The 144,179-nt window shown below is 48.1% G+C and overlaps 1 long non-coding RNA gene across 2 annotated transcripts; it reads right to left on the reverse strand.

The window, feature by feature from the left end:
- Window positions 1–40,064: 40,064 nt before the first annotated feature.
- On the reverse strand, window positions 40,065–69,491 carry LOC140427286 (uncharacterized). Of its 2 annotated transcripts, none has more exons than XR_011948439.1 (3): window positions 69,333–69,491; window positions 68,908–69,045; window positions 40,065–41,116 (listed from the first exon to the last, which is right to left on the reverse strand). It is a non-coding gene; the product is annotated as an uncharacterized lncRNA (long non-coding RNA). The 2 variants fall into 2 exon arrangements; XR_011948440.1 differs by lacking the exon at window positions 40,065–41,116 and adding an exon at window positions 67,401–67,514.
- Window positions 69,492–144,179: the final 74,688 nt, after the last annotated feature.

Raw genomic sequence — 144,179 nt, forward strand, 5'->3', positions numbered from 1 at the left:
AACATTTCCCATCAACCACCACCCTCTGTCTTCTTTCAGCTAGCCAATTTCTGATCCACATCTCTAAATCACCCTCAATCCCCAGCCTCCGTATTTTCTGCAATAGCCTACCGTGGGGAACCTTATCAAACGCTTTGCTGAAATCCATATACACCACATCAACTGCTGTACCCTCGTCTACCTGTTCAGTCACCTTCTCAAAGAACTCGATAAGGTTTGTGAGGCATGACCTACCCTTCACAAAGCCATGCTGACTATCCCTGATCATATTATTCCTATCTAGGTGATTATAAATCTTGTCTCTTATAATCCCCTCCAAGACTTTACTCACTACAGACGTGAGGCTCACCGGTCTATCTTTGCCGGGGTTGTCTCTGCTCCCCTTTTTGAACAAAGGGACCACATTTTCTATCCTCCAGTCCTCTGGCACTATTCCTGTAGCCAATGATGACATAAAAATCAAAGCCAAAGGTCCAGCAATCTCTTCCCTGGCCTCCCAAAGAATCCTTAGATAAATCCCATCAGGACCCGGGGACTTATCTATTTTCAGCCTGCCCAGAATTGCCAACACCTCTTCCCTACGTACCTCAATGCCATCTATTCTATTACCCTGGGTCTCAGCATTCTCCTCCACAACATTATCTTTTTCCTGAGTGAATACTGACGAAAAATATTCATTTAGTATCTCGCCTATCTCTTCAGACTCCACACACAACTTCCCATCCCTGTCCTTGACTGGTCCTACTCTTTCCCTAGTCATTCGCTTATTCCTGACATACCTATAGAAAGCTTTTGGGTTTTCCTTGATCCTACCTGCCAAATACTTCTCATGTCCCCTCCTTGCTCGTCTTAGCTCTCTCTTTAGATCCTTCCTCGCTACCTTGTAACTATCCATCGCCCCAACTGAAACTTCACACCTCATCTTCACATAGGCCTCCTTCTTCCTATTAACAAGAGATTCCACTTCTTTGGTAAACCACGGTTCCCTCGCTCGACGCCTTCCTCCCTGCCTGACCGGTACATACTTATCAAGAACACGCAGTAGCTGATCCTTGAACAAGCTCCACTTATACAGTGTGCCCAACACTTGCAGCCTACTTCTCCACCTTATCCCCCCCAAGTCACGTCTAATGGCATCATAATTGCCCTTCCCCCAGCTATTACTCTTGCCCTGCGGTGTATACTTATCCCTTTCCATCATTAACGTAAACGTCACCGAATTGTGGTCACTGTCCCCAAAGTGCTCTCCTACCTCCAAATCCAACACCTGGCCTGGTTCATTACCCAAAACCAAATCCAACGTGGCCTCGCCTCTTGTTGGCCTGTCAACATATTGTGTCAGGAAACCCTCCTGCACACACTGTACAAAAAACGACCCATCTAATGTACTCAAACTATATCTTTTCCAGTCATAGTTGTAGCAGTAGCGACCGAACGGGGTATTGAATGTGCACAGCTTGTGACTGGATGCATCCAGCTGGATTTACCAGAACCCCTTGGAGGTGTCCAGCTTCGTAAAGAGTTTGGCATGAGCCATCTCGCTGGTCAACTCCTCTCGTTTTGGTATCGGGTAATGTTCCCTCATGATGTTGCGGTTTAAATCCTTGGGGTCGATGCAGATTCGAAGCTCCCCTGACGGCTTCTTGACACAGACCATGGAGCTGACCCAGCCCGTGGGTTCTGTGAACTTTGATATGATGCCCTGGTCCTTGAAGGGTGCCGGCACCCAACGTGGTGCGTGGATCACAGGGGTGGCGTTTGGTGTGAGCAGGATTTTGTATCAGTTTGGGAGTGTGCCCGTTCCGTCGAACACGCTGTGGTACTGCGTGATGATGTCATCAATTTCAGCCTGGAAGTTCTCATCAGGTGAGGCCGTCGCCTGTGAGGATGACATGGTGTGGACTCGCTGAACCAAGTTCAGGAGTTTGCAGGCCTGAGCACCGAGCAGCGATGCTCTGTCAGGTCCCACGGTCTTAAATCGCAGTGTCGCTTTAAATGACTTATTGGAAACTCCGAGTTGGCATTGCCATCGTTGTCAAGGAGCTGGCAGGCCGGTGGAAGAATGCTTGGTCTGACGCAGATGGTGTCGAGATTGGATTTGGAGATGAGGTTCGCCGATGCGCCGGTGTCCAGTTTGAACCGGATGCGAGCCTTGTTGACTGTGAGGACAGCACACCACTCGTCGTCGGGATCCACGCTGAGGATCGGGAGGTGCGTCGCTGTCTTGGAGAAAGGCAGCGCATGCTTTGTAATGATGCCCACCCGGTATGGAGATTTGAGGCACGCAGCATCAGTATCTGTTGGGCTGTCGGGGTCGGAGTCTGGCATGGTCTGCTGGATTGAATGGACGCTTCTGCGCCGCGGCTGGGATCGCTGGATGCTGGGCAGTGGAGCAGATTTGCAAAGGGCTGCGTAGTGGCCAAGCTTGCCACACTGTAGACACCGTCGTGATTTTACCGGACATGCCACTTTAAATGGGCTGAGCCACAATTCAGACACGTCATGCCGCCAACGTCAGCACGTTCTGTGCGCCATTGCGCTTGCACAGTGCGGTCGAATGACGTACGCACCTGTGCCGTCTGGTTGTCGGTCTCGCCGTCCCCTCTGTCTGGCACGCATGCGCAGGGGCCCGGGAAAAGTGCGCGGAATGGCCACTCTCGTCGATACTTAGGCCCTGCATTTGTGCGATGGCCTGCACCCGTTCCGCCTCGTGGGAGGTTGGCTTTGCCGTTTCTGCCGCCCTGATGTGGGAGTACCGATTGTTAGCATGTTTGTGGAGAACGCGCGTTTCGATGCCGATGGTGGGGGTGAGCTGCTTGACTTTCAGGAGCTGCTGGCAAAGGGAATCGGAGTGGACCCCGAAAACGATCTGATCCTGGATCATGGAATCAGTGGTCGAGTCATAGTTACATGACTGCGCGAGGATGCGGAGATGGGTCAGAAAGAATTGAAAAGGTTCATCCTTACCCTGAAGCCTCTGCTGGAAAACGTACCGTTCAAAGCTCTCATTCACCTCAATGTCGCAGTGGCTGCCGAACTTCAGTAGGACTGTTTTAAATTTTGTCTTGTCTTCGCCTTCAGTGAATGTAAGGGAGTTGTAAATGTGGACGGCGTGGTCCCCGGCTGTGGAGAGTAATAGTGCGATTTTCCTGGCGTCCAATGCGGCCTCAAGATCGGTGGCTTCGAGATAGAGTTGGAACTTTTGTTTGAAGATCCTCCAATTTGCACCGAGGTTGCCGGCGATGCGGAGCTGCGGAGGAGGGCGGACGTTTTCCATGTCACCGGATGGCTGTTTGCGGGTCAGCGCTGATTCACTCAAGGTAGGTCCGTCAAATTTTCAGCATCACTCAGCTGGTACCATGATGTGTTGGGTAGGCTGGGTCGAGGTGAACTGCACTTGATGCAGTGTAGCGAGAGACAGACCTCCAACACTTGATAAAATGCAACACGATTTTATTCAACATCCAAACTATTATACATGTTCAACTGTGGGTCGACACTATGCTGACTTGACTGGAGACCTGACACTAGCCTGACCAGACTAACTTAGCTACCACATGGTGTAGGCACTGGCTAGCTCACGAGCTCTGACTGTCTCAGAGGCTGGGTCCCGAGAGAGCGGGAAAACTGGTGCCCTCTGGCTTTATAGTGGTCGTGTCCTGTCTGGTGATTGGCTGCTCTGTTCTGTGTGCTTATTGGTCATCCTGTGTGTCGATCACTGCCTGCCTGCACTCCATTGTATACATAGATGTATATTATGACACACAGTATCATTGATATTCTCCAGAGGCCTCACCTCTTCCAGGATGTACCATTATTCAGTGTTGCCCCTGCTCATGAACTCTTCCCCAGGCGCTTCCAGCACTGGTTCCAGTCAAAATGCATCTCCCTTTTAAGAGGTGCAGGTTGGCTTTAAGCGGTGCTGGCCTCTCACAATTTTGTGCTCCTGCTCAGATGCGCAGTCACTCAGCGGTACATTGAGCACTGGTTGTACACTGCAATCATGGCAATGAGCAAGCTTCACAAAGGCTGCTTGCTGCCTGCATCGGAAGGAATGAGCACAAGTTAATCATGCACTTCAATCTTTGCACTTATTTTTAGACCTTATCAACGTTTTCAGCAAAGGTCTTCAATCAAAAAGCTAAATGATGCAGAAAATATTTTGGTCATTGTTTCGCAATGTGTTGCATGCAGATTTAGTCTGTTAATAGCTGTCAAATAAAAGCTTGAACTTTATGTCATACCTAATCTGAGCTTTTCACTATTACCCTGTGTCCCATTGGGATGCTTCAATTCCTGTCGAATTGCCTAAGTTTACATGGTGTATGTCAGCTTGAGCAGAGTAAGAGCAGAGACCTGGGGCAAAATTCTCCTACCCGCCCCGCCACATTTCTGCGCCGACCGGCCGGCGGGAGTCTCCGTATCACCGGCCGGTCAATGGGGTTTCCCATTGTGGGGCAGCCCCACGCCGTCGGGAAACCCCCGGGCGCTGGCAGAACGGAGACTCTCGCCGGCGGAGAATGACGCCCCTGATATTCATTCATATATTTTAGCTTGCTGCATATTTGTTTGGTCCCTGGGATCTACTTTTTAAAATAAGCCCTGCGAGTGTTTCACTACTTCACTAACACTTGTGACACACACCGTTAGCACTTCAGCTAAAAGGGAAATGCCATTGCACGATGAAAAGTGCTGAAGGAAGGTGCTATTCAACATCGCACATTTTTAAATAAGCAACTACAATGACAAAATCCAACAGACTTCACCATGACCACAGCAGAATGGATGCGGGTGACAAGAATGTGTTTCAGCAGCTACGTCTACGAAAGAATCACCACCCACACCTGAAGCCTACTCATCTGCTCTACAGTCATATGTGCCCTATGAAGTACTTTAAACTGGATGAGGATTAGCCTCAGGCACTACGAAGACGCATCCACCATCCGCAGGGCCTCAGCCCATGTCCCTGCCTCCACCTCCCCTCCCTGCTCCTCCTCCCACTTCCACTTTATATCCCCCACTGGGGCACCCACCCAATCCATCAGCTCCTAGTAAACCTCAGACACCTTCTCCTCCCCTATCTCCCCCTTCGACGGTACCTTGTCTTGCAACCCCAAGGGCAGTAACCCGGGAAAAGACATCACCTTTCTCTTCACAAAATCCCGAACCAGCAGGTACCTAAAAACATTGCCTCTGGGCAGCTCATACTCTTCCTCCTGGTTCTCTAATTTCGCATAACTGCCCCCTACAAACAGGTCACCCTGCCTGCTGCCACCCCCGAAACCTCGCGTCCAACACCCTCAGTGCAAACCAATGATTCTCCAGATTGATGTCCACACTGAGACACCCTCCAGTCCCAAATGCTGTCTCCACTGCCCCTACACCCTCAAGACCGACATTGGACTCACGGAGTACCTGGCCGGCAAGAACGGCAGAGGCACTTTTGACAATGCCCTTAAGCCATACAAGAAGCCACCTCCATCTGCCCCCATGTCGACTCCTCCCACACTACCCATTTCCTAACCATGGCAATGTTTGGCCCCCAGTAGTAGTTCATTATATTTAGCAAAGCCAGCCCATCCTTTCTCTGCTCCACCAATCGAGTCAAATTTAACTTGTACAGCTGTGCCCAACCCCACATCACCTGAATGCCCAGGTATCTAAAGCTTGCCCCCACTATCTTAAATGGCAACTCCCCTAACCTCCTGCCCCCTGGTCCTAATCGTGAACACTTCACTCTTTCCAATGTTCAACTTGTACCCAGAGAATCGGCCAAAGTCCTCTGGAATCCCCATAATGCCCCCAATGCTACCTAGTAGGTCTGAAATATATAATAATAAGAAGAATCTTTATTATTGTCACAAGTAGGCTTACATTAACATTGCAATGAAGTTACTGTGAAAATCTCCTATTCGCCACTTTCCGGCGCCTGTTCGGGTACACAAGAGGGAGAATTCAGAATGTCCAATTCACCGAACAAGCACGTCTTTCGGGACTTGTGGGAGGAAACCGGAGCACCCGGACGAAACCCACGCAGAAACAGGGAGAGCATGCAGACTCCGCAGAGACAGTGACACAAGCGGGAATCGAACTCGAGACCCTGGTGCTGTGAAGCAACAATGCTAGTCACTATGCCACTGTACAACAAGTCGTCCATGTACAGCGAAATTCTGTGCTCAAAGCACCCCCGCACAATCCCTTTCCAATCCCTCGACGCCCTAAGCACCATTGTCAATGGCTCTATAGCCAAGGCAAAAAGCTGAGGGGAGAGCAGACACCCCTGCCTCATCCCACAATGCAGCCCAAAATATCCCGAACTCACCTGGTTCATCTGCACACTTACCACCGTGCCTTGTACAGTAACCGGACCCAGTCCACAAACCCCTTCCAGAACCCTGAACCGCCCCAGCACCTCCACAATATTTTCACTCCACCCGGTTGAAAGCCTTCTCTGCGTCCTTCGCCCCTACCACATCCTGCGCCTCCACAGGCATCATAATCACATTAAAAAGCCTCCTCATATTTGCTGCCAAATGTCTCTCTTTCACAAACCCCGTTAGTCCTCGCCTATCACCCTCGGGACACAGTCCTCAATTCGCGAAGCCAACACCTTCGCCAGCAAATTGCCGTCCACATTCAACAGCGATATCGAACGTTATGATCAACACTGCTCCGGATCCTTGTCCTTTTTCAATATCAGAGAGATGGGTGCCTGCGATAGCAGGGGGGAGTTCCCCTCTCTCACTAGCTTCATTGTATGCCCTCACCAGCAGTGGCCCCAGGTCCCCCCCAAACTTTTCATAAAACTTCACCGGGAACCCATCGGGCTCAGGGCCTTTCCTGCCTGCATCGCCCCCATACTCTCCGTCACCTCCCTCAACCTAATAGGGACCTCCAATCGCTGCACCAAACCCTCGTCCACCCTGGGAAACTCCAACTTGTCCAGGAACCATTGCATTCCCTCCCCTCGGCGAAGATTCCGACTCATACAATCTCCTGTAAAAAGTCTCAAACATCCCATTCACCCCCACCGAGTCCAACACTACCCTTCCCATCTCCTCCTTTACTCCGCCAATGTCCCTCGCCGCCTCCTGCTTCCTCAGCTGGTGGGCCAGCATCCTACTCAACTTCTCCCCATACTCACCAACCACCCCTCTAGCCCGCTGCAGCCATTCCACCACCCTCCCCGTGGACTCCATCTAGAGCCTCTGCCTCTCCTTCAGTAGCCTCGCCTCCAAGACCGCCGAACTTCATTGCAGTGTTAATGTAAGCCTACTTGAGACAATAAAGATTATTATTATTACTTCCTGTCCCTCCTCAGAATCTATTCCACCAGCCTTGACATCTCTGCCCATTCCGCCCTCCTGGATGCACCCAAATTGAAATAAACTCCCCCGGACCACTGCCTTGAGTGCCTCCCACAACCTGACGGCTATAACCTCCCCCGTGTCATTGAATTCCACACACCCCCGGATGGCGGCCCTCACCCGTTCGCACAAATCCTCATCCACCAACAATCCTACATCTAGCCTCCACTGCGGGCGCTGGGCCCCCCCCTTGTTCACTCACAAATCCACCCAGTGCGTCGGAAACCACAATCGCTGAATACTCCGAGATGACCACTCCTGCCAGCAACGCCTTGTCCACCACAAGAGAGTCGTTGCGGGAGTACACCCAGTGCACATAGGAAAAGTATGAAAATTCCTTCACCCTCGGCCTCCCAAACCTCCACGGGTCAAACTCCCCCAACCCACATACATACCATAAACCCATTCAACTCCTTCACCATCGCCGTCGCCTTCCCCGGCCTCGGGCTCGACCGGTCCAAGCTTGACTCTATAACCGTATTAAATTCCACCCCCATGATCAACCGGTGCAAGTCCAAGTCAACAATCTTCCACAGCACCCGCCTCATGAAATCCACATCATCCTGATTTTGGGGATAAGTATTTACCAGGACCACCTGCAACCCCTCCAGATTCCCACTCACCATCACGAACCTCTCCCCGGATTTGCCACAATGCTACCCACCTCGAACGGCACCCGCTAATTCACCAGCACTCCCATCCCCCTCGTCTTCATGTCCAGTCCCGAGTGGAACACCTGACCCACCCATCCTTTCCTCAATCTTATCTGGCCCCCTCCCTTTAAGTGCGTCTCTGTAAAAAGGCCACGTCCAACTTCACACTCCTCAGGTACGTGAACACACGTGACAGCTTGACCAGTTCATTCAACCCCTCACTTTCCATGAGACCAGCCTGGTCAGGTGGCTCCCTGCCTCCTGCTGATCAATCATATCCTTTTTTGGGCCAGCCCCCGGCCCGTGTCACACGACCCTCCCAGTCCACCCTCGGATGTCCACCGTCATCACTCCCTTTCCAGCTGCATCACAGCAACTACACCCTTGTCAGCGACCCCTCACCCTTCTCAAAAACAAAACAACCCCATCCTCCTCCCCTACACCCACCTCCTGACAATCCCCCACTGCACTCACGTAAACTAGCCCGCCCAACTATCATGGCTGCTCCCGCCCAAGGCCTCCAAACCTCCTTCTCCCCCAATTACCCTCCCACCCGTCCACGTTCCCCCCCCAAAAAACAGAAAAAGTGTACTCACCCTTGATATTCCGCCCCCCCCACCCACGGAGGGACCTGCCCTCCAAACACCCCGCCATCAAAACCAAAAACACATTTCCCGAGAACAAACAAACTTCCTCATAAACTTCTCCAAAGTTGCTAACTAAGTTAAGAGTGAGACCTCTGCCCCTCGGTGGGAGGAAATCAAATTGACCGTCAGCTCTGGCAGTCCCAGCAGCTATGTGTCTTAGTTCCGTCGCTTAATGATATTATATGCAGATCTTTATCTCATAAACTTTTCCAAATCTGATTGCCAGAAATTTGTTCAGTTCTGGTGTTCACCCACTTTCAGTTTGTGAGATACTGGACTATATTATGGACCAACGTTTTATTTTTCTAACGTTACATTCCATTCAGTATTTCCCCATTTTTAATCTTTTATCTGTAGTAAAATCTCTTATTTCGCACGTAATATATATGAGTCTTTATTATTGCATTTGCAGTTTGCTCTATTATCACACTTAAATAGCCGTATTGATAATGCGGCTCCACAAGCATCATGCAGTACTTTGACCTATTGTGAAAATGTAACACCAAAACTCGCAGTTTGCGAAATGGAAGAGTTGGTATCTTAGATGGTGAATTGAGTCACAGTAACAAGATCCAACTTACAAACAGATGTTCTGAGATTTAGTAGTTTTAATCTAAGCACTTGGACTGGAAGGGCACCACACTATTTGACACTGTTGAAAGATTCTTCTACTGTGTGCACCTGCTGCTGGCCATGTGACACAAGGCCTTGTAAATTAATGGGTATTTTCACCCTCTCATTTGAAAGGAAAGTCAGACAATTATGATTAATGTTAAGCAGAGCAGGGTTAGAAATAAGCTCTGTAGTTTGCATTAGAGATCTTTAAATAGATGTTAAAACAATTTTCTGCTCATTTGTAGTCAATAGGTGGAAAATTTACTCCCATGTTATCTAAGAGCATAAGAGCTGAAAGTGTTGGCTTTGAGTTCAAAGGGCTTATGTTTAGTCAAATCAACCTGAACCTCTGAACACTAAGGCATGAAGGGCTAATGGCATGTGTTCAAATCCCAGCCCTGTCATCCCTTTGAAGATTCAAAATTGCATAAACACAGTATCAAAGGAGTAATTCCAGGAGAAATTACTGATAAAGTGATGGAGGATTCACTGCAATTCTGAAGTAACTTTTCTGCCATTATCTCGTGCAACTGTTCTCCGAGGCAAAAGGTCAAAAAGTACTACCGTGTGAGGAAAACATCAAAGTCAAACCTCTGTTTTGCTTTAAAAGAGAAAGACACATATTTAAACTTCAAAATGATAGCCGCAAGTTAATATATTTTGCAATTAGAGTGAATGAACCCAAGGAAATAAAATGTTTACTAATTTTTGCATTCATTGCCAACATTAAGTGTTGTCAATTAAAAACAGCATGGCTGGAATTTAGTGCTGGCGATGGGGGTTCTGCTGACAGCCACAAAAGCAAGCATACTCCACTTTGGTAGTGTGTGATCCAGGGCCACATTTTGTCATCAGCAGCCAGTTAATTGGTTGCCTCTTGGGCCACCATCCCTATTTAAGATGACTGCCCAGCCTCAATCAGATGATCAGTAGCAGTCTGCAGCAACAGCAATGCCACTGGGACTAGTGGCCACTGCTGCAACTGCACCTAGAGGAGGAGGGTGAAGTGGTGGATGTGGTCTGTTGGGTCTTGAGACCAGTCAGGCAGGAACCCAGCAAGGGGCTGGGGTGGGGAGGGTGGTGGTGGCATTCACCACTGTTGCCATGTAGCCCTGTAAATGTTGGGCTGGATTCTCCGTTCCCCCAGCCGTGTGGTTTTCAGTGGTGCGCCAATCGCTGGCAGGGGAATTCTCAATTCCCACTGCTTAGGAACATACGAATTAGGAGCAGAAGTAAGCAATTCAGCCCTTCGAGCCTGCTCCACCATTCAATCAGATCATGGCTGATCGCTTCCTGGTCTCAAATCCACCTCCCTAACTGTTCTCCACAACCCCTTAACCCGCTTCTTTATCAGAAATATATCTATCTCCTTCTTGAAACCATTTAATGAGTCAAATTCCACCACACTATGGGGCAGTGAGTTCCACAAATTCACCACTCTGCGAGAAGTAGTTCCTCCTCATTTCAGTTCTAAATCTACCGCCTCTCAACCTATATCTGTGACCTCTCCTTCTAGATTGCCCCACAAGGGACAGCATTTGATCTACATTTACCTTATCGATTGTTGCTCTCTTTGGTTGGCTCTGAATATGGCGGTCAATATGGTCGCCTTCCTTAATCCTAATTATGTTTGCTCTAGAGTTGCCAGGTATCTTTCGGTACCGCCACAAGGTTCAAATCCGAATACTGATCAAAGAGCCAATACACCAGTTAGTTAGTTCAAAGTCAATACTATTTATTTACACACACAGTAATGACTACTCATGCACAAAGTACTACAGACTAAACTATCACTACTGGTAAAGCCTATATTTAGCTTCGGGCGCCCACTCAGTCAGAGGAACAATGGCCGTTGTTCGGATCTGAGGCTGCTGAAGTCGAAGTGGTACAGGGGAAACAGCTAAGGTTGTCCGTCTGGTAGCGAGCGTTGACCTTGGACTTACTTGCTTCTGGTGCAGCTTGTGGATGGGTCTCTCCGCTGTGAGAGCCAAGTCCAAGAGAGGGATTCTCTCTTGGGGCCTTCTTCTTATACCTTACTGAATAAGTAAGGTCGCGCGCTTTTGGGCGGGCCTTGAACTTGGCCCCAATTAATTGGACCGTATCTTGATCATCCGCATTGATCCTGACCAATAAAGGGGTGGGTGCCCTGATGGCTGGGCGTGTCCTAGGTGGCCGTTGGCCTGTTTTATTTTCTGCTTTCGGTTTGGGGAACTGGCGCCGCGAGGTCTGGAGCCAGATCGGTTACTTAAGTATCTCCTTTTGTTCCCGGAGATGGGCCATCCATATGCTAATGGGCCTATAGTTTCAGTCTTGTCTGGGAGCTGCGGCTCCAATATGCAGACAGGCTCTGTGCCTGCTTGCTTTCTTAACATTGTCCATTTTTCCCTGCAATCTTTGCAAATGTCCATTTTGTATTCTGGAAGTGGCCATCCCAGATGGCTACACAAACCCTTTTAGTATTTTAGATTACTCGATAAGATCCCCTCTCATTCTTCTAAACTACAGCAAGTAGAAGACCAAATAGTTTAATCTCTCCTCATACGGCAACTCCATTCATTCCCAGAATCAATCTGGTGAACGTCCTCTGAATTGCCTCCAATGCCACCACATCCTTCCTCAAATAAGGAGGCTAAAACTGGACACAATACTCCAGATGTGGTCTCACCAACACTCTATACAATTTTTAGAATTTACAGTACAGAAGTTGGCCATTCGGCTCATCGAGTTTGCACCGGCCCTTGGAAAGAGCACCGTACTTAAGCTCATGTCTCCATCCGGTCCCCGTAACCCCATCTAACATTTGGACACTAAGGGGAAATTTAGCATGGCCAATCCACCTAACCTGCTCATCTTTGGACTGTGGGAGGAAACCGGAGCACTCGGAGGAAACCCACGCAGACACGGAGAGGAAGTACAAACTCCACACACACAGTCACCTGAGGTCGGAATTGAACCCGGGACCCTGGAGCTGTGAGGCAGCAGTGCAAAACACTGTGCCAACGTGCCACCCCAATTGCAACAACAGTTCTCTACTTTTATACTCCAGACCTTTTGCAATAAACGCTAACATTCCAATTTTTAATTATATGCTGTATCTGCATATCGGCTTTTTGTGATACATGAACAAAGACACCCAGATCCCTCTGCCCAGACGCATTGAGAATCTGTTTTCCATTTCGATAATAATTTGCCTTTCTATTTTTCCGGCCAAAATGGATAACCGCACATTTATCTACATTAAACTCAATCTACCAAATTCTGGCCCAATCTCCTACCCGATCTATATCCCTCTGTAAAATCTGTACATTCTCTTCACTATCTGCTTTCTCATCTATTTTAATATCTTCTGCAAAGTTTGCTATGTTACATTCTGTCCCTGCTTGCAATCATGTACATAGATTGTAACAGTTGAGGTCTGAGGACTGACCCTTGCGGTATCCCACCAGCCAGAGAAGGACCCATTTATCCCAACCCTCTGCTTTCTATCAGTCAGCCAATCCTCAATCCAATGTAGTGCTCTCCCCCCAATCGCCTGCGATCTTACCTTCTGGATCAGTCTTTTAATGCAGCACCTTGTCAAGCACTTGTCAACGGGATTTCCCATTGAAGCCACCCCACGCCGGCGGGAAATGCAGGTATCTTGCCAGCGGGAAACGTGAATCGCAACAGCCGAAATCCGTCCAAATTTCTCTTTAAGTATTTATTCAATATCACTTTTGAATGTTACCCTTGAATCTGCTTGCATTTTTGGCAGTCTATTCACAGCAGCTCACTGAGTAAATTACTGCTTCCTCCTGTCACCTCAAATCTGTGTCCTCTGGTTACTGACCCTTCTGTCATCGTAAACAGGTTCTTTACTCTATTAAAATCATTCATGATTATGGCCCCTTAGTCAAATCTCCTTTTATATGCCCCCAAGGGGGCCTCTCCATGGGCTGAAGAATGCTTGAACAGGAGCTTGTCAGGGGGCCTCCAGCAATTCCCTAGCAGTGTCCCCACACAGCAGAGGGCATCCTGTTGCTGGTAACATACATGCCAAAGTGGGAAGAAGCCCTTAATAGGCCATTTGTGTGGTTCACTTTGGCTCTAGGTAGAGAGCCTTTCAGTGCCTTCCCCATCGCTGACAAGGTGGCACAGTGGTGCTTGCCAGTCCTTTCCCAGAGAGCTGGTAAAATCCAACCCAGCATCGTAGATGTGCTTAAGCTCCACCTTCAGAAGATCAGTACAGTGTGGTTTCTCCACTTACCCCAGTAGCCATCTTTAAATCCTCTCTTAATTACATTACTGGTTTAGCAATGGCAATAACGGCCCCTGATGTCGCATCATCAACTGGAAAACAACACAGAAATTGTTGAAGATCTTCACTGACAGAAATGATAGAAGTTCAAAATAGTTTGCTATTTCCCATTTTATCCATTAAACAGAATTGCATGCTAACCAAAGCTGATTGACTTCACCGAGGCCAACACAGCCACTAAAACATTAACCAGCTCTGAAAAGAGATTTTCTAGCCTTTTTGAGGAAAAGTAAATGCTGACGACACAGGAAGTATTTACCAGCAGGCGTTGTGGGTTGCCCTGTCACATCTCCGCATTTTGGAGCTTCTCACAAACCTAAATGTCTGCTTAATTTTTATACAGTAAACATGACACAGCACCACTGCGAAACTACATCTAATTAAAAATGACGTTTATTTTTATCCGTTCATGGGCTGCGTGTGTCACTGGCAAGGCAAGTGACTGTTGCCAATCCCTAATTGCCAAGGTGGCGCTCGAGCGACCTTCTCGAACCACGGCATTCTGTGGGGTGTAGGTGTGGTAAACCACTGTGTTCTGATATTAGAGGTTGTACGGTAGAACATGCACTACAGATTCACCTGGGGCCCCTGCATGCTAGCTCCGCCCAGGAGCCGGGTTATAGATATGCGTGGCCTCCAGCTCGCAGCCATTTCGTCAGCTGCTGTGCGAGGCCACACATCTGATACAAATAAAGCCTCAGTTTGGATTCAACTTCGTCTCCAGTCAAATTGATCGTGCCTGAGTAGGTACACCCACAGTGCAGTTTAGACAGAAATTCTAAGGTGTGCGGCCTGTGGCACAGTGGATAGCACTGGGACTGCGGCGCTGAGGACCCGGGTTTGAATCCCAGCCCTGGGTCACTGTCCTTGTGAAGTTTGCACATTCTCCCCATGTCTGCGTGGGTTTGACCCCGACTACCCAAAAGATGTGCAAGGGAGGTGGATTGGCCATGCTAAATTGCCCCTTAATTGGAAAAAAAAAATAATTGGGTACTCTAAATTTATATTTAAAAAAAAGAAATTCTATGACTATCAAGGCAGAATGAACAGGAAGGGATTCTGTACTCTGTAAAAGAGAGGATAACAGGAGTATCTGATTGAGATGTGTAAAATTATGAAGCTCTTTCCCATGGTGGTTTCTGAATAAACTATTTGATGGCTCAACTGCCTTCAGTAGTGGTCTCGTAAGCTGTATCTAACCACAAGTGGGATTGCAGTAGTTTATAAAGACGGGCCAGCACCATCTTCACAGACTAACTAAGGCTGGGTACTAAAAGCTGGCATTGCCAGTGATACCCACATTCAACAGCAAACAGCAACCTCAGCTGGAGCAATGATTCCAGACAGCAAGAGGTCAATTGCCCCTTTTCTTGACTCAACATTACGCACAATCAATAGCTGGAATAAGTAACATCACCTTCGCATTAGCATCTGTCACTCCAACCATCGGAATATTCTAATTTATTTGCTGTTGAAAATCATGCGAGTGCAACAGATGATTTTTCTTGAGAAATGCTAATTGAAAAGATTGAAACGTTGCTTGTCAGCTTAAAATACCAATGATTGGTATTCCCTTTGAGAGTCTTGTCATTCTTGTGTAATCATGCACGTCAACAAAACTCAGAGAAGCAGATAACCCATAAAGAGAGTATACTGCTGAAAGGTAACTCAAAATACAGGCCCTTAAGCAATTGCTGCTTCGAGGCAACTGACTGTATTTAATTCCTTTATATTGCATTGGATTTTAGGATTTTTAAAAGAATTTTGGGATCACATTCTTCAATTCAGTTTGTTTTTCCTGCGAAAATTGAAACCCAATTGTATAACATGCGAAAAAAAATAATTACAGTTGGAGTTCAGCAACATGTGAACTTATCATGACATTAACTTAACTCTACCCAATATTATCAGTCATGTTATAAAGGAAAATAGCTACAAGTGCAATTTCTGCAGTGATTTATTTATTTAATTTTTTTTTTTTGGAAAGGGGATGATGGGTACACTGATATAATATTGATTTTACTGTGTGGGGGGGCAATTCCAGTCCCCAGGAAATGTAAATTTTAACGTGTTTTTTTGCTTTTGGCATGCTGAGATGCTTGCTTTCTGGTCTGCAGCCGCACACAAGGCTGTCTACTCCAGTTAAATATCTTTACGTGCAAAGCCCACACAGAAGCAGTGTGGCTCATTTAGTCCGCTGTGACCTCTCCAGGTGCCATGGCTGCTAAGTTATTCCAGGTGAGGAAAGCGGGTCACAGGTGAAAGAGCTCAACGCTGTTAAAAGTCTACCCTCCTTCCAGGTAAGTCTCGTTCACCCATATCCAAGCACACACACAGCTCTCTCCTTGGAACATCTGATACAATTCCAGCCAATTTGGAGCCAAAAATTATAAGCATGGTTCTGCAAACTGTAATTCCATTAGCAGCATCGAGTTATAGAATGCGAGAGCACAGTAGGAGAATCTTCAACCAATTGTTCCTGTGCAAGGCTTCGTTAGAGCTATACCCATTCCCCTTTCTATGTAGCCCTGTAAATGTTGCCTCTTTAAGTATTTATCTAATACCTCTTGAATGTTACCGATGAGAATGCTTCTACTGCACTTTCTGGCAGTGTATTCACAGCAGCTCACTCTGATTCTTTAAATCACCTAAAATCAGTGTCCTCTGGTTACTGATCCCTCTGTCATCGTAAACAGGTTCTTTACTCTGTCAAAATCATTTGTGGTAATGACACCTCGCTCAAATCTCCTCTTAACTCTGAGGAGAACAGTTCTAACTTCTCCAATCACTCAGCGAAACTGAAGTTCCCCATGCAAAAGCAAAATACTGCAGATGCTGGAAATCTGAAATAAAAACAAGAAGTGTCAGAAATACTCAGCAGATCAGGTAGCACCGTGGAGAGAAACAGGGCTGGATTCTTCCTTGGCAGGTCCTTCATTTTGTCGTCAGCGCACTCACGCCCGCTGATTTACCGATGGCTTGGGGGTGCCCACAATGGGAAACCCCATTGGCCAGAGGGTGCAGCGGGGTGGAGAATCCCACCCTCAGAGTTAATTGGCAGGATTCTCCGTTTCAGAGACTAAAGGCTGGATTCTCCGATTTGGCGGCTAAGGGCCGACGGCAGCATGGGAACTGTGGCGTTTTACGATACCTAAATTAGTGCCGAACCCCCACCGATCCTGGGAGCAGTAAGGGGCCAGTAACCGCGCCGGGTAAAACACCCGGCTGCTGCGCCAAAACTGGCCGGAGAATGGCCAGGTCCGTGGCTGTGCATGCGCACCATGATGACCTGCAGCACCAGTACAACATGGCACCGACCATGCGCGGACGCGACCTGCCAGATAGTGCCCCCCGGCCACACCCTGGCTACTCCCTGGACACCATCTGGCCACCCTCCACCAGCCCCATAAGCCCTCGCGGAAGCCCCCCCCCCCGACCCAGCAGCACAGCTCCTGGCCGACTGTGGCTGCGCTGGACATAGTCCAGTCCAACACCACACAGATGGCGTCCACGGTGGAGGCATTGTCAGCAAAAGTTTTGGCTATGGATCAGCATGTCCCAGGCCTGGGGCATTCTGTGTAGGCGCTGGCCGAGGCCCAGGACAGGGTTGCTGTCTCATAGGCGACCATGTCCCAGAGCCACCTGGAAATCGCAGCTGCAGTCCTGAGCATGGCCTAGTCACAACATCACTCAATCACACTCCTGGTTGCTGCATGGGCTTCATTGTAGCGGGTCTCCGCGTCGGTCTGTGGCCTCTGGATAGGTGTCATCAGCCACAACTGCAGTGGATAACCCCTGCCACCCAGGAGCCAACCGGAGAATGTCTCGAACATGTCAGGATTTGTCGAGTGTGCCAGAATGAAGGCGTCATGCACACTGCCTGGGTATCGGGCACAGCGGTGAATGATGGGCTTCTGATGGTCACATATCAGCTGCATGTTCATCGAGTGAAACCGCTTTCCACGTGTGTGGACCGGCCTGTCATCTGCATGTGTTCGTAGGGGAGCATGCATCCAGGCCACCCCTCTTGACCCAGGGCATCCTGGCGAAGGAGGTGAACCCCACTGCCCGGGCATCGTGGTGCGACCAGTCCACATTGAAGTGGATATATTGTGCCAACTGGGCATACAGTGCCTCCGTGACGGCACGCATGCACCTCTGCACCGAGGTCTGAGATCACGGACTGGTCCCCACACGGCATCTGGAAGGACCCTGTGACATAAAGGTTCAGGGTGACTGTCACCTTGACAGCCACCGGGAGCGGTTGTCCTCCCCCATACCTCTGGGGTGCCAGGTGTGCCATCATCTGGCAGATATGTTGCACTGTCTCCCTGCTCAGCCGGAGTCACCGACAGCATGCCCGGTCTGGCAGATCCTCGAATGACAGGCGCTGTTGGTACACACGCGGCCTCATGCGGCACCTTCTTGGCACCTCCTCCTCCTCGGCCTATTGGGCAGCCGGCTATCCAAAATGCGGGGCTGCCACCTGCCCCTCTGCTGCCCGCTCCACTGCTGCAGCTTCCTCATCCTCGAGCAGCTCCAGCTCGTACAACCGCAGGGCATTTCCCAGGGCTGCGGCAACTAGCAGAGAGGCCACCATTGCTGGTTGAATTCCAATATCCATTGTCTGCAGGGGGTGAAAGGCTGAGAGTTTAGCATGGTGAAAAGCCCCATGCCCAACCAGGTCCACCGGCCTACATGGTGGCCCCAGTTGGCACCGCGGACTCTGTCCCCGCATTTCCCTCCCCCCACATCCAGCAGCCCTGGCCCCATCGGTAGCCGGCACCGTGCGGGCCTCTGGCATCCATGCCTGATGCCAGGCATACCATCAGCTGGCACTGCCCTCACCAGAGGTATGCACCACGGCCGCTGTAGGGGCTACTGTGAGTATTGCCCTGAGTGGGCGGGTGGCGGGGGGTTGGGGTTGGTGGTAGAGGGTGGGGTGCGGGGCAGGTGGCACCCATATGGCCAATGTCACTCTCCCTCTGCAGGAACCAGGGGCCAAGATGGGTGGTCAGTGGGTGCGCAGAAAGATGGCCACGGTAATGACGGTCCGTGCCTGGGCACTGCCCCAGTCCCGTAGGGGGTCACCACAGCCGCTCAGCCTGTCCTCCTCATACACCCTGAACCCTGGCAGGGCCCCACCCCAGCCAGCCCGGACAGTGTCCGGCCCAGCAGCCCCCAGTTGCTGTTCTCCAGCTACCTCCTCTCTCTCTCCCACGTCAGCCACCACACCAGTTTCACGACTTTTGAAAGCGCAAGTGAACCACGCCATCAGGAACTCGGCCCATTGGAGGAGGAGAATCGCGGAGGCCCCGGAGAATACCGGGTCGGGCCCGCAAATGGTGTTTACGTACGTGTGTTCTGATACGCATTGACGCCGCTGTCGAGGTAATGGAGAATGGTGATTTGGCGTCAAATCAGCACCCACCGTGATTTGGGAGTCAGAACCTATTCTCCGCCCAATCGCGTTTCCCAATTTTGGCCAATGGAGAATCCCGCCCAATGAATTTGATTCTCCGTTCCTTCACACCGGTGGGATTCTCCATTCCCGCTGCAGTGAATCGAGATTTGCCTGTGCGCCAAATTCTCCGTCCTCGCTGGAAGCAGTAGCGAGGCGGGCTTGCAATGGAGAATACTGCCCAATGTTTCAAGTCAATGCCCTGTCATCAGAATGGCAGGTAGGTGGAAATGGAACAGTTTTTAAGCTAGTGAAAAGGGGAGGGGACAGGAATAACAAAAGATCTGTGATAGGGAGAGCAGGAGAGATAAAGTAACAAAAGATTTCATGATCTCAAAGCCAAACAGAGTGGTAATGGATGTTATAAAGAGACAAAGATGAGGTTCAGATGAGGTGTAAATGGCTATGTAGCAGCCAGCTGAATGCAGCATGATGGGACAAAGAAAGACAGAAGCCAGCAAAAAAAACCAAGAAAAAAACAAGATTGAGGCAAATGTTATGGTCTCAGGTTGTTGAACCTCATCTTTCATCTTTGCACTCTACAGCCTTCTGCACTCAATATTGAGTTCAATAACTTTAAGCTATAATCATTGCCTCAACCTTGTTTTTTTTGCTGTTCTTTTGCTGTTTTCCTTCTACAACAGGCATGTTTGTGTTGAGCTGCATTGGAACAGGCCAACAACAGAGCAGGAGGTAAGATGGTGAATTAAAATGACAAGTGATGGGCAGCTCGGGGTCATGTGCGGAGTGAATGGGCGGGATTCTCCGACCCCCCACCGGTTGGCGGCCCCCCCCCCCCCGGCGATTCTCCGGCCTGCGATGGGCCGAAGTCCCGCTGCTGGAATGCCTGTCCCGCCGGCAAGAATCAAACCACCTCTCTTCCCGGCGGGACAAGGCGGCGCGGGCGGGCTCCGGGGCCCACCTATCCGCGGGCGGGCCTGTGCATGGAGGCACTGTTTTCCTTCCGCCTTCGCCATGGTCTCCACTATGGCGGAGGCGGAAGAGACCCCCTCCACTGCGCATGCGCAGGGATGCCGTGAGCGGCCGCTGACGCTCCCGCGCATGCGCCGCACGGCGATGTCATTTCCGCGCCAGCTGGCGGGGCACCAAAGGCCTTTCCCGCCAGCTGGCAGGGCGGAAATCAGTCCAGCGCGGGCCTAGCCCCTCAAGGTCAGGGCTCGGCCCCTCAAGATGCAGAGTATTCCGCACCTTTGGGGTGGCGCGATGCCGGACTGATTCGCGCCGTTTTTGGCGTCGGTCGGCGGACATCGCGCCGATTGCGGAGAATCCCGCCCCAGGTGTTCTGCAAAGTGGTCACTCAGTCTATGCTGGGTCCCCTCGCGTAGATTAGACTACATTGCAAACAACAAATACAGTACACTAAATTGAAAGAAGTACAATCATGGTTTCACTTGGAAGAAGTGTTTTAGGTCTATAATGGTGAGACAGAGGATGTGAAAGGACATGTGCTGCATCTCAGATGCTTGCATGGAAAAGTGCCATGGGAAAGGGAGAGTTTTCTCATCCCTGTCACCATTCTAGAAGGACTATTGTCACAATTTATGGCATGAGAAAACAAAAACTGCTATTTACATGAATTGTCAGGTTAATGAGTTTGGTTTTGTTCACTTTCTGGGGCTTGTGCTCGATGATGGACCCTGTTGCTAAGTCAATAAAGAGGGAGAGGGGTCTACCTCTGAAAGCCTGCACCAGCATCAGCCTCGATACTTTCAGGGCCTTGATTCACATTTACCTGTGGATGACATGTTTGGAGTATTATTATTGATCGGTAGGATAGAGTGAGATATTTTTATTTTAACTCAGGAATGAGTGCTCATGATTCTGGCATTCAGATGAAGGAGTCTGGGCATGGCCACATTGGTGTCATATCTGACCCCACAATAAGTTTGGGCCATTTTATTTGTTTGTTCATACGTTCATAAGATTTTGGGGCAGAATTAAGCCATTTGGCCCATTGAGTCTGCTCTGCCATTCGATCATGGCTGATCTCATCCTGGCCAACTCCACTGCCGTGCCTGTTCTCCATAACCCTTCAACCCATTACCAATCAAGAATCTGTTGAACTCCTCCTTAAATTTACTCTCCCTCCCGGCATCCACCGCACCCTGGGGTAACGAATTCCACAGATTCACAACCCTTTGGGAGAAGTAGTTTTTCCTCAATTCTGTTTTAAATTTGCCACCTCTTATTCTAAGATTATGACCTCTCGTTTTAGAATGCCCCACAAGAGGAAGCATCCACTCCACGTCCACTTTATCCATGCCTTTTAGCATCTTGTGTACCTCAATTAGATCTCCCCTCATTCTTCTAAACTCTAGAGAGTATAGGCCTAAACTGTTCAATCTCCCCTCATACGACAAACCCCTCACCTTTGGAATCAATCTAGTGAACCTCCTCTGAACTGCCTCCAATGTCACTATATCTTTCTTCAAATAAGGGGACCAAAACTGTGCACAATACTCCAGGTGTAGTCACACCAATGCCTTGTATAGTTGCAACAACACCTCCTTACCTTTTACTCACTTCCTTTAGCTATAAATGCCAACATTCCATTCACTTGCTTTATTATCTGCTGTACCTGCATGCTAGTTTTCTGTGACTCATGAACGTGAACCCCCAGATCCCTCTGCATCAGAGCACCCTGAATTATCTCCCCATTAGATAATAAGTTGCCTTCCCATTTTTCCGACCAAAATACATGACCTCACACTTATCCACATTGACTCCACCTGCCACATTTTAGCCCAGTCTCCTAACAAGGTTCTTATTTCCTCATTGCAACTTACTGTCCCACCTATTTTTGTTTTGTCTGACAATGAGGCTGTAGAACCTTCTATCCCTGTATCCAAGTCTTTCATATAGATTGTAAATAGTTGGGGCCCAAGAACCGAACCCTGTCTAGATCCCCTAGTTACATCTTGCCATCCAGAAATAGACTCATTTATCCCAACTCTGTCTTCTGTCTGTCAGCCTGTCTTCTATCCAAGCTAATACATTACCCCTAATCCCATGTGATCTCACCTTGTGAATTAACTTTCTGTAAGGAGCCCTATCAAATGCTTCCTGGAAGTCCAGATATACTACATCTAAAGGATCCCCGTTATCCACATTGCTTGTTACATCTTCGAAGAACTCGAGCAAATTAGTTAAACATGATTTGCTCTTCATAAAACCATGCTGACTCCTGTGTTCTCCAGTCCGGGAAAAAAAAGTAAAGTTGTCATAGTCCCTGATGACAATAGGCTACTTTCCCCTTTGAGGGGGAGAGCTGACTGGTGGTGATTTAACCTGAGGATCACCACACCTCAGGCGAGGGGCAATATTGAGAAGGCAGGCCTTCATGAATAACCTCACCTGGTACGGGAATTGAACCAGTGCTGTTGGCCTCACTCGGCATCCCAAACCAGCTGTCCAACCAACTGAACTAAACCAGTCATAGCCAGTACTGCAATGTCCAGAATTTCAAAATCCTGTCAGTTTTAGCGCAAAGCTCAAAGATGTCTTCTTCGCTTTCGCATTATCATGTGTGGTATTGATTTTGATAGAAGGGAAACATTTTCATGCTGCGATACTGACTGTGTGAGCCTATATGAGAAAAAATGCAAAGTGTCACAAAAGGCCAAAGGGAAGGAAATTCTTAAATATCCTGGGTTTAAATTAACTGGAAGCTGGGATTATAGTACCTTACTGAAGTGGTAAACTACAACTTCAGATATGAGGTCTTGTGGCTCAGTGGGTCCCTACTTCTGAGCCAGAAGCTCTAGGTTTGAGTGCCACCCCAGGACTGACTTCATGGCCAAGGAAGGTGTGGTGTTAACCTGCAAAATCCTTCCAATGTGCCAATGACAGGCAGTAAGAGCGGGAGAGTCTCACTGTCAACCATGCTTGTGTGGAGTGGAGCCCCCTCAAGCTATAAGCCTCTGGCAACAGATTAGCGACCTGTTCTGGGGGAACCTAGCTATAGAATCAGATGAAAATCTGCCTTGCGCACCACTAGGCGCAGGAACAACATCAACTTCAGGTGTGAATAATATTATTTGCAATTTGCTGAGTGACGAATGCCAAGAGCACCATAAAACAGCTCCAAATTGGACCTTTAATTATTGAAATTGATTGCCCAGCTCCAGTCAGTAAAATGTCCCAATGGTAAAACCACGTTGGCGAGACAATGTGACCTAATCCCCAGCAATTGTACTGGCCCGCCCCACCTTCCAACCCATCCCCTGAGGGATGGTAAAAATTCAGCCCATAGAGTCCCTAAGTATTCTGGTACAGGGACGTTATGATGAATCTATATTAAGCCTTGGAATTGACCTCAATCATGGTGATCAATTCTGGGCACCACACTTTATAAAGGGTAAGAAGGCTCAGGAGAGGGTGCAGAAAAGACTCGCAATGATGGTTCCAGGGCTGAAGTACTTCAGTCATGTGGATAGCTTGGAGAATCAAGGACTGTTCTTAATGAAGTGAAGATTGAGAGAAAATTTGACAGAAGTCTTCAAAATCATCCGGCATTTATTCAGAATGGATGAGGAGAAACCGTTCTCATTGGTGGAAGGATGGAGAACCAAAAGACACCAATTTAAGATGATTGGCAAAAAACGTTACATTGACAGGGGGTCTAGCTTTTTCCTGCAGTGAGTGATTTGGAGCTGGATTGCCTTGCATGAGAGTGTGGTGGAGGCAGGTTCAATCGAGGCCTTCAAAAGAGAATTAGGTAATTATCTGAAGCATAAAAATGTGCAGGGCTATGGGGTAAAGGCAGGGGAGTGGGATTAGGTGGGTATTCTTCCAGAGAGCCAGCATGGACCCAACAGGCCAAAAGCCTCCTTCTACGATGTTACTATTCTACAACTCAAATGTTCTACTTAGAGCAACCAGATGTTATTGTACAAGTTCATTTCAGAGGGCATCAGATAATAGCACACTGAGGGACTTAAAGATATCTTCGATTGATTCGCTTCTTTTAGTTACTTTTACTCTCCTCGGCTTTACGTGTTTTTTTACACATGTTTCTTCCAAAAAGAATAGATAGGTGGTGCAACCATGTATTTGTCCATGAACCACACTGACCTTAGATAAATGGAAGGGAGGTAGACCTACGGAAGGTACACTTGATGTTCTTCTGAAGTGAAATGTCAGTGTGACATATGCCAGATCAAACCTGGCCACTGCCCTTAGAGCTGTAGATTGGATCGAGGATAAAGTGAATAAGAAACTCTGCAAATCAAATTCATGATTGGTTGGCTGCCAACAATTAACCACTAGTGCTACACTGTACCTGAACACTTTTTGTGCTCCTTCCTGGTGGTGTTGATAGTAAGGAGTGCAACATTGTCATTTACAGGCATTTCCCTCTTTCTCCCATCTGATTGAGAGAAGTCTGGCAACCTGACCTCATGGAGAGCTCTGTACTTTACTGAGATTTGAGTTCCACCACTGAAGGTTCAATATTTGGTGCAGCCACTTGCGCCCCTCCAAGAAAGAAAACATATTTTGTACCACATAAGCTTTAAAATTGATTGTATCTGGATGCTGGCATAATCACACAAAATAAGGAAGTAATCTGTTTGACTAATCAATATATCGCAAATAGTTCACATACACATCATATTGTGAGTTAAAAGAATTCAATAAAAACAGTTACAGTTTTTTAAAATGCACAATAAAAGGAAAAGGCCATAACCCAATTCTCAGACGTATTAAAAGTGCTCGGTTTGTTCACTCTTGCAGCTGGTCACTGTTGCTAAGAAGTGTTTCCAATTGCAGCCTGCAGTACTCAGGGCCCCTGGAGATTCAAACCAAAGGCCTTTCACTTTCAGCTCAACTGGGATTGGAGCAAAGTCCATGGAATTTGAACATTCCCAACATTTCAAGGCCGCAGCTATCTCATATTGAACAAATAAATCAATTTAATTCTTTACTTCCTTGCCAATTTCAACAAAGACTCATGAATGTAATAGGCATGTCAGCCTTCCGAGAATGGTCAGACAACATAACGACTGAAAGTTCACAAGCCACCTTCAACCAATCGCCTCGCGTGAATTCAGCTGATCCATATTCCTTTCAATTTTGCCGTATGACTCTTTCCTTTTTTACACACTTATTTAACATTTTGAGATGTGTGGGCTGGAGCGACAGTTTTCAGATGGGACCAATCTGCCAGCAAGAAATCAAAGTCAGCTAACTGTTATTGCATTGGTGTTCATGGACTGAGAAATATTGGATTCACTCTGTCATTCCCCATATTGGGAGATTAGCGCCACACAATATTTTTTAGCAAAATCAGATTTAAACTGTTTTGATACAAAAAGCAAACATAAGTCTCCCCCCCCACCAATGGTAAACTGTTAGGGTAGATTTTTCCTACGGATTTCTGAAACCTGTCATCAGGCTCAAATAGGGGTTCAGAAACCCAAACTGTATGGGAGACAGTCTCTCCGGGCGCAACTCAGTAGACTTCAGTTAAAGGCCGCTTGAACGGCGCATTTAACGGGGCACGGACACCACAACCCACCCTCACACCACCTCACCCCCCCCCCCCCCCCCCACCCCCCACCCCCGGATCACCTCCCTGCCTCCATCCCCCTTGTGATACATACCTGCTGCACTACAGGGTGTGGGCCCTGGGTTGGCAGTGACAGCGGGTCTGGTCCATGGAATGGAGGATGATGATTGTAATTATGTTCTTGTATGGAGACAATTACTGAGTCGGTGTACTAAAGAACACCTAGTTCAAGACTCGTTAGTTTTATTATAGTATAATAAACTGTGGGTGGGAAACTAATGCTATAAAACTGGAACTAATACAAACATAACTGACCATGATGATTTCTCCTCAAGACTCTCCCCCCGTTTCAGTGTCACATGCTATGACTTGCCTGTAACCTACTGATCGAAGGCTATACATATTATCCCCTTTCCTTGAGATTTTGAAGAAAACTTATAATACATTAGTTCAGTAAATATTACTTATAATATGCATAACGATGTATTTTACATCATGTACAGTTATATTGTCCATTCACAGATCCAACCCTTCCGGTTTTTTTCTGTTTCTCGTTGATCGTCTCAGTTTTGGTAAATCTAGTGAATCTGCGTGATAGTTCCGAACTTTTGTCGGTACATCTACTATGATTGTATCATTTGTTCTGAACATCATTCTGTACATTGACATTTAACTCGTTCACTGCTTGTGTCGGTTTCGATGAATGTAACCTTTCATATACATCCTCGCCTTGCTGTTCAACAGCAGGTTGTTTCACTTTTAGGAGTGCTCGTCTATTCATCCTTAAAACCTGTCCTTGCTCAGTTATTTTAGTGTAGGGCCTTGGACCTGTTTTTGCAGTACCTTATCACGTTTTGACCAGCCATTAGGATCCTCCACTCTCACAATGTCATTTGGTTTTAAAGGTTTCAGACTCCTGGTTAACTTGTCATAATATTCCTTTTGTTTCTTCTTTTGAGATTCTATTTGATCTCTTATCTTCTCATTCAGCCTTTGCTTGGTATGGCATGGCAGAATTGTTTGTCGTTTCCGATTCATCAACATTGCTGCTGGCGATAAACCACAACTTAATGGAGATGTTTGATAGTTTAGCAGTGTTAAATATGGATCATCTTTACTGTCCATAGCCTTTTTTATTAACTGCTTGACTATCTGAACCCCCTTTTCTGCTTTGCCATTTGATTGTGGGTGTAATGGACTTGATGTTACGTACTTAAAAAATCATATTGCCGTGCAAATTCCTGCCATTCTTTACTGTTAAAGCATGGTCCATTATCACTCATTACTACCTCAGACATTCCATGTTGTGCAAACGTTGCTTTTGTGTGCATGATTACACACTTTGCTGGTGAGCTAGATAATTTTGCTACCTCTGGATAATTTGAGTAATAATCTACCACTACCAAATATTCTTTACTATTAGGGTAGAATAAGTCATGCCTTTTGCCAAGGAACTAACACAAATTCACCTAGTTTCATTGATTCCTTTGCTTGTCGATTTTGGTATCATTGACAAGTGGTACACTTCCCATACCAGCCTCCCCGAACAGGCGCCGGACTGTGGCGACTAGGGGCTTTTCACAGTAACTTCATTTGAAGCCTACTTGTGACAATAAGCGGTTGTCATTGTCATTGTCATGTCATTCTGTATGTCTTTGTTTATTCCCGGCCAATATACAGTATCTTGCGCTCTTCGCTTGCATTTCTTGATTCCAAGGTGACCTTCATGAATCTTTTGTAGCAACTCCTTGCGCAGAGACTGTGGAATTCGGACTCACTCTTGCCTCAATAACAAACCATTTGCTACACTTAGCTCTGATCGTATGTGATAATATTTAGAACATGAACCTTTCGGCCATCCATTGTTGAGATTGTGCATCACCATTTGTAATACTTCATCCTTCCCTGTTCCTTCAACAATCAGTTTTGACTTTCCATCTGACACTGGTCGTATTTCCGTAATCATATCTACATGAACCTGCACATCCTCTCCAGTGTCATCTTGTGCTGTTGTAGCTCTAGACAACGCATATGCTACCTCAATATGATTAATTCAAAGTCATGTCTCTGAAGTTTCCTCATCAATTCCCGTACCAGCTGAGATTTCTGAATTCTCCCTCCGTGTACCCGAACAGGCGCCGGAATGTGGCGACTAGGGGCTTTTCACAGTAACTTCATTGCAGTGTTAATGTAAGTCTATTTGTGACAACAAAAATATTATTAACATCCGTTGAATATGAGGAGACATCTCACTGAGATTATTTTTGACTATTGCAACCAGCGGTCTATGATCTGTCTCAACAATGAATGTAGGTAGACCATATATGTAGCTATGGAATTTCGCCAAACCATTCACTAACCCTAAACACACTTTTTCTATTTGTGCATAATAATATTCAGTTTCTGTCGCAGATTTTGAAGCATATGCTTCTGGCTTCCAATCACTACCATTTTCTTGTTCCAGCAATACTGCACCTAGACCATCCTTCGATGCATCATTGAAATCTTGGTATTTTTTGTTGGATCAAAAAATGTTAATACTGGTGTGGTCTTTAGAGCTATCTTTAATCTTATCCATTCTTGTTCATGCTGTTCAGTCCAAGTGAAGTTATTCACTTTCCTCAGGATAGCTCTAAGACATGCTGTCTTTGCTGAGAGATTTGGTATGAACTTTCCAATGAAGTTGATCATGCCCAGTACTCTTAGTACTTATTTTTTATCTGTGGGTCGAGGCATATTTATGATGGCTTGTAACTTCATGTCATCACGCTCTATTCCTTGACCAGATAATCTGTCTCCTAGGAACATTATTTCCCTCACGCCAAACTGACATTTGGCCTTATTGAGTCGTAACCCATTTCTTCTGATATTTTGTAATACCCTTATTAGCCTGTCATTGTGTTCCTCTTGGGTGGAGCCCCAAATTATGTTGTCATTGACAAAGAGTGGAACACCCTGAATGCCTTCAAAAGTATGTTTCATCACCCTGTGGAATATTTCTGACGCTGAGATTATGCCAAAGGGCAGACGAAAAAAGCAATATCTGCCAAACGGAGTATTGAATGTACAGTACTTGGTACTTTCTTCATCTAGCTTCAGCTGCCAGAATCCTTGCGAAGCATCAAGCCTGCTGAAATATGTCGCACCAGACATCTCACTTGTGATCTCCTCTATTTTAGGTATCATGTCATGGGAGAGTACCCTTTAAGAAATGGGTGTTTAAGAAATGTACCTTTAAGAAATGGAGCTGCTCATGTTACTGGAGTGATGTCTTAGTGTGGGTGGAGCTGAGCTCCACTTTTGATTTTTGGTTTCAGTTTGAGAAAGCTTGGGTGTGCCTGTGAGCTGCACTGCTGTTGATCTCTGCCATGAAGGACTATATCTTAATCATTTGTTGAATTCAGAAGAATTATAAATGTTTACAGTCTTGAATGTAAACCCTAATGTGCTCCTGTTTGAAGGTTTGTTAAGTCTTTTGGATGTTAAAAGGATGGCATACAGATTACTTAGTTGTATTCTTTGGGGGGGGGGGGTTGATTTACTGGTTGCTAAGATATTCACTGTTTGTTTTAAAAAGGTTAACTTGAGTTCATAGAATAAACATTGTTTTGTTTGTAAAACTTACTGCTCCATTTTCTGCTATACCATACCTGTAGAGCCGTTTGCTCCCCATACCACAATCTATTAAAAGTTGTGGGTCAGGTGAACTCCATGATACACTTTGGGATTCTCTAAACCCTGACCTGTAACAGTTGGGGGCTCATCCAGGATAAAAGTCTATCTATTCAGTTGCAAATTAAACAAATGGAACATGAGAAAGAATTAAAACAGCTTGAATATGAAAGAGAAAGAGTGGAAAGAGAAGGAGAGAGAGAGGAAAAAGAAAAGGAGAGAGAAGAAAGGAGAAAAGAAAGAATAACCCTAGCAGAACAAAAAGAAAGAGAAAGGGAGATACAGATCAGGGAAAAAGATAAAGAGAGAGAGTTTGAACTTCAGAAAATGGCCATGAAACAGGAGTCAGTTAAAATTGGCAGGCGTAAAGGGAAACGTACAGTTGGATGATTGTGATGAGGATAGTGAGAAGGGGCGTCAAAGTCGAAGGCTTGGTGGGAATCTATTTAAATATGTCCAAGTATTGCCAAGGTTTGATGAGAAGGAGGTAGAAGCCTTTTTCATTTCATTTGAGAAGGTAGCTAAACAAATGAAATGGCCACAGGACATGTGGGTATTACTGATTCAAACAAGCTGGTAGGTAGAGCTAGTGAAGTGTTTGCATCACTACTGGAGGAGGTATCTGGGACGTATGAGGAGGTGAAAAAATCCATCTCTGGTGCATATGAACTAGTGCCTGAAATTTACAGACAAAGGTTTAGAAATTTAAGGAAATAATTTGGTCAAACATGGAGTTTGAAAGGCTCAAACTGAGTAATTTTGATAGGTGGATAAGGGCTTTGAAAATAGACCAAACGTATGAAGCTCTCAGAGAAATTATACTTTTGGAGGAGTTTAAAAATTCAATTCCTGATGTAGTGAGAACTCATGTAGAAGAGCAGAGGGTTAAAACTGTAAAACTGTTGCAGCAGAAATGGCAGATGATTATGAATTAGTTCATAAATCAAAGCATCAGTTTCAGCCTATGAGGGATAGAAACTGGCGATATGAGAAATACTCAAGTGGTAAAGGTAAAGGTGGTCTGATGGGAGATAATAAGAAGTGTGTACCTCAGATTAAAAAGGAAATCCAGGAGGGTGGAAAAGAAATGAAAAGTTTCAAATGTTTTCACTGTAATAAACTAGGCCATGTAAAGTCACAGTGTTGGTGGTTGAAGAAAAGCACTGGGAAAGCTGATGAAGTAAAACAGGATAAGACAGTGGGGTTTGTTTGAGTGGTAAAGGAAAGCCCAAGGGAAGCAAAGGAGGTGCAAATGATTGTACAGACTGTTCAAGAGTGATTTATAAGAAGGTGCCAGATCTCTTTAAAGAATTTACTTATGTGGGTAAAGTTTACTCATGTGTATCAGGAGGAATAGGTAAAGAAGTCACAATTTTAAGATATACGGGAGGTAGTCAATCTTTAATGGTAAGTGATGAGGAGTTATGTAATTTGGGAAGAATGTTGCCAGAAAAGGTGGTAATATGTGGAATTCAGGGTGCGAGGAGTAGTGTTCAATTATATAAGGTAAGGTTAGAAAGTCCAGTGAAGAGTGGTGAAGTGGTAGTAGGAGTAATAGAGACACTATCTTGTCCAGGAATACAGTTTATCTTGGGTAATGATATAGCTGGATCGCAGGTGGGAGTGATGCTACTGTGGTTGATAAGCCAGTGGAAAATCAGACAACTGAATTGTTGAAGGACGAATATCCTGGGATTTATCTGGATTGCGTAGTAACAAGGTCGCAAAGTCACAGATTCAGACAAGAGGAGAAATCAAAGAATGAAGATGAAGTTGAAGTGCAATTGTCAGAAATGATTTTTGATCAGATGATTGAACAAGAACAGGTGGAGGATGAGGTGGATATTTTTTGTTCAGAAAAATTGGCGGAGTTGCAACAAAAAGATATAGAAATAAAACGGATGTATCAGAAAGCGTATACGGAAGAGGAACCTGAGTGTATAACAGAGTGATACTACCGTAAAAGTGATGCCTTGATGAGAAAATGGAGACCTTTACATATGCAGGTGGATGAAAAGTGGGCAGAAGTTCATCAAGTAGTATTGCCAGTAGGGTATAGAAAGGAGGTGTTGCGAGTTGCACATGAGGTACCACTGGGAGGTCATTTGGGAATAAGGAAAACTCAAGCTAAAATCCAGAAGTATTTTTATTGGCCTGGACTACATAAAGATGTAGTTAAATTTTGTCAATCATGTCCCACGTGTCAAGTGATAGGGAAACCTCAAGCAGTGATAAAACCACCGCCCTTAATACTCATTCCAGCATTTGAGGAACCTTTTACAAGGGTCCTAATTGATTGTGTAGCACCGCTTCCTAAAACAAAAAGTGGGAATCAATATCCTTTGACTATAATGATGTGTCTACTAGGTTTCCAGAGGCCATTCCACTATGTAATATTACAGCTAAAAGGATTGTGGAAGAATTACTTAAATTCTTTACTAGATATGGACTACCCACAGAAATACAATTGGATCAAGGATCAAATTTTATCTTGAGGTTATTCAAAGAAGTAATGGATAGTTTCGGAATAAAACAATTTAAATCAACTGCGTACCATCCAGAATCGCAGGGAGCGTTAGAAAGGTGGCATCAGACACTAAAGACAATGTTGAGGGCGTATTGTCAAGATTATCTAGAGGATTGGGATGAAGGAATTCCATTTGTACTGTTTGCAATTAGGAATGCACCTAATGAATCAACCAAATTTAGTCCTTTTTAACTAATTTTTGGTCATGAGGTAAGAGGACCACTTAAATTGATTGAGGAAAGCTTGGTGGGTGAGAAAACGGAAATTACATTATTGGATTACCTGTCAAACTTTAGGGAATGATTAAGTAGAGCAGGTGAATTGGCTAGACAGCATTTGAAAGTTGCACAAAATGTGATGAAATGGGTAGCGGACAAGAAATCCAAAGTTCGTAGTTTTGCCAGTGGAAATAAAGTTTTAGTATTGTTACCAGTGGTCGGTGAACCTTTAAAAGCAAGGTTTTGTGGACCTTATCAGATTGAAAGGAAATTAAGTGAGGTGAATTATGTGGTACAAACACCAGATAGAAGGAAATCTCACCGAGTGTGTCATGTGAATATGCTTAAAAGGTACTTTGACAGAGAAGGAGAGAAAAAGGAGGAGGTTTTAATGATTCTAACTCAAAGTGACAAACCAAATCCAGATGGGGCAGGAGGGAGGGTTTCAGATACCTGGATAATTGGGGCTCATTCTGGGGTAGGTGGGACCTCTACAAATGGGATGGTCTGCACCTGGACCAGAGGGGCACCAATATTCTGGGGGGGGGGGGAATTTGCTAATGCTCTTCGGGAGGGTTTAAACTAGTTCAGCAGGGGGTTGGGAACCTGAATTGTAGCTCCAGTATACAGGAGGTTGAGAGTAGTGAGATCATCAGTAAGGTTTCAAGGTTGCAGGAGTGTACCGGCAGGCAGGAAGGTGGTTTAAAGTGTGTCTACTTCAACGCCAGGAGCATCCGGAATAAGGTGGGTGAACTTGCAGCATGGGTTGGTACCTGGGACTTCGATGTTGTGGCCATTTAGGATACATGGATAGAGCAGGGACAGGAATGGCTGTTGCAGGTTTCGGGGTTTAGATAGTTCAGTAAGCTCAGGGAAGGTGGTAAAAGAGGGGGAGGGGTGGCATGAAAAATGAAAATTTTGAAAATCGCTTATTGTCACAAGTAGGTTTCAATGAAGTTACTGTGAAAAGCCCCTAGTCGCCACATTCCGGCGCCTGTTCAGGGAGGCTGTTACGGGAATTGAACTGTGCTGCTGGCCTGCCTTGGTCTGCTTTCAAAGCCAGTGATTTAGCCCTGTGCTAAACAGCCCTAAATAGCATTGTTAGTCAAGGACAGTATTACAGTGGCAGAAAGGACATTTGATGAGGACTCGTCTACTGAGGTAGTATGGGCTGAGGTTAGAAATAGGAAAGGAGAGGTCACCCTGTTGGGAGTTTTCTATAGGCCTCCGAAAAGTTCCAGAGATGTAGAGGAAAGGATTGCAAAGATGATTCTGGATAGGAGAGAAAGTAATAGGGTAGTTGTTATGGGGGACTTTAACTTTCCAAATATTGACTGGAAACGCTATAGTTCGAGTACTTTAGATGAGTCCAATGTGTGCAGGAGGGTTTCCTGACACAGTATGTGGATAGGGCAACAAGAGGCGAGGCCACATTGGATTTGGTTCTGGATAATGAACCAGGACAGGTGTTAGATTCGGAGGTAGGTGAGCACTTTGGTGATAGTGACCACAATTCGGTTACGTTTACTTTAGCGATGGAAAGGGATAGTTATATACCACAGGGCAAGACTTATAGCTGGGGGAAAGGCAATTATGATGCGATGAGGCAAGACGCATAGGATGGGGAAGGAAACTGCAGGGGATGGGCACAATTGAACTGTGGAGCTTGTTCAAGGAACAGCTACCCGTGTCCTTGATAAGTATATACCTGTCAGGCAGGGAGGAAGTGGTCGAGCGAGGGAACCGTGGTTTACTAAAGTAGTTGAATCACTTGTCAAGAGGAAGGAGGAGGCTTATGTAAAGATGAGACATGAAGGTTCAGTTAGGGCACTCGAGAGTTACAGGTTAGCTAGGAAGGACCTAAAGAGAGAGCTAAGAAGCACCAGGAGGACACATGAGAAGTCTTTGGCAGGTAGGATCAAGGATAACCCTGAAGCTTTCTATAGGTATGTCAGGAATAAAATAATGACTAGGGAAAGAGTAGGGCCAGTCAAGGACAGTAGTGGGAAGTTGTGTGTGGAGTCTGAGGAGATAGGAGAGGTGCTAAATGAATATTTTTCGTCAGTATTCACACAGGAAAAAGACAATATTGTCGAGGAGAATACTGAGATTCAGGCTACTAGACTAGAAGGGCTTGAGGTTCATAAGGAGGATGTGTTAGCAATTCTGGAAAGTGTGAAAATAGATAAGTCCCCTGGGCCGGATGGGATTTATCCTCGGATTTTCTGGGAAGCTAGGGAGGAGATTGCTGAGCCTTTGGCTTTGATCTTTATGTCGTCATTGTCTACAGGAATAGTGCCAGAAGACTGGAGGATAGCAAATGTTGTCCCCTTGTCCATGAAGGGGAGTAGAGACAATCCCGGTAACTATAGGCCAGTGAGCCTTACTTATGTTGTAGGCAAAGTCTTGGAAAGGTTTATACAAGATAGGATTTTAATCATCTAGAAAGGAATAATTTGATTAGGGATAGTCAACACGGTTTTGTGAAGGGTAGGTCGTGCCTCACAAACCTTATTGAGTTCTTTGAGAAGGTGACCAAACAGGTGGACAAGGGTAAAGCAGTTGATGTGGTGTATATGGATTTCAATAAAGCGTTCGATAAGGTTCCCCACGGTCGGCTATTGCAGAAAATACGGAGGCATGGGATTGAGGGTGATTTAGTGGTTTGGATCAGAAATTGGCTAGCTGTAAGAAGACAGAGGGTGGTGGTTGATGGGAATTGTCCAACCTGGAGTTCAGTTACTAGTGGTGGACCACAAGTATCTGTTTTGGGGCCACTGCTGTTTGTCATTTTTATAAATGACCTGGAGGAGGGCGTAGAAGGATGGGTGAGTAAATTTGCAGATGACACTAAAGTCGGTGGAGTTGTGGACAGTGCGGAAGGATGTTGCAGGTTACAGAGGGACATAGATAAGCTGCAGAGCTGGGCTGAGAGGTGGCAAATGGAGTTTAATGCAGAAAAGTGTGAGGTGATTCATTTTGGAAGGACTAACAGGAATACAGAGTACTGGGCTAATGGTAGGGTGGAATAGCAGAGAGATCTCGGTGTCCATGTACATAGATCCCTGAAAGTTGCCACCCAAGTTGATAGGGTTGTTAAGAAGGCGTACGATGTGTTGGCTTTTATTGGTAGAGTGATTGAGTTTCGGAGCCATGAGGTCATGTTGCAGCTGAACAAAACTCTGGTGCGGCTGCATTTGGAGTATTGCGTGCAATTCTAGTCGCCGCATTATAGGAAGGATGTGGAAGCATTGGAAAGGGTGCAGAGGAGATTTACTAGGATGTTGCCTGGTACGGAGGGAAGATCTTATGAGGAAAGGGTGAGGGACTTAAGGCTGTTTTTGTTAGAGTGAAGAAGGTTAACAGGTGACTTAATTGAGGCATACAATATGATCAGAGGATTAGATAGGGTGAGAGCCTTTTTCCTCGGATGGTGATGGCTAGCACGAGGGGACATAGCTTTAAATTGAGGGGAGATAGATATAGGACAGATGTCAGAGGTAGGTTCTTTACTCAGAGAGTAGTAAGGGCGTGGAATGCCCTGCCTGCAACAGTAGTGGACTCGCCAACATTAAGGGCATTTAAATGGTCATTGGATAAACATATGGATGATAAGAGAATAGTGTAGATGGGCTTTAGATTGGTTTCACAGGTCGGCGCAACATCGAGGGCCAAAGGGCCTGTACTGCGCTGCAATGTTCTATGTTCTATGTTGTGATTTCGACATACCTCAAATTAAATTGGAAAATGAGGATGTTCTTAAAAATTGGGATAAATTGTTGAGTTACCTTCCAGAGGAAAAACGAACTGACCTGAAAAAGTTATTGATATCACATGGGCAAGTTTGTGGAGATAAATTGGGAAGTGCTAAAATGGCTATACATGATGTAGATATGGGAAATGCTGTTCCAATCAAACAACATCCATACAGACTTAACCTTTTAAAATTGGCACAGGTTAACAAAGAGATTGAAAGTATGCTTAAAAATGACATAATTGAAGTGGGTTGCAGCCAATGGAGCTCACCCATAGTGATGGTACCAAAACCAGATGGTATCCAACGGTTGTGTGTAGACTATAGAAAGGTTAATGCAGTTACAAGAACGGACGCTTATCCTATCCCACGTTTGGAGGATTACATTGAGAAAGTGGAACAATCAGTTTTTATTTCCAAATTGGATTTACTTAAAGGTTACTGGCAGGTACCTTTATCCGAACGGGCGAAGGAGATTTCAGCTTTTGTGACTCCAGATGGTATATACCAATTCAAAGTTATGCCATTTGGCATGGAAAATGCACCAGCCACATTTCAACGGTTAACTAACAAAGTTGTTTCAGGATTACCCAATTGTGCGGTATACATCGACGATCTGGTAATTTTCAGCCAGACATGGACTGAACATTTGAAACATCTGATGGACATATTCGATCGACGTCTGGAGGCGGGTTTGGTGATAAACCTAGCCAAAAGTGAATTTGGAAAAACCGAATCACTTTCCTTGAGGAGTTTTCGATACCCTCGAGACAAAGGGAAATAATGCGATTTCTTGGCACGAGTGGATTTGATTGAACATTTTTGCAAAGGTTTTGTAGTGTGATTGCTCCACTGATGGACTTGCTTGAGAAACGTCGAAAATTTCAATGGACAGCGGACATTCGTCAGGCATTTCACTGCCTGAAAGCTGTGATAACCAATGCGCATGTGTTGGAGAATTACAAGGGACTCTATGATCAGATTGAACTAAAGTATCTGACTTTAAAGAGAAATGCTGAGGCGTAGAGAATTGGACAGATCATGTAGAGACTTTCCTGTTCAAAGAGACTGTCAATTGAGACGGATTTCAGTTGGAGGAAGAAGAACGGAAAAAATGGACTATTTTTTTATACTTGTTTGCGTGTGTTTTTTGAAACAAACAAGTTTATTTACTGTGTGCATTTCTTAAAGGATAGTGCAAAGGTGAAAAATGAAACCATCTTGAAGTTGACGTTTTGTTTTTTTTCCTTGGGGAGAGGTGTCATGTGAGAGTACCTTTAAGAAATGGGTGTCTAAGAAATGTACCTTTAAGAAATGGAGCTGCTCATGCTACTGGAGTGATGTCGGAGTGTGGGTGGAGCTGAGCTCCACTTCTGCTTTTTGGTTTCAGTTTGAGAAAGCTTGGGTGTGTCTGTGAGCTGCACTGCTGTTGATCTCCACCATGAAGGACTATATCTTAATCATTTGGTGAATTCTGAAGAATTATAAATGTTTTCAGTCTTGAATGTAAACCCTAATGTGCTCCTGTTTGAAGGTTTGTTAAGTCTTTTGGATGTTAAAAGGACAGCATACAGATTACTTAGTGTTGTATTCTTTGGGGGGTGTATTTGATTTACTGGTTGCTAAGATATTCACTGTTTGTTTTAAAAAGGTTAACTTGAGTTCATAGAATAAACATTGTTTTGTTTTTAAAACCCACTGGTCCATTTTCTGCTATCCCATACCTGTAGAGTGAGCCGTGTGCTCCCCGTACCACAATCTATTAAAGGTTGTGGGTCAGGTGAACTCCATAATACACTTTGGGATTCTCTAAACCCTGACCCATAACAATCGGATAGTGTTCCCTTTTTATATTCGCATTTAAATCTTTAGGATCCATACATATTCGAAGATCATTGATTCTTTTTTTTACACACACCATCGAATTGACCCAATCTGTCGGCTCTTCAATCTTTTTATAATGCCATGATGTGTCACCTTGTCTAATTTTCCCTTTAGACGGTCACGCAAAGGTGCTGGAACTCTTCTCGTAGCATGTATCACCGGTTGAGCATCCTTTTTTAATTGAATCTTGTAAGTGTAAGGTAAAACACCAAAACCCTGGAATATTTCTGCAAAAGCCTGCACAATGGACTCCACTCATCCACTGTGTGTGCTCAGTGCACAGTCAGTGCGATACACTCTTCTCACCAGTCCAAGTGCTTCACACGCTTTGTCGTCCAGCAACTATCGCAAAGTTGTGCACTTTATTTTTTACTTGTACATCCAATTCACACATTCCGAATGTGTACTTTTTCTGACTGTTATAGTCCTTCAACAATACTGGTGTATTTAATATTCTTAGTTTTAATTGCATAGTCTTGATATCACTGATGCTTATGGGGTTTCCTTTGCTCTTGTATCTAACTTCACAGCGATAAGCGATCGATTTATCAACAAAGAAACTGTCCATTTGTCCTTTGTCACGATTCCAGTATCAGATTTATCAATTTTTGTTCTTTTAGGTGACTTTTTTTCTTTTTGTCTGTGTTTTCCCTGCCTTCATCCGAGACTACCTCTGCCACCTGGCCCCAGCTAACCCATCAGCTGGATGGGCACGCTCCAGCACAACCAGTGCCATCTTTTTGGCTGGGATGAGTGTGTGTGGGGATTGTAATGTGTCTGTGCGGCTGCAGCTTGTCAGCCTCCCGAGTGTCAATCACGGACCCGGCGAATCACGCACCGTTTTTCATTGGAATCAATTGTGTTCCATGCGGTACGGGTACTAGCCCCTCAACGGTAGCTGAATCAGTCCAGGTGCAGTGCGGACTTTTCTGCCGTGACGCCACCCGAGCGGTGTTGGCCTGGGTGGCACGGATTATCGGCGCCAACTCTTGCTGCTGCATGTGGTTGGACTCCTCCAACTGCACCTGAAGGTGTTGGATGCTCGCCAACAACCCCTCATGTAGTCCCAGGCTCTGCGATTCCATCTCCACGATCGATGGGACTGTCCGTTCCAGAAGCCCAAAACCCATCTGGATGGCAGCTAGTCTCTGGGGTCAGCCCGCCCTCTGACCGTTCGCCCCCTTGGGTATTCCTACCTCCATCTGCTGTACCGAAGCAGCTGTGTGGTGCGCACCAGAGAATGCTCCAGGAGCCTCTTCACTAAAGTGCCCAACCGAGGTGAGTGTCTCTGGGATGGTAGAGAGTGTTGGAGACAGCAAGACACAAGAGAAGACACATGATTAGATCGGGGGGTGGTGGGTGCTGTGGGGTCAGAGTGGTATGGGGTGGGATTGACACACGTGCCATGGGGAACCTCAACGAAGTGGGGTCTCACTTCCTCCCTCATGGCCGAACTCCACCTTGGTGACCTTCCTTTCCTCTGGGCCACTGACCACTACAATGGGATCTCTGCTTAGTCACAGTGAGGGGCCGCAGGTCCGGCGGTCCCCCTCCTGTCTTCTCCCGCTCCCGGAGGTTGTGCGCGGCCTTCTCCTGAGGTGGATGGGGGGGCGGGGGGGTGTGGAACAGAAAACGACAGTGTTAGACAGTCTGATGTATGCATCCCAGGGGTGGGGAGCTGATGGCCTTGGTGGCCAGGGCACAAGGCCATAGCGGCAGGCATGGGTCCATGTGGTGCAGGGTGGGGATATGGCCTGGTGATAGGGGGGGTGGTTACGGATGTGTGGGAGGGGGGTTGGTGCCAGGAGCACAGTGCTGTCTACTCACCCTGGCCACCCTGAGGAAGTTGTGCAGTTACCTCCGGCACTGCTGGCCGGTCCAGATGGTGTTCCCCACGACGCTGACTGCCTCTGCCACCTGCGCCCAATCACGGCGAATGGTGGCAGCTGGCAGCTTCCTTCCCGGTCGGGGGTGTTGGACCATCCACCTCTCCTCCACCATGTCAAGGAGGATCCCCAGCTCTGCGTCCGCGAACCTTGGGGCTCCTCTCCTTGCTGCTATCTTGTTGGCTGGGATGGTGTGTGTGGGGAATGCAGTGTGCATAGACGGCTGCAGCTTGTCAGCCTCCTGTCAGTATCAATCGCGAAACCGGTGAATCCGGCACCGTTTCTCATTTAAATCGATTGTGTTCCACGTTGCGCAGCTGCTAGCCCCTTCACAGTAGCGGAATTGGTCCAGGTGCGGCGGCAGTTTTGCTGTCGTGAAAGTCTACGGATTCTGTGTTGGCGTCAACACTTAGTCTCAGAAACGGAGAATCCGCCCCCTAACATTTTTTTCAGAAACCGTGGAGGAAAGATACTGAACAAAATCACAGAAGTCTGCTGATGAATTTTCAACACAAAGAACAAAATATTTATTAAACAAGAAAATTAAACTATATTACACCAGCCACAAAGGTTGGAAAGATCACAATACCAACACAAGAAGATGATTCAGATGCCTTTACCCCAGCAGTGACTTTACCGACACATAAGAACATAAGAACTAGGAGCAGGAGTAGGCCATCTGGCCCCTCGAGCCTGCTCCACCATTCAATGAGATCATGGCTGATCTTTTGTGGACTCAGCTCCACTTTCTGGCCCGAACACCATAACCCTTAAGCATAAAGCATTGAATACCACTGGCCTGCCACAAAGACTTCTCACTTAAGATTGGCGCAGTTGCACATAGTTTTCTTCCTGTGAATTCCTAAGCATTCATTTGATGCTTCTCACCCAACACGTATCTCTCCCCGAGACTCTCAGAGAGCCACACTCTACACTCACTGGCTGGGATTTTCTGCTCCCTAATTGCGTCTGGTGGGTTCGGCAATGAGAGCGGAAAATCATGTGAGTACAGCCAAATAACATTTCCCGTCAATGTGAATGTGTGACGCGATTGTCCACCACCCCCTGTCAGTAACAGGACACATTTCACTGACGTTGAATGTTGGGAACGTCATTTGAATTAATTTGCATATCATGGTGAGAACTTTACGCCGGAATCAGTTACCCCACCCCATCGGAAACGCTATCCACATTATGTGAGGGCACAACAATGTAAAGCTTGATTGGTCACCCAGGTGAGTAGACCTCCCATGGGAGCTCAGGTGAGTGCATTGTTCAGGAGAGTGCTGGGGGCAGTGCCAGGGGCAGTGCCAGAGGGCAGTGCTAGAGGTGAGGCTGGGGTGGGATGGGGCAGGGGGGAGATCCAGGGTTAGCTCCTTAGCCTTTAAAAATGGTGTCCAGATCCTCGAGTGACGAACTTGTTGTTGGTCAAAGGTCATCCCATAAGCGATACATTGTGTGTCTCACTCCTTGCTGTTGTTCCTAAGTTTGCGACTACACAGTGGAGAAAGCTGCCCATTGCTGTTGGCAGCCTCAATGCTGCTTTTCCCGCAGCTTTTCGTGCCTTTCCCAATATCCAGGAAAATAAAGCCCTCTGTTTCTTCACCTGCAGAGCAAAATAAATGAGTTCCCTGAATTCAGTCTTCCATTAGCACCTCTGTTAAACTGATCACTTTACTGAGTCTCATAACTGATTACTCAATTAACTGCTGGCTCACGAGCTTGTATGTTTTCTTCTCAGGGAGCTTCTCATTCACACTGAACACCCTCTCTCTCCTCCTGTTTTTCCCGTGTCGGTGTCACTGGGTCACTACCCCTAGGCAACAGTGTTTTCCTATTTTTTCCTTTTTTAAAGAACTTTCAACCCCTTTTAACCATCTCTTAACTGCAGGGGTTTTAAAACTTCATTAAAAATGTATATATACAGGCCAACCTGAAAGATTTGACTTTCAGTCAGGAGTCTATCTAAACTCCCAGGCACCAAGTTCACCAAACAACCTAAATTTCACTGAAACCATTTAACCTTTCTTAACACACCAATATAGAACATAGAACATAGAACATTACAGCGCAGTACAGGCCCTTCGGCCCTCGATGTTGCGCCGACCTGTGAAACCAATCTAAAGCCCATCTACACTATTCCCTTATCGTCCATATGTCTATCCAATGACCATTTGAATGCCCTTAGTGTTGGCGAGTCCACTACTGTTGCAGGCAGGGCATTCCATATGCACATAATATATATAATTTTTATTCAACTTAAAAGCTACACATTGTTCATACCACTATTATATGGAGAGAAAGGTTATGGGAGGACAGGAGGCAGTGAAATCAGAGGAGAAATCACAGAGGATGGGAAGTCATTCAGTGAATAGGCTGGTCAGCAAGGAGGGTATCTTTGTGACGAACCCATGGTTCTTTGCGGGGGGGGAGAAAAACAGAAAATACATTTCATAGGGGAGGCCAAGGATGTGAAACAAGATGAGAATCCGAGAGTGCCAGAGGAGCAGAGAGTACACAAAGGTTTGATTTAATGATAAGGACCACATCATTACTGGGACAGTTTGCAGGAGATCATTAATTAAGGGTATCAACAAGAGAGAAGATTTCATTAAAAGCAAAATGTCTGCATGGACTAAGCTTTTGTCCAGGTCATGATATGAGGTACATGCCCCTTTAAGGGAAGCATATCTTAAATTGCTGTCAATCATTACCACCTCAACAGGAAGTGTTGTATTAATTCCATGACTTCTATTCCGTCTCCAAGCAGGAGCAGCCAAGGTCAGATGTGTATACTCAGCCTGCTAGTTAACATTGTTTGTATATAGTCGTATTTTCAAATAAAGAACACAAATTATTCTGCTACCGATCCTGTTGTATGATTGGTATATTTATGTCAAAGAGCAGAGCATAACAATGACCTCAGTTAAATTCTCCATATTAATGTTATGGATGGCAAGAGCCTTGCCTGCAAGTGAACAAACATCCTACAAAGGCAGGAAGGGGAGGGAGAAAGGATTACTTCAAAGGGGTTTCTAATTTATGGCTTTTTCTTGCAAGGCAGCTCAGGAGATTAAAGGATCAGTGATGGTGTAGATAGGAAATTGGTTAACAGACTGAGAGCAGAGGATTGTAGTGAATGGTTGTGTTCCAGACTGGCTGGAATTTTATAATGTGTTAGTACTTAGCCACGCCTCTTTGTGATATATATTAATGCCCTGGTCTAGGGTATACAAGACATAATTTCAAAGTTTGCAGGCAAAATAAGACTTAGAAATGTAGTGTACAATAAAGAGAATGAGTAACAGAGTTCAGGAGGCCATTGATTGGTGAAATAAGCTGACATATGGCAGATGCCATTTAACACTGTGAGTGATGCATGTTGTGAGGAAGAATGATGAGAGGCAACTTAAACTAAATGGTGTAATTTTAAGGGGTTATAGAAACAGAGAGACCCAGAGATGTATATTGGAAAAATCATTTAAGGTTGCAGGACTAGTAAGAAGACTGGAAAAGAAGCATGGAGGGATCCTTGGCTTTATAAATAGAGTAAAGTCACCATAGTCCCAGATGACCATGGGCTGCTTTCCCCTTTGAGTGGGGAGAGCTGACTGTTGGCGATTTAACCTGAGGGTCACCACACCTCAGGCAAGGGCGAGATTGAGAAGACGGGGTCTTCATGAATAACCTCAGCTGGTACGGAAATTGAACCCACGCTGTTGGCCTTGCTCCGTATCATGAACCAGCCAACTTAAAAGCAAAGGGGCTATGCTACACCTTAACAAGTCACTGGTTGGACCCCCGCTGTAGCTAATTCTGGGCACAACGCTTCAGGAAGGTTGCTGAGGCATTGGGACAGGGATGAGGGATTTCAGTTATGTGGAGAGGCTGGGAAGCTGCAATTGTTATCATTACAGCACAGAAAGTTGGGGAGATTTGATGGAGCTGTCCAAAATTTGAGGGGTTTTAATGGAATGAATAAGAAGAAACTGTTTCCAATAGCAGACAGACCAGTAACCAGAGGGTTCAGATTTAAGGGAAAACAAGCAAAGACATTTTTTTTCCACATAGAGATGTCCTGGTCAGGAATGCACTATGGAGAAAGTTCAAAGTATTAAGACTAGTTGGGTGGCTATTTCAAGAGTCAATACAGGGAATATAGGCTGAATAGTTTTCTGTTCTGTACCATTCTATGATTATATAAAGAAATAGTTACCAATTTCATCAACCGGCATTTATTTTTAAAATGACTTGTTCATTTTGTCCCAGCATAGTCCGTTAAATATGTTTGTTTGAAAACTGGGGGATAACTGTGTAAATATTTAGGGAAATTTCTTGATCCGGTTAATCTGAGGGACTTGCGACAATCTCCCAGCATAACTCTGGGATTGTGCATAACGGACTTTCCGGGCATTTTGCTTTCTTTTTTAAAAAAGTCTGTACTTTAACAATTGAAACAACCTGCAAATTCTCTCGTGGTTTGCTTCTTTAAGTCAATGTTTTCTAAAGATGACAGTTTTTATTGGTCTGGAGCAATGTTTATAAGTCAGTAAAATATAAGTGAGGAAAGATACTGTAAACCATGGAGTCAGTAAATCACTGCAAATAAATATTAAAACTGCCCTAAATGCAAATAATAGAAAACAAGAACAGACAGTTTTGACATTAAAGCAAAAAATATGCACATTTTTTGAGCTTTATTGTATGGCTCTCTTGAAGTATTTTGTGAACCAATTTAACATTTATTTCACTGAGCTAAAAAATTGGTCATGGAGAGTAACTTATTCATTACTACTTTTCATGGTTGGCAAACTTATGAAACTTCAAGAATTTATTGTTGATCGAGACAGTAAAAGAGGTCTTGTGGTGTAGTTGATAGTGTCCCTGCTTCTGATAAGGGGCTGGTTTAGCGCAGTGGGTTAAACAGCTGGCTTGGAATGCAGAAGAAGGCCAGCAGCGCAGGTTCAATTCCTGTACTGGCCTCCCTGAACAGGGGCTTTTCACAGTAACTTCATTGAAGCCTACTTGTGACAATAAGCTATTATTATTATACAGACGCTGTTGGTTCAAGCCCCACTCCAGGGCTTGATAGCCAAAAACAGTGTGTTCATAACCTGGCCAAACAGGTTGAGTATCAATCTTTAAATCCTTCCAAAATGCCTATGGTAGATGGTAAGAGCAGACAGTCTCCTAGCCAGCCAGGGCCTACAGAAGGCAACAATAAACTACTGGAGTGCCTTGCCAAGCATAATCATGGACCAAAAGATAGAAACCCATGATTTCCAATGAGTCTTAGGACGTGGTTTCTGAGTGAGAGGGAGTCATTAAAATCGACTCAATACAGCAATAATAGCTTGAATTAGTATAGCACCTTTAACATAAGATAATGTCCTAAGTTGTGTTGCGATGGTGAGGAGAAACTCTATTTTTTCATTATCGGCCAGGTCTTTAAGTTCGGCTGCCTCCAGGTAGAATTCAAACGTTTGCCGGAATCGCTGCCAGTTTTCGCGGAGATCGCCGTGGCACCGGAGCGGCTGCGGAATCGGGAGCCCGTACATCTTGCCTGGGTATTACTGGTTGTCACTGTACGCTGAGGTATGGCTATCTGGATTTAAGCAGTTCACGACTGGTACCATGTTTTGTTATGTTTCCTTTGTAACATAAGTGGCTTCCTTGTGTTGCATTTGTCAAGGAAGGTCGAGGTGTGTAAATAACTTCAACTCATTTATTTACACTATGTACACTTTTATAACTTGAGTTCGACACTACTGCTAATCCTATTGTAGCTACCTAAACTGACTAACCAGCTGCTGTCTTCCACGTGGTGGGTGTGATAATGAATCAACCCTGTGCCTCTCCTCACTGACTGTCGCCACTGGCTGAAGGGGGCTAATCATGTGTGTGGTGTCCTTTATGTATGGGTTGGTGTAATGCCCCCCTGTGGTTGTGTCACCTCCTTGTGTATCGTGAATTTCCGTTGGTCGAGTGTGTGTGTGTGATGTTTCTGGTGCTCCCTCTAGTGTCTGTCTAGCTTACATGTATTTACAGTGATGCACATCACCACAAGTTGGTTTGCAGATGTATAACCAACCAAAAATCACATTGAGTCAAAGGAGAAAATATTAGGAGCAGTAATTAAAACCTTGTTCAAAGACATGGAATGGAATTTTATTCTCCTTGAAGGTGTGGGAAGGAGGCCCCTATTACATCCAGGATCGAGGCTTGAGGACAGCCTTCTGCCCCAGAAGCTAATTAAGGCTCTTATTCGACTGGAGGAATGATGACCCAAACCTGTCCTAAATACTAACCCCACCTACCTGTCGTGTTAGGTGTTCCGATACACAAACGAACCAACACGGTTGTAGATGGTACAACTCTGTTTTATTATTCTGTACAATAACAACTGTTAACTTCGGGCTGTGGTTCGTACTTCACCAGCTAACCTGTGGACCCAGCCCTAGCACTATCTTAGAGAGGCACTCAGCACATTGGTGTATGTCTGAGTGGCACGCTGTGAGCTCTGTACTCTGAGCTATCTCCTGGTAGAATGAGCGGGAACTGTGGTGTTCCCTGTTTTATAGTGCGTGTGCGTGTGATTGGCTGTGATGTTGTGTGTGTGTTGATTGGTCCGTCGACCTGTCCATCAGTGTGTGTGTGTGATTGCACCATGATATGTTAATATGGATATCATGGCATCCCCCCTTTTCACAAGGATATGTGCCTACATGGTAATAAATATTGGTGTGTACTGAGTGCGGCTGGGTATGTGTGTGCAATATTTACAACATGTACATGAGGCTAAACTATATACATAGGAAGGTGTCAGGTGTAACAGAGCAACGAGGTTGTACCACAAACAAAACAAGTGCAATCATCAAATATCGAAAGAGGACTCCTGGAACGACAAAAAGAGAAACACGTTAACATTGTTGCACAACAATTCAGTGAGTCCAATGTGCAAACAGGCTCATAAGTCCAGTCTATTAGGTGGGCGACAAATTCGGGTTGACCGCCTCAAGGGTGGGTCAGGATTCACCGGCTGAGGAATGGGCCTGGCCACGGGCGATAGAGGAATAGGCAGAGTGGCAGGAAGCTCCACGAAGTCGACATCAGGGACAACAGGAGGGCATGGCACCGGTGTATGATCACATAGCGAGCGCGGAAGCAGCCGAAGGGCCCGCCGATTACGGCGGCGAATGGAGCCATCAGGCATGCGAACCAGGAACGAGCGGGGAGCCACGCAGCGGAGAACCTCGGCAGTTGCCGACCAGCAACCCTCTGGTAGGTGTATGTGGACGTTGTCTCCAGGCGCCAGGGCAGGAAGACCAGTTGCCCGAGTGTCATGTGCCACCTTCTGCTGAGCACGCTGCTGTCGCATCCTTTGCAGTACTGGAGCATGGTCGGGTTTAGGAACATGAAGGACGGCACAGTGGTCCGGAGGGCGTGACCCATCAACAGCTGGGCTGGTGAGAGGCCTGTGGACAGTGGGTCCGAGCGATAGGCCAGCAGGGCTAAATAGAAGTCAGATCCGGCATCAGCAGCCTTGCAGAGGAGCCGCTTCACGATATGGACGCCCTTTTCCGCCTTGACATTCGACTGGGGATGCAAAGGGCTGGACGTCACACGTGTGAAGCCGTATGAAGCGGCAAAAGAAGACCATTCTTGGCTTGCAAAACAGGGCCCATTGTCCGACATGACGGTAAGCGGAATGCCATGGCGAGCGAAGGTTTCTTTACATGCTCTGATTACAGCTGATGATGTCAAGTCGTGCAGGTGTATGACCTCCGGATAATTGGAAAAATAGTCAATTATAATGACATAGTCCCTGCCGAGCGCATACAAAAGGTCCACACCCACCTTCGCCCAGGGGGACGTTACCAACTCATGGGGCTGAAGTGTCTCAGGGGGTTGCGCTGGCTGAAACCTTTGGCAGGTGGGACAGTTGAGCACCATGTTGGCGATGTCGTCGCTGATGCCCGGCCAATACACAGCTTCTTGGGCCCTCCGCCTGCACTTTTCAACCCTGAGATGGCCTTCGTTCAATTGTTCGAGGACAAGCCGGTGCATGCTGTGTGGGATCACAATCCAGTCCAACTTTAGGAGGACACCATCAATGACGGCCAAGTCGTCCCGGACATTGTAGAATTGTGGGCACTGCCCCTTAAGCCACCCTTCCGTCATGTGGTGCATCACACGTTGTAGAAGGGGGTCAGCCGCAGTCTCACGGCGAATGTGGGCCAGACTTGCATCAGTAGCCGGCAGATTGGCCGATGTGAAGGCTACTTGCGCGTCGACCTGACAAACGAACACCCCCCGATTCGGGCGGTGTGTCCACTGCTCTGGACAGGGCATCCGCGATGATGAGGTCCTTTCCCAGGGTGTAGACAAGTTGGAAGCTTGAGCAGAATTCGCTGGAGGCGAGGGGTCCAATTTCGTTGAGGTCCTTTTGTATGATGGCGACCAGGGGGCGATGGTCGGTCTCCACGGTGAACTGCGGAAGACCATACGCATAGTCGTGGAATTTATCGATGCCGGTTAACAAACCCAGGCACTCCTTTGTGGGCGTCATGGCCCGCGAGGCATAGGCGACCGGGGCCCATGATGCAGTGTCGTCCCGTTGCAGGAGTACCGCCCCAATGCCGGACTGGCTGGCATCAGTCGAGATCTTTGTGTCTCGAGTAGTGTCAAAGAACGGCAATACCTGGGCGGTGGTGAGCTTGATCTTGAGCTCCTCCCATTCCTTCTGGTGTGCAGGCAGCCACTGGAATTCCATAGTCATCTTTACCAGGTGGCGAAGAGTCGTTGTGTGCGAGGCAAGGTTGGGAATAAGCTTCCCCAGGAAGTTGACCATCCCGAGCACTGCCTTCTTGTCTGCCGGCTGCGGCATGGCTGCAAAAGCTGCCACTTTGTCGGCATCCGGACGCACCCTTGACCGGGATATGTGGTCCCCCAGAAACTTTAGCTCAGTTTGGCCAAAAGAACACTTGGCTCGGTTGAGGCGCATGCCGTGATCTCATATCCGAGCAAAGACACGCTGGAGACGACTGATGTGCTCCTGTGGTGTGGTGGATCAGATGATGACGTCGTCAACATAGACGCACACCCCTTCGATGCCCTCCATCATCTGTTCCATGATGCGATGAAACACCTCGGATGCCGAGATGATGCCAAACGGCATCCTATTGTAGCAGTATCTGCCAAAGGGAGTGTTGAAAGTGCACAGCTTCCTGCTGGACTGATCCAGCTGAATCTGCCAAAAACCCTTTGAGGCATCAAGCTTGGTAAAAATTTTAGCCCGGGCCATTTCGCTCGTGATTTTTTCCCGTTTGGGTATGGGGTAGTGTTCCCTCATGATGTTATTGTTCAGGTCTTTCGGGTCAATGCAGATGCGGAGCTCGCCAGAGGGCTTTTTTACGCACACCATGGAGCTGACCCATGGCATAGGCTCCGTGACCCGGGAAAGCACTCCTTGGTCCTGCAGATCCTGCAGCTGCTGCTTGAGGCGGTCCTTGAGTGGTGCTGGGACTCTACGAGGTGTGTGAATGACCGGGGTGGCGTCCGGTTTGAGCCGTATTCTGTAAGTGTAGGGCAGTGTTCCCATGCCCTCGAAAACCTCCTGGTTGTGGGCGAGGAGCGAGTGGAGCTGTGTGTGTACCCGCTGAACGAGGTTGAGGATCTTGCACGCCTGTGCGCCTAGGAGAGAGTCCTTCGAGGATCCAACTACCTCAAAAGACAGTGTGGCTGTGTATGAATTGTGTGCAACCTCGAGCTGGCAGGACCCCATGGCCGGGATGACAGCTGGCCATGTTGACAGTGGGATGGCCGAATCGGTGGTTTGACCTTCAAGGTGTGGAAGGCTGACCATGCAATGAGATTGGTGGAGGCACCAGTGCCTAAGCGGAATGTGATTGGTGATCGGTTGACCATTTGGGTGGCACACCATCCATCGCCCGGATTAACGCTGTGCACTGGCATCAGCTGGTGGGTCCTACTTGGGGACATCCGATGTCTGACTATTACTGCAACGCGGAAGGGTTCCCGGTCGTCGGTATCACCGGTCTGTACGTCGTCAGGGTATGACTCGGTGTATTGAGGCTGAATGGCCCGCAAGTTCCTGCGAGGCAGGCGGAATTACGGAGCGTTGGCAGGTTGAGCTGCTCGACAGCAGGCAGCGCAGTGGCCCATCTTGCCACAGCGGAGGCATTGTCGGGTTTTGGCTGGACATTGCTGCTTTAAGTGTGCGGATCCACAGTTGCCGCACGTCGTGATGTCATGGCGTTCGTTGCGCCACCGCGCATGCACGGTGCGGTCCTGCGTAGAGCGCGCCTGCGCATCATGTCCCTCTGCATCGACGTCCCCTCTTTTGGCGCGTACAAGCGCGGGAGGCCTCGGAAAGCGCGCAAAATGGCCGCCCTCGTCCGAGCCGGGGGCCGGGAGGAACTCGATCGACTGGACCCGCTCGCCCTCGTAGGACCCCTGCCGTGCCGATTCGGCCGCCTGGGATTGGGAGTAGCGGCTGGTCGTATTTTCATAGAGGACGCAGGTTTCGATGGTGGTGGCTAGGGTGAGGCGCTTTATTTTGAGGAGCTGCTGGCGTAGGGTGTCCGAGGTGACCCCAAAAACTATCTGATCCCAAATCATGGAATCGGAGGTGGCCTCATAGCCGCAGGACTGCGCGAGGATACGGAGGTGTGTCAAATAAGATTGAAAAGGCTCATCCTTACCCTGCAGGCGCTGCTGGAAGAGGTACCTCTCGAAGCTCTCATTTACTTTGACGCTGAAGTGTTGCTCAAATTTATGAAGGACCGTCTTGTACTTCGTCTTGTCCTCTTCTTCCACGAATGCCAGGGAGTTGTAGATGATGATGGCGTGTTGCCTCGCCGTGGAGAGGACGAGGGCGATCTTCCTGGTGTCCGATACATTCTCCCTGTCAGTGGCTTCTAAGAAGAGCTGGAAGCGATGTTTAAACAGCATCCAGTTGACGCTGAGATTTCCAGCGATTTGGAGCGGCTGCGGCGGGCCGATGGTGTCCATGGCGCAGGATGGCAGATCTCTGAAGAGGTGCAGGTAGGTCTCACAGTCGCTGGTGAGTTTCCAGTCATGGTATCATGTTGTGTTGGGTGTTCCGATACACAAACAAACCAACATAGTTGTAGATGGTACAACTCTGTTTTATTATTCTGTTCAATAACAACTGTTAACTTCTGGCTGTGGTTCGTACTTCACCAGCTAACCTGTGGACCCAGCCCTAGCACTATCTTAGAGAGGCACTCAGCACATGGGTGTATGTCTGAGTGGCACGCTGTGAGCTCTGTGCCCTGAGCTATCTCCTGGTAGAATGAGTGGGAACTGTGGTGTTCCCTGTTTTATAGTGCGTGTGCTCTCACTGGTGATTGGCTGTGATGTTGTGTGTCTGTTGATTGGTCCGTCTACCTGTCCATCAGTGTGTGTGTGATTGCACCATGCTATGTTAATATGGATATCATGACACTCCCCTCTTGCCAGGGCCTTCCAGTCTGGCCCACTGATTGACCAGCAGCTCGCAAAGGTGGGATATCCACCCTGACAATGACGAGGATCCCAACTCCAACCAGATAAATGGCAAAAGAATCAGGTTGAGGGGTGTGGGATGGCTGTAGTGGGATTGCAACCAGCTCTGCAGCCTGTTGATGGGTTCGCCACCACATGCAAATTCCACCCAGGGGTTTTCAAGAGCATCTTAAATCAGCAGAGGGGAATGGAGAGGTTTAAGACGAGAATTCCAGAGTCTCGGACCCGAGTATCTGAAGAGGTGACCTCCAATTGTGGGGGCAAAAGAAGATGAAGATGTACAAAGGTCAGAGTCAGAGGAATGTAGAATTCCTGGGAGTGCAGAGATTTGTACGGATAGGGACAGAGATTTATAGGGATGGGGCCAGGAAAGGCCTTGAACAAAAGGAAGACAGTTTAAAATTTGAGGTATTGGAAGACCGGTGGGTCAGGGTGATCAGTGGTTGAGACAATATGGACAGCAGAGCTTTTCGTGCGTGAATAAGTGGCAGATGGATAATTCTACCAGGGTGGAATTGTGGCAGAAATGAAGGAAAGTTCAAGTGAGTCAATGAGTGTGTGCAAATGGCAGAGGGAACAGGCCTGGGGCTCCCAACCATTTTCATTTCCCAAATTACTTACATTTCCCAGATCCATCAATCCGAGGTGGCAATAGGTCTCGAAAGTGGGCTTAGAACCACTTCTCCTTTCGAACGTGGGCCTAACACTGGTGAAGTTTCAGTTTCAGTCAGCTTCTGTCCCTTTAAGGCCCGTTGCCACCTTCTGACCTTGAGCTCAGTATTTTCTGATCCTGGAAACACTGTGGTCTCCTCTTCATATCCCCTTCTTGTGGCAGGAGCCCTTTTGGCAGCCCAGGGAAATGGATCGAGGCTGGGGGGCATGTATGGAGGGAAGAGGAAACCTCCAGCCCTACTGGAATTTGACAAAAAGAGGAGAATCCTGGCACTTACATCAACATAAGTCTTCACAAACTTTGATTCTAAATTTGACAACTAAACTCATTGGATAAATCCTAGGCCAAAATGACAAAGTCGTGCAACAGCCATATTTTAATGATTTTAAACAGTTAAGTGAGGCTCATTGAGGAAGAAAACCAACATATACCCTGTCATGAGCACGTCACTGAAAAGTAATCAAAATAAAGGTCACATAGTACAACATACATCATGTACTCGGGTGTTCAGGGTTTGGTTTCACCTCAGAGTCAACTCAACAGTACGATGAGTTTTTCACTGAGCCAAGTTTGGCATCTTAATAATATCGTAGAATTTACAGTGCAAAAGGAGGCCATTCGGCCCATCGAGTATGCACCGCCCTTTGGAAAGAGCACTCTACCTAAGCCCACACCTCCACCCTATCCCCATGACCCCTCCTAGTCTTTTTGGACACTAAGGCAATTTAGCATGGCCATTCCACCTAATCTGCGCAGTTTTGGACTCATGTCTGTGCTATCACTAAGACCACCTGTTTCCACTTATGTTACATTATCCGGCCTCTCCCCTGTGTCTGTGCGCCTTGGGCTGAAACCTCTGTCATGTAATCGTCACCTCCCTATTCAACAGTTCCATTACACACCTGGCTGCTCTCCCACATTTTACCCCTGTAAACTTAAAGCCATCCAAAAGTCTGCTACCCATGCCTTAATTCACTGCAATTCCTTTCCCCTATGATCCTTGTGCTCCAAGACTTGCATTCGCTCCCAGTCAATTCTCACCCTTGTTTACAAATCCCTCCATGGCCTCAACTCTCCTTATCTCTGCAATATCCTTTTGGCCACCTGTCCTAATATTTCCTTCTGTGTCTGGGTGTCTCACTTTATTTTATAATGTTCCTGTGAAGTTGACGGGGATGATTTATGATGTTAAAGGTGTTATATAAATAGAAGTTGTTGTTGTTGACTGTAACTCTGACCTCCTGTTTTACAATATCCCATTGGTTTCACAACAAACTCTATCTCTGATGCTTTTTTCCCTCTGTGGGTTTGCAGCCTCTATAAAGATGGCGGCCGTTAACTCAGGCCTGTCACTGGGAGCAGGCCGCATCTGTCCCGGGCCCGGAAACTTCTTCTTGGGGTTTGGAGCCTCCTCCGCGTTTCAGTGAAACCGCCCGGCCGCGTCCTGTATCGGCACTGCGCATGCTCCTGCTAACAATGCCCAGGGAGTGATTGACGGCAGCTCTGGACCAATAGGAAGAGAGGGGTGGGCCTAGAGGGCCGAGTGGTTGCAGCGGGTCCGCCAACCAATCGGAGTGAATGAGGGTCGGGGCTGAGCCCAGTCATCATGTGAGCTGAAGCATGTGCAGTACCGATGACAACACATGATTCAGGCGGTAGGGTGGAAATCCTCAGCCGGTCAAATTCGATCGGGTGAGGGATGGAGCCGGCGGATGGGTCGGTCGGCTTCTTAAACACTCCGTGTAGCCCGAAGCCCCGAATACGAAGCTAGGATACAGCAGTTCAACCGGCGAGTTAGGCAAACAAGCATTCAACCAAATCCATTACATTTGTCTATTTATAAAGTGATTATGAATATGAAAATGTATTTAATAATTCAATTTTTTTACATAAGAACATAAGAACTAGGAACAGGAGTAGGCCATCTGGCCCCTCGAGCCTGCTCCGCCATTTAATGAGATCATGGCTGATCTTTGTGGACTCAGCTCCACTCTCCGGCCCGTACACCATATCCCCGAATCCCTTTATTCTTTAGAAAGGCATCTATCTTTTTCTTAAAAACGTTTAAAGAAGGAGCCTCAACTGCTTCACTGGGCAAGGAATTCCAGAGATTCACAACCCTTTGGGTGAAGAAGTTCCTCCTACACTCCGTCCTAAATCTACCTCCCCTTATTTTGAGGCTATGCCCCCTAGTTCTGCTTTCCCCGACCAGTGGAAACAACCTGCCCGCATCTATCCTATCTAATCCCTTCATAATTTTATATGTCTCAATAAGATCCCCCCCGCATCCTTCTAAACTCCAATGAGTACAGTCCCAGTCTACTCAACCTCTCGTCATAATCTAATCCCCTCAACTCTGGGATCAACCTAGTGAATCTCCTCTGCACTCCCTCCAGTGCCAATATGTCCTTTCTCAGGTAAGGAGACCAAAACTGAACACAATATTCCAGATGCGGCCTCACCAACACCCTATACAATTGCAGCATAACCTCCCTAGTCTTGAACTCCATCCCTCTAGCAATGAAAGACAAAACTCGATTAGCCTTCTTAATCACCTGTTGCACCTGCACACCAACTTTTTGCGACTCGTGCACCAGCACACCCAGGTCCCTCTGCACATTTTGGTAAATGATTTCAAGTCATATGTATTTAGGAAATTACTTCATTTACAACAGTAGTCAGCATTTTCCTGTGAGCTTCAGGACCTCATGCATTTGGCCTGCACATCAATAATTTAGTTTAAAAAAAGGTAGCGATCTGATTCGGGATGGAGGCTAATCCGTCTGCTGGATCAGTCAGGTCGTGATTATGGCCTTGTGACATGAGGCATCGGGCTCCAATGGTCCTCTGGCCTGTCACAGGGGGGCACTTCAAAACTTCTCTGTTAGATCGTGCCCTATGCGGGTGAATTGCAATCTGGATTTCACCATAAATCACCCTGCGATCCCTGCTCAAAATTACACTTGGTAACTTTTTGGGAGAATTGCGCCCGTAGTATATCTTTTATAGGTATGATCATTCCCCAGGCTATCTTGGCAATGATAAAGGTACTTTCAAGATTCAAAACATCCTTATAAAATCTGAAAACATGGGGCGGGAATCTCTGTCGGCAGACACCGGAATCGCGAATGGGCAGAGAACCGGTTGAGAACCGTGGTGGGCAATGCCATGCTCTGGTGCATTGACAGCAGTGTTAATGCGTTCTACTCCGCATTTACAGTGAACGCTGTTCACAATCATTGGCGGGCTTGGCTCGGCGGTCTCTGGGGCCTTCCCGATTCTCCGTCTCCACACCAGGGGGAATTACCGACGGCGAGTTTCACTTACGGTTTTGAAGATCAGGAAACATGCATTGTGGCCGATAAGGGAGGGAGAGGAGGTAGGACACGCAGCGGCATGACCGTAAGCTGCCGCCGCTTCCGCTGGCAGGGATGGCTGGGGTGGGGGGGTGGGGTCGTGGAATGTCTGCCAGGCCTGCGAGGGACACGGAGGGTGACCAGGGAATGGACCATAGGGTCTGGGCGACCCCCCCCCCCCCATGGTATTGGGTTGTCCATGCACGGTAGTCATTGCCACGGCCTGCCAGGCAGCCATATTGCTGCGCATCCCACTGACCGTCCATTGTGGCCTATGGTTGTGCAAAGTGACACTGTCTGTATGGGTGCCCCCACCACACCACACCCCCACTCCACCCTACCACCCCCAGACTTCACCCCACCAACCCCGCACTCCATCCTCCACACTTCATCCCTTCACCGCACTCTACCCCCCACCCTCCACCCCCCACATTCCACCCTCCATCCCACCACCCCCAGGAATGGTGGCCTTCACCCTAGTTGCTGCAGTCCTAGGGAATGCACTGAGGCTGTACGAGCTGGATCTGCCCTGTAGCACTGGAGCCTGCCGCAGAGGAACAGGAGGCAGCTGGAGAGAATTGGAAGCTGGCCGCCCACCAAGCTGAGGAGGAGAAGGGAAGGAGGCGCCGCTTGAGGCCTTGTGTGTACCGGCAGCACCTGTCATTCGAGGGCCTGCCGGACTGGGCATGCTGTCGAAGACAACGGCTAAGCAGAGAGACAGTGCAACGTATCTGCCAGGTCATGGTGTGCCTGGCACCGCGAGGGAATGGGAGAGGAAACCCGCTCCCAGTGGCCATCAAGGTGATGGTCGTCCTGAACATTTACGCAACGGGGTCCTTCCAGGCGCCAAGTGGGGACCTGTCCAGGATCTCACAGACCTCGGTGTACAGTTGCACCGTGCCTTCACGGAGGCCCAGGTGACTCAATACATCCATTTTAATGTGGACTGGGTCCACCAGGATGCCTGGGCAGTGGGGTTCGCCATCAGCGCCGAGATGCCCAGAGTCCAGGGGTGATCAATGTCCCCCGACGAGCACTGGCGCATGACGTGCCAGTCTTCACAAACCCGAAAGGGGTTCCATTCGATGACATGCAGCTGGTGTGTGATCATGAGATGCACATCATGCATGTCTGTGCCCGATACCTGGGCAGTGTGCACTACGCCTTCACCATGGCACACTTGACTTTTCCTGACATCTTTGAGGTGCACCCCCGGCTGAGGGTTAGATCGTGGGCGACGGGAGTTATCCACTGCAGTCTCGGCTGTTGACGCCTCTCCGGTGGCCACAGACCTATGCAGAGACCCACTACAATGACGCCCAGGGGCATGATCGAGCGGTGTTTCGGCATCCTGAAGATGCGGTTCAGGAGGGGCTGCTCTGGAGTGGCCTGCCAGTATAGCACTACGGCAGTCTCCCACATCGTGGTGGCCTGCTGTGCCCACCACAGCACCGTGCAGCAGAGGGGCGGCAGGCTGGAAGAGAATCATGAACGCCAGTCCTCGCCCGACCAGGAGGATTCAGGGGAGGGCAAGGATGGGCAGGGCAGGGGGCCTGGGTAGGTATGGGAGGGCGCACAATGTGTGCACCTGGGCTGGCACGTATGGGCGCTCTGATCACCTCCAGGTTTACCGACTAGGGGGCCTAGCCAGCTGCACGGACATCACATCCCACCCTCACAGCCCCCCCCCCCCCCCCCGCCACACTTGCACCTCCCTCCACGATTCCTACCTGCCTCACTACGGGTGCAGGCCCTGGGTTGGCAGTAACAGCGGGTCTGTCCATCCCTGGTTGGATTCCGCTAGCCATTGTCTGCAGGAAGTGAACGTCAGACATGTTAGCATGATGCATATCCCCGTGCTCAACCAGGTCTACCAGACTATACGGTGGCCCGGGCCTGCACTGCAGACCCTGCATGTCCTCTCCCCCATCCCCACACCCAGCCCAGCCGTTTCCCCTGGCACTCAGCCCTCTACACTCCTGGAACCATTGGGGCGTCTGGCCCTGGTGCCCATCCTTGCTGCGAGGGGTACCATTGACTGGCGCTACCCATGCCAGCGGTACGCTCTGCAGCCCCTGCCCGGCGGCCTCCAGCAGGGGCTTCCATGGGCATTGCCCGTGGGTGGGCCGCATGCTGCCCTGCTGCCACCTCCTGAAGCCCCCGTCCAAGATCTTTTCCAGCAATTTCACATCCACATTTAGCAGGGAGAGTCACCTATACGACCCACAGCTCTTCGGAATTTTATCCCGTTTCAAAATAAGGGAAATAACGTTGGGGTGTGGGGGGGGGGAGCACTCCTAACTCCTTTGACTCATTAAAAGCCTTTACCAAAAGCGGCTCCAACAGCCCGGAAAATCTTTTATAGAACTCACCCGGGTATCCGTCTGGTTCCGGGGCTTTGCCCGACTGCATCGCCCCCAACCCTTCTATAACCTCCCCAAGCCCAATTGGGGCTTCCAGATCCTCCACCAACTCTTCATCTATCCTCGGAACTCCAAAACCCCCAGAAACCGTTTCATCTCCTCCTCCCCGGCTGGGGGTTCCGATTTATACAATTTACTGTAAAACTCCCGAAACACATCATTCACCCCTGCCGGGTCCAGAACCGCCTTCCCCCTGTACCCTTCACTTTCCCTATCTCTCTCGCCGCCTCCTGTTTCCTCAGCTGGTACGCCAGCGCCCTCCTAGCTTTTTCTCCATATTCATAAACCGCCCCTCTTACCTGTGGTGTTGGGTGCTCTGAGGTACAGACGAACCAACACGGTTGCGATTGGTACAACGCAGTTTTATTCCAACTAGTTATTTACACATCTGTCTTGGTACTCAGCACGTGGTGACGGTGTGAGTGTCTTGTTAATGAGGTCCTGGCCTTGTCCTGTCTCCAGATGGACTGGCCAGCAGGTGTTGTGTTTCTTGTCTTATACTGTGTCTGCTCTTGGCTGTGATTGGCTGTCATGTTATGTGTGCTGATTGGTCTGTTGGTCTGTCTATCATGATGCGTGTGTTGTGATGTGTGTTTGAATATCATGACATCCACCCTTTTTTACAAGATTATGTGCCTACGTGGTTATAAATATAAATGTGTCCTGAGTGCAGCTAAAGGTGTGTGTGCGTGATATTTACAGCATGTACATGTGGCGTAACTATATACAAGGGGCGATGTCAGGTGTGACATGCTAACGAGGTTGTACCATAACAAAAGAAGAAGAACGTTGAAATTTGGACCGACCAAACGAGGCCTGGAACGATAAAACAGTGACATGTTACAATACAGTAGTTGCTAAAATGTGACGTGTGAACAGTCTCATAAGTCCAGTCAAGTAGGTGGGCGACGAATTCGGGTTGACCGTCAGGGTGGCACTCCATTCATCGGCCGGATTGATGGTGTTGACCCGGTTCACATCAATGACCGCAACCCGGAAGGCGTCTTGGTCATCTGTGTCGTCGGTTTGGATGTCGTGATGTGGAGGCTGGATGGTCCACACGTGTCTGCGAGGTTGTCGGAGATGTGGAAGATCCACAGGTTGAGCCGCTCGACAGTAGGCAGCGTAGTGGCCCATCTTGCCACAGCGTAGGCATTGTCGGGTTTTTGCAGGACATTGCCCTTTTTAAATGTGCAGCTCCACAGTTGCCGCACGTCATGACGTCATGGCGTTCGTTACGCCACTGCGCATGCGCAGTTCGGTCTTGCATCGGGCGCGCCTGCGTAGCACGTCCCTCAGTGTTGCCGTAGGTGTTGGCACGCACAAACGCGGGAGGCCTCAAAAAACGCGTGAAACGGCCGCCCTCGTCCGGGCCGCGGGCCGGGAGAAACTCGATTGCCTGGATGCGTTCGGCCTCGTGGGCGGCCTGGCTTGCCGATTCGATCGCTTGGGACCTCCTCCGTGCCGATTCGGTCGCCTGAAATTGGGCATAGCGGCTGGTCGCATTTTCATGCAGGACACATGCTTCAACTGCAGATGCTAAGGTCAGGCCTTTAATTTTTAGAAGCTGCTGGCGTAGGCCACTGGAGGCAACGCCAAAAACGATCTGGTCCCGGATCATGGACTCTGAGGTGGTGCCGTAACCGCAGGACTGCGCGAGTATGCGGAGGTGCGTCAGGAAGGACTGAAAGAGCTCATCCTTACCTTGTAGGCGCTGCTGAAAGATATACCTCTCAAAGCTTTCATTGACCTCAATGTTGAAGTGCTGGTCGAGCTTGAGGAGGACCGTGTCATATTTAGATTTGTTCTTGCCTTCCGCGAACACCAAGGAGTTGTATACATCGATGGCGTGCTGACCTGCGGTAGTGAGGAGCATGGCAATCTTTGTTTCGTCCGAGGCGCCCTGTTTTTCGTTGGCTCGCATGAACAGTTCGAATCGCTGCTTGAAGAGCTTCCAATTGGTGCCCAGGTTCTCAGCGACTTGCAACGGCTGCGGTTTGTTGTGGGTGTCCATGGCTCAGGATGGCAGATTTGCCGGTAAGTATCGATTCACTCACTGGTACCATGTGGTGTTGGGTGCTCTGAGGTACAGACGAACCAACACGGTTGCGATTGGTACAACTCAGTTTTATTCCAACTAGTTATTTACACATCTGTCTTGGTACTCAGCACGTGGTGACTGTGTGAGTGTCTTGTTAATGAAGTCCTGGCCTTGTCCTGTCTCCAGATGGACTGGCCAGCAGGTGTCGTGTTTCTTGTCTTATACTGTGTCTGCTCTTGTCTGTGATTGGCTGTCGTGTTATGTGTGCTAATTGGTCTGTTGGTCTGTCTATCATGATGTGTGTGTCGTGATGTGTGTTTGAATATCATGACATTACCCTCCTCAGCTGTCCCACCGCCTTACCTGTGGACAGGAACCCAAATTCTAGCTGCAGTCCCTGACTCTCTTTTAAAAGCCCATCATCCGGAGACTCCGCATACCTCCTGTCCACATATGGCGTGAAAGTTAAGTAGCTCACTGCTGCTCTTAGTTTGGAAAGTGTATAGATTAAGATTACCTCATTGGCAGTGAATTTATGTGGGGAAAATATCCAGCCGCACACGACCTCTCGTAGCTCTTAATAAAATAATTTTAAAAGCATCATTCCAAATCAGCCCATACTTGCTGACATAGGTCTGCGACAGAAACAAAATCATCTCACAGTGCACTTCCGATAAAGTAGAATCAACTGTTGCTACTTATTAATTCATTCTTTGGACAGGGTAATTGCCCACATTTTTCTCCTCTTCCTCCTACAATGTCGCTATTCTTCTCCTTTTTTTAAATCAGTCATTAATCCGTTTCTTGTGAAGGGATTAGCATCAGCATTAAAACAATGGTGATTGATGACAAAGTTGGGAAAAACGTTATTTTCCCCTGCACTGGCTAATACTTGGGATGGTTTTGTGCAAAGCTAACCATGGCAAGTTTCAGGTCTGCTTCAGATATTTACACAAAGATAGTTGTGGTGGTCATTCCCATAAATGGTCCAAGCATTCAGGAGCATGCCCACATTGCCCAATGTCTGATTATTCAATCACTTAACCCTGGGGTAACTCCTTGTGGTCTGAACCCTATAATGGTGTCCTTCTCCAGTCTTTCCAAAGGTAAATATTTCAGGGAGACAAGGCACGAATCGTTAAGCTGCTGCTTTTCATATACCCGCTACCAATGCCATTTGAAGGTTTAATCAACTACTCAGAGGTTAGTTTCTGATTGATTTCTATTGGCTCTGTCTGAGTTTGAAAAAGTGCTATGCGTTGTCTCATGCTGTTAAAAGTTGAGTAGTTGACAGGGAATGGTGTTGCACATGGTGAAGGCCTGGTTTTGACTTCAAGGGTTCTGAGCAGACAATGTGTTCCTAGTCATGGGTGTTGTGATGTGGCTACCATTCCCCTTGTTCTGTAGCAGGAGAGTGAGAATGAGCAGAGAGCAACCTAGGAGGAGGACATGCTTCCCACTGAAGGATGTGGTAGAGGAGGAGCAGGACTCTCTGCGGGCGGCCTCCTTTCCCCACAGTCTTCAGCGGACATTTATCTTACCTCAAACTAAGCCGGTAACAGTTTGTGCATTGTCCCCGTTGTGCCCATGGAAATCTGCCACCTGTTGCAGGCAGAGCTGCAGTAGTTTATGGGGACAGGGCAAGGACACATCTGCCAATGACTGTGAAGGTGACTGGGACCAATAACTTCTTTGCTTCAGAATCCTTCCAGGCTGCCAGGCGACATGTCTGCGATCTCACAGTTGGTCATCTACTGCTACAATCGGAAAGGTGACAGGCGCTGATTGTGTCAGGATAGCAGGGCGCATAAAGTTCTCTCTGATCAGAGAGAAGCAGATGGAATGTGCTTGTGGCTTTGCCAGGGTAGCTAGCTTCTCCATGGCGCAGGCGCCATTGACTGCACACCTGTTGCTTGTGGGCGCCACACCTAAATGCAGAGATGTACTGCAACTGTAATGACTTCCATTCCCTGAATCCATGGCTGATGTGCAACCAAGCTCAACACATCACACAGGTGAATGCCCATTATCCTGGCAGTGGTCATGTTGCATTTATTCTTTGTCAGTGCACTGTTCCGTCAGTATTTGAACACCACGTCAAAGCAGAGGGTGGCTACTGGGCAACAAGGGTCATCTGTTGACCACTTCACTCATGATTCTGGTGTGTAGTCATATGGCTGGCATGCATATAACGAGCCATGATGTCACCCAAAACATCATCGAGCAGACCATGAAGTGCTCAAACAATGTTTCCGCTGTGTGGACCGCTCTGGGGAAGCCCTGCAGTACTCACAGGATCGTGTGTCACAATTCTTAGTGATCCGTTGTATTCACCATAACCTCACCACCTTGAGGCCACAGTCCTTTTCACCACAGATGCTGAGGAAGAAAAGGAAGATGAAAGGAAGAGGTAACAACACATCTCTTTTCCCACTGAACTCTCTCATTCGAATACAGTCCATTGGGTACTAAATTCCCAATGGACAACAGCCTTACCTTTGTTACAGGTCATCACTGTCATAATATACACCAGTATATCATGGTGCAGATCCGGACACACAGCGAGACCAACCAACACACACAACACCGCAACCAATCACCAGTTAGAGCACACGCACTATAAAGACAGGGGGCATCAGGGTTCCCGCTCATTCGGGATGCAGCCCCCTAGAAGGACAGAGCTTACAGCACAGATCTTCACCATGAGCTGAGTGCATAGACTGGTTAGGACAGGCATAGGTCTTTAGTTTAATCTAACATCGTGTTAACCCACAGTGAAAGTATGTTCAACAGTTTCTAACTTAACAAAATAGTGTTGCACTATTTTAAGTGTTGGTGGCCCGTATGTATTCCACGGATCCAGAGCACCCAACACATCATGATACCAGGAGTTGAGGGATATTAGAACTTGTTAGACCTACCTGCAAGTGATCTGCCTTCCAACAGCATACAGTCATCCTGCAAAATGGACAGCGTCCGCCCGCCACCGCCGCTCTGCATCACCGGTAACCTAGGGCCAACTGGAAGATATTCGAACAACGCTTCCAGCTCTACCTTGAAGCCACAGACCGGGAAGATGCATCAGACACCAGGGAGATCGCTCTCTTCCTATCCATGGCCGGGGAACATGCCATCCACATTTTCAATTCCCTCACCGTTGCTGATGATGAAGATAAATCAAAATTCAAGACGGTCCTCCTCAAGTTTGACACTCACTGCAGCATAAAGGTGAATGAAAGTTTTGAGCGCTATGTATTCCAACAGCGTTTGCAAGGTAAGGATGAATCTTTCCAATCCTTTCTCACCCACCTCCGCATCCTTGCGCAGTCCTGTAATTACGGGCCCACCTCCGACTCCATGATACGCAACCAGATCGTTTTCGGTGTTCAGTCGGATCCCCTACGCCAGCAACTCCTCAAGGTAAAGCAGATCACCCTGGCGACTGCCATCGAGACCTGTGTGCTACACGAACACTCCATTAGTCGGTATTCCCACATCCAAGCGGCTGAAAGGTCCCCACGAGGCAGAACGGGTCCAAGCAATCGAGTAACTCCAGGGCCTCAGCCTGGATGAGGGTGGCCATTTTGCGTGCTTTTCGCGGACTCCCGTGCTTGTGCGCACCGAACGAGGGGACAGCAACGTCAGCGAATGTACTGCGCAGGTGCGCACCACGTACGACCGCACCGCGCATGCGCGGTGGCGCAGCGAACGTACTGACGCTACAACGTGCGGCAACTGTGGCTCGCCCACTTAAAGCAGCAATGCCCTGCCAAATCCCGATGATGCCTGAGATGTGGCAAACTTGGCCACTATGCTGCTTTATGCAGACCAGCTCAGCCTGCCAACTCATATCTCTCCAGCCAGCCTCGCAGGAATGGCCGGGCCATTCAACCCATGGTCACCGAGTCCGATACGGACCTACTACCCGATATTGACACCGAGGAACCGAAGGCGCCTTTTCGAGTCAGTATCATTACAAAAAACAGGATGTCCCCGAAGCAAAGAATCCAGCCGCTGTCGGTATACAGCATCGATCCGGACGACGAGTGGTGTGCCACCCTGACGGTCAACCAGTCCCAAATACGATTCCGCCTGGACACTGGTGCCTCAGCCAATCTCATTGCGCGGTCTGACCTCCAAAGCCTTCGTGTCAAACCAGCCATCCTGCCATCAGCCTGCCAGCTATTAGATTATAATGGCAATGCCATTGCTGCCAGCGGCTTGTGCCAACTTGAAGTGACGCACAGGTCATGCAAAGCCATCCTTCCCTTTGAAATCGTGGGCTCCTCGAAGGCCTCCCTGCTTGGCGCGCAGGCATGCAAGCTGTTGAACCTAGTTCAGAGAGTTCACTCTCTCTCTCCTGCTGACGCGCCTGCCTTTCAGGACACTGACTTCAGGGCGCAGCACGATGCCATTATCCACCAGTACCACGACGTCTTCGAGGGCATGGGCACGCTCCAGTACACCTACAAGATTTTATTAAAACCGAATGGCAAACCTGTGGTGCACGCACCTCGCAGGGTCCCAGCACCCCTTAAGGACCGCCTCAAGCAGCAGCTGCAGGACCTGCAGAACCAAGGAGTCATTTCCAAAGTCACGGAACCAACCGACTGGGTCAGCTCCATGGTGTGTGTAAAAAAGCCTTCCGGCGAATTGAGAATTTGCATTCCCAAGGATCTAAATCGCAATATCATGAGGGAGCATTATCCAATTCCCAAGTGCGAAGAGCTCACATGTGAGATGGCTCACGCCAAGCTCTTCACCAAACTCGACGCCTCAAAAGGATTCTGGCAAATCCAGCTCGATAAATCCAGAAGGAAATTTTACACATTTAATACCCCCTTTGGCAGATATTGTTACAACAGGATGCCGTTTGGGATCATATCTGCATCAGAAGTGTTCCATAGGATTCTGGAACAAATGATGGAAGGCATTGAAGGTGTTCGCGTCTATGTCGATGACATAATCATTTGGTCCACCACCCCGCAGGAGCATGTTAGTCGTCTCCAGCGCGTATTCAGACGTATACATGAGCATGGCCTCCACCTCAACAGGGCCAAATGCTCTTTTGGGCAGACGGAACTCAAGTTCCTCGGGGACCACATCTCCCAATTGGGTGTGCAGCCGGATGCGGACAAGGTAGCTGCCATCACAGCTATGAAAACACCAGAGGACAAGAAGGCGGTCCTCCGAAATTCTGGGCATGGTCAATTTTTTAGGGAAATCTATCCCAAACCTCGCCTCTCATACCACGGCTCTCAGGAACGTGGTCAGGAAGACAACAGACTTCCAATGGCTCCCTGCCCACGAGCGCGAATGGAGGGAACTGAAAGCAAAACTGACCACGGCTCCGGTCTTAGCCTCCTTTGATCCAGCAAAGGAGACCAAAATTTTGACCGATGCCAGTCAATCCGGCATTGGGGCAGTGCTCCTTCAACATGATGAGGCCTCTACGCGCAGATAGAAAAGGAGTGCCTGGGCCTTCTGACCGGTGTGGCTAGGTTTCACGATTATGTCTACGGACTTCCTCAATTCACCGTCGAGACCGACCATCGCCCACTGGTCAATATAATACAGAAAGACTTGAACAACATGACGCCTCGCCTCCAGCGTATTCTTCTCAAGCTCCGGCGACATGACTTCCAGCTGGTATACACCCCAGACAAAGACCTCATCATTGCTGACGCTCTCTCCAGGGCAGTCAACACTCCATGTGACCCAGCGGGATTTGTCTGCCAGGTTGACGCCCATGCGGCATTCGCGGCTCCAATCTACCTGCCTCGGATGAACGCCTCGTCCAAATTTGCAGCGAGACGGCGGCTGACCCCTTGCTACAGCATGTCATGCGCCACGTAACGGACGGGTGGCTCAAGGGCCAATGCCCTCAGTTCTATAATGTCAGAGATGATCTGGCGGTAGTAGACGGGGTTCTTCTAAAACTGGACCGCATTGTCATCCCGCATAGCATGCGCCAGCTTGTCCTGGAACAACTGCAGGAGGGCCACCTTTGCGTGGAAAAGTGCCGCCAACGGGCCCGAGAGGCAGTGTACTGGCCCAACATTAATGAGGACATAGCCAACACAGTGCTCAACTGCCCCACTTGTCAGCGCTTCCAGCTGGCCCAACCACGTGAGACCCTGCAGCCCCATGAGTTGGTCACGTCACCATGGACCAAGGTGGTCATCGACCTGTTCCACGCGCTGGGTAGAGACTATGTCCTGATCGTGGACTACTTTTTGAATTACCCGGAGGTGATACGGTTGCACGACATCACCTCGTCTGCAGTCATTCGTACATGTAAAGAAACCTTTGCTCGACACGGCATCCCGCTCACGGTTATGTGGGACAATGGCCCCTGCTTCGCCAGCCAGGAATGGTCCAACTTTGCCAGGTGGTACAATTTTGCTCATGTGACATTCATTCCCCTGTACCCCCAATCCAACGGCAAAGCGGAGAAGGGAGTCCATATAGTCAAACGGCTTCTCTGCAAGGCTGCCGATGCTGGGTCCGATTTCTACCTTGCCTTGCTGGCCTATCGCTCCGCCCCACTGTCCACTGGCCTGTTGCCAGCCCAGTTACTAATGGGCCGTACCCTGAGGACGACGGTGCCGTCCATCCATGTCCCAGACTTCGACCACGTAGTGGTCCTTCACCAGATGCAGCTGTCTCGTGCACAGCACAAGGCGGCTCATGACTCCCGTGCAGCTGATCTCCCTGCTCTGGCTCCAGATGACAATGTCCGTGTCCATCTTCCGGATGGTGGCTGGTCTGCAACCTCTGTTGTCCTTCGGCAGGTGGCTCCCCGCTCATTCCTGGTTCGTCTACCGGATGGCTCTATTCTGCGCCGTAATCGACGCGCCCTTCGTCTCGTTCCACGCTCGCCATGTGATCCTCCACTGTCACCTCACCCTTCTGCTGACCCTGCCACGGACTATGCAGAGCTCCCTGTCACTCCGCCTCCCCCTGACTCTGACACAGTCCAGCCCTCTCCTGAACCGGCGGCTCTCGACCCATCCTTGAGGCAGTCAACCAGAATTCGTCACCCACCTCAGAGACTTAATTTATGAACTTTGCGGACTTATAGACTCTCTGAATTGTTTTGTTGCTTTGTTTGATCATTTCCCTGGTTTGTATATAGTGTTGATCTCGTTATTCTTGTTGCATACTGCTTCTCTGCACCAGGCACCTTCCCATGTAAATAGCTTAGTTCTCATGTACGTAGTCCTGTAAATATGTCTTCGCACCCCACACGTAGTTAGGAACATTCTCACCATGCATTATTTATTGCCACACACATACATTCTTTTATAAAAGGGGGGATGTCATAATATACACCAGTGTATCATGGTGCAGATACACACACACTGATGGACACACAGCAAGACCAATCAACACACACAACACTGCAGCCAATCACCAGTTAGAGCACACGCACTATAAAGACAGGGGACATCAGAGTTCCCGCTCGTTTTGGATGAAGCCTCCTAGAAGGACAGAGCTTACGGCTTACAGCACAGATCTTCACCATGTGCTGAGTGCATAGACTGGTTAGGACAGGCATAGGTCTTTAGTTTAATCTCACATCGTGTTAACCCACAGTGAAAGTATGTTCAACAGTTTCTAACTTAATAAAATAGTGTTAGCACTATTTTAAATGTTGGTGGCCTGTATGTGTTCCACGGATCCAGAACACCCAACACATCAATCACTGCATCCTCTTGGCCACAATGCTGAAATAAAAGCCACCATAAAACAATCATTCCAAACAAATCTTAACAAACAAATCATTCAATATTTGATACAAAAGTCAACTAATCCACTAGCATGCCTTCCCTTAGTGCTTACCTTCCATGTACCTTTGCCTGGCCTAGTGCTCTTCATAGTAACTGTAGCATGGCTCGTCAATGGCCGATGACTTACAGTGTTGGAGACTTGCAGGATGCCCGTGAGCCACTCTTGCCCTAGAGCAGGGATGGGCAACGTAGGCTAGTGAGTGGGCTACATGAATGGCACTCGTTCATCTCAGTGGGCTGCAGACTAGTTCACTCTCCATGACCCCATGAATAAGATTAAATACATTTAATACACATCAAATATTTTATAACGAGTTATAGAAAATGCTTAATCATTTATCTATTAATAGAACTATCATCAACTTAAAATGGGAAAAACAATAGAAATATTTACACTTTGGAAGCAGAGGGAGTGCACGACTATCACAGTCAACGTTGTGTGCAATCAGCATGTACCTCACTTCACATGCTCTTGGTTTACGTGCGTATCACTTCAGACTAGCCAGTAGGAACAAAATCTATGCAGGCGGAAATCAGCGGAATGTGACATCTAGATGGGCTGCATGTGGGCCCCGGGGCTTTAGAGGGCCTGGTTTCAGACTGTACCATATGAGCAATGTCAGCAGTCTGGACTGGTTGACAGGCAACAACCGGAGCTGGGCAGAGTGACAGTTGTAGTACGAATTATGCCAGGCAGAGAGAGGACAATAGCTTTGTGTTCTGTGGAGCAACTGCTATTTTACCTGGATCTGCCGAAACAATCTCAATAATCTGTTGAAGGACAGATTGTTGTTCTGCAATGGAACCCTGCAAGCCCCTTTTAACACTGGTATCGAGAATCATGATGGCAGCAGTCTGAGCCGATGTCGGGTGGCTTCCATGTGCTACAATGGAAGATGAAGCATCAGCCATCAGGTGGTGCATCAGGGATGGGTTTGCAAGTGTTCTTGCTGCAGACGACTCATGCCTGATATTTCAACTAATGCAGATCTATCACTGTGCTGCCCTCTAAAGAACAGGCAGTGCCCGAATCTCAGCTGGTGGCTGTTGAGTGCAAGATCAAGTGACAGTGTTTCAGCATCAACAGTCTCCTAGTCCTCTTGGACTTCATGCCCCCCTGCCACGATTGGCCACGTTGCTGCTGATTCTCTTTAAACACCCAGTGATGCACAAGGCAGATTCTCATCTGTTCCCATAGCTAGTTTTTCCTGGAGCAGGTTGCTAGCCTGTCTCCGGAAGCTTATAGCTTGAGGGGTGTTAGTCTGCATCAGGAGTCTCTCCCATTCTTACCACCTGCCATTCACGTGTTGGAAGGATTTCGCACATTGGTAGTCATCCTACTGGCTGAGTTATGAACGCACCTTCCTTGCCCATCACGCCTTGGGGTGGGACTTGAACCCAGAGCTTCTGGCTCAGAGGAATGGATGCTACCCACTGCGCCACAAGACTACCTTGTTGGCCAGGTGACAGTATTGGATATGTGAATGGGGAAAGCCACTAGGGCAGGGTTCTGATGAGAGAAGGGCAGTGCTTTCAATTCTTTCTCCACTCTGAGACTCACCTGAATGCCAGTCAAGCAAAAAGTACTGTTTGTCTAAAGCAGTGCGATAAATTCAGAAATCTCCTCTCCCTGGAGTATATTTTCAAGTTTACACCTTATGGAAGGTTCATATGAATGGGAGGATCACCATCCTGATAGCTGTGAAAGAACGTGAAACTTTAACTTAAGTTTCATTGTCTAAAGCGCTCTGATTTAAACATTTCATCTGAATCCTATCCTATACATTTACCAGCTTTGCTGTTCTGTGAATTTAAACCCTTGGAGCTACAATTAACTTAATAGGAGTTTATTTTAACATAAATCACACCATGAACCTCCGATACAGGCATAGTCAAAAATATCAAAACATCCGACGAACATTGCTTTTTACGTCACCTTTAAGCTATAGCCCAGAAATTTTCAGCACTAACATTGGATTTAATTACCTTCCAAATTCCAGTGATTTGTATCATTTTCTCCATGATCTTTAAAAAATATATTTTTTCCTTCTTTCAGATTGCTCATGACTGTGGAATTTTGGCCAGACGTGTGGTGTAACTGATGTAATCATTTGGGATGAAGTCAGTTACATCATTCGCACAGGTTAAAAATACAGCACAAAGTCTAGGTCACGTTGTTTCATTAAGTAAGGCTGATTGTAATAAGTCTTCAATTACATCAATGATTTCCAAACACTGCACATCTTACGGTCTTTCTATCAATGTTCACCTTGTATTTTTGATGAATGGGTTTGTGTTAATCACCTAGACGCCTGATGCAATCTACAGTTCCAGTTCGCTACTGATTAACACTGTTGGTTGAGGGCACAATGTGTTTTTCCCTTTGAATTTTATGACAAATTGAGTTCAGCAGTTTCTAGCAGCCTCCGAGCTATTGGACTCCCAGTCACATAATTTCAAGCCAACTTAAGAGGCTTTAGTTGTTTGTTTTGTCAGATCATTCAGTGGAATAAGATATAGCCAAAGTTGCTCTGCTTTGAAAAGTGAAAGGACGGATGGTGCAGAGTTCCAAGTCCAGCACTCAAACATTTTCAGAAAATGGCAGCAGATTGATTTGCTAGTGGCTGCGGAAATATTCACCACTGACTATTCTAAACTCTCGGCTGAACGTGAGGATGTGACAAACAGAATCAATCAGGAACCGCTAAAAGTGGGGAAACATAAGCAAATAAAAGGGTGTGTTAAGGATCATGGATAATGATGATAAAGAGCTTCCTGGTGTGATTTGTGGAGTTCTTCATTGTATGTTTGGAAACACTTTGGAACACAGTCCTCTGGGATGCACTCTATTTCAGGAAAAATAAAAAATTATGCAACTTTTGAAAGGACAATATAATGCGGGTGTGTTAACTAAAAGTTGGAAGTATTTCACGGTACACAAAAATAACCATTTTAATTTTTCTATAAATTCAGTTTTGCATTCGGGGCAGTGTAGTGAGAGGGTACTGTCTTGAATCTTTTCAGATGATGCAAAACATTGGACTGGTGAGGAGAGGGAACATTCCTGTTGTGAAATGTCTTCATTGTTGTTGGATTTAATAGAATCAACCTATTTCAGGCATTTCAGGAGGAGATATCAAGTCAACCAAGTACTTGTTTTTGTGTAAATCTTGACTGAGAGTATAAGACTCCAATTATACTGACAGCATCAGTCAAGATCACCTATTCCTCCAAAATACTGCAGCACTGCATTGATTGGAGGAATCCTATAAATATAAATTCATATAAATGGAGAGGAATTAAACAGTTGATATTTATGTTCAGGTAAGCACACACCTTAACATTGTACTTAATTTTAAAATAGTTATCTCACCAGATCATATAATGTGGCATGGTTGCTTTTGATCAATATGAACCTGGTGTCTTAATACATTCATACTTAAATGGTGCATTTGCTAATTAAGCAGATGCTCCTTCATATAATTTCTATCAATTATGCTCCATTGTGTATCCTGGATTACATGTTCTGTTCCCGACATTCTGTAGGTTGAATAATTAATACGTTTATTCTACCCCTAGAACATCACTAAGGAGAGAGGTTAGGGTTATGGTTAGGGTTGTTGCAAATGCAACAAAAATAGAAAATGCTGGAAAAACGCAGCGGGACTGGCAGCACCCATGGACAGAGAAATTAGAGTTTACGTTTCAATTCCATATGATTCTTCAGATTTGGGCGTTAATTGTCTTCACATTCAAATAATAATCGCTTATTGTCACAAGTAGGCTTCAGTGAAGTTACTGTGAAAAGCCCCTAGTCGCCACATTCCGCCACCTGTTCGGGGAGGACGGTACGGGATTTGAACCCGCGCTACGTGCCTTGTTCTGCTATACAAGCCAGCTGTTTAGTCCACTGTGCTAAACCAGCCCCAAATTGATTTGGGAAGGTAAGATTGTTATGAGGAGAGGCCTAGATTTTCTGAAGGATAGAGGGACAGCATGAGGTACAGTGGTTAGCACAGCTGGCTCATAGCGCCAAGGACCCGGGTTCAATCCCGTCCTTGGGTGACTGTGTGGAGTTAGTACTTTCTCCCCGTGCCTGCGTGGGTTTCCTCCGGGTGCTCCGGTTTTCTCCCACAGTCCAAAGATGTGCAGGTTAGGTGGTTTGGCCGTGTTGAAATTGCTCATTAGTGTCCAAAAGTGAGCATTTTATGTGGGTTTGTGGGGTTACAGGGATAGGGTGGGGGAGTGGGTCTAGGTAGGGTGTTCTTTCCAATGCTCAGTGAAGATTCGATGGGCTGAATGGCGTTCACCTGTACTGTAGGAATGCTATGCTATGCTAAATATTCTAGTAGATGGTGACTTTCCTCGGGTCCAGCCCTGCTATGTTGAATCACATTCCACTTTGGTGCCCACCATCATGTCCAGTGGATAACCAGAGCCTTACATTGATGGCGGGGGAGCAGGGGGGATTTAAAAGAGACGACCACTTGCATTTAGAAGCACCTTAAACAAAGTTAAAACATCCAAGGCTAACATCCACACTAATAATCAAAATATTCAGGCTAATGACCAAACGCCTGTTCAAAGAGGGAGTAATGATGCAGTCCAGGCAACATTTTCCATCATTACCACCAGTTACATTCAGTGTTGTTGCTAATTGTGTTTCTCTTAATTTGGCTCTGAAGATGGCGGCCAATATGGTCGCCTTCCTTAATTCTAATTACGCTTGCTCTAGAGTCGCCAGGTATCTTTCGATACCGCCACAAGGTTCAAACCCAAATACTGACCAAAGACTTGATACACCAGTTAGTAAGTTCAAACTCAATGCTCATTTATTTACACACACAGTCAAACATACTCACGTATAAAACTCTACAAACTAAACTATCACTACTGCCAAAAGCCTATACTTAGCTTCGGCACCCACTCAGTCAGAGGAACAAGGGCTGTTGTTCGGTTCTGAGGCTGCTGGGGTCGAATTGGTACGGAATAACAGCTAGGAGCGTCTGTCTCGTAGCGCGCGTTGACCTTGGCCTTACTTGTTCTGGTGTTGCTGTTGGGCAGGTCTCTCCTTGGTGAGAGCTGGAGCCACAAGAGAGCGATTCTCTCTTGGGGGATTCTTCTTATACCCAAAATGGGCTTCGCGCCCTTTTGGGCGGGCCTTGAACTTGGCCCCAATTAATTGGGCAGTTTCCCAATCGTTCCTATCGATTTCTTCCAATAGAGGGGTGGGTGCCCTGATTGCTGGGCGTGTCCTAGGTGGCTGTTGGCCTGTTTTGTTCTGGTCTCCTCTGGCGCCGGGGTGTCTGTCTTGGTATTGTTTACTTAAATGTTACCCTTCTGTCCCTGGGGATGGCTCATTAGTATGGTAATGGTTTTGCAGTATCGGTTTTGTCTGGGAGCTACGGCTCCAATCAACAGACAAACCTTGCACCTGCTTGCTTTCTCAGTATTGTCCATTTTCCCTGAAATCTTTGCAAAGTGTCCATTTTGTAATCGGGAAGTGGTCATCCCAGATGGCTACATCCCTCCTTGTGATCCTCAACGCGAAGCGTGAAGGATCACATTACTGCGTCATCTTCGTTCTCTGACCAAACAGGACACCCATAAGCTCTTCACAGGCTCTACACTGCCCTATCCTATGAAACGCAATTTTTACGTAATATCGTTTTACTTACATACATCGGTATAAAACTCTACAGGGCGCTCTGACATTCAGGCATGCATTACAAAAATAAAAAACTGGAACCTCTAACTACCCTCAATAAACTATCCTCACTCAAACAATCAAAAATAATCTACAACACTTTAAACTGTACAAATAGCAGCAACACAAGTTTCTCAGACACAGAGGTTTACATTTCTTTATTGAACAAAACACACATAAAGAGAAGCGGATGCACTTTAAGTCATGTCAAGGGGTTCGGGGGTTTGGTGAAGTCCGAAAATAGGGGACCTAAACGTGTATACTGGGGTGCGAGAGCAGTAGGCTCTCCTTCACCATTTTCTGATTCTATGTGTCTGCACGACGCTGCAAAGAATCGCGAGTACTAAGAGGGCTTCTACTATGTAGGATAGTGAATACCAGGTGATAAACATATCACACCAGGTCGGGGTATCATTAACTGTCTTAGGACTAACTATCTCGGGGTTCTGTGTATGGCAGGGGTGGGAATCATTCACGGCCTGAGGGGTAGGGGTCAGGGGGGTAGCGTCTGCGCGCAACTGAAGGGATCCCGCTAAGATCCAGGCGAACATGAAGGTTGTCTTCATCTTTCCGTCTTTCTGTTTTCTTCTTTTTTCTTCCTTTGGGGTTCTTGAGGTTCTGGAGTTCTATGGACACAAGCATAATATCTGTTATTATCTTGCTTAAGGTCTCGTATGTCTGTCTGTCTGTCCTTTGTTGCCAATTACCCATTATGATTGGTCACCATCTTTGACTCCCTCATTTTCTTTTTTTTAAACCAAATATTTGGACAAGACATCCGAGAAAAATACTGACATAGTGCGGGCTGTCTCGCAGCCTGTGCGATCTACAATTCTAGTGTTTGAGGATGTAAATAGCATACGGAAGCAACCTAAGGGTCGCCAAAAACAAACAAAAGAATTTCGAACTGAAAGTGCCAAAATGGGGTGCGTATGGGCGGGTAAGACATGGGTGGAATCCCCGGATAGGACGGTGATCAGTGCCGTTTGTGCTCTACCCAGAGTAGCTGACCAGAGGTGGGTCCTCAGGCACGGCAGGGACCAGTGCCATTTCTCCACTGCCTGAGCGAACGGGTAAGAGTGTGGTCATCATGGGGGGCTGCCTCTCGTGATCGAATCAGGAGAGTAGCTATGAGTGGTGTTCTGTCGACAAACTAGTTCCTCTGAACGGTTGTCTGTCGACAAACTTGTTGCATTAACAGGCATTGGGTGTTAAAAGGGTGGTGGCGTGGGAGCCATAAAAAACATCCAAATTTACACACAACAAACATGTACATTAAACAAACAAACATACAACAAACATGGTGCAGGTTCCATCAGAAAGGACACCGTATCTCTCCATCGGTTCCTTTTTTTCCCATCATCTGGACACCTCATTGCTCAGTAGCGAACAGGGTCGCAAAGGGATTCGTTTGGTGGGAGTCAGACTCTACACTTTCAGACTCAGGGACAGGAATGGATGTTGCAGGTTCCGGGTTTTAGGTGTTTTAGTAAGCTCAGAGAAGGAGGCAAAAGAGGGGGAGGTGTGGCACTGCTAGGGCACGGTGGTGGAGAGGATGCTAGATGGGGACTCTTCTTCCGAGGTAGTATGGGCTGAGGTTAGAAACAGGAAAGGAGAGGTCACCCTGTTGGGAGTTTTCTATAGGCCTCCAAATAGTTCTAGGGATGTAGAGGAAAGGATGGCGAAGATGATTCTGGATAAGAGCGAAAGTAACAGGGTAGTTATTATGGGAGACTTTAACTTTCCAAACATTGACTGGAAAAGATATAGTTCAAGTACAATAGATGGGTCGTTTTTTTGTACAATGTGTGCAGGAGGGTTTCCTGATGCAATATGTTGACAGGCCAACAAGAGGCGAGGCCACTTTGGATTTGGTTTTGGGTAATGAACCAGGCCAGATGTTGGATTTGGAGGTGGGAGAGCACTTTGGGGACAGTTTACGTTAGTGATGGAAAGGGATAAGTATACACCGCAGGGCAAGAGTTATAGCTGGGGGAAGGGCAATTATGATGCCATTAGACATGACTTGGGGGGGATAGGTTGGAGAAGTGTTGGGCACACTGGATAAGTGGAGCTTGTTCAAGGAACAGCTACTGCGTGTTCTTGATAAGTACGTACCGGTCAGGCAGGGAGGAAGGCGTCGAGCGAGGGAACCGTGGTTTACCAAAGAAGTGGAATCTCTTGTTAAGAGGAAGAAGGAGGCCTATGTGAAGATGAGGTGTGAAGTTTCAGTTGGGGCGATGGATAGTTACAAGGTAGCGAGGAAGGATCTAAAGAGAGAGCTAAGACGAGCAAGGAGGGGACATGAGAAGTATTTGGCAGGTAGGATCAAGGAAAACCCAAAAGCTTTCTATAGGTATGTCAGGAATAAAAGAATATCTAGGGTAAGAGTAGGGCCAGTCAAGGACAGGGTTGGGAAGTTGTGTGTGGAGTCTGAAGAGATAGGCGAGATACTAAATGAATATTTTTCTTCAGTATTCACTCAGGAAAAAGATAATGTTGTGGAGGAGAATGCTGAGACCCAGGCTATTAGAATAGATGGCATTGAAGTACGTAGGGAAGAAGTGTTGGCAATTCTGGACAGGCTGAAAATAGATAAGTCCCCGGGGCCTGATGGGATTTATCCTAGGATTCTCTGGGAAGCCAGGGAAGAGATTGCTGGGCCTTTGGCTTTGATTTTTATGTCATCATTGGCTACAGGAATAGTGCCAGAGGACTGGAGGATAGCAAATGTGGTCCCTTTGTTCAAAAAGGGGAGTAGAGACAACCCCGGCAACTATAGACCGGTGAGCCTCACGTCTGTTGTGGGTAAAGTCTTGGAGGGGATTATAAGAGACAAGATTTATAATCATCTAGATAGGAATAATATGATCAGGGATAGTCAGCATGGCTTTGTGAAGGGTAGGTCATGCCTCACAAACCTTATCGAGTTCTTTGAGAAGGTGACTGAACAGGTAGACGAGGGTAGAGCAGTTGATGTGTTGTTATGGATTTCAGTAAAGCGTTTGATAAGGTTCCCCACGGTAGGCTATTGCAGAAAATACGGAGGCTGGGGATTGAGGGTGATTTAGAGATGTGGATCAGAAATTGGCTAGCTGAAAGGAGACAGAGGGTGGTGGTTGATGGGAAATGTTCAGAATGGAGTTCAGTTACAAGTGGCGTACCACAAGGATCTGTTCTGGGGCCGTTGCTGTTTGTCATTTTTATCAATGACCTAGAGGAGGGCGCAGAAGGGTGGGTGAGTAAATTTGCAGACGACACTAAAGTCGGTGGTATTGTCGACAGTGCGAAAGGATGTAGCAGGTTACAGAGGGACATAGATAAGCTGCAGAGCTGGGCTGAGAGGTGGCAAATGGAGTTTAATGTAGAGAAGTGTGAGGTGATTCACTTTGGAAGGAATAACAGGAATGCGAAATATTTGGCTAATGGTAAAGTTCTTGGAAGTGTGGATGAGCAGAGGGATCTAGGTGTCCATGTACATAGATCCCTGAAAGTTGCCACCCAGGTTGATAGGGTTGTGAAGCCTCCTTTGGAGTGTTGGCCTTTATTGGTAGAGGGATTGAGTTCCGGAGTCATGAGGTCATGTTGCAACTGTACAAAACTCTGGTACGGCCGCATTTGGAGTATTGCGTACAGTTCTGGTCACCGCATTATAGGAAGGACGTGGAAGCTTTGGAGCGGGTGCAGAGGAGATTTACCAGGATGTTGCCTGGTATGGAGGGAAAATCTTATGAGGAAAGGCTGATGGACTTGAGGTTGTTTTCGTTAGAGAGAAGAAGGTTAAGAGGAGACTTAATAGAGGCATACAATATGATCAGGGGGTTAGATAGGGTGGACAGTGAGAGCCTTCTCTCGCGGATGGAAATGACTAGCACGAGGGGACATAGCTTTAAACTGAGGGGTAATAGATATAGGACAGAGGTCAGAGGTAGGTTCTTTACGCAAAGAGTGGTGAGGCCGTGGAATGCCCTACCTGCAACAGTAGTGAACTCGCCAACATTGAGGGCATTTAAAAGTTTATTGGATAAGCATATGGATGATAATGGCATAGTGTAGGTTAGATGGCTTTTGTTTTGGTGCAACATCGTGGGCCGAAGGGCCTGTACTGCGCTGTATTGTTCTATGTTCTATGTTCTATGACATTTCAGTGTAGTCTATGTTCTATATCATCATCTTCTCTTTGGCTGCCATACTTTTGACTAGAGTAGTTTGGCTAAAGCTGCTTGGGGTGAATTGGGGTCCATCTCATCATTCCGGATGAGCCTGAACGAATTGTCGTGGTGCCAGAATCGTGTGTTGAGGTTGGAGCTGCTAGGTTGTAATCTGTAATCGTCGGGCGGTGGGTCTGGGACCGGGGCTTTGATGTATGTGACTTTGAAGGGGTCACTGGAATCATGCTCAGATTCGCTGGAAGTGGGGCCTGGTTCGGGGATATAATCATAACGTGGTGTGCTGTGGCTGTCGTCATTGCTGTCGCCATCACTGTCGCTGTCGCTGCTGGTTGAAGGAAGGGAGAGGCGGAGTTGTGCCTCTGGGGGTGGAGTTGAAGATGTGTCTGAGGACGGGCTGGACTGGCTGGGGGAGGGTAGGAATACGTCATCTGTGGGCAGGGCGTGCTCGTCTGCTGCCGCAAACAAGATGTGGTGTGAATGGCTGTTCTGCGAGCCATAAGCCTTGAGTTGGTTTATGTGGAACCACGCAGACTTGCCATTGGGATGTGATCTTGTATACCGAGGGGCTTACTTTGTCCGAAATGGAGTACGGTCGGGAAAATTTGGGGGAAAGGAATGAACTGGGGTTGTACAGGGAAAGCATCACTTGCTGCCCTACTACAAACTCGGTGGCGTGTACCTTTCTGTCAAAACAAACCTTGCTTTGTTTCCTCCTGGTCCCAAGTCTCACAGCTGCTGCGAGCTGGGCTGCCTTTCTATTCTCAGTAAGCTGCTGTACAGCATTTTCATGCGTGAGGGCGGTGACTGCGGGGCTGGCCAAATCCAGTCCTAATAAATACTCTGTCCCTTTCATGGAGCGTCCGGTCATGAGGGTGTGGGGGGTGTATCCTGTGGATACCGTGTTTCTTAGGAACATTAAAGCAAATGGGAGAACTGAATCACAGGTGCCATTGTTCCGTTGTACCATTTTCCTGAGGTCGGCTTTTAGAGTTCTGTTCATCCTCTCCACAATGCCGCTTGACTGGGGGTGGTATGCTATGTGAAATTTTTGCCTGATTCCGAAGATTGTGAAGACGTTTTCCATTACTCGTCCTGTAAAATGGGAGCCTTGATCGGACTCGATACTGAGTGGGAGGCCCCATCTTGTAAAGATGTGCTGTGTTAGGATTTAGCTGTTGTCTTGGCCGTATTTGTTCTCGATGGAAAAGCTTCCACCCATTTTGTGAAGATGTCGATGACCACCAGCACATACTTATAACCATTTCTGCAGAGGAGGTAGGGATCCTATGTAGTCTATCTGCAAATTCGTCGAGGGGCCATTGACGGGGCGGGTGTAACTAAGCTGAGCCTTTCTTGCATATCTGTCCAATTGTTCTGGGCACAGATCAAGCAATTTTCAATGTAGTGAGTAACATCGGCTTTTAAATCAGGCCACCAGCAGAGCGGTCTGAGGTGGGCTAGGGTGCGTTCAATGTCTTGGTGTCCATGATTGTCATGGAACTGACAAATAATCTGGTTCCTGTCCTGGCTGGGAACTACATAAATTCCTTCTTTTAAAATCACACAGTCGTGTGTGGTGATTGCGTTTTTAAACTTGTCATACGGGGCTGGGAAGGTTTCTTTTAAAACTTCCCTGAGTTTTTCATCTTCCTTCTGGGTCTTCGCTAGATCCTGAATGTTGGTCTGTGAGACCTGAACCGCGTGTACTGGGGTGCTCTCGGGGGGGTTCCAAAAGTAACCATGCCTGGAACCTGCCTTCGCTAGGGCGCCTGCTTTAACATTACCGGGGGGGGGGAAGAACGGTGATAACTGTGAACCTTATTTCCAGCCATATTTCCTATTTTTGGCTGTCTCTAGGATATGTCGGAGTAAAGGGGCTGAGGGTAGGGGCTTTCTGTCTGCGGAAATGAATCCTCTAGTTTCCCACAAGGGTAGCACTTCCGTCAAACTATTACAGACATACAAACTGTCCGAATATATGTCTGCTGGGGTCGGCAACGAGTCAGGCTGGTCTGCAATATAAGCGATTGTTGCCAGTTCTGCTGCCTGTGAGCCTAAGTGTCCTGGCAACTTTAGTGAAATTTCTTCTAGGGCGCGTCCCTGCGCGTCCTCTACATAAATGCCGCAATCGGTAATTCTCTTTCCGTTCAAAACTGTGGAGGAGCCATCCACATAAATTTTCAGGGATGCGCACGTGTCTGTGGGCTGGGGTCTCTGGGGTGTATTAACTGTTTTCCTGGGAGGTGTTTTAGGTATAAATGGGCCTGTGTTGTGTTTTGTGGTGATGATCTCACACTCATGAGGGGTTCCTGCTTATTGCAAATTATCGGCTAGGAAGGTGTGGGTCTTGGTTCTTTTAAATGTAATGTCCCGTCCCTGTAAAAGAAGGGTCCAATGGGCTGCGCGGATTTGGCTGACTGCCATCTTTAAGTCGACCGTCTAATAATAGGTGTGTTGGGGTGTGTTCAGTGAGAATGGGGATGGGGTTGAGTCCTGTAATGTAGGTGAAGTACTGTACTGACCAAAAAACTGCGAGCAGGTGCCTTTCACAGGCAGAAAATCCTTGCTCGACAGGATCTAACACGCGTGAGGCGTATGCCCTAGGGCGTAATTGGTCATGGCGTTCCTGGAGGAGTATGGCCGAAGGGTTCGGTTGGTGCTTGCAACTTCGATTGCGTATGGGGAAAGTGGATCTGGGACCTGCTGTGCTGAGGGCTCTTTTTAAAGCATCCATGGCATCCGTGTGCTGTGGAAGCCTTTCCCAAGGTACCCTTTTCTTGAGAAGGTCGGATAGGGGCGTTGCGTTTGTGGCGAAACCGTCGATATGGTTTCTGCAGTAGCCAACCAGTCCTAAAAATGACCTGAGGGCTGAGACGTTGTGGGGAAGGGGCAATTTGACGATCGAGTCAATTCTCTTTAGCTTGATCTCGCGTTTACCATGAGTGATTACTGTACCCAAGTAAATCACTTTTTCCTGAAAATCTGTGCCTTCTTGGGGTTGACGCTACATCCAGTTTCTTTCAGGAGTACTAGGAGTTTGGCGAGAAGCGAAATGTGCTCTCCCTTTGTGTCTGTCTGTAGTAGCAAGTCATCTACATACTGGACCAGACAGTCGGGGCGGGAAAATTTTGCTCGTCCATTTGCCAGCTGTCGGTGGAAAATGGAGGGGGAGTTGTGGAAGCCTTGTGGAAGGCACGTCCACGTTTATTGTCCTTGGAATGTAAAGGCGAATTTGTACTGGCACGCTTTATCCAATGGAATGGACCAAAAGCCGTTGCTAATCATAGATATCATAGAATTTACAGTGCAGAAGGAGGCCATTCGGCCCATCGAGTCTGCACCGGCTCTTGGAAAGAGCACCCTACCCAAGGTTAACCCCTCCCCCTATCCCCATAACCCAGTAACCCCACCCAACACTAAGGGCAATTTTGGACACTAAGGGCAATTTATCATGGCCAATCCACCTAACCTGCACATCTTTGGACTGTGGGAGGAAACCGGGGCACCCGGAGGAAACCCACGCACACACGGGGAGGATGTGCAGACTCCGCACAGACAGTGACCCAGCGGGGAATCGAACCTGGGACCCTGGAGCTGTGAAGCAATTGTGCTATCCACAAGGGTACCGTGCTGCCCCCGAAACCAATGTCCGAAACCAAAAAAAATTTTGACTGGAGTCCCTGTTTGAGCATGGTCTCGGGACTCGTGGCTACGGTGGGGGCTGCTACTGGGGTTACTTTGTTCAGTTCCCGGTAATCAATGGTCAATCGCCATGATCCATCGTGTTTCCTGATTGGTGCGTTGTTTGTGGAGGCTACTGATCTGACTACGCCTTGATCCAGCAAACTCTCTATTACTTTTGGATTTCTCCCTCTGCCTCTTGGGGAAAACCATACTGCTTTTGGGGTCTGGGGTCAGGAACCTGTAATATTTACCAAGCCAGCTATTTTGCCACAGTCATGCTTGTGTTGTGCAAATGCTGCTTTGTGTTGCTGCAGGACTTCCCTAACCTGTTTGTCTTCACTAATGGCTCGAGGGTCGAACCAGAAGTCTCCTGCTGAGCTAATCCTGTTTTCATAGTCTCCAGCTGTGAGTGTGGTGGGGGCTCGTGCTGCCTTTGCCATTCGCCATACACATTTATTAACTGGATCAATAGAGAGGTTGTGGGAGCTCATAAAATCGATTCCTCGGATGTGTTCAGCTGTCCGGGGTAGATCGACCAAAACTACGGGGTGTTTAGTTGTAATGTTCCCTATTTGTATCGCTACAGGGGCTGTGATGTGTCCTTGTTGTAAATGACCTGTAAAGCCGCTGAGTGTGATGGTGTCTGTTGTGGGACACGTGTCTCGCTGAAACATCATGGAGGAATTGAGTGGGGTGCGGGACCCTCCTGTGTCCCAAAGAAATTCTACGGGATGTCCCTGGACTTTGCCTGCTATGACCGGTCTACCGGACTTATCCCAAAGGGTGTCGCAGACCCAAGTTGGGGAGCCCAAACACCATCAGTAGGTGCCGATCATGTCTGCGTTCTCTGAACTGGCGCTAACGATATGGATTGGCTTTGCCCTATTCTTATTTAGGGTGCCTGTCTGTTGGTTTCTCTGCTGCTTTTGGGGCACGTTGCACTCTCGTGCAAAGTGTCCTAATTGTCCACAGTTGTAACATTCCTGGGGTTTTGGCTGTGGTGGGCTGTTCCTGCCCTCATTTACCCGGTTCCGGTGCGCTTCATGTCGGCCTGCTCTTCCTCGGGTTTTGCAAGTGCGGTTTTGCCTTGGACTGATTGTTCCCAAGCGCGGGACAATCTCTTCAAAACCCATTTCTCGTTGTGGACCTCGTCTGAGGGGTCGTAATTTGTGCAAGCTCTCCATCCATTTGGCCATGTTATCTGGGGAAAAATGGGCGCGGGCTAACTCTCCGAAAACTGCTTTAAAATGTATCCACAAGCGTCCAGCAAACGCTGTGGGGTGCTATGTCTTCTTTTGCCTACACTTGTTTAGGCCTTCTACTGTTATAGCCGATCGCATCTGGGATCGCTGTGTGCATCTCTTGGAGTGTGCCTCCTCCTACATTCTGTGGGTCGGGAAGGGCTGCCATGACTGAAGGGTCGAGGCTTAAAACTGTGAGCTTCACTTGCTCCTTTTCGTCCAGGCCGTGCATGGTAGCCTGCTGTTTAAATGTAGCAAAAAACTGATGGGGGTCTGATGTGGGAAGGAACGGTGTCATTTTTCCACACGCGTCCCGTAATTGGGTCACGGTAAACGGGGTTGTATACAGGAAATTTTCATTTCCTTCTGCTGCGGCCCTGTGGTGTGTGGTTACAGGCTTCATGGGGGTGTGTTCTGCCTGTTCAGTTGGGGGTTGGGGTGCTTTCCCCTTTTGGGGTTTTTCTTGCGTACATGTCCCATGTACGTATCTGTGGGTAGTCTCATTTAACTCCTGCCAATCGGGCCATTTTCCTGGTCTAACTGCGGTCCAAACGGACTTTGAAACCCATTCTGGACAGAAAGCAGAGATTGCAATTCTGCAATTTGCTTTCAGCACTTTGCGTGGTCTACGGAGCTCTGTCTTTGTTCCGTCGTGGACGTGTGGAGCGCTCGTAGGACTGCTTTCAAATCATTGCACTGTTTCTGCAATTTCTCTACCTGTTGCTCGGTTTCTTGTCTTACCAAGACCGCACATTGCGTGTCCTGGTGGGCCTTATAATATTGGGTCTGAAAACTACTCAAATGGGCTAGACAAGACTGGTGTGCCCACTTGGCATCATCCACCCCTCTGTCCCTCACTGCTAAATTTTCTCCCAAATCTTTATTCCCTTTCTCAACCTCGCTCACATCTCCCTCACTATTCCTGTCTCTTTCCTCTATCTCTCTACGGAGCGTCCTAACGACCTCCTCTGTGCCGCGCAATTGTGCCAAGCAGGACACGATTGCCATTGGCTTGCGAGCTTTCCCTAAGCTCTTCTTGTGGATCTCTGACAGGTTTTCCCACCAAGTATGTCCTATACTCCCGGGACCTGTTTCATCATTCGCGCAGAATTCGCTCCGAAGGGGCCATCCTTTCCCTTTGAGGTACTTTCTGATTTCCTCTTCCCATACGGGACACTGTCCTACTCTACTGGTCGCTGCGACCTCGAATTCCTGGGGTTCATAAGGTGTTCCATTGCCTTCATTGCCATTTTCTCTATCTGGGTTTTCTACTGAATTTGGAACGGGGGTGATAAAGTGGTGACGTAAACACAGGTACGGCTTACACTAATTTCCGGCATACAAAACTCCCGACAGTTTTACGCAACAAAATCTCTCAGGTTTACCTTATATCCCTGTTAGTATGCATGCATTAACACACTTCTGACTCTCGGAGGTTTGTTCAGTATTGTTCTTACACTTGTGGTTTTTCTGTTTCTAATTGGATTCCAATTCAAATTTGGGTTCTCTCAGAGTGGTTAGGCCACTTCTAGGTCGAGTCCCGGCGGAGTCGCCAGTAAATGTTGCTAATTGTGTTTCTCCTAATTTGGCTCTGAAGGTGGCGGCCAATATGGTCGCCTTCCTTAATTCTAATTACGTTTTGCTCTAGAGTCGTCAGGTATCTTTCGATACTGCCACAAGGTTCAAAACCGAATACTAATCAAAGACTCGATACACCAGTTAGTAAGTTCAAACTCAATGCTCATTTATTTACACACACAGTCAAACATACTCATGCATAAAACTCTACAAATTAAACTATCACTACTGCTAAAAGCCTATACTTAGCTTCGGGCACCCACTCAGTCAGAGGAACAAGGGCTGTTGTTCGGTTCTGAGGCTGCTGGGGTCGAATTGGTACGGAATAACAGCTAAGAGCGTCTGTCTCGTAGCGCGCATTGACCTTGGCCTTACTTGTTCTGATGTTGCTGTTTGGCAGGTCTCTCCTTGGTGAGAGCTGGAGCCACAAGGGAGCAATTCTCTCTTGGGGGATTCTTCTTATACCCAAAAGGGCTTTGCGTGCTTTTGGGCGGGCCTTGAACTTGGCCCCAATTAATTGGGCCATTTACCAATCGTTCCTATCGATTTCCTCCAATAGAGGGGTGGGTGCCCTGATGGCTGGGCGTGTCCTAGGTGGCCGTTGGCCTGCTTTGTTCTGGTCTCCTCTGGCGCCGGGGTGTCTGTCTTGGTATTGTTTACTTAAATGTTACCCTTTTGTCCCCGGGGATGGCTCAGTAGTATGGTAATGGTTTTGCAGTATCGGTCTTGTCTGGGAGCTACGGCTCCAATCAACAGACAAACCCTGCACCTGCTTGCTTTCTCAGTATTGTCCATTTTCCCTGCAATCTTTGTAAAGTGTCCATTTTGTAATCGGGAAGTGGCCATCCCAGATGGCTACAGTGTGCACCATTCCCACATGAAATAAACATTCAGTTTTGATCAACTGTGAGGAAAAGACAGAAGTGGATTTAAGGGACCCAGCAGATACTATTAAGAGAGTAATTGAAAGTTTATTTCTGAACCAATTCTGACCTTTTCATTGTTAGTAAAGAGGCAGAAGAAAAAAGGATCATCTGGTTGGCCAAGCAGCACAGGAATTGCATGACAGCAAACTACCAGTTACGACCCCACCCCCACACACTAGAGGAGATAGCTCAAAGTGCTGCTCATTCTGACGAACTGAGGAACCATGCTTACAGAGGCTATTGTGCCATATATTTCTGCAATCGACACCTTACCTCCTGAACGTGCGTGGTAAACTGTGAATCCAAGGTGCCACTGGGATCTTGATGAGAGTTGTGCACTGAATTGATTTGATTTGATTTATTACTGTCACGTGTATTAGTATACAGTGAAAAGTACTGTTTCTTGCATGCTACACAGACAATGCATACCGTACATAGGGAAGGAAGGAGAGACTACAGAATGTATTGTTACAGTCATAGCTAGGGTGTAGAGAAAAGATCAACTTAATACGAGGTAGGTCCATTCAAAAGTCTAATGGCAGCGGGGAAGAAGCTGTTCTTGAGTCGGTTGGTACGTGACCTCAAACGTTTGTATCTTTTTCATAGAACACAGAACATACAGTGCAAAAGGAGGACATTCGGCCCATCGAGTCTGCACCAGCCCACTTAAGCCCTCACTTCCACGCTATCCCCGTAACCCAATAACCCCTCCTAACTTTTTTGGTCACAAAGGGCAATTTATCATGGCCAATCCACCTAACCTGCACATCTTTGGACTGTGGGAGGAAACCGGAGCAACCCGGAGGAAACCCACGCAGACATGGGGAGAATGTGCAGGATCCGCACAGAGAGTGACCTAACCGGGAATTGAAACTGGGACCCTGGCGCTGTGAAGCCACAGTGCTAGCCACTGTGCTAACATGCTGCCCCCTGACAGAAGAAGGTGGAAGAGAGTATGTCCGGGGTGCGTGGGATCCTTAACTATGTTGGCTGCCTTTCTGAGGCAGCAGGAATTGTAGACAGTGCCATGGATGGGAGGCTGGTTTATGTGATGGATTGAGCTAATTTCACAACCTTTTGTAGTTTCCTGCGGTCTTGGGCAGAGCAAGATCCATACCAAGCTGTGATACAACCAGAAATAATGCTTTCTATGTTGCATCTATAAAAGTTGGTGAGAGTCATAGCTGACATGCCAGATTTCCTTAGTCTTCTGAGAAAGTAGAGTCATTGGTTGGCTTTCATAACTATAATGTTGGCATGGGGGGACCAGGACAGGTTGTTGGTGATCAGGACACCTAAAAACCTGAAGCTCTCAACCCTTTCTACTTCATTCCCATTGATGTAGATGGGCATGTTCTCCTCTACGCTTCCTGAAGTCGATGACAATCTCCTTCGTATTGTTGACATTGAGATGGGCATGCCCATGTAGATGGGCATGTTCTCCTCTACGCTTCCTGAAGTCGATGACAATCTCCTTCGTATTGTTGACATTGAGGGAGAGATTATTGTCGTCGCACCAGTTCACCAGATTCTCTATCTCATTCCTGTACTCTGTCTTGTCATTGTTTGAGATCCGACCGACTATGGTGGTGTCATCAGCAAATTTGAAAATCGAGTTGGAGGGGAATTTGGGCACATAGTCATAGGTGTATAAGGAGTATAGTAGGGGGCTGAGGACACAGCCTTGTGGGGCACCAGTGTTGAGGATGATCGTGGAGGAGGGGTTGTTACCTATCGTGGTCTGTTCATACTGATTCATACTGCAAGTCGTAGATACACTGTTTGTTAGACCCAGACAATTTACTAACTTCCCCACACCCTGGTTTTCCTTTGGTGTCATTGTGTGGTGTAAACTCTTAATTTTAATACAGTGCCACTCCTAAAGAATGCATGAGGTAACTGGTTTTAACAATGTGTGGGAACTGATCTGTTGGAAAGCAGACCTAATGTACCACTTAGATTAGTTAAGCTCTGACCTTGCCAATCTGGCCTTTCCCTCATACCCATCAGTGAGACCTACTTTGCACCCATGTAGCGGTCATGGTTATTGGCCCCTAGTAATGCATGAATCCCAATCTGAGCTGGGAAAGTGAGAGCGTGCACCATATTGCGAATGGAGGGGGCAAGCAAAGGTTTTACTCCTGACTAGAATGACTGTAAGATCTCAGAGTTGAGAATCCCGATACAACTGAGTCCCCCCTTTTGTTTTCTGGAAGGTTCTGCCAAAGTTAAAGAAGATGGCTGGCAGAGAGTCAAGGGAATTATTTAAGATAGGCATGATCATCAGAAAGAAATCTTAAAGTGGAATTTAATCCAATTCTAGAATGGAAAGTGGAGTACTCATTGCAGAACCTCACCATTAGCAGGTCGGTGATTTTAGTAAGTCGGCTATTTATGATGTGATGCCAGGAATAAATGTAAAACCAATCAGTTGAATTTGTTTTTAAAAATTGGATTTGTTTAAAAAGTCCACCTTCAAACAATCTTTGAATTTGTCACTAATAATATCAGATTCTCATGGCATGCAGTCATCAAACTCTCCAAAAACACTGTCTGTGCTGGAGAACCTTTTGACTTTCTATTAGTCTGACAGCTCACTCTTTGGCAAAGTATTTCTTTTCAAAACTGCCTGTCTATAAATTACGGAGTATCATGCACCAGACTCAGCAAAAGTCACAGAAGCACAGGGCACTCTAATAAAATAAACCAATCAGACAGGTTATCCTGCATTTATGCCCTTCAGGGAAGTACAATTACATGAAACCATGATCTTCTATCTCCCAGTTCCACTCCCCTCTCAACCCAGCATATCATGTTACACGATAAATATTCAATTCGAGTACTTTTACAGTGGTGATAGTCACAAACGCAATTCCTCAGTGAGGAATACATTAAGTTGAATGGTGAAGTTGGGCACAACATTTAGTTTCCAAACAGCAGAACAACCAGCCAAACAAGAAATGTTACTTGTTACTTGCTGATCACTCATGGTATTACTGATGGTTTAATATGGATTGGTCTCCTACGTCACCCCACTGAGCTTTGTCAGCAATTATTAACTTTTTATAATGGGAAGCAAAGTTCATACTTCCCCTTCAACATCTGCTTCCTCCAAATCTTTCCCCTCTTTCTGTGAGCTTATTCATTTCTCTCTCTCGTATTGTTGTGTTATTTTAGACCAATCGGCCTTCATTCCATTCCACTGCTGCCTTGTGATGGGGTTTAATATAAATCTTATTTCTTCCAGCTCCTGTTGCGAACCTGATCTGACATTTATGGGGGGTGGGGGGGGGGGGGGGGGGGTTCAACCATGCTAGGTAACAATCGTTAAATAAACTGGGATTGTTGGAACTTCAATATATAGCACTGCCAATCATAGTTAATTATTTTATTTTGGCATGATGTGAAGTAATAAAGCAGTGATGGAGATTAGGCTTTTGTGTGTTGAAATGGCTGTACCCGGTGGGACAGACAGGGAAATGTCATGTTGCAAGAGAAGACATCCTGGTCAAGGGTGTTCATCCCAGGCATTTTGCATAATGTGAAGAAAATCAGTTGGTGTGACTAGAGCTCTGATGGACATGCTTGTGATCATTGATTCTTCGCCTTTTGTGTGTTCGTTATATTCTGAACGATGTATTCAGGGTGTGTAACTGTGACATCGGAAATATTCTGTATTTTTTCAAATTGTGTAGAATTATTTTAGTGTAATGTAGCCACACGCTTTGGCTGGTAGTTTGGGTGCTAAAAGTACTTTTAGGCATGGTGCTGCTCCTGGCATGCTGTCCTGCACACTTCATTTAGCCAGGGTTGATCCCCTGGCTTGAAGGCAATGGTGGAAAATTAGTTTAATTAATTTTTATGGGATGTGGGCTTCGCTGGCTAGGCCAACATTTGTTGCACATCCCTAATTGTCCTTGAGAACGTGGTGGTGAGCTGCCTTCTTGAACCACTGCAGTCCATGTGGTGTAGGTACACCCAGTGTGCTATTAGGGAGGGAGTTCCAGGGTTTTGACCCAGCAACAGTGAAGGAAAGATGATATATTTTCAATCAGGATGGTGAGTGACTTGAGGGGAGCCTCCAGTTGTCCTGCTAGATGGTAGTGGTGGTGGGTTTGGAAGGTGCTGCTCAAGGAGCCTTATTGTGTTCCTGCAGTGCATCTTGTGCATGGTACACACTGCTGCCACTGTGCATCAGTAGTGCAAGAAATGAATGTTTGTTGTAGGTGTTCTAATCAAGCAGGCTCTTTTGTCATAGAATCCCTACAGTGAAGAAGGAGGCCATTAAGCCCATTAAGTTTACACCGACCCACTGAAAGAGTACCCTACCTAGGCGCACTCCCATACCTACCCTCTAAACCCCATTGTAATGTTCTTGACGGATGGCCTGATTTATATTACAAGAACACTTGTAGCTAAAGCTATAAATGATTTATTAACATTAACTGTGGGTCAAATATACAAAACAACAGATGAATAACAATATGAACAAGCACAAGTAACCTCTCTCCCAGCTTCCTAGTCAGCCTGAGGTCACCTGCCTCTAACATTCACTTATATACTATTGAGACTCATAGTTGTCAGTCGGTGAATTACACCACAACCATGATATCACTACATCCATAACCCCGCCTAAACGTTTGGATACAAAGGAACAATTTAGAATGGCTAATCCACCTAGCCTGCATTTCTTTTGTCTGGACGATGTTGAGCTTCTTGAGTGTTGTTGCAGATGCACTCATTCAGATAAGTGGGGAGTATTCCATCATATACCGCCTTGTAGGTGGTGAACAGACTTTGGGGAGTCAGGAGGCGAGTTACTGGCTGCAAGATTCATAGCCTCTGACCTGCTCTTGTAGCCACAGCATTAATATGGCTAGTCCAGTTCAGTTTCTGGTCAATGGTTAGTGCAGGATATGTTGGGTTATGAGGTTAAAGGTCTGGTCAAATAAAATTCTGCTACTGCTGATGGCTCACAACGTCTAATGGATGCCCAGTCTTGAGTTTCTAGGTCTGTTTGAAATCTATCCCATTTAGCACACTGGTGGCACTGCCCAACATGATGGAGGGTACCCCCAATGTGAAGATAGATCCTCATACCTATTAGGACTGTTCAGTGGTCACTCTTACCGATACTGTCATGGACAGACGCATTCGCGGCAAGCAGGGTGATGTGGACGAGCTCAAGTAGGTTTCTCCTTCTTGTTGGTTCCCTCACTACCTGCCGAAGGCTCAGTCTAGCAGCTATATGCTTTAGGATTCAGCTAGCTCAGTCAGTAGTGGTGATACCGAGCCATTCTTGGTGATGGATATTAAAGCCTTCTCACCCAGAATATATTCTACACCCTTGCCACCCTCAGTGCTTCCTCCCAGTTGTGTTCATCATGGAGGAGTACAGATTCATCAGCTGAGTTATAAAATCATTTATGGCACAGAAAGTAAGACGGCACATGGTAACCAGCAGGAGGCTTCCTTGTCCATGTTCGACCTGAAGCCATGAAACTTCATGGGGTCCGGAATGAATATTGAAGACTCCCAGAACAACTTCCTCCTGACTGGATGGAATTTAACCCTGAAAAGTGTGAGGTGATACATTTTGGAAGGAGTAATGGTGGGCAGCACGGTAGCATTGTGGATAGCACAATTGCTTCACAGCTCCAGGGTCCCAGGTTCGATTCCGGCTTGGGTCACTGTCTGTGTGGAGTCTGCACATCCTCCCCGTGTGTGCGTGGGTTTCCTCCGGGTGCTCCAGTTTTCTCCCACAGTCCAAAGATGTGCAGGTTAGGTGGATTGGCCATGATAAATTGCCCTTAGTGTCCAAAATTGCCCTTAGTGTTGGGTGGGGTTACTGAGTTACGGGGATAAGGTGGAGGTGTTGACCTTGGGTGGGGTGCTCTTTCCAAGAGCCGGTGCAGACTCAATGGGCCGAATGGCCTCCTTCTGCACTGTAAATTCTATGATAATCTATGAAGACAGTATTCAATGAATGGCCTGGGACTGGGAAGTTCTGAGGAACAAAAAAAACTTGGTGTGTTTGTCCATAGAACTCTGAAGGCAGAGGGGAGGTTAATAGGGTGGAGGGGAGGTTAATAGGGTGGTGGAAAATGCATATGGAGTGTGGAGTGTGCCTTCAGAGGGTCAGTGCAGACTCAATGGGATGAGTGGCCTCCTTCTACACTGTAGGGATTCTATGATTCTATTTTATGAGAAGGACTCTGTAGGGTTGCCAGGGCTGGTGTGCCTTTATCATTTCCTCTCTTTATCAATCGAGGCACAGATTACAAAAGCAGGGAGGTCATGTTGGAATTGTATAGAACATTAGTGAGACCACATTATAGGAAGGTTGTGATTGCACTGGAGCGGGTGCAGAGGAGATTCACCACGATGTTGCCTGGGATGGAACATTTAAGTTATGAAGAGAGGTTGGATAGGCTCAGGTTGTTTTCGCTGGAGCAGAGAAGACTGAGGGGCAACCTGATCAAGGTGTACAGGATTATGAGGGGCATGGAATGGTGCATAGGGAGTGTCATGATATACAACAGGATGCCGTTCGGGATCATATCTGCATCAGAAGTGTTCCATAGGATTATGGAACAAATGATGGAAGGCATTGAAGGTGTTCGCGTCTATGTCGATAACATAATCATTTGGTCCACCACCCCGCAGGAGCATGTTAGTCGCCTCCAGCGCGTATTCAGACGTATACATGAGCATGGCCTCCACCTCAACAGGGCCAAATGCTCTTTTGGTCAGACGGAACTCAAGTTCCTCAGGGACCACATCTCCCAATTGGGTGTGCAGCCGGATGCGGACAAGGTAGCTGCCATCACAGCTATGAAAACATCATAGGACAAGAAGGCCGTCCTCCGATTTCTGGGCATGGTCACTTTTTTAGGGAAATTTATCCCTAACCTCGCCTCTCATACCACGGCTCTCAGGATCCTGGTCAGGAAGACGACAGACTTCCAATGGCTCCCTGCCCATGAGCGCGAATGGAGAGAACTCAAAGTAAAACTGGCCACGGCCCCGGTCTTAGCTTTCTTTGATCCAGCAAAGGAGACCAAAATTTTGACCGATGCCAGTCAATCCGGCATTGGGGCAGTGCTCCTTCAACGTGATGAGGCCTCATCATGGGCCCCCGTTGCATATGTGTCACGTGCGATGACCCCCATGGAGCAGCGATATGCGCAAATAGAAAAGGAGTGCCTGGGCCTTCTGACCGGTGTGGATAAGTTTCACGATTATGTCTATGGACTTCCTCAATTCACCGTCGAGACCGACCATCGCCTGCTGGTCAATATAATACAGAAAGACTTGAACAATATGACGCCTCTGCTCCAGCGTATTCTTCTCAAGCTCCGGCGACATGACTTCCAGCTGGTATACATCCCAGGCAAAGACCTCATCATTGCTGACGCTCTCTCCAGGGCAGTCAACACTCCATGTGACCCAGTGGGATTTGTCTGCCAGGTTGACGCCTATGTTGCATTTGTGGCCTCCAATCTGCCTGCCACGGATGAACGCCTCGTCCAAATTCGCTGTTAGACGGCGGCTGACCCCTTGCTACAGTGTGTCATGCGCCACCTAATGGACAGGTGGCTCAACGGCCAATGCCCTCAGTTCTATAATGTCAGAGATGATCTGGCGGGGTAGACGGGGTTCTTCTAAAACTGGACCGCATTGTCATCCCGCATAGCATGCGCCAACTTGTCCTGGAACAACTACACGAGGGCCACCTTTGCGTGGAAAAGTGCCGCCGACGGGACCGAGAGGCAGTGTACTGGCCCAGCATTAATGAGGACATAGCCAACACAGTGCTCAACTGCCCCACTTGTCAGCACTTCCAGCCGGCCCAACCACGTGAGACCCTGCAGCCCCATGAGTTGGTCACGTCACCATGGACCAAGGTGGGCATCGACCTATTCCATGCGCTAGGTAGAGACTATGTCCTGATCGTGGACTACTTTTCCAATTACCCGGAGGTGATACAGTTGCACGACATCACCTCGTCTGCCGTCATTCGTGCATGTAAAGAAACATTTGCTCGATACGGCATCCCGCTCACGGTTATGTCGGACAATGGCCCCTGCTTCGCCAGCAAGGAATGGTCTAACTTTGCCAGGCAGTACAATTTTGCCCATGTGACATCCATTCCCCTGTAACCCCAATCCAACGGCAAAGCGGTTAAGGGAGTACATATAGTCAAATTGCTCCTATGCAAGGCTGCCGATGCTGGGTCCGATTTCCACCTTGCCTTGCTGGCCTATCGCTCCGCCCCGCTGTCCACTGGCCTGTCGTCAGCCCAGTTACTCATGGGTCGTAACCTGAGGACGACAATGCCGTCCATCCATGTCCCAGACCTCGACCACGTTCCGGTCCTTCGCCGGATGCAGCTGTCTCGTGCACAGCACAAGGCGGCTCATGACTCCCATGCAGCTGATCTCCCTGCTCTGGCTCCAGATGACAACGTCCGCGTCCATATTCCGGTTGGGGGCTGGTCTGCGACCGCTGTTGTCCTTCGGCAGGTGGCCACCGCTCGTTCCTGGTTCGTCTACCGGATGGCTCTATTCTGCGCCGCAATCGACGCGCCCTTCGGCTCGTTCCACGCTCGCCACGTGACCCTCCACTGTCGCCTCGCCCTCCTGCTGACCCTGCCCCGGACTTTGCAGAGCTCCCTGTCACTCTGCCTCCCCCTGACTCTGACGCAGTCCAGCCCGCACCTGAACCGGTGGCTCTCGACCCACCCTTGAGGCGGTCAACCAGAATTCATCGCCCACCTCAGAGACTTAATTTATGAACTTTGCGGACTTATAGACTCTCTGAATTGTTTCGTTGCTTTGTTTGATCGTTTCCCTGGTTTGTATATAGTGTTGATCTCGTTATTTTTGTTGCATACTGCTTCTCGGCACCAGGTACCTTTCCATGTAAATAGCTTAGTTCTCATGTACGTAGTCCTGTAAATATGTCTTCGCACCCCACACGTAGTTAGGAACATTCTCACCATGCATTATTTATTGCCACACACACACACATTCTTTTATAAAAAGGGGGATGTCATAATATACACCAGTATATCATAGTGCAGACACACACACACTGATGGACACACAGCAAGACCAATCAACACACACAACACCGCAGCCAATCACCAGTTAGAGAACACTCACTATAAAGACAGGGGGCATCAGAGTTCCCGCTCATTCGGGATGCAGCCTCCTACAAGGACAGAGCTTACAGCTTACAGCACAGGTCCTCACCATGTGCTGAGTGCATAGACTGGTTCGGACAGGCATAGGTCCTTAGTTTAATCTAACATTGTGTTAATCCACAGTGAAAGTATGTTCAACAGTTTCTAACTTAATAAAATAGTGTTGCACTATTAGTATTGCACTATTTTAAGTGTTGGTGGCCTGTATGTGTTCCATGGATCCAGAGCACCAAACACATCAGGGAGCAGCTGTTCCCCTTAGTTAAAGGCTCAGTTACAAGGCGACACAAATTCAAAGTGAGGGGTGGGATGTTTAGTGGGGGTTTGAGGTAAAACCTTTTTACCCAGAGAGTGATGATTTTGAGGGTGATAGAGGCGGGTTACCTCACATCCTTTAAAAGGTACCTGGATGAGTACTTGACACGCCATAACATTCAAGGCTATGGGCCAAGTGCTTGCAAATGGGATTAGGTAGGCAGGGCAGATGTTTTGCATGTTTCGGTGCAGACTCGATGGGCCAAAGGACCTCGTCTGCACTGTTTTATTCTGTGATTCTATGACTGTAGACCATGATGCCTCCATCTCTGGTAGGTCTGTCATGCCAGTGGGACAGGACATGCCCAGGAATGGTGATGGAATTATCAGTTGAATTATCGGTAAGGCACGATTCCATGAGTATGACTATGTCAAGCTACTGTTTGACTAGTCTGTGGGACAGCTCTCCCAAATTGGCACAAGACCCCAGATGTTAGTGGGAGATATGTTGGCATATGACAGCATAGTGGCACAGCGGTTAGCACTGCTGCCTCACAGCGCCAGGGAACCAGGTTCAATTCCGGCTTTGGGTGACTGTTTGCACATTCTCCTGTGTCCGCATGGGCTTCCGGGTGCACTGGTTTCCTCTCACAGTCCAAAGGTGCATGGGTTAGGTGGCTTGGCCAGGCTAAATTGCCCCTTAGTGTCCAAAGATGCATTAGGTTAAGGGGTTATTGGGATAGGGCGGAGGAGTGGGTTTGGGTGCAGTGTGCCTTCAGAGGGTCAATGCAGACTCGATGGGGTGAATGGCATCCTTCTACACTATAGGAATTCTATAATTCTATTTTGTAAGAAGGACTCTGTTGGGTTGACAGGGCTGGTGAGCCTTTGTCATTTCCGGTGCCTGGATCGAAGCGGTTGGTCTGTCCGGTTTAATTCCTTTTAGACTTTGTAGAAGTTTGATACAACAGAGTGGCTTGCCAGGCCATTTTCCACCCTAACAGCACTGTGGGTGTACCTACACCACATAGGCTGCAGCAGTTCAAGAAGGCAGCTCACCACCACCTTCTCAAAGGAAGTTAGGGATTGACAGTAGAAATGCTGGTCTAGCTAGCGAGGCCCATGTCCTGTGAAATAATTTTTATAAAAGAGTGCATTTAAGAGTAAACGACAACTGATTGAGTTGAACAAAATAAAGTTCTAAATATCTATTAAAACCTTCACAATATTTAAAAAAACACTCTAGTTGATACAAATTTATTTAATACATTTAAATCCCTTCAAGTACATTTCTAAAAACAAACATTTGTATTCATAGCACCACATCAACGTTTGCCAATCTCCTCACAAACACTTGGAGATATCAATAAAATTGTGAACTTACAAGTCCCCCACTGTAATAATGGTAGGTTGTAGAAACAGTCAAGCTGCACTAATCCTGTAATGATAACCCTCAGGTTAAAAAACATATATTGAAATTGCAAGCGCTGATTTTTTGTTCCAACTGCAGCCTGTTATTTTAATTCATGGGAATTAAATAACGACAGTTTGACAGTTCCACAGACATTTTCCACTTTTTACGCATATTCATGTCTGCTATTAACAATTCAAAAGGGATATTTAACTTCTTCAAAAGGATACCTGACCTCTCAAAGAACTCCAGCAAGGTTTCGATCTTTTGTTCAAATCATAAATACCACAAGCCATGTTTCAGAAACTTTGTTGATGAAAATTGCTTCTGCATTAAGGAATCTGCACTTTTAAATGTATCACTGCCTCCTTAAATATAGTGTGTGAAATATGTCCTGCCCACATTCCACCCTGGTGAAAATGATGGCTGCCAGATTTGGGAGTGGAACTTCCAAAATCGAGGCCCCAGTGGCATTTTTTCTGTGACGCAGACCCTTCCATCCCCATGAAAATTCAGGCCAAAGTCTATTTTTCCTCATCCTCCTGATTTATAGGGCTGGGTTCTCCGATTTTGCTGGTAAGTGCCGACGCTGGCGTGGGAACAGTGGCGTTTTACGATGCCAAAATCAGCGCTAACCCTCACCGATTCCGGGACTGGTGAGGGGTTAGCAGTGGTGCCAGGTAAACCTCCCAGCTCCCGCAGCAAAAACGACCGGAGAATAGCCAGGTCCGTGGCTGATGGCCTGCGGCAGTCAGGCCGTACAACATGGCGCCAGCCACACGCGGACCTGACCTGCCAGATAGTGCCCCCGTAATCCCCCTCACCAAGCCCGGACCACCCCACATCAGTCCCACCAGCCCCTGCCTCAGCCGCCTCAGCCAGCGGAACGGCTCCCCCCCCCCTTCGAGTGTGGCAGCGCTTGAAGGGAAATCGGCCCTTCAAGGGTGGAGCATTGGGGGAAGGCCTTCAGGTGACGACCTGAGGTGGCCCCAACGGCGTGCGGCGTACTCCCCTATGATGCCATTTTGGAATGGGCGGAGCATCCGAAAACAGGCGCCGTCCCCGATTTCGCCATCAAAAAGGATTCTCCACCCAATTGCCGATTACGACATCGCCGTCGGGAAAAGGAGAATTCCGCCCATAATGTCTGTTTCCTCTTTGAAGTACTTTCTTCCAATTACTCCCACTTATTGTTTAAACAGTTTAAATTCATGAATTCCCCTATAATTCTTCTCCTAAAATGCAATAGATTTCACTGCACAGTCGCAAGTACCTAAATAAAATCCTTAGCTGACAGGCTGTTTGAGTAAGAGCAGGATGTCACCATAGTTTTGCACCTCAACACCTTTCTAGAAAGGTGCAAGAATAAATATAAAAATGAGGGAGATTCATGGGAGTTTAAAGTAAACTTGGTCTTTGCATATTACAAATATCTCCCTGTAAAATTACACGGATAATTTATTTAATCCTGTTTTTATTATTCCTCCTTGCTATTTATTTCCTTTTGGGGTAATTTTATAATCCAATGCTTCCACTGAGGCAGAGATTGCACTGCAAGAAATCAAGGACATGCAGCCTCTAATCCTTCAATGAGTAAAACTTATGGGTGAAAGATCAGAGGCTGTTTTTTCTGATTACCCTCGATGCACAGCCTATCCTCTGCTGGGAGTGCCAGATGGTGCAACCATCCATGAGTTTGCAAAGATCATAATTTTTTTTCCGAGGCCTTGCTAATACGATACTTTAACTAGCCACTGGGACATGCATGGAAAACACTGAGCTTGACCTACTCACCATCCTATCTTTACTGAACACTCATACTATTGGCTTAGCTCAATATTACAATCTATGCATTGAGGCCCTACTGTGTATAGCTAGATTCTAGCATTTCACGCCATAGATTGACAGTGCCAAAGTACACTAGCAACTGAGGCAACAAATCAACTGTAATTTGTTTTAATCGTTTGAGATGGGGTCATTCCTGACCTAAGCACTCTGCATTTTAGCCGCAGACACTGGTTTTGATTTAAATTTTTATCTTTCAGAAAGAACTGCACCCTTCAAACTAGTTCACCTGAGGAAGGAGCAGTGCTCCGAAAGCAAGCGACTCCAAACAAACCTGTTGGACTTTAACCTGATTTTGTAAGACTTCTTACTGTCTCTCGGTCAAAGTTCTTCATTGGTTTTGAAGTACATTGGAACATCATGAAAGATGCTATATGAATGAAAATAATTAATTTCTTCTGTTTCTCTGTCTTCCTGTTCTCCCTTTGCCTTCTGTAACAGAATTTGGTCATGGAAATTACAAAGAGCTTTAAGTTAGGTTTGGAGTACACATTGTTATGAACACTGTGTGTGAACCCTAAACTAAAATAACCCGTTTACCAAATGACCCTGTGGTAGCGTGGTCCCTTTAAGGGGGATCGGGCTCCATGGATCGCATGACCAACTCGAAGGAGGCCCCATTCTCCCAGCGCCCGAAGATCACAGACCGCACCGGCGAGGCCTCACCCAGGTGTGATAGCCACTATGGGGGTCTCAGAGGTCATTCGGAGCCCACCGGATGGTTGGGACAGGGCAGTATCCTGGCCCTCACCCCTGGCACCCGGGCAACCTGGCACTGCCCAGGTGCTGCGGCACTGCCTGGGTGCCAGGCTGTAGTTCCAGGGTGCCCAAGTGTCAGATTGGCACTGCCAAGGGTTGGGACGTAAGGGGGGCTGGGCCCATGAAAGGGGCATATGAAGGGGCTTCATAAAGGTTGGAAGGGTGAAGAGAGAGTCCTAAAACGGGGGGCTCGGGCCTGAAAGTGGGGGGGGGGGGGGGGGCCCTCAGCAACCCCATAGCGGGGTGTTCTGAATGCGGGGAAGGGGGTATAATGTCGATGTCTGCGGGGGCTGGCATTGCCAGTGGCCGGGGACCCCTCAAGCTCACTTCGAGATTGGGGCACGCTTTCAAAATGGTGCCCCAATCTCTGAGGAGCTGGCGAGTTCAGTTCCTCACTGCCGAAAATGTTTCTAAGGGTGGGATTTCCCGGCAGGAAATTCCAGTCACACGCTGACGCACGGGTTTCCCAGTGGTGAGGGGTGCTGTCAACGGGTTAAAGGACCAGTAGATCCTGCTGGCGGGCCGCCCCCCCCCCCCCCCCCCCCGCCAATAAACACGCGGCGGAGTGGTCGGTAACTCCCGCTAGACCGGGGAGAAACTCGGCAAGGCCCCAAAAAATGACTACGCGTGAATCCAGATCTGGGGAGTCATTCTCCGCCGGCGGGAGTCTCCGTTCTGCCGGCACCGGGGGGTTTCCCGACGGCGTGGGGCTGCCCCACAATGGGAAACCCCATTGACCGGCCGGTGTTACGGAGACTCCCGCCGGCCGGTCGACGCAGAAATGTGGCGGGGCGGGTAGGAGAATTTCGCCCCTGGTTCTCATCCAAAACGCCGGCAGGGAACATCCCACCAAGCCCGCCCAAAATTACTTAGCAATTTTTTGGGTGAATCGAGTACCTTGTCTATGCTGGTGAGGGGCCTATGGCCTGCTTTTGTCAGGTGCGTTGAATGCCTGAAAAACCACCAGACGCAATTTCTAAAAAGCCCTTGGAATGCAAAATGTTGTACCCAAAAGTTGGTTCTTTTTGTGCCTGTTTTCTTCCTGAAAAATAGATACAACGCTGACCAATATCTAGCTCCAACTTTCTTTCTGCAATGAAGAGTACCTTTATTCATTGAATTCTGTACATTTTATGCAGGTAGGGGTTGGGGATAAGGGTGACTCATAGAACACATTAAAATACCTTGAAGTGTAATTGTCTGCACTGAAGTGTGTTTGGCATATTATCCTAATTTGTTTGCTCAGCACTTGGAGGTTTTGATGCAGTTTAAGTCAGAACACATTACATCACAAAAGATAATTGTATTGCTTGCATGTGACTCGACAATGGCAGACAGCTGTTTTCAAATCATGGATCTGCCTCGACAGAACAAAGAAAGTGACCGAGAATATCTGTGGAGATGTGAGCTCAGAATTAATGCTGGAATTATGCCCGCAACGGAACACTGCTGCCAGAGCAAGTTAAGGGCACAGGTCTGAAGGAACGTGCCTGTAGTGCTACGGGCAGAGCTATAGTTGGATCTGCCAAGGACTCTGGAAACAGTAGTGGTTACATATTGGCATGGCATGGCATGGCAAGGCTGGGCAGATGGGAGTTTGCTAGATTGCACACTCCACAGGCACACGCGCAACACACGAGGAATCTTGTTATCTTAAAAAAAAAGACCCCCCCCCCCCCCCCCCCCACACATCTTCAGAACTAGGCCCTGGCTCCAGTTTGGACGCACAGATCCCCAACTGCACCCACCTTAAGAGATTTGTCAATTCGGGGAGATTTGCCAACTCGACCCCAGGCCAGCAGAGTCCAGGTCGGTCGGCAGTTAAACTGGAGCTGGGGAATGACCCACTAACAGTCGACCCTGAACCCCTCGATTCGACCCGGCATGTTGATGCTATCTGACTTCGCCTGAAAGTTTAACTCATTACAATCAGTGCAGCACATGCCTCAATGATACTGCTGGCTCATTTCAGCAAGACCGAGCTGAGCAAGACAGGAGGATCTTTGTTTCCATTCACCCATACCATATCCCCAAACTCCCACACATAAGAATGTCTGTATTCCAATGAGATAATTCAAATGCCTTTCAGATAGATCAAGTACAGTATAAAATTTACAGCTGGCATATGTATAAATAATTTAAACTATACAGAAGACATTTGAGAAAGGACATGTGCAGGTTTTAAACCGACTGTTTATACAGCTGCCATACTAATGTGAAATACTGTTGACTCCCAGACAGGTGAATATCTGATACTTTAACACTTCTCTTCAAGTAGTACAGTCATCCTCGTAAAGTGTAACTTCATATGTAACCACAGTAACAAGCAAACAGTATGAAATTGAACTACTGGTGAAATAATTACATCATTCTATCGCTGATTATGCCAGGTACTAAGGCTCTGCCACTAAAGCAGACATCAAAACGTAGTCTGCAGTGCTTCAGATCCAGCACCTGCTGCTGTGAAACCTTCAGCAAACAAATGATATTAGGTTTCACTGTACAACATGCTCAGTTGTATAACTAAGCTGGTCTGGAAACTTCCTAATCCCATGACAACACTCCTTTAAGTAAATAGAAATGTATATCCCAAGTTTATTTTCTATCTACAGTCAGTTGATTCAGCATTGGTGAAATCCCAATCCACGAGCATTGGTGTGGGAGATGAACTGATAGCTGGAGTTTATGCACATTATGTTACAATAACAAAAGGCCAGAGCTGAACTCCTGTTGCACCTTTAAATGAGTGCCACTGGCCTCTAGCATGACGTTTCCTGGATTTGCCCCTTTGCGTACCACTGGCACAGCGTTGGGTTCAAGCAGCAGAACCAGCAGGATTCTTTGCTGCAGACTTTTAATTGAACTGGCTCAGCTTCCACTATTCAGCAGAAAACAGGAGGACAAGAAAGCAAGGCAGAAACACTGCTTTTCTTTTTCAATGCTCTCAAATGACTTCACTGCATGTCTTACCAATATTGTCATCACCTTTGGACAGAATTCTAAACGTTCAAATGCTGTCTGCCCAGGGGACTGCGGAGGATGGCACAAAGCCAAAGGTGGAGAATACGCAATTTAATTCATTTATACCTCCAGGCCCTCAATGGGGCAATGAAGGCCAAAGAAGCAGCCTTCTGCCACTAATTCACCCAGAACAGTGCTAAAAGGAGCCATTCAGATAACATAACACATTGTGTGTCTCTCCCTGTTCCACTTTGCCCACCAAAGGCATTACCATACTTTTCACCAATGTAAAGCAACTTCTCCATATCTATCACGAACGCTATCTGGTTAAGAGGGCCTTTAGCTCTCTCTCCTACAACATCGAAAATAGAAGCAGGAGGAGGCCAGTCGGCCCTTCAAGCATGCTCCATTATTCATTATGATGATCGCTGATCATCAAATTCAATACCCTGATCTTGCCTTCCCCCCCATATCCCTTGATCCCTTTAGCCTCAAGAGCTATATCTAAACATGGCTAAACATCTCCCCAAACACATAGCAACTGCCTTCCACAACACCAAAGCCCCTCCTTCCACTTTTACAACATCACGCCCAGTGCAAAGATAAGGCTGGGCAGCTTGTGTTGAGGCCCTTGCTGCAAGAGGTGCTGAGGTCAGCAGTATCTTGCAGCTGCCAGGTTACTGACTGATTACCTGTACTGCCAACCAAACATCTCAATGAAGTGTCGCAGACAGGGCCTTTTACCTCCTGCTCTGTCTCCCGTGTCCCAGTGGGGCAGTGCTCATCCATTGATGTCTACCCCCCCCTCTTGCAGATCCACCACTGCACTAGGTGGCACAAGAAGTGGAAGGTGATTGTGATGGCTATCCTGGAGTCACCGATGCAAGACAATGTCTCCCAGGCCAGCAGCACATGCCAGGCCTCCAGCTAGCCTCCTCAAAGCACCATGCCACTGGAATGTGGGAGGTGAGACCAGGTTTCCAGTGGCACCATCTCGATTGATATCCGATGATCCTCCTGTGAATCATGTCCACACCAAGCAAGACATTGGAAAATGACACAGAGTTCACTGTAAACAGGCACTTAGTCAACTTATTGGAGTTTTAAACATAACCAATTTCAAACATTAATATTATATTGTCTGGCAATAGAATTATCTTTTGGAGACAAGAATGGATATACTAGGCAGCACTGTGGTGCAGTGGGTTAGCCCTATTGCCTCACGGCGCCGAGGTCCCAGGTTCAATCCCGGCTGTCTGTGTGGAGTTTGCACATTCTCCCCGTGTGTGGGTTTCGCCCCCACATCCCAAAGATGTGCAGGCTAGGTCGACTGGCCATGCTAAATTGCCCCTTAATTGGAAAAAATGAATTGGGTACGCTAAATTTTATAAAAATAAAAAAAAAGAATGGACATACTTTTCTCCATGCATGTTGACCTCATTTTTTTTATAGAGGTGTTTATGTAAGAAAGTTTATACATGAATGTTATTAAAGGTGATATTATGCTAGTAGTTATATGTAGCACAGTGGTTAGCACTGTGCTTCACAGCGCCAGGGACCCGGGTTTGATTCCCAGCTTGGGTCATTGTCTGTGCGGACTCCGCAGGTTCTCCCCGCATCTGCGTGGGTTTCCTCCGGGTGCTCCATTTTCCTCCCACAAGTCCCAAAAGATGGGTTTATTAGGTAAATTGGACATTCTGAATTCTCCCTCAGTGTACCCGAACAGGAGCCAGAATGTGGCGACTAGAGGCTTTTCACAGTGGCTTCATTGCAGTGTTAATGTAAGCCTACTTGTGACAATAATAACAATTATAACTAGTAAAAAAAATAATTTTAGTATTTTCTTTTATTGTTCTTAATTTGTAAATATAACCCACTTTAATTATATTCTGTGCATGACTTAAAGCTTAATTGGAATTAATTTGTCCAAATAATTCAATTTTGAACACCTCTCTCATATCCCCAATCAGTCTCCTCTTCTCAAGGGGGAGGAGATGCTGGGTAGTCAATCTTTCATCAAACATCAGTTCCTTACGTACTGAGAATTAACCATGGAGCCTGGGATCTTGGGCAGTTTCAGATTTGTCTCATGGTTGGAATCTTTAACTGCTAAATTAGTCGCTCTCTAAAGTCATTATTCATGTACCTACCATGAGAGAAGTGGTCTAAATGGGCATCTCTGTGTTCAATTAGAAGTAAATTATCAATGGCACTTTGTTAACAGGTAGCTGCTTGTTAATCCTAAATCCTGCCTATGGCCATGCTGGACTGAAAACACTCAATCTGATCTGATCTTAGAAGTTAAGCTGAAGTTAGTCTGTGGATGGTGACCACCCGGGAATACCAGTTGCAGTAGGCTTAACATCACCTGCCAGCCTCCTGGTTAGGATCCGGCGCTTTCATCGCCACAGACAATTTGATTCTCAAAACGAAACAGCTAACCTGTTACATCTGTGGGTGAAGGACAGCTTTGTTCATTCTGTGAATAGCCATTGCACCCAGAAGAAAGTGTTTGTTCTGTGTCAAGGGACCGTTTGCATATCAGGCGAAGCTCTAGACGATGGAAACACCTAAATCCTAGATCCTGCCCTTGGATTATCAAGGCCTGGGCAAAAAATTGGAATTGATTGACTTTAGTTTTAAACAAAAAAAAATCTTTTTGGCACGGTAAATTATACCAAAGATTAATGCACAATTTTATTTAAAATGTCCATAAACACCAAAATTGTATTTCTTTAAGATGGGAAATGTCAAAATATTCTCTAATTAATGCAAAATTGCTGCCTCGGATTTTCGTTTTGGGTGACTCTTACATTATCACAGAAAAAAAATTCAATTGGTGCTGTATGTTGCTCAGACCATTATTACTTACTCAGCTATTGGGCAGATTAAGATGAGCTCTGAATCACAAGGAATTTGATGTCAGCGTGTAGGCAGCTAATGCTGGCGCTTAAGAAAATATTGGGTGTCCTGAGACATTTCAGAATTATCATGGAAGAAATGTAATCCCAGAAAAAGTGTTCAATTGACACTTTAGCAGAAACTGAGTACACAACTATCAATGGTACTAGATAGGTAGGTACAAAGGTAAGAGATTGATTTTCTAAAAATTCCACAAAAATCAATTTTGTTGAAAATAGAACATTTGACGAAATGTTTGATCCAACAGCAAATTGGGAAGAAAGCAAAGCCTGAACAATTCAGTAACAGTGTATCAAAACTGTGAAAGAACCAAGGGAGAACATTACATATCCTCCCACATTGTTATTTTGAGAGATGTAAAGAATGCAGTACTGAGCAGCTCTTACATTCTATGTGTCTGCCGATGCCCAGGGGAGAACTCCTGTGATACGGACACATGACTTCCTTTGTACCCACATCCTCCCGTTCTCCACATGTTGACCAAAGGCTCCTTTTCCCTCTGAGAGGGAGAGTTATCTGGTGGTGGTTTAACCTGAGGACATCGCACCTGAGGTGAGGGGCAAGGTTGAGAAGGCCGGGACAGAAATTAAACCTGCACTGTTGGTCTCACTCCATCAGCAAACCAGCTGTCCAGCCAACTGAGCTCAAGCAGCCCTCCTGCCTACACTTGTATTCCTCCCCACATTTGACTAAGGAGTTGTGTTTGACAGTGGTTTCATTGGGCAAGTGGAATTTACCTTCAGGTTCAGTCAGAATCATTTCACACCCCGTTAGAAAATTAAGCGCAGCAAGGAAGAGTCGATAAGAAGTGGATAAACTGTACACAGTTATAAATAACAACGAAACAGAACACCCGGAGGCCTTGTTCATCGTGGCCGGGGACTTCTACAAGGCCAATCTCAAGAGTCTACTGCCAAAACTCGACCAGGGGCAACAACACTCTTGACCACTGCGACACAAAAATCAAGGGTGCCTACCGTTCCATCCCCCGACCGCATTTTGGAAAATCAGACCATAAGATGGTGCTCCTTCTCCCGGCAAACAAGCAGAAACTAAAGCGGGAGAATCCAGCTAAGAAGGTTGTGCAGTGCTGGTCCGAGGAAACAGAAGAGCTCTTACGTGACTGCTTGGAGACAGTGGACTGTGTCATGATATTCAGGTAAACATCATGGTACAAACATACAAACATACTGATGGACAGATCAACGGACCAATCAACACACACACAACACCACAGGCAAGAGCATACACAGTACAAAACAGGGAACACGACACTTCCTGGGCATTCCAGCAGGAGACAGCTCAGGGCACAGAGCTCACAGCAAGCCACTCAGACATCCACCATGTGCTGAGTGCCACTCCAAGATAGTATTAGGAATAGGTCCACAGATTCTAGGGTTATGATCGAACCTCAGTGACCAGTTTACCACTGTAAATAAATATTAGTAATAAAACTGAGTTGTACCATTCGCAACAGTGTTGGTTCGTCTGTGTAGCAGAGTATCCAACACATCATGGTACCAGGATTAACTGTAGGACCTACCTGCGAATCCTCCGGAATCTGCCATCCTGCGCCATGGACACCGTCAGCACGCCGCAGCCGCTACAAGTTGCTGGAAACCTCGGCGTCAATTGGAAGCTGTTCAAACAGCGCTTCCAGCTCTTCCTGGAAGCCAACGAAAAGGAGAGCGCTTCGGACACCAGAAAGATCGCCATCCTCCTCTCCACGGCAGGTCAACACGCCATCCATGTCTACAACTCCCTGGTGTTCGCGGAAGGTGAGGACAAGACCAAGTACAAGACGGTCCTTCTCAAACTCGACCAACACTTCAACGTCGAGGTCAACGAGAGTTTCGAGGGGTGTCTCTTCCAGCAGCGCCTGCAGGGTAAGGATGAGCCCTTTCAATCATTCCTTACGCATCTCCGTATCCTCGCGAAGTCCTGCGGTTACGGCACCACCTCTGATTCAATGATTCGGGACCAGATCGTTTTTGGGGTCACCTCGGGCACCCTACGCCAGCAGCTCTTACAAACTAAAGGTCTCACCCTAGCCTCCGCAATCGAAGCCTGTGTCCTGCATGAAACGCGACTAGCCGCTACTCCCAATTTCAAGCGGCCGAATCGGTGAGGCAGGCGTCCTACGAGGCCGAACGGGTCCAGGCGATTGAGTTCCTCCCGGCCCGCGGCCCGTACGAGGGCGGCCATTTCGCGCGCTTTCCGGGGCCTCCCGCGTTTGTGCGCGCCAAAAAAGACGTTGACACAGTGGGACGTGATGCGCAGGCGTGCTCGATGCAAGACCGAACTGCGCATGCGCGGTGGCGCAACGAACGTCATGACGTCACGACATGCGGAACTGCGGAGCCGCACATTTAAAGCGGCAATGTCCGGCAAGAAACCGACAATGCCTCCGCTGTGGCAAGATGGGCCACTACGCTGCCTGCTGTCGAGCAGCTCAACCTGCCAAAGCTCCCCAATTCCGACAACCTCGCAGGGACGTGCGGACCATTCAGCCTCCTTACTACGAGTCGTGCCCAGACAATATCCAGACCAGTGACACAGACGACCGGGACGCCTTCCGTGTTGCGGTCATTGATGGGAACCGGATGTCTCCAGCCAGGACCCACCAGCCGTTGCAAGTGAACACTGTCAATCCGGGTGATGAATGGTGTGCCACCCTAACAGTCAACCGATCACCGATAACATTCCGTCTGGACACTGGCGCCCCTTCCTACCTCACAGCATGATCAGCCTTCTACGCCGTGAAGGTCAGACCACCAATTCGGTCATCCCGTTGCAAGATGGTCGACTACAATGGGAACGTTATCCCCGCTATGGGATCCTGCCAGCTCCAGGTGACACACAACACACACACGGCCACACTCTCATTTGAAATAGTCGGATCATCAAAGGACTCCCTGTTCGACGCACAGGCATGCAAGGTTCTCCACCTCGTGCAACGGGTCCACGCTATGTCTCCAGAAGGCACATCTGACTTCCCGGATGCACAATTCAGGGCACAGTTCCAATCGCTCCTCGCCCACAACCAGGAGGCATTCTGAGGGCATGGGAACACTGCCCTACACTTACAGAATACGGCTCAAACCGGACGCCACCCCGGTCATTCACGCACCTCGCAGGGTCCCAGCGCCACTCAAAGACCGCCTCAAGCAGCAGCTGCAGGATCTCCAGGACCAAGGGGTGCTATCCCGAGTCACGGAGCCCACGCCATGGGTCAGCTACATGGTGTGTGTTAAGAAGCCCTCCAGCGAGCTCCGGATCTGCATTGATCCAAAAGACCTCAACAACAACATAATGAGGGAACACTACCCCATACCCAAACGGGAAGAGATCACAAGCGAAATGGCCCGGGCTAAAATCTTCACAAAGCTGGATGCCTCGAAGGGTTTTTGGCAGATCCAACTGGATCAGTCCAGCCGAAAGCTGTGCACCTTCAACACCCCGTTCGGCAGGTTCTGCTATAACAGAATGCCATTTGGCATCATCTCGGCATCCAAGGTCTTTCACAGGATCATGGAGCAGATGATGGAGGGCATCGAAGGGGTGCGCGTCTACGTGGACGATGTCATCATCTGGTCCACCACGCCACAGGAGCACATCAATCATCTCTAGCGCGTCTTTGTGCGCATGCGGGAAAACGGCCTGCGCCTCAACCGAGCCAAGTGTTCCTTCGGCCAAACCGAGATGAAGTTTCTGGGGGACCACATATCCCGGTCAGGGGTCCGTCCGGATGCAGACAAGGTGAGCGCCATTACAGCAATGCCGCAACCGACAGACAAGAAAGCAGTGCTACGCTTCCTAGGCATGGTCAACTTCCTGGGGAAGTTCATTCCCAACCTTGCCTCCCACACGACGGCTCTGCGCCACCTCGTCAAGAAGTCCACGGAGTTCCAGTGGCTGCCCACACACCAGAAGGAATGGGAGGAACTCAAAATTAAGCTCACCACAGTCCCGGTATTGGCGTTTATCGACACATCTCGTGACACTAAAATTTCGACTGATGACAGCCAGCCCGGCATTGGGGCGGTACTCCTACAGCGGGATGACACTGCGTCATGGGCCCCGGTCGCCTATGCCTCGTGGGCCATGACCCCCACAGAACAGCGCTACGCGCAGATCGAAAAGGAGTGCCTGGGTTTGCTGACCGGAATAGACAAGTTCCATGACTATGTGTATGGTCTCCCCCAGTTTACCGTTAAAACTGACCATCGCCCCCTGGGCAGCATCATAAATAAGGACCTGAACGAGATGACTCCTCGCCTCCAGCGCATCCTCCTTAAACTCAGGAGGTATGACGTCCAACTGGTCTACACCCCGGGAAAGGGGCTGTTTAGCACAGGGCTAAATCGCTGGCTTTGAAAGCAGACCAAGGCAGGCCAGCAGCATGGTTTAATTCCCGTAACAGCCTCCCCGAACAGGCGCCGGAATGTGGCGACTAGGGGCTTTTCACAGTAACTTAATTTGAAGCCTACTTGTGACAATAAGCGATTTTCATTTCATTTCATTATCATTGCGGATGCCCTATCTAGAGCAGTGAGTACACTGCCCGATTTGGAGGGGTTTGTCTGTCAGGTCAAAGCGCAGGTGGCCTTCACATCGGCAAATCTGCCAGCTGACGACTCCAGTCTGGCCCGTATTCACCGGGAGACTGCGGCTGACCCCCTTCTACAATGGGTGATGCGCCACATGACGGGAGGGTGGTTCAAAGGACAGTGCCCGCAGTTCTACAATGTCCGAGACGACTTGGCCGTCATTGATGGTGTCCTCCTAAAGCTGGACCGGATTGTGATTCCGCACAGCATACACAAGCTGGTCCTCGACCAACTACACAAAGGCCATCTGGGAGTCGAGAAGTGCTGACGGAGGGCCCGAGAGGCGGTATACTGGCCGGGCATCGGTGATGACATTGCCAATATGGTGCTCAACTGCCCCACCTGCCAAAGGTTTCAACCGGCGCAATCTCCTGAAACGCTTCAGCCCCATGAGCTGGTGACGTCCCCCTGGGCGAAGGTGGGTGTGGACCTTTTTCACGCACTTGGCAGGGACTATGTAATCGTCATTGATTACTTTTCAAACTATCCAGAGGTCATACGCCTGCACGATTTGACATCGTCCGCTGTCATAAGGGCCTGCAAAGACACCTTCGCTCGCCACAGCATTCCGACTACTGTCATGTCGGACAATGGGCCCTGTTTTGCCAGCCAGGAATGGTCGCCCTTTGCTGCTTCGTATGGCTTCACACACGTGACGTCCAGCCCTCTGCATCCCCAGTCCAATGGAAAGGCGGAGAAGGGCGTTCACATCGTCAAGCGGCTCCTCTGCAAGGCTGCTGCTGCCGGATCGGATTTCTGCCTAGCCCTGCTGGCCTATCGCTCGGCCCCACTAGCTACTGGCCTCTCACCAGCCCAGCTGTTGATGGGCCGTGCCCTCAGGACCACTGTGCCATCCATTCTGGTACCCACAACCAACCATGCTCCGGTACTACACAGAATGCAACAGCAGCGCGTTCGCCAGAAGATGGCATATGACACATGGGCAACTGATCTTCCCGCCCTGGCGCCTGGAGATGACGTCCGCATCCACCTACCAGAAGGTGGTTGGTCAGCACCTGCCGAAGTTCTCCGATACGTGGCTCCCCGCTCGTTCCTGGTTCGCATGCCTGATGGCTCCATTCGTAGGCGCAATCGCCGGGCTCTTCGCCTACTTCCACGCTCGCTACGGGAACTTACACCGGCACCGCGCCCTCCTGTTGTTCCTGATATCGACTTTGTGGAGCTTCCTGCCACCATGCCCCTTTCATCGTCGCCCGTGGTCAGGCCCATTCCTCAGCTGGTGGATCCAGACCCACCCTTGAGGCGGTCAATCCAAATTCGTCACCCACCTACTAGACTGGACTTATGAGCCTGTTTGTACATTGAACTCATAGTACCACTGTGTTAATATGTTTCTGTTCTTCCTTGTCGTTACAGGAGTTTGTTTTGTCGTTCAACATTTCCCCGTTCTTATTTATGGTACAACCTCGTTGTTATGTCGCACCCAACATCGCCCCTTGTATATAGTTTAGCCCCATGTACATGCTGTAGATATTGCACACACACACATTCAGCTGCACTCAGTACACATCTCTATTTATAACCACATAGGCACATGTTCTTGTAAAAAAAGGGGGATGTCATGATATTCAGGTAAACACCATGGTACAAACATACATACATACTGATGGACAGATCAACGGACCAATCAATACACACACAACACCACAGCCAATCACAGGCAAGAGCATACACAGTACAGAACAGGGAACACGACACTTCCTGGGCATTCTAGCAGGAGACAGCTCAGGGCACAGATCTCACAGCAAGCCACTCAGACATCCACCATGTGCTGAGTGCCACTCCAAGATAGTATTAGGAATAGGTCCACAGATTCTAGGGTTATGATCGAACCTCAGTAACCAGTTTACCACTGAAAATAAATGTTAGTAATAAAACTGAGTTGTACCATTCGCAACCGTGTTGGTTCATCTGTGTAGCAGAGCACCCAACACATCAGACTGGTCCATATTTAAGAACTCAGCGACCAACCTAAATGGTTCCCGTACCAGCCTCCCCGGACAGGCGCCGGAATGTGGCGACTAGGGGCTTTTCACTGTAACTTCATTTGAAGCCTACTTGTGACAATAAGCGATTTTCATTTCATTTTCATTTCATGAGTATGCCACCACCGTCACAGACTGCATTAGCAAATGTGTGAAAGACTGGGTGCCAAAGAAAGCAGTACGTACGTTCCCCAACCGGAAACCATGGCTTAATCGGGAGAGGGACGGGTCTGAGGCTTTCAAGTCAGGCGGCCCTGACCTATGCAAGAAATCCAGGTACAACCTCCTCAAAACCATCCAGGATGCCAAGAGAGAATATCAGACCAGGCTAGAGTCAAAGACGAGTATTACAGACTCTTGTCGGTTGTGGCAAGGCCTAAACAACATAACGGGCTACAAAGCGAAGCCGAGCAATATCTCCAGCAGCAGTGCACCACTCCCCGATGAACTCAATGCATTCTATGCTTGGTTCGAGCAGGAAACCAACGATCCGCTGGCGAGTGCCCCAGCAGCCCAAAACACACCCATACCCACCGTCACAGCTTCCAAAGTCAGATCGGATTTCCTGAAAGTAAACGCTCAAAAGGCGACGGTCCGGATGCGATCCCTGGTCATGCATTCAGAGCCTGCGTGGACCAGCTGGCAGATGTGTTCGCGGACATCTTCAACCTGTTCCTACTCCGCTCCAAGGTCCCCCACCTGTTTCAAGAAGACCACCAATATACTGGTGCCAAAGAAGAACCAGGCAACGAGCCTCAATGACTACCATCCGGGGCCCTGACATCAATCATAGTGAAGTGCTTCGAGAGGTTGGTCATGAAGCGCATCGACTCAATACTCCCAGAACGCCTAGATCCACTGCAATTTTCATACTACCGCAACCGCTCCACAGCAGAGGGCATCTCCCTGGCCCTACACTCATCCCTAGAGCATCTTGACAACAAGGACTCCTACATTAGACTCCTATTTATTGACTACAGCTCTGCCTTCAACACCATAATCCAAATCATATCAAAGCTCCAAAACCTAGGACTTGGCTCCTCACTCTGCAACTGGATCCTTGACTTTCTGATCCACAGACCACATTCAGTAAGAATAAACAACACCTCCTTCATGATAGTCCTCAATACCGGTGCCCCGCAAGGCTGCACAATTAGCCCCCTACTATACTCCCTATACACACATGACTGTGTGGCAAAATTTGGTTTCAACTCCATTTACAAGTTTGCTGATGATACGACCATAATGGGTCGGATCTCGAACAAATAACGAGTCGGACGAGTCAGAATACAGGCGGGAGATAGAGGACCTAGTGGACTGGTGCAACGACAACAATCTATCCCTCAATGCCAGCAAAACTAAAGAGCTTGTGATTGATTTCAGGAAGCAAAACACTGTACACACCCCTGTCTGCATCAACAGGGCCGAGGTGGAGATGGTTGACAGCTTCAAATTCTTAGGTGAGCACATCACCAAAAATCTGTCCTGGTCCACCCACATCGTCGCTGCCACCAAGAAAGCACAACAGCGCCTATACTTCCTCAGGAAACTAAGGGAATTCAGCATGTCCACACTGACTCTTACTAACTTTATCAGATGCACCATAGTATGTATCCTATCTGGCTGCATCACAGCCTGGTATGGCAACTGTTCGGCCCAAGACCGCAAGAAACTTGAGAGAGTCGTGAACACAGCCCATTCCATCACACAAACCTGCCTCCCATCCGTTGACTCTATCTACTCCTCCCCTGCCTTGGTAAAGCAGGCAGCATAATCAGAGACCCCTGCCACCCTGCTTACTCACTCTTCCAACTTCTTCCATCGGGCAGGAGATACAAAAGTCTGAGAATATGCACGAACAGATCCAAAAACAGCTTCTTCCCTGCTGTTACCAGACTCCTCACAACCCTCTTTTGGACTGACCTGATTAATACTACACTCCTGTCTGCTTCACCCGATGCCGGTGTCTATGTATTTACATTGCGTACCTTGTGTTGCCCTATTATGTATTTTATTTTTATTTTATTTTATTTTCATGTACTAAATGATCTGTTTGAGCTACTCGCAGAAAAATACTTTTCACTGTACCTCGGTGCACGTGGCAATAAACAAACCCAATAATTGAGCACATTATATATGTCAGTCAGAAATAGGCTGGGTCAATGAACAAACCCTTTTTGTTGTTCTTGTTATATTATTCATACATTTTTAATATAGACTTTGTAGCTCTTTTAAAATACAACTAAATGACAAAGTTTTACTTTCTAATTAAAAAATGTAAGTTATTTGTTTGTCAGCAAACGGTCATTTTCATATACAGTCAACATGCATAGAGACTTGGGACTTCCGGTTACGGCTATGCCTAGGTAGGTCGCACGGTCGGCAGCTCCCGCCGATAACGGACTTTTGGGCCCTTTTAAGGAGCTCCAGTGGCACTTTGACGGCGATTCCCGGTGTGGGAAGGAAACAGTGTGGGTCCCCCAGCACTGTATGGAGTTGACCAGGAGTGGGGCGGTCCAAAAAGCGGCTTTGGAGAAGAGAGGAGAACGGGCGCGATAAAGCAAGATGGCGGCTGGCAGGGATCAGGCAGCGTGGGCCCAGTGGTCACGGGAGCAGCAGGAGTTTTTAAGAAGCTGCTTTGCTGATTTAAACGTGGAGATGCTGGCCTCTATGAAGGCGTTGATTGAAAGGCTGGTGGATACCCAGAAGATGCAGAGGACGGCGATCAGGGGGGTGCAGCAGAAGGCCTCTGATAATGAGGATGAGATTCTGGGCCTGGCAGTTAGAGTGGAGGCGCACGAGGCGCTGCACAGAAAATGGCAGGAGAAGCTGGAGGACCTGGAGAATAGGTCAAGGAGGCAGAACCTGTGGATTCTGGGTCTCCCTGAAGGCATGGAGGGGTCGGATGCTGGGGCGTATGTGACCACGGTGCTGAGTACGCTGATGGGCGCAGGGGCTGCCCTGCGGCCCCTGGAGCTGGATGGGGCGCACAGAGTCCTGGCAAGGAGGCCGGGGGCGAACGAGCCACCGAGAGCTATGGTGGTAAGGTTCCACCGCTTCACCGACAAGGAGTGTGTCCTGCGATGGGCAAAGAAGGAGCGGAGCAGCAGGTGGGAGAACACCGAGATCCGTATTTATCAGGACTGGAGTGCAGAGCTAGCCAAGAAGCGTGCGGGATTCAACCGGGCCAAGGCGGTCTCCACGGAAAGGGGGTGAAGTTCGGGCTGTTACAACCGGTGAGGCTGTGGGTTACATATCAAGACCGGCACCACTATTTCGACACGCCGGACGAGGCGTGGACTTTCATCAAGAATGAGAAACTGGACTCGAGTTAATGGACTGCACTATGTTGTGGGGGTTGTTGGTGGGGGGGAGGGGGCGATTGTGGTGAACCACTGTACATCTGTATTAGGGAATGTAAGGTAGGACCTGTACTACAGGTTCGCCGGTAGCCCCTGCCTGCTGGCTCCGCCCAGGAGGAGGAGTATAAATATGCGTGTCCTCCATTCAGCTGCCATTTCGCCAGCTGCTGTAGGAGGCCACACATCTTACTGCAATAAAGCCACAGTTGCACCCAATCTGAGTCTTTGTACAATTGATCGTGCATCAATTTATTGCAGTAAGATTTTACAAGATGGACATCAGAATCAAACCATATCGCCTGCAGCTGGATTCGCAATCGACCAACGCCAGAAAGGACTTTAATCACTGGCAAGCTTGCTTCGAGGATTACATAAGCTCAGCGAATACCCCACCGACGGACGCTCAGAAGATACAGGACGTGTACTCAAGGTTGAGCTCAAGCGTGTTTCCGCTGATCCAGGACATCCTGACCTACGCGGAAGCCATGGCGCTCCTCAAAGAGAACTACGCGTAGAAAGCGAACACACTCTTCGCCAGGCACGTACTCGCCATTCGCTCTCAACTCCCTGGTGAGTCCATTGAAGACTTCTGGCGGGCCCTAATCCCACTCGTCCGGGACTGTGACTGTCAGGCCATTACGGCCACCGAACATTCTAATCTCCTCATGTGTGATTCTTTTGTAACGGGGATTGGGTCGGATCTCATCCGCCAAAGACTGCTTGAAGGGGCCATGCTCGACCTAGCGGAGACAAAATAACTAGCGCTCTCCATGACGGTCGCCTCACATAATGTTCAGGCCTACATCCTCAGCCGCGCGGCCCACCCCTCCTATCCCTCCTGGACCCCTCAAACGGCCCCCCCAGCCGAGGCCTTACCCAGCCAATACGGATGCGCCGCACGCCAATCCGCGCACCCCGGAGGTCCCCGATGTTACTTCTGCGGCCAGCAGAAGCACCCTCGCAAACGCTGCCGGGCTCGCACTGCCACTTCGCCGCAGTGTGCCAGGCATGCACAGTCGCCGCTATCGCCCCCTCCCCCCTGACACACGCACAATGGGCACCGCCATCTTCACCCCCTCCGGACCACGCGCAGCCAGTGGGCGCCGCCAGCTTCACCTCCGGGGGCCGCGACCGGCCAGTGGGCGCCGCCATCTCCCCCCCCCCCCTCAGTCCACGTGCGACCCATGGGCGCCGCCATCTTGTTCAGCTCCAGCAACATGCGGCCCATGGGCGCCGCCATTTTGTCCCGCCTCCTCAACGTGCAGCCCATGGGCGCCGCCATTTTGTTCCCCGCAGGATCTTCAGCCGCCGCCATCTTCTCTTCCCCACGGGGCATGGACGCCGATGACATTCCACGACCTGGCCCCCCACGCTCTCGTCTTCTGACACCAGTGACGATCAACCGCAGCTCGCCTCGATGACACTAGACCAGTCTCGTCCACACAACCTGGCCACCGCTTCGACTAAGGTGAAAATCCACGGCCACGCGACCTCTTGCCTGCTGGACTCCGGGAGCACCGAAAGCTTCATCCACCTGGATACGGTAAGGCGCTGCTCCCTCGCGGTCCACCCCGCCAATCAAAGGATCGCTCTGGCCTCCGGATCCCATTCCGTCCCGATCCGGGGGTTCTGCACGGTCACTCTCACGGTCCAGGGCGTAGAATTCAGCGGCTTCTGCCTCTGCGTCCTTCCTAATATCTGCGCTGCACTATTACTAGGCCTGGATTTCCAGTGCAATCTCCAGAGCTTCACCCTCAAATTCGGCGGGCCCCTACCACCCCTCACTGTGTGCCGCCTCGCGACCCTAAAGGTCGAACCCCCTCCCTCTTTGCCAATCTAACTTCGGATTGCAAACCCGTTGCCACCAGGAGCAGACGGGGTACAGCACCCAGGACAAGACCTTCATCAGGTCCAAAGCCCAGCGGCTGCTTCGGGAGAGTATCATAGAGGCCAGCAACAGCCCCTGGAGAACTCAAATGGTAGTCATTAAAACTGGGGAGAAGTATAGAATGGTCGTGGGCTATAGCGAGACCATCAATCGGTACATGCAGCTCAATGCGTAACCACTCCCACGCATATCTGATATGGTCAATCAGATTGCGCAGTACCGGGTCTTCTCAACGATTGACCTAAAATCCGCCTACCACCAGCTCCCCATCCGTAAATCGGACCGTCCATACACTGCCTTCGAGGTGGACGGTCGTCTCTATCACTTTCTTAAGGTTCCCTTTGGCGTCACTAACGAGGTCTCGGTCTTCCAAAGGGAGATGGACCAAATGGTCGACCGGTACGGTTTACGGGCCACGTTTCCGTACCTAGACAATGTCACCATCTGCGGCCATGATCAGCAGGATGCCAACCGTGCCAAATTTCTCCACACCGCCACTCTCCTCAACCTTACTTACAATAAGGAGAAGTGTATGTTCAGCACGGCCCGCTTAGCCATCCTCGGCTACGTGGTCCAGAACGGAGTTCTGGGGCCCAATCCTGACCGTATGCGCCCCCTCATGGAGCTTCCCCTCCCCCACTGCCCCAAGGCCCTCAAACGCTGCCTGGGGTTCTTTTCGTACTACGCTCAGTGGGTTCCAAACTACACGGACAAGGCCCGCCCACTCATACAGTCCACCCAGTTTCCCCTTACGGCCGAGGCACAACAGGCCTTCACCAGTATCAGAGCAGACGTAGCCAAGGCCGGGATGCACGCAGTAGACGAGTTACTTCCCTTCCAAGTAGAAAGACGTCGCACTTGCCGCCACCCTGAATCAGGCAGGCAGACCCGTGGCATTCTTTTCCCGCACCCTTCATGCCTCAGAAATTCGGCACTCGTCCGTCGAAAAAGAGGCCAAGCTATTGTTGAAGCTGTGCGGCATTGGAGGCATTACCTGGCCGGCAGGAGATTCACTCTCCTCACTGACCAACGGTCGGTAGCCTTCATGTTCAACAACACGCAGCAGGGCAAGATCAAAAATGATAAAATCTTGCGGTGGAGAATCAAGCTCTCCACCTATAATTACGAGATCTTGTATCGCCCCGGCAAACTCAACGAACCCCCAGACGCCCTATCCCGAGGTACATGTGCCAGCGCACAAGTAGACCAACTCAGGGTCCTACACGACAACCTTTGTCATCCGGGGGTCATACGATTGTACCATCTTGTCAAGGCTCGCAATCTGCCCTACTCCATCGAGGAAGTACAGACAGTCACCAGGGACTGCCAGGTCCGTGCGGAGTGCAAGCCGCACTTCTACTGGCCGGACGGTGCGCGCCTGGTGAAGGCTTCCCGCCCCTTTGAACACCTCAGCGTGGATTTCAAAGGGCCCCTCCCCTCCACCGACCGAAACACGTATATCCTCAGTGTGGTTGATGAGTACTCCAGGTTCCCCTTCGCCATCCCATGCCCCGATATGACGTCAGCCACCGTCATCAAGGCCCTCAACACAATGTTCGCTCTGTTCGGTTTCCCCACCTCCATCCACAGTGACAGGGGATCCTCATTCATGAGTGATGAGCTGCGTCAGTTCCTGCTCAGCAGAGGTATCGCCTCCAGCAGGACGACCAGCTTTAACCTCCAGGGAAACGGGCAGGTAGAGAGGGATAATGGTTTGGAGGGCCGTCCAGCTGGCCCTGTGGTCCAGGAACCTCCCAGCCGTTCGCTGGCAGGAGGTCCTCCCTGATGCACTACACTCCATCCGGTCACTACTGTGCACCGCTACGAATAACACACCCCATGAACGTCTCTTTACATTCCCCAGGAAGTCCACATCCGGGGTGTCGCTCCCGACTTGGCTCGCAGCTCCAGGACCAGTCCTGCTCCGTAGGCACGTCCGACTCCACAAGGCAGACCCGTTGGTGGATAGGGTACACTTGCTTCATGCCAACCTCCAGTATGCCTATGTGGCGTACCCCGATGGTCACCAAGATACTGTTTCCCTCAGGGACCTAGCACCAGGAGGTTCCACCCATGCACACTTCCCCGTCCAGATGCCATGCTCCCCTTCCCCGGCGCTTCCAACATTAACCCCACCAGGCCTATCCCTCCTTCCCCTGCCCACGCAAGAGGATGAAGAGGATTTCGGCACCCTCCTGGAGTCATCCAACATCAGGCCAGCACTGACGTCACCAGCATCGACATCGCCGCCACCGTTACGTCGCTCCCAGCGGAACATCAAGGCACCAGACCGGTTGAACCTCTAACTGGCACCGGACTTTCAAGAGGACATTTGTTTTCTCACTTCCTTTTAATAAAACGCTGTACATAATTTTCAATACTGTATATAGTTCTACACCACCCCCGCCAGACTCATTTTTAACAGGGGGTGAATGTGGTGAACCACTGTGCACCTGTATTAGGGGATGTAAGGTAGGACCTGTACTACAGGTTCGCCGGTAGCCCCTGCTTGCTGGTTCCGCCCAGGAGGAGGAGTATAAATATGCGTGTCCTCCATTCAGCTGCCATTTCGCCAGCTGCTGTAGGAGGCCACGCATCTTACTGCAATAAAGCCATAGTTGTCTGAGTCTTTGTACAATTGATCGTGCATCAGCGGTGTTATGTTGGGGTTTTCCCTGTGTTTTCTTGTGTTTTTGTGGCCCCTTTGCCCTGGGCCCTCGAGGCTTTGTGTGAGGTCGCAGTTGGGAAGAGCTGCATCACAGGAGATGGGGTCGGCTCAGACAGGGAGCGCGGTTTACCCGCGAAATGGTGGGGGTGGCACCTGAAGCTGGGGGTTTGAGTGTACGGTACTTTGTTTTGTTCTTTCTCTGCTCACACAGGGTGTAGTGGGGGGACTCTCTCTACCCCACTTAGGTGTGGGGGGGGGGGGGGGGTTGGAGATTTGTAAGGGGAACCCACAGGGGGATTGGAGATGGAGGCGGGAGCGGCCGGGGTCAGCATGAGTCAGCTGACGTACGGGAGTGCAATGGGGGGGGGTGGTAGGGGGGTTAAGGGGGGGGCTGGGATGCTGCTGTGCTGACTGAGGGGGAATCGATGTTAAAGGGGAGAGTCAGGGTGGGGAGCCTCCGCCTGGGGGGCTGGAGGGTGCGGGAGGCGCGGGCACATGGCTGGCCTAAAATAGGAGATGGCTAGTCGGCAGGGTGGGGGGGGGGGGGGGGGGGGGTAGCTCCCCGACCAGGCTGATCACATGGAACGTGCGAGGCCTGAATGGGCCGGTCAAGAGGGCCCGTGTGTTTTCGCACTTAAAGGGGCTAAAGGCAGACGTAGCCATGTTACAAGAAACGCACCTGAAGATCGCAAATCAAACCAGGCTGAGGAAGGGATGGGTGGGACAGGTTTTCCACTCAGGGCTGGATGAAAAGAACAGGGGGGTCGCAGTTTTGGTGAGCAAGCGGGTGGCATTTGAGGCGGTGGGTATTGTTGCGGATAAAGGGGGTCAATATGTTATGGTGAGTGGCAGGCTGCAGGGGGCCCGGGTGGTGCTGGTGAACGTGTATGCTCCGAACTGGGACGATGCAGGGTTCATGAAGCGGATGTTGAGTAAGATTCCGGATCTGGAGTCATGCAGTTTGGTGATGGGAAGAGCTTTAACACGGTCCTGGACCCGGCACTTGATTGGTCTAGGTCGAGATCGGGTAAGAGGCCGGCAGCGGCCAAGGTCCTGAGGGGGTTCATGGACCAGAAGGGAGGAGTGGATCAGTGGAGATTTGCCAGGCCAAGGGCAAAGGAGTTTTCCTTCTTGTCCCATGTGCACAAGGCGTACTCACGGATTGATTTTTTCGTGGTAAGTAGGGCGCTAATCCCGAGAGTGGAGGGGGTGGAGTATTCGGCCATTGCGATCTCGGACCATGCCCCGCACTGGGTGGAGTTGGGGCTGGGGGAGGAGAGAGGCCAGCGCCCTCTGTGGAGAATGGACGTGGGACTACTGGCGGACGAGGAGGTCTGTGGGCGGGTTCGGAGGTGTATCCAAAGCTATGTAGAGACCAATGATAATGGGGCGGTTTCGGTGAGTGTGGTCTGGGAGGTGCTGAAGGCAGTTGTCAGAGGGGAGCTAATTTCAGTCAGGGCCCACAGAGAGAAGAGGGATAGGATTGAGAGGGAGAGATTGGTGGGGGTGATACTTAGTGTGGACAGGAGGTATGCGCAATCCCCCAAGGAGGGGTTGTTGAAGGAGCGCCGGAGCCTACAGGCGGAGTTTGACTTGCTTACCACGGGGAAGGCTGAGGCCCAGTTGAGGAAGGTACAGGGAGCAGTGTATGAGTATGGGGAGAAGGCAAGTAGGATGCTGGTGCATCAGCTGCGGAAGAGAGAGGCGGCCAGAGAGATTGGGGGAATTAGAGAAAGTGGGGGTAACACGGTGCTGAGCTCAGCAAGGATTAACAAAGTCTTCAAGGACTTTTATGGCAAATTGTACGAGTCAGAACCCTCGGAGGGGGGAGGGGATGAGGCAGTTGCTGGACCAATTGAGGTTTCCACAGGTGGAGGAGGGGCGAGTAGAGGGATTGGGGGCCCCGATTGAGATGGAGGAACTGGTTAAGGGGTTAGGGGGTGATGCACGATCAATGACCACTAAAGCGAGGTTGTAGTCCAACTAAAGGCTTTAATGAGCTAGATGTTTCCCCCAGCAGAATGAAGGCTGCTGGGGCGGCACGGGTTCTTATACCCCGCCGAGCAGGGTGGAGCTATCGTACATTCTAACCAATAGAAAGCATACAGTTTCCACCAATGGTGCTTTAGCCTATCAGGTACCGTAAGACCTATAATACCACATTCACCCCTGTTAATAAAGAGTCCGGCGGGGGTAGTGGCCTGAAACTACAAAACATGGCAACGTGGTATAATTAATTATGGAGGTACCGTAATACCTCCGTACAGTGTTTAGTAACTATTTACAATTCTTTTTTTTTTTAAATAGGTTTTATTTAAATTTTTTCGAACAAAATTTTTTCCCCTTACAGAACAAACATAACAGTAAAGAAAGTTTAACAATAAACAAATGGCTAAACAACATAGTCATTTAACATAAACTAAAACTTCCACCCCCCCCCCCGCCCTCCCCCCTGGGTTGCTGCTGCTGGTCATCTGTCTTCCCTCTAACGTTCCTCTCGGTAGTCGAGGAATGGCTGCCACCGCCTGGTGAACCCTTGAGCCGATCCTCTCAGGGCAAACTTTATCCGCTCCAGTTTTATGAACCCCGCCATATCGTTTACCCAGGCCTCCAGTCCGGGGGGTTTCGCCTACTTCCACATGAGTAGAATCCTACGCCGGGCTACTAGGGACGCAAAGGCCACAACGTCGGCCTCTTTCGCCTCCTGCACTCCCGGCTCATCCGCAACTCCAAATAGAGCTAGTCCCCAGCCTGGTTTGACCCGGGCCTTCACCACCCACGAAATCACTCCCGTCACTCCCTTCCAATACCCCTCCAGTGCCGGGCACGACCAAAACATATGTGCGTGGTTTGCCGGGCTTCCGCCGCACCTCCCACACTTGTCCTCCACTCCAAAGAACCTGCTCAGTCTTGCTCCCGTTATGTGTGCTCTATGTAGCACCTTGAATTGAATCAGGCTAAGCCTGGCGCATGAGGAAGAGGAGTTTACCCTGCTTAGGGCATCAGCCCACATACTTTCCTCTATCTCCTCCCCTAGCTCTTCTTCCCACTTTCCTTTTAGTTCGCCCACCAACTCCTCCCCCTCTTCCCTCATCTCTCGGTATATCTCTGACACCTTGCCCTCTCCGACCCACACCCCCGAAAGCACTCTGTCCTGAATCCCCTGTACCGGGAGCAGCGGAAATTCCCTCACCTGTTGTCTAGTGAATGCCCTCGCCTGCATATATCTAAGGAAGTTTCCCCGGGGCAACTTATACTTTTCCTCCAATGCTCCCAAGCTCGCAAACGTCCCATCTATAAATAAATCTCCCACCCTCCTAATTCCCAACTGGTGCCAGCTCTGAAATCCTCCATCCATTCTTCCTGGGGCAAACCTATGGTTGTTCCTGATTGGGGACCCCACCAGGGCTCCCCGCACACCTCTCTGTCGCCTCCATTGTCCCCAGATATTCAATGTTGCCACCACCACCGGGTTCGTGGTAAACTTTTTTGGTGAGAACGGTAGCGGCGCCGTCACCAGCGCCTCTAAGCTCGTCCCTTTACAGGACTTTCTCTCCAGTCTTTTCCACGCCGCTCCCTCTCCCTCCATCATCCATTTACGAATCATCGCCACATTGGCGGCCCAATAGTAGTCGCCCAAATTCGGTAGCGCCAATCCTCCTCTGTCCCTGCTACATTGTAGGAACTCCCTCCTTACCCTCGGGACTTTCCCTGCCCACACGAAGCTCGTGATGCTCCTGTCTATTTTTTTGAAAAAGGTCTTAGTGATTAGTATAGGGAGACATTGAAATACAAATAAGAACCTCGGGAGGACCATCATCTTAATTGCCTGCACTCTGCCCGCCAACGACAGAGGCGGCATGTCCCACCTCTTGAAGTCCTCCTCCATTTGTTCTACCAATCGTGTCAGATTAAGTCTGTGCAAGGTTCCCCAGCTCCTAGCGATCTGAATCCCCAGGTATCGGAAGTTTCTTTCCACTTTCCTTAGAGGCAGGCCTTCTATCTCTCTACTCTGGTCCCCTGGGTGTATCACAAATAGTTCACTCTTCCCCATGTTAAACCTATATCCCGAGAAATCTCCGAACTCCCTCAACATCCGCATAACCTCTATCATCCCCCCCCGCTGGGTCCGACACATACAACAGTAGGTCATCCGCGTATAGCGAGACTCGGTGTTCTTCTCCCCCTCTAATCACCCCTCTCCATTTCCTGGAGTCTCTCAACGCCATGGCCAAAGGTTCAATTGCCAACGTGAACAACAGTGGAGACAGCGGGCATCCCTGTCTTGTTCCCCTATATAATCGGAAATACTCCGATCTTTGCCGACCCGTGACTACACTTGCCGTTGGGGCCCCATAAAGAAGTTTGACCCAGCTAATAAACCCGTTCCCGAACCCAAACCTCCTTAACACCTCCCATAAATACTCCCACTCCACCCTATCAAATGCCTTCTCTGCATCCATTGCCGCCACTATCTCTGCCTCACCCTCCACTGGGGGTATCATTATCACCCCTAATAGTCGTCACACGTTAACATTCAGTTGTCTCCCTTTTACGAACCCTGTCTGGTCTTCGTGCACCACCCCCGGGACACAGTCCTCTATCCTCGATGCCAGTACCTTTGCCAGCAATTTGGCGTCCACATTCAATAATGAAATAGGCCTATAGGACCCGCACTGCAACGGATCTTTATCCCTCTTCAAAATTAGCGATATCGTCGCCTCCGACATTGTCGGGGGTAAAGTCCCTCCTTACCTGGCCTCATTGAACGTCCTCACCAACAACGGGGCCAACAAGTCCACATATTTTCTATAAAATTCCACCGGGAACCCGTCTGGTCCCGGAGCCTTCCCTGCTTGCATGTTCCCCAGCCCCTTAATAACCTCGTCCACCCCAATCGGTGCCCCCAGGCCTTCCACCTCCTGCTCTTCCACCCTCGGGAACCTCAATTGATCCAGGAACTGCCGCATCCCCTCCTCTCCCTCTGGGGGTTGGGACCTATACAGTCCCTCATAAAAGGTCTTGAACACCTCATTTATCTTCCCTGATCTTCGCACCGTGGCTCCCTTTTCGTCTCTAATTCCCCCTATCTCCCTCGCCGCTGTCCTCTTTCGCAACTGATGAGCCAGCAGGCGACTAGCCTTTTCCCCATATTCATACCTCCTCCCCTGTGCCTTCCTCCACAGCACCTCCGCCTTTCTGGTGGTCAGGAGGTCAAACTCCATCTGGAGTCGTCTCCGCTCCCTGTACAGTCCCTCCTCCGGGGTCTCTGCAAATTCCCTATCCACCCTTAAAATCTCCCCCAGTAATCTTTCCCTTTCCTTGGCCTCTGTTTTCCCTTTGTGGGCCCCAATGGAGATCAGCTCTCCTCTGACCACCGCTTTTAGTGCTTCCCATACCACTCCCACACGGACCTCCCCGTCGTCATTGACCTCCAGGTATCTCTCAATACACCCCCGCACTCTTCCACACACTCCCTCGTCCGCCATCAATCCCACATCTAATCGCCAGAGTGCTCTCTGCTCCCTTTCCTCTCCTAGTTCCAGGTCCACCCAGTGTGGGGCATGGTCCGAAACCGCTATGGCTGAATACTCAGCTTCTTCCACCCTTGAGATCAACGACCTTCCCAAAACAAAAAAATCTATCCGGGAGTACACTTTATGGACATGGGAGAAGAAGGAGAACTCCCTGGCCCTCGGTCTAAGAAATCGCCATGGATCCACTCCCCCCATTTGGTCCATAAACCCCTTGAGCACCTTGGCCGCTGCCGGCCTTCTTCCGGTCTTTGGGCTGGATCTATCTAGCCCCGGGTCCAGCACGGTATTGAAGTCCCCTCCCAATATCAAGTTTCCTACCTCCAGGTCCGGTATACGCCCCAGCATCCGTCTCATAAATCCCGCATCGTCCCAATTCGGGGCATATACATTAACCAACACGACCTCCATTCCCTCCAGCCTGCCACTCACCATTACATATCTACCTCCGCTATCTGCTACGATGTTCTTTGCTTCAAATGCTACCCGTTTCCCCACCAATATGGCCACCCCTCTATTCTTTGCATCTAGTCCTGAGTGGAACACCTGTCCCACCCATCCTTTCCTTAACCTAACTTGGTCCGCCACCTTCAGGTGCGTCTCTTGGAGCATAGCCACGTCTGCCCTTAGTCCTTTCAAATGTGCGAGCACTCGGGCCCTTTTAATCGGTCCGTTCAGGCCTCTCACGTTCCACGTGATCAGCCTCACTAGGGGGCTACCTGCCCCCCTCCCGTGTCGACTAGCCATCACCTTCTCTAGGCAAGTCCCATATCCCGCCTCCGCACTCCCACTCGCTCCCCAGGCGTCGCACACCATCCCCGCCCACCCACTCTTTAGCCATTTCCTTTTTGATTTCCGCAGCAGCAACCCAGTTGTTCCCCCCCCCCCCCCGCCACTAGATCCCTTTCTAGCGTGATTGCTCCCCCCATATTACTTCCGTAAGTCAGCTGACTTCAACTGACCCCTGCTACTCCTGCTCACTCCTTGACCCCCCCGTGTGGGGAACTCCCATCCGCCTTGCGCCTGTCTTCCCGCCATAATCTTTCTGGCGCAGGAACATCCCTTTATCTAACCCGCCTCTTGTGGCGCAGCTCCCTTTCCCCTCCCCCTCCCATTCCTCATTCTCCGCCTATGTCCCTTCTTTCCCCCCCTCACCGGCGCCCACATTTCCTAGTGTCTCCCCCCATCCCAATTTACTTCTCTATTTACATCAACCATAACATTAACAATAACATTCCCTACAGTATCAGTCCCTCAGTTTCGATCCAATTTCTCCTCTTTAATAAAGGTCCATGCTTCCTCCGCCGTCTCGAAATAATGGTGTCTCTCCTGGTACGTGACCCATAGTCGAGCCGGCTGCAGCATCCCGAACTTCAACTTCTTTTTGTGTAACACCTCCTTGGCTCGGTTAAAACTCGCCCTCCTTCTCGCCACCTCCGCACTCCAATCCTGGTACACCCGTACCACTGCATTCTCCCATCTGCTACTCCGCACTTTTTTAGCCCAACTCAGGACCTCTTCTCTATCTTTAAGGCGGTGAAATCGCATGATTGTCGCCCTGGGTGGTTCTCCCGCTTTTGGTCTTCTCGCCGGGATCCGTTGTGCCCACTCCACCTCCAAGGGGCCCGCAGGGGCCTCAGCACCCATCAATGAGCTTAGCATCGTACTTACATAAGCTCCACAGTCCACTCCTTCCACTCCCTCAGGGAGACCCAGTATCCAAAGGTTCTTCCTTCGCACTCTGTTTTCTAGGGCCTCGATCCTTTCAATACACTTTTTATGGAGTGCCTCGTGCGTCTGTGTTTTGACTGCCAGGCCCAGGATCTCGTCCTCATTATCCGTCACCTTCTGCTCCACCACGCGGAGCTCTGTCTCCTGGGTCCTTTGTGCCTCCTTGAGCCCCTCAATTGCCTGTAGCATCGGGGTCAGCACCTCCCTCTTTAGTAGCTCCACACACCATCTCAAAAATTTGTCTTGCTCGGGCGCCCATGTTGCCTGAGCTTTCTCCGCCGCCATCTTGTGTCTTCTCCCTTTCTGTCCCTTTCGTCGACGATTCCTCGCGCTGCAGCCACCGCCGCCGATATTTTCCTCCTTCGTTGGGGGGGGGGGACTCCCTACTCACTCACCCCACACCGGGTTGCGTCGCCCAGAAATTTCCCGTTGGGGCTCTTAAAAGAGCCCGAAGGTCCGTCGGAGCTGGAGCCGCCGAAACGTGCGGCTAGCAAGGCATCGCCGCAACCGGAAGTCCAACTATTTACAATTCTGATAGCTATGTACATTTGATGGTTTATATATACAGATTACAATTAAAATGAAGCAATCAGTCGATCGGGGGCCCTGGTCATCCTCTGTGATCGTCGGAGCTTCAGTGGTGACTCCGGTGGAGGCTCGGGCATCTGTGACTCCGGGAGCGTGGCTTCAATCTCCATGGCAGCTTCGTCACCCCTAGACTGCGCTGGTGGGGAAAACGGTTGACCTGGGAAGGGAGTGCCTGCGGGGGGCGTCGATGGGTGAGGGGGGCCGAGACGGGGCCGGATGAAGGACCAATCCTCCTGTAAGGTGCTGCGGTGGAGGGGAGGGTGGGACTGGTGGCTGGGATGTGCGTGGGGTTCCGGTGGGCGCCAGGTCCCGTAGGGAGACCGTATCTTGTCGGCCGTCGGGGTACGCCACGTAGGCGTACTGGGGTTTAACATGGAGCAGATGGACCGTCTTGACCAACGGGTCCGACTTGTGCGGGGACACGTGTTTTCGGAGCAGGATGGGTCCGGGTGCTGCCAGCCAGGTCGGGAGCGAGGTCCCAGAGGAGGACTGCCTAGGGAAGACAAGGAGACGTTTGTGGGGTGTCTGATTGGTGGTCGTACAAAGCAGTGACCGGATGGAGTGAAGGGCATCCGGGAGGACTTCTTGCCAGCGGGAGACTGGGAGGTTCCTGGACCGTACGGCCAGTAGGACGGTCTTCCAGACCGTTGAGTTCTCCCTCTCTACCTGTCCGTTACCCCGGGGATTGTAACTGGTCGTCCTGCTCGAGGTGATGCCCTTGCTGAGCAGGAATTGACGCAGTTCGTCGCTCATAAAGGAGGACCCCCTATCACTGTGTATGTAAGCGGGGAACCCGAATAGTGCAAAGATGCTATGGAGGGCCTTGATGATGGTGGTTAGGGCCATGTCGGGGCAGGGGATGGCGAATGGGAACCGGGAGCACTCGTCAATCACGTTCAGGAAGTACGTGTTGCGGTCGGTGGAGGGGAGGAGGCCTTTGAAGTCCATGCTGAGGCCTTCAAAGGGACGGCAAGCCTTTATCAGGTGCACTTTCTCTGGCCGGTAGAAGTGCGGTTTGCACTCCGCACAGATTTGGCAGTCCCTGGTGGCTGCCCTGACCTCATCGATGGAGTAGGGCAGGTTGCGGGTCTTGACAAAATGGAAAAAGCGAGTGACCCCCGGGTGGCAGAGGTCCTCGTGGAGGGCTCGGAGGCGGTCCACTTGTGCGGTGGCACATGTGCCGCGGCACAGGGCGTCAGGAGGCTCGTTTAGCTTCTCAGGACGATACAAGATCTCGTAGTTGTAGATGGAGAGTTCAATCCTCCACTGCAAGATCTTGTCGTTTTTTATCTTGCCCTGCTGTGCATTATCAAACATGAAAGAAACCGACCGTTGGTCCGTGAGGAGAATGAATCTCCTGCCATCCAGGTAATGCCTCCAATGCCGCACAGCTTCTACTATGGCCTGGGCCTCCTTTTCGACTGAGGAGTGGCGGATTTCGGAAGCATGGAGGGTATGAGAGAAGAAGGCCACGGGTCTGCCCGCTTGGTTGAGGGTGGCCGCCAGAGCTATGTCGGACGCATCGGTCTAAACCTGGAAGGGGAGGGACTCGTCGATGGCATGCATCGTGGCCTTGTCAATGTCTGCTTTGATGCGGCTGAAGGCCTGGCGGGCCTCTATCGACAGAGGAAAAGCTGTGGATTGGATCAGGGGACGTGCCTTGTCCGCGTAGTTGGAAACCCACTGGGTGTAGTAGCTAAAAAACCCTAGGCAACGTTTCAGGGCCTTGGAGCAGTGAGGGAGGGGGTACTCCATAAGGGGGCACGTGCGTTCAGGGTCGGGGCCTATAACTCCGTTTCGCACCACGTAGCCGAGGATGGCTAGGCGGTCGGTGCTAAATCCTTGTTGTACCTAAGGTTAAGGATTTTAGCGATCTGGAGAAATTTTCAGATGTTGGTGTCGTGGTCCTGCTGGTCATGGCTGCAGATGGTGACCGTACCGGTCAACCATTCGGTCCATCTCGCGCTGGAAGACCGAGACCCCGTTGGTGACACCGAAGGGAACCCTTAAGAAGTGATAGAGCCACCCATCTGCCTCGAAGGCAGTGTATTTGCGGTCACTAGTACGGATGGGGAGCTGGTGGTAGGCGGATTTGAGATCCACCGTGGAGAAGACCTTATAATGCGCGATCCTGTTTACCAGGTCGGATATGCGGGGGAGAGGGTACGCGTCCAGCTGCGTAAACCTGTTGATGGTCTGACTGTAGTCGATGACCGTCCTATGCTTCTCCCTGGTCTTTACCACCACTACTTGAGCTCTCCAGGGGCTGTTGCTATCCTCAATGACACCTTCCCTCAGCAGCCTTTGGACCTCTGACCTAATAAAGATCCGGTCCTGGGCACTGTACCGTCTGCTCCTGGTGGCGACGGGTTTGCAATCCGGGGTGAGGTTCACAAACAGGGAAGGAGGGTCGACCTTAAGGGTCGCGAGGCCGCAGACAGTAAGGGGGGGTATAGGGCCGACGAATTTGAAGGTCAGACTTTGAAGGTTACACTGGAAGTCTAATCCCAGGAGTGTAGCCGTGCAGAGGTGGGGAAGGACGTAGAGGCGAAAAAATTTTGAACTTCCGATTTGCTACACAAAACCCCTTTATCTCCACTAAGTGTGAACTGGAAGCCAGGGAGATTTTTGATTAATGGGGTGGATGAGGAGAGAACAGCGCTTTACCGTGTCAGGGTGTATGAAGTTCTCCGTGCTCCCAGAGTCGATTAGGCAGGCCGTCTCGTGCCCGTTGATAAGTACAGTCGTCTCAGCAGTTGAGAGTGTTCGAGGCCGAGACTGATCCAGAGTCACCGAGGCTAATCGCAGCAGTTGAGAGTTCTCTTCGGGCAGTGCGTGGTCAGCCGAGCTGGGGTCCTGGGGATTCATCCAAGATGGCAGCTCCCATTGGTCGCACCTGGCTGGGGGTGCACAAAATGGCGGCGCCCATCCCTCCAATGTGGCGTCCACGGTAAAGATGGTGGCGCCCGGGGTCCGCACGTGGCCCTGGAATATGAAGATGGCGGCGACCGCTGGCCGCACGGGGCCCGTGGAGAAGTTTGTGGTTGCGGTCCGCATTCGCCGCCGGAGACCGCGGCAACCGCACGGGCCTGGCAGCTGCAGCTTCTTCCCAACACCAGGAGTGCACGGTAGAATTCCTCCAGCGATTCCTCAGAGGCTTGTCACCTTGTTGCAAGCAGGTGCCGGGCGTAAACTTGGTTTACCAGGCGAATATAGTATGCTTTTAGCAGCTCAATTGCTGCATCAAAGTCTTCCGCTTCCTCGATGAGGGTGTAAATCTCCGGGCTCACCCTTGAGTGCAGGACGTGCAGTTTTTGCTCTCCCGTGAATATGTTTTCGGCCGTCCCGAGATACCCTTTAAAGCACGCCAGCCAGTGCTTAAAGATTGTCGCTGCGTTCGCCGCGTGGGGGCTAAGTAACAGACACTCCGGCTTGATTCAGAGCTCCATCCTTTCTTCTTAAAAGCTAGCTTATTAAATTGATGCACGATCAATGACCACTAAAGCGAGGTTATAGTCCAACTGAAGGCTTTAATAAGCTAGATGTTTCCCCCAGCAGCTCAGGTACAGAATGAAGGCTGCTGGGGCGGCACGGGTTCTTATACCCCGCCTGGCAGGGCGGAGCTATCGTACATTCTAACCAATAGAAAGCATACAGTTTCCACCAATGGTGCTTTAGCCTATCAGGTACTGTAATACCTATAATACCACAGGGGGTATGCACGCGGGCAAGGCCCCGGGACCGGGTGGATATCCCGTAGAGTTTTATGGGAAATTCTCGGAGCTGCTGGGTCCGCTGTTGTTGAGGACTTTCAATGAGGCTAAGGAAAAGGGAACCCTCCCCCCGACGATGTCGCAGGCTCTGATCTCGCTTATCCTCATGCGAGATAAGGATCCGTTGCAATGTGGCTCCTATAGGCCGATTTCGCTCCTTAATGTGGATGCCAATCTGTTGGCCAAGATTTTGACCACTAGGATCGAGGACTGTGTCCCGGGGGTGATCAGTGAGGATCAGAGGGGGTTTGTGAAGGGCAGGCAGTTGAATACGAATGTGCGGAGTCTCCTGAATGTGATCATGATGCCCTCGGAAGGGGGGAATGCAGAAGTGGTAGCGACAATGGACGCGGAGAAAGCCTTTGATCGGGTGGAGTGGGAGGTGTTAGGCAGATTTGGGTTTGGAGAGGAATTTATAGGGTGGGTCAAATTGTTGTACCAGGCCCCGGTAGCGAGTGTGGTCGACGAACCGGCTGTGGTCGGGGTACTTTAGATTACATCGAGGAACGAGGCAGGGGTACCCCCTGTTCCCCCTGCTGTTTGCCCTGGCGATCGAGGTGCTGGCCAGGGCGTTGAGGGAGTCCAGAAACTGGAGGGTGTTGGTTCGGGGGGGGGAGGAGCATCGTGTCTCACTGTATGCAGTTGACCTGCTCCTGTACATTGCGGATCATGTGGAAGGGCTGGGGGAGGTCATGCAGATTCTTAGAGATTTTGGAGACTTTTCGGGGTATATGCTGAATGTTGGAAAAAGCGAGCTTTTTGTGATACATGCGAGGGGCCAGGAAAAGAGACTGGGAGAGCTACCGCTTAAGATGGTGGAGAGAAGCTTTCGCTACTTGGGCATTCAGGTGGCTAAGAGCTGGGGGGTCCTGCATAAGCTCAATTTAACGCGGCTGGTGGATCAGATGGAGGAGGACTGTAAGAGGTGGGACATGCTGCCGCTTTCCCTGGCGGGCAGGGTGCAGTCCGTAAAGATGACGGTCCTCCCTAGGTTCTTGTTCGTCTTCCAGTGCCTTCCCATTCTTATCCCCAAGTCCTTTTTCAAGCGGGTAAATAGGATTATTACAGGATTTGTGTGGGCAAACAGGACCCCGCGTGCTAAGAGACTGTTCTTGGAGCGCAGTCGGGGGGGGGGGGGGGGGGGGGGGGCGGGTTGGCGCATCCGAACCTTTGCAGCTATTACTGGGCAGCGAATATATCCATGATTCGGAAATGGGTAATGGAGGGAGAGGGGGCGGCGTGGAAACGGTTGGAGGCGGCGTCTTGTAAAGATACTAGCTTGGGGGCACTGATAACGGCACCGTTGCCGCTTCCGCCAACGCGGTGTATACCACGGTGGTGGCGGCGACATTGAGGATCTGGGGGCAGTGGAAACGGCACGGGGGGGAGGCAAGGGCTTCAATCTGGGCCCCGATATGGAACAATCACAGGTTTGTTCCGGGTAGAATAGACGGGGGGTTCCTAAGTTGGCACAGGGCGGGTATCAAAAGGATGGGGGACTTGTTCATTGATGTGACTTTTGCGAGTCTGAGGGCGCTGGAGGAGAAATTTGGGCTACCCCCGGGGAATACCTTCAGGCATTCGTCAAAAAGCAGGTGGGGGAATTCCCACTGCTGCATGCCCGGGGGATACAGGACAGGGTGGTCTCGGGCGTGTGGGTAGGGGATGGCAAGATATCGGAAATATATCAGGAGTTGCTGGAGGCGCAGGAGGCCTCGGTGGAGGAGCTGAAGGGCAAGTGGGAGGAGGAGCTGGATGAGGGCCTGTGGGCTGACGCCCTGGGCAGGGTCAATTCCTCCTCATCTTGCGCCAGGCTTAGCCTGATTCAGTTTAAGGTGGTGCACTGGGCGCATATGACAGCGACGAGAATGAGTAAGTTCTGTGGGGTGGAGGACAGGTGTGTGAGGTGCTCAGGGAGCCCAGCAAATCATGTCCATATGTTCTGGGCAAGCCCGGCACTTACAGGATTTTGGAAAGGCTTCGCAAAGGCTATGTCCAAGGTCTTGGATACTCAGGTAAAACCGTGCTGGGGGAATAGCGATATTTGGGGTATCAGACGATCTGGGTGTGCAGGAGTCGAAAGAGGCCGGAGTTCTGGCCTTTGCCTCCTTGGTAGCCCGGAGAAGACTCTTGTTAATGTGGAGGGATGTGAAACCCCCAAGCGTAGAGGCTTGGGTCAGTGATGTGGCGGGATTTCTCAGGTTGGAGAGGATAAAGTTTGCCTTGTGAGGGTCCTTGCAGGGGTTCTCCGGGCGGTGGCTTTCTCGCGGAACATTAGGTGGAGATCAGCAGCAGCAGCAAACCGGGGGTGGTGGGGGAGGGGGGGAGGGGGGGGGGGTTGGTTTGGGCGGTTGATGGATTTCATTTGTAAAGAGTAGATACCCCACCTTGTTTTGTTAAATTGTTAAATGGTTAAGTTGTTTTCTGTTTTATTGTTATGTTTTATTTTAATTGTTTTTCTTTTTGTAGTGGTTTGTAAAAAGAATTGAAAAATTTTGAATAAAAACAAATTTTTTTTAAAGTGCATAGAGACTTGGATTCTCGTTACTGAGGCAGGTGCACAGAGTCGGGAAATTTCATGGCTCACCACATCTGGAAAATGTGCCACAAATTCCTGGATCTTGGTTCTGGGGTGGGGGCACTGCAGGATGAATTTTGGCCAACCACCCCTAGACACGTATTAGAAGTGGCCACAAAGGGGCAGCACGGTGGTGCATTGGTTAGCAATACTGCCTCACAGCGTCGAGGTCCCAGGTTCAATCCCGGCTCTGGGTCACTGTTCGTGTGGAGTTTGCACATTCTCCCCATGTTTGCGTGGGTTTCGCCCCCAAAACCCAAAGATGTGCAGGGTAGGTGGATTGGCCACACTATATTGTCCCTTAATTGGAAAAAATGAATTGCGTACTCTAAATTTATTTTTTTTAAAATAAGGGGCCACAAAGGTTGTTGACTGCCAAGGCAGGCGAGTTAAATGGACTGCCAAAGCAGGCGAGTTAAATGGCCTACCTCAGTTCTCTGGGGATTTGTCCCAATTGTTTTCTTAAATGTTATGCCCTCACATCTAACACCTCACTCACTCCCCATGCCAAATATGCCAACTCAGGTCTCCTCACCCACCCGCTTGGACCTTGTAGACCCTATACCAACTCGTGTACAAGATGAACATAGACCACATTTTCACTGGAGCAAGTGCCTTATCCGATAGTATGGAGTTGCAAATTTTTAGCGAGGCTCCTGATGGATGGATAACATCTGTAGAACTGTCAAGTTATTTAAATAGACAGTCCTTTAAACATTGAACTATACTGGCTTCCTGCATCAGAGAGAGTTGAAAAAAATCAATCAGTTGCAATAGTTGTTTGTTGACATAATCTTAAGTGCTATTATAATGCTTAGCTGTTTTCAACAAGCTATCATTATCAGTACAGGGGGTACTGTAAATTCACAGTTTGATTGACTACTCAAAGAGGTTATTATTTTGATCTTCAGTTCTGAATACTAATGTTGGGTGGGGGCATGAGTTGGCATGGAGGGTATGGGGGGGACGGATCCACGGTATTTCGCTTTTGTGTTGTAATCAGGCACAATCTTCATTAACTTGTTGGAAATAATACGTCAGAAGTAACAGCAAAGTACAGGGAATGCTAGAAATCTGTGGGGGAGAGAGAGAGAGAGAGATGGTTACCACTTTCAGAGTCCAACATGATTTTACTTCAGAATTCAATTCGGATCCAAAATATCAGCTTTGTTGTTAGAGCTTGAGTTTAGGCTGTTCTTCTTTCTCCGTGGAATTAATCTAAGCAGACACTGAGGGATAACTTTAATTTTAATCACATATACAGAACAAATTCTTGTTAGATGCCATTAACAAACCAAGAGATTTATCTTGGAGAAGGCGTAGCCTTTCTTCTGGACAGACAGATTATTTTAATATCTAATATCGCTGTTTCCTTAATTAGACAAATCCCTTTGTCACTTTGCTACTCCCTTTATGTTACATATAATAATATGTTGGAGGATTTCTGTTTGCAGTGATGTTAATCTTCTGTGTAAAAGCAAAATTCTATGTATGCTGCAAATCTGAAAGCAAGACAGAAAATGCAGGAAATACTCGCAGGTCAGGCAGCTTCTGTTGAGAAAAAAACAACAGTTGGGGTTTCAGGTCTGTGATCTTTCAACATTTTTTACCTTGACATTATCATTGGACCTGAGAGAATGAAAGGCTGCAAGTTCAGAGGGATGAAGGGGAGAGTGAGTGAGGGAAGCAGAAGAATTGAGGTAGCCAATGTCATACGTAGAGGAAAGGCCAGACAGATTGGGTTTGTTTCCATTGGAGTTCAGAAGAGTTAGGGAAGACTTGTTTGAGGTATACAAGATCCTGAATGGTCTTGTCAAGGTGGGGGGGGAAGGATGTATCCTCTTGTGGGTGACTCCAGAACTAGAGGGCACTGTCTTAAATTGTGGGTCTCCCTTTTAGGACAGAGATGAGGAGAATCTTTTTCTCTCAAAGGGTTGTGCGACTTTGGAATTCGCTGCCTCAGAAGGTGACAGAAGCGGGGTCATTGAATATTTTTAAGGCAAAGGTAGATAGATTCTTGTTGGGCAAGGGAATCAAAGGTTATGGGGGTAGGGGAATGGAGAACTCGAAACACAAACAGGTCAGTCATGATCTTATCGAAAGGCAGAGCAGGGTCGAGGGGCCGAGAGGCCTACCTCTGCTCCTATCTCCTGTGTTCAAGATATCTGTATTTATGGTGGATCCAAAACACAATAGGTGAAATTCCAGTTGGAATTCACATGGAATAAAGTTGGATACGGACAAAAGGTCACTGACCTGAAATATTAACTTAATTTCCAGCAGTTCTCGATCCAAAATTAGGTTTTGCCTTGGCCTAGGGTAGGCAGATTCCAGAACACCAATGCAACAGAGAAAAAGCAGATACGTGCATTTGTCTGAATGTCTTGAATTGTGACTTTCATTTATAGTTGTTTAACCTTCCACAATGATGAGAGTGGCGGATGGGGACAGGGAGGTGGAGGGGTTGGTAAAGATTCATGCAGACCAGCAAGTGGTCAATCAGATCCTTGATCAGGATGGGTGGGCTGAGCTCATGGCCCAGAAATCAGCAACATATCATGTCTGTTTGCTGGCAGCAGTGGTGTTGTCTTTGGATCATTTGGGGAAAATGGTCTCTGGTGCTGACTCTCTGCTACATCAGAGGCAGCAATAGTGTTCTGTTTATGTTATAGTGTAAGTGTCAATGGTACGTTGGCAGCACTCTGAAGGTGTAAAAAAGGGAGGGGGCAGAAATAGTTATTAAGTCATTTACCTAACCAACATAGATATTCCCTGGCCACAAATTTCCAATGCTTAACAAGTGCGGTGGTGTAAAATTTTATTAAGTTCATTATTATGCACAGACCCCAAAAGGATTGCAGAGGTTAGATGATTAGCAAAACAGCAAACAGATTTGGATGGCTTGTGCATTTATAATTAAACTTTAAGAAACTAGTTATGACTGAAATATCAGATCCTGCCAGAAATGTAAAATACTAGTTTCTCTTAGACTGGTGCAGACTGAGGCAATTGCCATGGATGACATCATCTTGTTCCAGACCTGTTATTGTCATGGCGACACACAGATGTGAGCAGGCACATTTTAACCTGATTGCTGAAAACTTAAACAACAACATGGACTGATCACAGGCCCAAACTAAATCCACCCAACTCAATGTAAACCCTAATATGCTCCTGTTTAGAGGTTGTTACATTTTTGGATGTTAAAAGAACAGCATACAGATTACTTAGTGTTTTATTCTTTGGGGAGTGTATTGGAATTAATGGTTGCTAAGATATTCACTGTTTATTTTAAAAAGGTTAACTTGAGTTTATAGAATAAACATTGTTTTGTTTTACAAAGCCACTGGTCCATTTCTGCTGTACCACACCTGTAGAGTGGGCCGTGTGCTCCCCATACCACAATCTATTAAAAGTTGTCGGTCAGGTGAACTCCATGATACACTTTGGGATTCTCTAAAGCCTGGCCCATAACAGTCGCCATCCGCCCACACAACATTATCTGGGAAACAATCAAAGACAAACCAAACTGGTTACTTTGACATGAAGTGAGGCACTATAGTTTAAAGAAAATAGTTATCCAGGAAGTAGTGTTTTTTTTGTGATCCATTAGTCAAACAAAAAGGGTCGAAAAAGGCAGGTAAAACAATACCACACAATTAGACATTTATTTTCTACATGGATTTGAGGTTGTGGCTCCAAACTGAGGGGTGGCATGGTGGCACATTGGTAAGCACTGCTGCCTCAATGCACCAGGGACCTGGGTTCAATTCCAGCCTTGGGTGACTGTTTATGTGGCGTTTACACGTTCTCCCCGTTTCCTCCCGCAATTCAAAGATGTGCAGGTTAGTTACAGGGATGGGGTGGGGGAAGTGAGCCTAGGTAGGGTTCTCTTTCAGAGGGTTGGTGCAGACTCAATGGGGTGAATGGCCTCCTTCTGCACTGTAGAGATTCTATGGCTCTATATTGGTAATTTGATTTATGAAAATCCCAAAACATTTGTACAAAACGAATACATGAAACACACATGAAACATTCAAGAGCAGGTTCTGAAAGATATAAAGCCTTGTGTGCATTGGCTTCCACTCAGAATTATAAATATGGCAACCACGATGAGTCCATGTTGAGGCTGGTCAGGGTACGGAGAATTAGACACAATCACCATGGGGTGGGGAGAATGCCCCTCCTGCCCCCCAAAATTGTTTTGTGATGGGCCATATCCTCCTCCTCCTTTATGTCTCCCTTAACACATACACATGTGGGAGAATAGATGTAGTTAATTATTTTCTACTTTACTCCCAAGGGAAAGTAAAATTATATTGTTAAGAACTTTGGTCCAATTTGTAGACGGAGCTTGGAGGGGTGGGTGTGATTTAGCACAGGGTTTTTCAAACTGCGGGTCACAACCCATAGGTGGGTCGTGGGTGCAGAAGGTCACAGAGCGATCAGTCACAGCGTTCCAATCGCAGGAGAAGCGCACAACAGCCGCGACCAGTCTTTTAAGTTGAGCATGCCAGCTGCGACCGGCCTTTAAATGCGAATAATGCAGTCTTCCCGCCAGAAGCAGCGGCAAAGAGCAGGTACACTGATGTCAAAATGCTCTGTATGACCTTGCTTTTGGCGCAAAATCAGATTCCTCCATTTTCTAGCTGTGAGCAAGCAAGCAATAGGACTGTGAAGAACTGAAGATGGATCATTTTGTTATAAGGAAGAGAGGGCCGGAGACACAAACAGACCAGGGCCTCACAACTGAATCTGCTGGAGAGAGATACTCAGGAGAGTCCATGGCAGGATGAAGCAGTTCAGGTGAGAGTTGCACTGGAGAATCCACAGCAGGACAAAGCAATGTTAGGGCAAGGATACTGAGGATCAGGGCCTCTGTTGAACAGGCTATTAAGAAGAAACTGAAATTGGGAATAAAGCAGAATAAAGATGATTTCTTGAGGTATGGCTTTGTTAATTGTGCCAGAGCAAATCAGGTTGCAAAGCTCACGCGTGTTATACACAAGGAAGTACTGGTAAATGAGAGTTGACTGCTAACTATGTGTTACCTTGCAGGCACCTTTTCAATTCCAAATTAAGAGAACCTCAAATTAAAAGGGAAGGATGATGATTGCTTTAGGCAATGTGATGAAATAGATGCTTTCCAAAAGTCATTGAAAGTTTGGCAAGTGAGAGTACAAAGCCAAAACTACTACCTTCTCCACACTGCTATGATACATCGAAGAAAACAGTGTTAGTAAGGGAACTGTCAATAGACTGGCAAGCCTTATTCAGTCGCATCTGGCTGCACTGATCTACAGTTTTTGTCACGTACTTTCCAGAGACATTTAAGATTTTGAAAGAGAAGAGGTTTTTGAAAATTCCTTTTGAGTTTGAGACCCCGAGCCAATTATTAACATACAGCTGACTCCAAATGAAGAGACTGAATTTCTGTGCATCACCTGTGACAGTACATTAAAAACACGCCACAAGCCCATGAGGCTGTCAGCATTCTGGAGTAGCATCTCCGAGGAGTATTCAGTGCTGAGTAAAACAAGCATTCTGTTGTTTTTGCCCTTCACAATGACCTACATATTGGATTTTCCGTCCTCACAAACATGAAGACGGCACAAAGGAACTGGCTGAACTCTGCACCCGACATGAGCATTGTCCTCTCCTCCTGTGAACCTTATTGGAGTGAGATCTTGAGGACCAAGCAGGCTCACCTGTCGCATTAAAGGTAAGCGGAAATGATGTGTTGTGAAGTTTGGCCAGCCGGTAAAAGTGTGTCCTGGGAAAAAAGTTTGAAAACCACAGATTTAGCAGAGCCAGGTTTCCCAGCATTCTTGTCAATTTTAACAAGCAGGATCTGATTAACATTTTAAAAATCTAATTGCCAGCTGCAGCCAACAGGTTGAGGCTAGATCATTGTTGGACATCAATGGGGGGTAAAACAGGTGAAATGATGGTCCGAGGTAGAAAGGGGTTGGAGAACCCATAGTGACATGGTTTTCTTGGAGAGCAGGGGGAGTTATGCTGGATGGGCACTTAAATGTTTGATCCAGCTGTTCCTACCTCCTTTCAGCTGCCGGTTTTCCAGAGATCAGTGAAACGTGGTTCGCCAGTGTTAAAACTGTAATAGTCGTCAAATATTAGGCAAACAGCCTTATTAAAATACCTAAATTAGGGAACTCTGTGTCTGCAGAGCAGTTTAGTTATCGCCCAAACCTACATCATTTAAAAAACAGAAGTTGGACGCAGGTTAGGTCAGATATCCCATTTATTCGGTTTTAACCAACTTGCCCACCCTGGGAGTTAAAATTACCATTTTCTTCCTTTAACAGTGTCAAATAATTCATATCAGTGGAACACCATGGTTATTATATTTTAAATTAACACCCAGTAACTTGTGACTTTTAATTTTTTTTAATAGTGTTGATTGAATTAATCAACATGATGACCTTGTATTGATAAAATATCGATATGTTTAATTTATATGGCTATCATTGTCAGCTGTGCCTTTAGTCATCTAGGCCTTAAGGTCATGAATTCCTCAGGGAAATTCACTGCCATCCCGCCTCTCCCTCCTCGCAAGATGCTCCTTAAAATCTTCCTCTTTGATCAAGTTTTTTGACACCTATCCAAATTATCTCCTTTGTGACTGTCAGGGTACAGTCCCGTGAAACACCTTGGGGATGTTTTATTACACTGAAGGTGCTGTATAAATTCACATAGGTGCCATTGACTATGTAATAGTGTTGAGAATGTAAGGACTGAGCCTTTATTTGCATCTATGTTTTATGTGGGACTAGGAAAATGGAGTGGGAATTGGTCACAATGTAAAAGGTTTCTTGTATTGGGTATTTCTAGAGGGGGTGGGGCTAGCTCAGTTGGCTTGTTTGTGCTGCAGAGCAATGCCAACAGCGTGCCTCCAATTCCGTACTGGCTGAGGTTATCCACGAAGGCCCCCTTCTCAACCTTGCCCGAGGTGACCCTTAGGTTAAATGAAAATGAAATGAAAATGAAAATCGCTTATTGTCGCAAATAGGCTTCAAATGAAGTTACTGTGAAAAGCCCCTAGTCGCCACATTCCGGCGCCTGTTCGGGGAGGCTGGTACGGGAAGGCTGGTAAATCACCACCAGTCAGCTCTCTCTCAAGGAGAGAGCAGCCTAGGGTCCTCTGGGACTGTGGTAGGGCTTTCTTTCACTTCTAGAGAAGTCATGGTCACATTGTGAAGGCATTTACAACTTAACTGAAAAAGAGAGGAAATCTTTACAAATGATATTGGCAATTGAAAGATGAATGTTTCCTCCACTACAACATTCACTGCCCTTCAAATAGTACCACAAAGGCACTAAATAAATGTCATTTCAGTCTCAAAACTAACTGAAAACGTATGCAAAGATAAAATTCACCCTAACCCATTTTTTGCACAGGTATGTATCGGTGCTAGGAGTATAGCTGAAGAATTTCACACCATTCCATTGAATATAGACTTCATGAACAAATGATGACCTCTGAGGGGTTACAGTGCAAACACCCCTATAAAATGAGGTAGATTAATGACTGTTAACTTGATCTTAATATGAAACACGTTAAGTGATGAGGGAAAAACAGCAGTAGTCACTCAGTGACCACATTCTTCGAATATTTCTGTAATCTGAGCTGGAGATCTTCCCAAAGCACCAAATATTGTAAATTGGACTTTAGTATTTTTATAAATGGGGGCCAGATCACCTTGTTAGGAGATGAATGTTTGTGATTTTGTTTTGTATGTCTAAAGCAGGGGTCTGCAACCTCCAGTTCTTTAATATTTTATTTGTGACTCACCCTTTTCAATTGGATTACATTATGATGAAAAAATTCTGAAGAAGTGAAGTCAAGAAGAGTAAGGGCTGTGTTATTTTGAGAATGAGAAGCTCAACATTATGTTGACTTTACGGACTCAAACGATTCTTTGAACAAAAAACATAATCATGCTCTGAATAAACCTGTTTGAGGTGTAACTATGCTACACTTATAGATAATACCTTTGGATCAAGGAACAGGCTTTATGATTGTGAGTATAATGGTTGATATCGTTAAAATGATAAATTATTCTGAATATGCTGAATCACAAAAATTAATAGCTGAAAAAAATTGTTTTGATTTTATCCACTTTAAGTTACTTTGTTTTAACAATGGTGTACTACCAAAATCATAGTTTAAAAATAAAAAATTAGATTGCTTTCCTATTGATATATATATAATTAAAATTCATGCATTGAATTTATGTAAATTATGCACTCTCCCACAGAGATTTGGCAATTTGCCAAGTATTTGGTTTAAAAATGCTGAATTTCTGTCTTGTGACTCCAAGAGTTTTTATTTTAGGCAATTTTTTTTAAAAAAGGATCTTCAGGTTTTAAAAAAAGGTTGCCGACCCCTAGTCTAAACCAAAGAATGGAAATAGAATATTTTCTTATACCTACCTTTGGGCAGGTTTACAATACAACCGGGGGGGAAATAAGGCTTCCAAAACCTTTTAACTAAATACACCAGCCTGCATCTTATGTTGAATCACATTTATACTTGTATATTTGAGACATTAAAATAGAAAATAGATACAATTTTGTGAGGACTGAATAGTTTAAGGAGGTGTATATATACAAGGAATAAGTGATCAAATAATTAAAATGCCATATAATTCTACAGATACTAAAAATACAAATAGTTTGTGGAATGTGAAAACACTAACCCTCCCTTTATTTTTTTAAGACTGGCTGTGTCTACTGTCCTAGGTAGCTGCAATGAGGTTTACCCCATATTATAATACATTCAAATCCACTTCAAGTAGATTATACTATGCAATTTATTTCCCCCCCCCCCATAAAATAGTTACTGCAGCATTCAACCACTTGTCTGTTCTCATTCTTTCTTTTAAGTTTCAAATCAATGAACAATGTATCTTTGTTGTTAATCGCATTCGCAAAAACCAATAGCATGGCAAAGACACAATTGTTCAAAAGATCCTGCAATGATCTAAGTGCAATAATACTATATCACCAAATTCGGCAGTGTTCCATTCAGGAAGAACAATGATCATAAGGTAGACACAGATGAGGAAGAACATTCAACCCATCCTAACTCATGTTTCCAGAGAATGCCTAAGGTTGTCTCCTTACGACCCAGCGTGCTTAAAAAGAATCCATGATTTTTAACTCCACTGTGCCATCCAGATGCCCATTGGAAATGTTGATGCTACTTATCTGAAATCCTCCTTCAAGCAAGCAGGTAACAATCCCACTTTTCACATCTTTGTCACTATTGGACTGGAGTGAAATATTTTCATTGACACTAGAATGTAGATGCCACAATTGATGGTCCATAAAAACAGCCAATCATCATTCATTTGCACTGCATGCAGAGTTGCACCCATAAGGTGGCTTCCTCCCCATAGAATAATGGAGGCAATGCAAACTGCAGCATTTAAACGTTAAAATGCTCTTCATAAATAATGATAAACTCATACCAAGCTGAAAATAGATGTTTTTTTTAGATCTAATGAAGTCCTTGTCTGGATACTCTTTTAGCAAGAGCTGCGTTAAAAAATATTCTTCATGACAAAACTCACTTTTCCATCAAGGGGCTTTGCCTCGGTGCCAGCTTGCATGAAACCATGTTAATCTTTGGCTTGATCAGTACGACTGGTTTCATGAGGGGTATCTGCCGATTTGAATGCTCAAGATGCAGGAACTCCTCAACATTGGGAGATTCCACCCTGGCCTTATCCCCTCATAATGACAGATTCTTTATGCTAGACCTAGTTTCCAGTTAATTCTACCATACTCTCACTGATTTTGTGGCAGAAACAAACTAACAGCTGTTCCCTTTCGATCCCATGATGCGAGGAGGGCTTATAATCATTCATGGAAGGGCGGCACATAGCACACTGCAGCCTACGGCACTGAGGACCCGGTTCAAATCCCGGCCCTGGGTCACTGTCCATGTAGGGTTTACACATTCGCCCCATGTCTACATGGGTTTCACACCAACAACTGAAAGGTGTGTAGCTTAAGTGGATTGGCCACGCTAAATTGCCCCTCAATTGGAAAAAATATATAATTGGGTACTCTAAATTTATTTTTTTAAATCATTCATTAAATCTTCTGAAAAATGTTTTCTCCAGAAACACTCTAGCGCTCTATAATAGAGAGCATTTCATCCCACCTCTATCAGAACTAAATTTTTTGTTGTGCTTTTTAATGTACGCCACTCGTTTTCATTTAGAATAAGTGTTATTTTACAGGAGTATTTTAGATTACTTTTACACATAGTGGAACTACAAATAAATGTAAAGTTGCCATAGTCCCAGACGACCATAGGCTGCTTTTCCCCTTTGAGGGGAAGAGCTGACTGGTAGTGATTTAACCTGAGGATCACAACATCTCGGCAAGGGGCATGAATAACCTCAGCCAGTATGAGAATTGAACTCCTGCTGTTGGTCTTGTTCTGCATCACAAGCCAGCTGTCCGGCCAACTGAGCTAAACCGGCCCTATGCACACTAGTACATTATGTGTACTAGTTCAAGCAAAGACATTGTAAATTCCTCCTCACCATGCACGTGATGTGCATGATATACACTTAAACTATTTTTAAGTAGTAATGCAGTAGAACAAAGATTTACACTGATCACTATCAAAGTTTTCGCAAAGGGAAAAAAATTGATTACATAAACATATATCAAAGTGGAAGATGTGCAAATCCAAAATGGTGCCACTTACTTTCACGTAAGTGTGATGTTTTGAGCATGCACATCGATCCAGTCCAGCTGGGGTCTTTCAAATAATTCAAAAACGCAGCAAGAAAACTGCACGACTCCATCATAATTATCATTTTGGCTCCTCTCAGGAGTACAATAATTGCTGCAATCTCACACTCCCATGCCCAACAAAACTTTTAAATCGTCCACGGGCATCTATTTGGTTTTGGTAATTTTTGTCTAAATATGGCCATTGTTCCAAAAGTAAATGAAAATTCCAAACATTGAAGAGGGGTTTATACAAAGAGTGTCAATTAAAAATGTTTCTGTATGAAAAGCAAGATAATGAATTCATAGCTTTACAAAGGACATTTGTATTTTACTAATTATCAAGAAATTAGATGAATGGATCTATTTAACTCAACATGACAAATGAATAGAAAATATATGCTCAGCAACTGCAAAATGATTCTTTAGACTTTTTTCAGAAATCCTTTTATTTGTTAGCACAAAAGAAATTTTCGCATGAACGAGAATTATTCTTCAAATGGGGAACACAGACTCCCACAAATGCACAATATGTATTGTGAGGGTGCCATTTTACAACGGGTTCCTTCACGAACCTGTTTGCAAAGGACCATTTGTGACAATCATCCGCGGTTGCGAATTCAGCAGCACATTATGGATGGTCAATAAATTAA

This window comes from Scyliorhinus torazame, chromosome 7 (genome assembly GCF_047496885.1).
Source record: "Scyliorhinus torazame isolate Kashiwa2021f chromosome 7, sScyTor2.1, whole genome shotgun sequence".
In the NCBI taxonomy this organism is placed as follows: Eukaryota; Metazoa; Chordata; class Chondrichthyes; order Carcharhiniformes; family Scyliorhinidae; genus Scyliorhinus; species Scyliorhinus torazame.